At 43.0% G+C, this 112,500-nt stretch overlaps 6 protein-coding genes and 2 pseudogenes across 6 annotated transcripts; all 8 read left to right on the top strand.

The window, feature by feature from the left end:
- The first annotated feature begins 3,187 nt into the window (after positions 1–3,187).
- On the top strand, positions 3,188–4,132 carry LOC142209890 (C3a anaphylatoxin chemotactic receptor-like). Its single transcript, XM_075278927.1, has one exon. The coding sequence runs from the start codon at positions 3,254–3,256 to the stop codon at positions 4,130–4,132; it is 879 nt and encodes a 292-aa protein (XP_075135028.1). The 5' UTR covers positions 3,188–3,253.
- Positions 4,133–34,416: 30,284 nt separating this feature from the next.
- LOC142209888 (N-formyl peptide receptor 3-like) lies at positions 34,417–35,322 on the top strand. Its single transcript, XM_075278926.1, has one exon. The coding sequence runs from the start codon at positions 34,417–34,419 to the stop codon at positions 35,320–35,322; it is 906 nt and encodes a 301-aa protein (XP_075135027.1).
- Positions 35,323–44,191: 8,869 nt separating this feature from the next.
- Positions 44,192–47,305, top strand: LOC142209194 (chemerin-like receptor 1). The gene is made up of 3 exons (XM_075278124.1): positions 44,192–44,202; positions 44,401–44,469; positions 46,369–47,305. Exons 1-3 carry the CDS (start codon positions 44,192–44,194, stop codon positions 47,303–47,305), a joined length of 1,017 nt encoding a protein of 338 aa, XP_075134225.1.
- A 2,511-nt stretch (positions 47,306–49,816) lies between these two features.
- On the top strand, positions 49,817–54,463 carry LOC142209193 (formyl peptide receptor 2-like). Its single transcript, XM_075278123.1, has 3 exons — positions 49,817–49,892; positions 51,809–51,881; positions 53,521–54,463. The coding sequence occupies exons 1-3, from the start codon at positions 49,817–49,819 to the stop codon at positions 54,461–54,463; spliced, it is 1,092 nt and encodes a 363-aa protein (XP_075134224.1).
- A 20,437-nt stretch (positions 54,464–74,900) lies between these two features.
- On the top strand, positions 74,901–76,168 carry LOC142209192 (chemerin-like receptor 1). Its single transcript, XM_075278122.1, has 2 exons — positions 74,901–74,959; positions 75,253–76,168. Exons 1-2 carry the CDS (start codon positions 74,901–74,903, stop codon positions 76,166–76,168), a joined length of 975 nt encoding a protein of 324 aa, XP_075134223.1.
- A 5,295-nt stretch (positions 76,169–81,463) lies between these two features.
- On the top strand, positions 81,464–83,205 carry LOC142209191 (N-formyl peptide receptor 3-like; annotated as a pseudogene).
- Positions 83,206–97,245: 14,040 nt separating this feature from the next.
- LOC142209190 (N-formyl peptide receptor 2-like) lies at positions 97,246–100,401 on the top strand (annotated as a pseudogene).
- Positions 100,402–107,492: 7,091 nt separating this feature from the next.
- Positions 107,493–108,371, top strand: LOC142209887 (chemerin-like receptor 1). The gene has a single exon (XM_075278925.1). It carries the CDS (start codon positions 107,517–107,519, stop codon positions 108,369–108,371), a length of 855 nt encoding a protein of 284 aa, XP_075135026.1. The 5' UTR covers positions 107,493–107,516.
- The last annotated feature ends 4,129 nt before the right edge of the window (positions 108,372–112,500 follow it).

The following is a 112,500-nucleotide window of genomic DNA, read 5'->3' as shown; positions in this document are numbered from 1 at the left end:
ACATGTTGCGGCATCCAATGATTTTACTTACTGAGTCAATGTGATTTCATTAATTCCAAATTTGTATAATTTTTGCAAAGTAAAAATTCTTTTTTGTAATAATGCTTTTTTTTTTTTTTTTTTGTATTGACACTTACCAAAACTCTTATCCTATTAATATTATAAATGTGAAAGTTTGTGAGTTTGGATGTTTGTGTGTTTGTGTGTTTGGATGTTTGGATGTTTGGATGTTTGTTCCTCAATCACGCAAAACCCGCTCGACCGATTTGGCTGAAATTTTCCACAAACATAGTTAATACACCCGATTGCGCAATAGGCTACTTTTCGTCACAATAGCGCACATACGTTTGTGCCAGGACCCCCACAAAACCCAAACTCACACCATCATCTCTGCAATCTCACACACTTTGGACCATAGCAAGCCACAAAATTCATATTGCCCTCTACAGCCTCGCCCCTAACCCTACACAATCACATATACATATACTTTACCACTTTGCCCCTCACCTTAACGATACTCCAGGAGGCGCTCTTTAACGCTCCGGAGCAGCCATGTTTGCCGACCCCCATCGCTCTGACAATCCGCGACCCCACCCACCCATGTCAATACCCCTAGGAGGTCTAATAAATGCAAAAACAAAAGTTTAAAAAAAAGTAAAAAAAATATAAAAACAAATAAAAAGGATTAAAAATTCAAATCACCCCTCTTTCCCTAGAACACATATAAAAGTAGTTAAAAACTGTGAAACACATACATGTTAGGTATCCCCGCGTCCGAAATCGCCCGCTCTACAAAGCTATACAAATATTTTTCCTGATCGGTAAACACCGTAGCGGGAAAAATGGTCAAAAGTGCCAAACTGCCATTTTTTTACTGTTTTGATTCTGATAAAAATTTGAATAAATAGTGATCAAAGCAATAACATTTCCCGAAAATGGTAGAACTACAAAGTACACCCGGTCCCGCAAAAAAAGACGCCCTATACATCCCCGTACACGCACGTATAATAAAGTTACGGCTGTCGGAATATGGCGACTTTTCAAAAAAAAAAATTTTAGCACAGATTTGCCTTTTTTTAAGGGGTCAAAATGTAAATAAAACCATATAAATTTGGTATCCCCGGAATCGTAACGAAACACAGAATACAGGGGACATGTCATTTTGGTTGCACAGTGAACGCCGTAAAACCAAAGCCCGAAAGAAAGTCGCAGAAATACATTTTTTCTTCAAATCCACCCCATTCTGAATTTTTTCCCTGCTTCCCAGTACATTATATAGAATAAATAATGGCGGCATCATGAAGAAAAAATTGTCCCAGGAAAAATTAAGACCTCATATGGCTCTGGGAGCGGAGAAATAAAAAAGTTATGATGTTTAGAAGGAGGGGAGTCAAAAACGAAAAACGAAAATCCAAAAATGCCATCGGCGGGAAAGGGTTAACTTCAAATACTTCTGTCCCAAAGTCACTATGTAAAGTTTCTCACAACACCGTATATATAGCAGCTCTAATACAAAGTAACTGCAACACAAAAGTCTCACGTATTCTCTGAATTACAGCAACAACAAGATACAAACTTACATTTCATATCCCATACCTTATACACAGTACGAAAACCTTACCTGCGCCTGTATATACCCACTGCTACAATCACCGCAGACGAAGTCGCGGGTACCAGCTAGTAATTGAATAATTGTGTTGGGACTTATTTTTTGTGGGAGAACCTGACATTTTTTATTGATGGCATGGAGCCTGTTCTAAAATGGATGAAAAAGAAGTCGCTCTCCAGAGAAAAAAGTTGCAAAAACTGATCTCTTTATGGGAGCAGAATGCCACACTAACATAAGGGTTGGTTCACACTAGCACTTGTATTCCGTCTGCAAGAAGTCCACATGAAGATCCCCCGGATGGAATGCAATCGCAATTGCAAGCGATGTGCTTGCAAAGCACATGGAGCCCATAGACTATAATGGGTTCCGTGTGCTTGCCGCGCACTGACCGCACGAATGATTGGATATTAATGAGTTATATGCAGATAAGCCATCAACATATTTTGCCTGAAAAAAAAAACTTTTAAGAACGGGAGCATTATCCCTGTGCTCCGAGCACCGCCACAACTCTCATGAGGCGACCTGAAGCGACCGCTTCAGGCGGCGCTATGCCAGGGCCCCGAGGGGGGGGGGGCATTTTTACTGACCTAAGCCAGTCCAGGACAAGCTGTCTGCTCTCTGCCTGCTAACTCTGCTCCATCCGCTCTGCCCCCTCCTCCCCACACGCCGGATGACATGTCCATGTAATCAGGCCCGTACCTGACATGTGCCTGCATCCTACGCGTGGGGAGGGGGGGCGCTCTGAAGACCGGACAGAGGACAGGACCAAGAAGAACAGGGAGCTGCAGGTAAGCGGACACTGGTGGGTGGAAGGGGGTTAATCAATACACAGCGTGGTGTCCAAAAATTGAAACAATAAAAATTGAAACAATAAAAAAATTTTTGGACTACATGCTGTGTAGTCAGGGGTAAACCTAACCTTTTTTTTTTTTTGGGGGGGGTGGGGGCGACGGGTGGGGGGGGGTTGGGCTTGGGGGTAGTGGCTTGTCCGCCTCAGGCGGTAAAAAGGCTAGGTTCACCCCTGGCTCTGAACACAGTATTTTCATCACCTGAAGAACGCCTCCAGCTCCATTCTTGTACACCTTCCTACTACTGATCCCCTGCGCTGCATAATGAGCAGCCGAGATCAAAAACTTGTGCATGCGCCATCCACTTATCCACTTTGGGTTTGGGCTGAGCGTACACTGCAGGCTTCGGCGGCCATTTTTCCTTTCTTCTTGAATGAGCATACAGCACATGTGTGAGAATTTGAGTTTTTCTAAAGACTTAATAAAAAAATGCATTTCTGCAATGATACTGTAGACTCCGTAGCGCCATAAACAGTAAAGAACATTCACACTTGCCATGTCTCATAATAAACTGCAATCTTTTTACACTACTTCCTACTTTTGAAGAGTATTAAGGAATAGATGTAAGAATTAGTGGAACAGCAAGTCCAGAGATCTTGTGGGAACAATGTCACTTTGGCGTATACATGGAGAACAGGGGTCAAAAACCAATGTAAAATGTAGATGTTTATGGAGGCACAAATTTTTCAAAAGCCTAACCTCTATCCTTTCATATCTTCTAAGGTCATCTGACAAAGACTACAGGGCATGTAGCAAGGTTTACACTACTCAAGATGATGAAGAAGTTTTAAAGAAGATGTCCATTACCTTATACGGCCTCATTTTTCCTCTTGGGATTATCGGTAATGGATTAGTCATCTGGATTGCCGGATTCAAGATGAAGAAGACAATCAGTGCCGTGTGGTTCCTCCACCTGGCCATAGCGGACTTCTTATGTTGTGCTTCTCTTGCTCTACGTATTGTATGGGAACTTTGCTTTATCTCATACTTACCATATTGTATATCAATCCTGATTGTATTTGCTATGAACATGAGCGCCAGTGTTTTATTCTTGACAGCCATGAGTATTGACCGCTGTGTATCCGTCATGTGGCCGTTTTGGGCTAAAGTTCACAGGACACGTAGACTAGTGAGGATCACTGCAGGAGGCATCTGGGTGATGAGTTTGCTCCTGTCTTGTTTTGTGCTTTTCTCAAATGGTTGGTGTATTTCCCGTAAGTATCATGATGACTCTAACGTAAAACAGACCACTTGGGTCATCCGGTTAGTTATCATGTTTGTGATCCCTTTTCTCATCATCTTGACCAGTTATGTGATTATTTTCCTCAAACTTAGAAGAAGTAAGAGACCCCAGAGATCTCAGAGACCCTACAGGATCATCACCGCTGTTATACTGGTTTTCTTTATCTGCTGGTCCCCATATTATATTTGGCCACTAACACCTACTTATAACAGAAAGAACATTCAGCGTTACATCATACATACTATTGTTTACATCCTGGCGTACCTGAACAGTTGTCTCAATCCAATCATTTATGTTTTTATGGGCCAAGATACTAAAGCTGGTTTCTTGAGATCTATCTTCACCAGGCTTAGAAGAGCATTAACTGAACATCCCGATGACCTGAGCAGAGAACAGGAGGATGGCGACAATACTCACAGTACAGATGTGTAACATTTATTAGAATGAAAATTAAAATCTATATCATATTAAATATAGCAAAGACTAGCAAAGTCAAGACTGGGGCAAATCAACGCTGGTTCTGCAGCAGGCTCGTCCTTGCTAGTCAGGAGAACTGGCAGCTTGTGTTTACGAGGGAGCTTACTTTTTCTCATAGGAATGCATTGACCAGTGTTGATTGGCCAGTGTACAGCATTCGGCCAATCAACGCTGGTTCTGCCGGAGGCTCGTCTGTGAGGAGGCGGAGTCTAAGATTGGATTACAGCAGTCTCCTCTCCTCACAGGCGAGCCTCCGGCAGAACCAGCGTTGATTGGCCAACTAACGCTGGTCAATGCATTTCTATGACAAAAAGTAATCTGCTGCATATCGCAAGCTGCCAGCTCTCTCAACTAGCAAGGATGAGCCTGCTGCAGAACCAGCATTGATTTGCCTAATGCTTTACAGTGTATAGCATTCGGCCAATCAATGCTGGTTCTGCAGGACGACTAAGGGCCGGTTCACATTAGCGCTTGCCTCCCGTCTGGAAGGAGTCCGCAGGAGGACCCCCCCCCCCCGAATGGAATATCAGCGCAACTGCAAGCGCTGTGCAGTTAAAGTGCAGGGACCCCATAGACTATAATGGGGTCCGTGTGCTTGCCGCACACTGCCTGCACTGCAAGCACACGGACCCGTTATAGTCTATGGGGTCCCTGCACTTTAACTACACAGCGCTCCTCCTAAATACTCTCCTCCTGCTACTTGTCGACTTGATGACTCTCCTTTAGACCAATAGTGGTTTCCCATGAAATGAGTATTTTTTCCCATAGACTATAATGGGATTTGATATTGAGGCTCTACTCGAAACGAATATCAAATCTTGAATATTTCACTACTTGCTTATCTCCAGTAATAACATTTAAAACATATATTTAAAATATCTATGTATCTATCTATCCATTTGTATCTATTAAAAAATAAAAATTATATAAATATCCAAATTTTTGCCAATTTACAGTGGTTTGACCCAGAACCAAATGCTAAAGCAAACAAGAAGTGGCAGCACTCCAAATGCAGTAAAAGCTTGTGAATATTTAGTCAGTGCACATGATGCAAAATCATCTGAGACCTTTCCAAAATGTAGTAACATACAGTAGTGTGCAAATATGTTAGGCAAGTGTGGAAGACACACTGCCAAGTTAGAATTCTTTCAGGAATAGAACTGTTCTAATAGTTCTAATATAACATAAAGAAAAATAAATGTAAATCCCATCAATATTTGGTGTGACCTTTGCCCTTTGGAGGAGGAGTCCTGGAAGTGATGATGCATCCTCTACAGATATAGGCCTGATCGAAACATCACCCGGTCTGTCTGGGATGACATGAAGAGACAGAAGGATTGGAGCAAGCAACATCCACAGAAGATCTGAGCTTAGTTCTCCAATTAAAGCAGACCTTTAGAAGGGGGAGAGAGTGTCACACACGCCCGATACATGTATCATCTGTCAGAACAGGCTTCATCGCGTCCTGCCTGACGGTTAAGAATTGTTGCACCTGATGAAGGGTGAGTTTTAATGCCCGAAACGCGTTGTGCTTGAGATACTTAATAAAACCGTTTGATTCCACATTCCTGTTTGAGTGCGGTTCCTTCCCAACTGGATTTTCCACCACAATATGGCTATTGGTCCTTTGCTGTCAATGTGTGGATGGGTTTAGCCAGAATCCCATCCACTTTGCAGTCACTGTAATAGACAGCGTTCTTTGCCACTGCGTTCATATAGTCACCAAAATGTTAATTCTCTTGCAGCACTGGGGGAGGCCCCAAGCACTCAAACATTACTGGGGTCATCCAAAATGCTGCGAGAGAACTCTCCAATGCTGCCTCTGGTGTAAGTGGGCATTTTCTTGTGGCTGCTTACACGGTAAGCTGGGGTAAGTGGCCATGTGCACTCGGCTCTGCCCGAAGCCTGACGGCAGAACTGACTATGCATGCCTAGAAATTTTAAGCCAGCGCCAGAAGAGGACGCAGGGAGAGGCTGTTTCAGGCGAAGATGGAGGCTGCATTGGAGAGTTCTCTCACAGCATTGGGGTTGCCCCCAGTGCTGCGAGAGAACTCATTTGCATATAGAAGAAAAACAGGTTTTCTACCAAATGGCGGCACAGGGAAGACATCTAAAGGTAGGAGAAGAATAGCCTTTCTTAAGGCTATTCCTACGTGTTAAGGACAAAAAAAATTTTTGAATCCATTTAATATGGCATATTCAATCTCTAGTAGGATGCCGACTGACAAATGTATGTGGAAGCTAGGCCACCAACGGAGAAAGATGCCACAATGCTATAGATACTTCCACAATTCAAGGCCCCTTTTCCCGAGTACATACGCTCCAATATTTAGGGAATAAATAGGGAAGCAGGTACGGTACTCGCGAAAGCACCTCAGTATCTTCAAAAAGTTGATCCGCATAGGTATTGGGCCCCCACTGATTACATCTATTCCACTGTTAGGACCTGCAGATCAGCTGTTCCCCACAGCACGCAGCTCCCAGTATTGTTTACATGCCAGGCCCTGCGCTGCTCACTCACTGTATTCTTCACAACTGCATCCTTTTCAAGTATATAAGATATTACTGCAGCACTCGTAACCATCACTATCAAGCATATGCTGTAGCGAGTGGGTAGGGGGCCCGGGACAAATGTTTGCATTTGGGCCCTCAAGACTTTAGTTATGCCACTGGCTGATGGTATAATTTCCTCTTCCCAACTGATTCTGTTATCCTATTTTCACTTTGATTGATGGATAATGGACCAATCTGACTGCTCTGCAAATTGAACTGACCTGCTGAGCCCTGATAAATTTCTATAAGCCTAACCACCATTTTTCACTGAAACCAGAAAATGAAGGGGAGGGGAGACAGGAGAACAGATTAAACTCTTCTAGATGGAACAACTCCTTAAGGATGGGGCCTCACGTTGTGAAAATGCAGAGTACTACATTACCTGCAAAGTGGACAGGATTCTGGCTAATCCCTGCCCTAACTCATTGTTTTCTAATAGAGAAGCGGCCTCTAGAATAATGTTGTCCAGTAGGGCTGAGCGATCGGGATCATAAAAGATCGGACTCCGATTGGTGATCGAGCAAATTTCACAATCGGGATTGGCTGGAACATGATCGGAAACCGGATTTTATAATCGATCCTGAAATCTCAAGTTCAGCTCAACCCTATTGTCCAGTAAAGAAAAGATGACTGCAACCATGAGTCTTGTGTCATGCCAATAATAAAGCCTCCTAAGTCCATTCATGTATGGGGCTGCTTTGCATGCAGAGTAGTGGTCTCACTCAAAATTTTGCCTATGACCACTGCCACGAATAGACAATGGTATCTAAACATCCTCCAAGAGCAACTTCTCCCAACCATACAGGAGAACATTGATGATGAACTACATAATGGAGCACCATGACACAAGACAATAGTGATAGCTACTGGCTCGGTGAGCACACATTGACATTTTTGGTCCATGACCGGTAAACTCTCCCTATCACAATCCCATTGAGAAACTGTTGTCACACTGTGATAAATTCCAAGCACTGTTTAGAATGGGTTGTCTTCAGATCTAGCCCAGAAGTTCATATTTAGTATTTAGATCGAATTGCAGAAATTCGGTCCCCTTGGGTGACGATGGGCACTAGTTCATGTCTCATTTTTTTTTTCCATGGACCAATACAGACATTAACCCTCCATTTTATTCATTTAAACCACTAAATACTTTATTATTTTATGAATAATTTTGCTGTGACCTCTTGTCAAACTTGTCTGTGACTTTAGATTCTAAAATCCGATATCTAATCCTCCAGTGAGTCATGCACTCCTAGATAAACCGCCATCCGAATACCGCCCTATGAGAGCAATATAACAGAACAGGCAGATTACAGTCACTTTCTCTGTCATTTAGTAGAAGACAATCATACAAGAAGTCAAAAAGAAAGTGCAAGATCTTTGTCTTCTCAGATGTTTTAGAAGAAAATTCAAGGTAAGCTACAATGGCTTCAGGTTACAATGTTTCCATCCTTCCTCAGCATGAAAATTATTTCCAACTGAAGAAGATTTTTCTGCCGATATCTGCTTCTTTGTATTACATTGTTCCTTTTTCATCTTCACTTTTTTTTAATTCGGTTTAGCATTTCGATTGCTTTGGAACAGAGCTGTTGCTAGTAGGGTTGAGCCGATCTTGACTTTTCAGGATCGATTTTAAAATCCGATTTCCGATCATTTTTCATTCGAACCCGATCTCAATCCCAATTCCGATCCCAATGCAAGTCAATGGGATTTTTTTACTAATCGGAGATCGGATTTTAAAAGCAATCCTATTCACTATACAGCATGGAGTCTAACAATTGAATGCTTTAATTGTTAGAATCCACGCTGTGTAGTGAATCACTAAGTAGCCAGAGGATTTCTTTTAAATCCCCTGGCTACTTAGTCCCCCCTGGTGTTCACTTACCTTCAGAGATGGCTGCTACGGTGCCTGGTGTTCTCCTTCTTCGCCTCGCTCCCGCTCCATGCTGCTCTTCTCGCCTCGCTGCCCACTGCCTCCCAGATTAGGAGAGTGTCACGTCACGTCTCCCCGCCCTGTATCCGCCCACACTCTCCTAAGCCACAAGCTCCGCCTTCCTAGCCCTTTAAACACTAACCTGGGAGGCGGCGGCAGCGAGGCGAGAAGAGCAGTGTGGAGCGGCAGCAAGGCGAAGAAGAAACACCGGGCACCAGAGCAGCCATCTCTGGAGGTAAGTAGCTTCTAGAGATGTTGGTTTAGTCTCCCATTAGAATGAATGGAGGCAGCCGGCGCGCAGGGGTTAAGGCTGTGTGCCGGCTGCTTCCATTCATTCCTATGGAACCATAGCGGAGCCTTCACACTTTAGCCCAGTGTGAAGGCTAAGCAAAGCATTGTGGGAAATAGTACCGATCTCGATCCCACCTAAAAAGATCATGTTCGGAATTCTGATCGCGATTGTGAAACTTTCTTGATCGCCGATCGGAATCCGATCTTTTCCGAACACGATCGCTCAACCCTAGTTGCTAGATATTCTTTGACCAAGGACAATCATAGTAACTTAGTAGATGAGGCTGGATGAAGACACCGGTCCATCAAGTCCACCAAGTACAATGTTCATCAAGAGGAAGGCAAAAAAAAAACCAAAAACATGAAGATGGTGCTAACTGCCCTAAGTAAGGGTAAAAAAAAATCCTTCCTGGCTCCAAATCTGGAATTCAGTCTAAAACCCTGGATCAACTTGTCTATTACAAAAATCTAAAACCTGTAACCTGTAATAGTTTTCCTTTAACCCCTTCCCGCCGGAGGATTCTTCCGATTTTTGCTTTTCGTTTTTGACTTGCCCCCTTCTAAGTCCCATAACTTAATGTTTGTAGGACAAATTGTTCTTCAGGATGTTTCCATTTATTATTCTGTACAATGTACTGGGAAGCAAGAAAACAATTCAGAATGGGGTGGACTTGAAGAAAGAATGCAAAGTGTTTACTCTGCAGTAGAGATGAGCGAACAGTAAAATGTTCGATATTCGTTTCGAGTAGCCCCTCAATATTCGACTACTTGAATCGAATATCGAATCCTATTAAACTCTATGCGGGAAAAATGCTCGTTTCAGGGGTAGGCAACATTCGATCAAATTAAACTTACCAAGTCCACGAGTGAGGGTCGGGCTGGATCCTCCGAGAAGTCTTCTCCGTGCAGCGTCTCCGCGGCGTCTTCCGGCTCTGAATTCACTCTGCCAGGCATCGGGCCTGAGCAGAGCCGACTGCGCGTGCCTGCACTACAAGAAAATGGCCGCTTACAGTCAAAGCGGCCATTTTCTTGTAGCACGGACATGCACAGTCTGCTCTGCCCAGGCCCGATGCCTAGCAGAGTGAATTCAGAGCCGGAAGACGCCGCGGGGAAGCTGCACGGAGAAGACTTCTAAAGGTAGGAGAAGAACCAGCGTTGATTGGATGACTGTATAGCATTCGGCCAATCAACGCTGGTTCTGCATCGAATCTTTCCATTCGAATAGCGAGTAGTACTCGATCAAGTACGAGTATTTCAAATACCATAGTATTCAATCGAATACCTACTCGCTCATCTCTACTCTGCAGTCTAAATAACATGTCACCGGTATTCTATGTTTCTGTATGATTCCGGAGATGCCAAATTTGTATAGTTTTATTTCTATTTTAACCCATTAACAAATATCTAAAACTATAACATTTTTTTTTTTTTTTTTGCCATATTCTGATACACAGAACTATTTTTACTTCCTTGTACGGGGTCAGGTGTAATAAGTTTTTCAGGTATTCTATGAAAAATGGGGTGATCAGAATGTATTTAGTTTTTTTTTTTTTTTTTTTTTTTTTTTTAATTCAGGTTTATTGACATAAAAGTATACAAAAACCATATCAAATGACAAATCAAAAACAGACAGGGCACAGCCCGGCAGCGCTTAAAAAATTGACATGAGAGTGTAAATAGCAAAGCACAACACAGATAATGGTATAATAAAGTCAATAAACTCCTTTTTTTTTTTTTTTCATTTTCACAAAAAAAGGGGGGGGGGAGAAAAGGAGAAAGAGGAAAGGAAAAAGAAAGAAGAAGCAGAAGTGGGGGGGGGGAAGGGTAAGAACAGATATAAAGAAGAGAAATAAAGACATAAGCGTAGCAGAGTTCTCGACACAGGTTCTCCTCCAAACACACAGGAGTGAAGGATAGCACATCCCCATGGGATTTGTCTCCATAGGAGATAGCAAATCAACACAGTGAGCGAACCTATCTAATCTCAAGCCAGGGTTGCCAGACCTTGAGATATGAACTTCTATTCCTCCTGTTCCAACTCAACATCTCCTCAAAACGAGCAATCTGATTTGTTTTGGCCACCCACTCTGATAAGGAAGGGGCTGAGGTTTGCTTCCAATACAACGGTATCAGGGCTTTAGCTGCAGAGAGGAGATGATAAATTAATCTCTGAGTGTGCTTGGGGATATTCGGAAGTGGAAGGAAGAAAATCAGTAATGATGGCGTAAGATCAGGTAAGTTTGGGCAAAGCTCGTTCAATTTAGTTTCCACCCCAGACCAAAAATCTCTCAGCTTCGTGCATGACCACCATAAGTGCAGTAATGTGCCTCTTTCCAAGCCACATCGCCAACAGGTTCCAGAATCTATCAGACCATGCGTCGCCAGCCAGTCAGGGGAACAGTACCATCTCGAAAGCAGCTTGAAGTGCGTTTCCTGAATCCGCACACATGTCGACATACCATAGGACCTAGAGAGAATCACTGCAACCTCTGAAGGGTCAAGTGTGACCTGTAGTTCAGATTCCCAACTAGATAGGTAGAAGGGTTTAATGATCCTAGGCGGTCTGATCACTTTGTACAACAGGGAAGAAGACTTGTACTTTTTCGGATTGGCCAGGAGGTAAATCTGTTCAAAATATGTAGATCTCCTCTTCCAGTCAAAAGAGGCCTCAAAGGCCTTTCTGCAGTTATCATAATGACTTAAATGTAAGAAGGACAGTTTATTGGCAATTTTGCCAAAAGCATCCAGGGAACGTAGTTCATCTGGCTCTGGGAAGTCACCACTATCACACAGGGAGATCAAAGGAGTATACAAGAGCGCATTCCAAAAGTCTTCAATTTTTCGAGGCTTATTCGGGAGGATATCTGGCACCAAGGCAGCTGGTAAACATAAAAATGGAGTTGGAGCGATCAATGGTTGGTATTTTTCCCAAACCATGAGTGCTCCGCCAAAAATAATATCAGATTTAGAAATTGTCCTCCCTACCGACACAGGGCTCGGCGAGAGCCATAAGTCGGCAAGAAAGTAGTCACCGTAGACCTTCCTAAGCAATCTTCCCATCGGAGAAGAGGGCGACGCAGTCGCCGTCTCTGTCCAAAACTGTAATTGGATTGCCTCATACGTATATAACAGGTCTGGAGCGTCAATCCCACCCTCCAGTCTCCTTCTGCTGAGAGCGGTATATGCCAATCGAGGCCTCCTACCCCTCCATAGGAAGCGAGAGAAAGAGGACCTCAGATGTTTGAAGAAAGAGAGCGGTAGCTTTATCGGCAGCATTCTGAGTAGGTAGGAAATCTTAGGAGCTATATACGTCTTCAACAAACTTCTCCTACCAAACCAAGAGACACAGGGTATATCATATTTCGCTAAAAGCTTATCTACCTCCTTCAACATAGGGACATAATTATGATCATAAAGATCTTTAAGATATCGAGTTATCTTAACTCCTAAATACTTAAGATAGGAGTCTGACCATTTGAATGGGAATCGTTCTGCTAGAGTCTTCCTCTCGGCTGGGGGTAGGGAGAGGTTAAGTAGTTCACATTTATCCGGGTTAATTTTGTAATTAGACAGAAAGCTATACTCTTCAATCACCTCTATTACATGTGGTAAGCTCGTCGAAGGGTCAGAAAGTACAAACAAGACATCGTCCGCGAAAGCCAAGGAGTGGAGGGACCCACCAGGGAGAGGGACCCCCAAGATCCCCGAATGTTCTCTAACCTTTTGCAAGAAGGGTTCTAACGTTAAGATAAAGAGGGACGGTGAAAGAGGGCAGCCCTGTCTCGTGCCATTAGCGATGTCAAAAGAGGCAGAAAGGGTACCATTTACCTTAAGCCGAGCATAGGGAGAAGAGTACAGGGTCATAATAGCAGAAATAAATGGCTTGGGTATCCCAAATCTCTCGAGTGTGGCCATTAGGAATTCCCAACTAACGCGATCAAATGCCTTCTCGGCGTCTAAACCAAGAAGGACTATGGGGGTAGATAACGTCTGAGATAAGCGAGTAATATGCAAGAGACGGATCGAATTCTGCCTGCCCTCTCTGGATTTAACAAATCCTACCTGCTCTTCGTTAATCAGTTCGGGTAGCAAGGGTTTGAGGCGAGAGGCCAACAACTTGGCCCAAATCTTCAAATCCAAGTTCAATAAGGAAATTGGACGATAATTCCCACACAACTGGGGGTCCCTCCCCTCCTTGGCAATCAGCGTGACATGTGCCTCCAAGGCCTGTTTAGGGAGCGAAGCTCCTGAAAGGGCTGCATTAAGCGACTTAGTCAGAGGCGACACCAGAATATCCTGGAAAGTTTTGTAATATATCAAAGAGTACCCATCAGGGCCCGGGCTCTTATGGGCAGGGAAGGAGGAGATAATAGACCTAAGTTCTGCCTCCGAAATCGGATCTAGCAGCTGCTCAGCCTGATCTTTGGTTATAGTGGGTAAAGACAGGGTAGATAGAAACTTAGTGATAGCCACCTTCCTCAACTCCGCAGCCTCAACTGTATCAGTAGGATTGAGATTATACAAGGATGTATAAAATTCTCTAAACGTCTCAGCTATAGAGGAGGTGTTAGACAGAACTAAACCAGCAGAAGTACGAATGGAGGGTATGTACGTCCTTGCCTGAGCCTTTTTAATCAGGGAGGTCATCATACGGCCCCCCTTATTACCATGTGAGTACAATTTCTGTTTGTAGTTCAAAAAATGCTTAGCCGCCTTTGCTGCCAAAATATCTTTTAACTCCGTCCTAAGGTCTGTCAACTTCTGAAGTTGTAACAGAGCTTGGGTGCGCTTGTGTAATTTCTCTAACTCAGAGATCTGTCGGAGCAGGGAATCAATCTTCTGCTGCTGCAGCTTTTTCTGTTTTGCTCCCTGTGCGATCAGGATACCTCTTATATAGTGTTTGTGGGTTTCCCACACTACCGTGGGACTGACATCCCCAGTGAGGTTTATATTAAAAAATTCCGACAGGTGCTTGGATATCAGGTCACGCACTTCAGCTGAATCAAGAAGTCTCTCATTTAACTTCCAAGAGAAGTCTGCACGAGGAAGGGGGAGAAATCGTATGGCACAAGACACTGGAGCATGGTCTGATAGGGAAATCGGGCCAATCTGTGCCTTCTTACAGTAAGGGACTAGCTTCTTAGAAACAAATAGATAATCAAGCCTCTGGTAGGAGGACCTGGGATTCGAATAAAAGGAATAATCCTTGACTGATGGATGTAAAAGTCTCCATATGTCAACTAAGTCTAGTTCTTGGAGAAGTAGGTGCAGTTTCCTAAGGGCTCTTTGCGACAATTGTGATTTTCCACTGGAAGAGTCTAACAGTGGATTCAAAGCTATATTTAAATCAGAACCAAAAACAATGGTTCCTTCCGCAAACAATCGTAATCTTTCAAAAGTCTCCACTAGCCAAGATATCTGACCTGAGGTCGGAACATACATGTTTACAAACATGTACGTATCCATGGCAATTTTCCCCTTTACAAATAGCGCTCTCCCATTGAGATCTGAATAAACTTGTTTAGAGATGAGCGAACACTAAAATGTTCGAGGTTCGAAATTCGATTCGAACAGCCGCTCAATGTTCGTGTGTTCGAACGGGTTTCGAACCCCATTATAGTCTATGGGGAACAGATACTCGTTAAGGGGGAAACCCAAATCCGTGTCTGGAGGGTCACCAAGTCCACTATGACACCCCAGGAAATGATGCCAACACCTCTGGAATGACACTGGGACAGCAGGGGAAGCATGCCTGGGGGCATCTAACACACCAAAGACCCTCTATTACCCCAACATCACTGCCTAACAACTACACACTTTCCACATTCAAAAAAACCTCTATCAAAGTGGGAAAATACCTGGAAACCTTCTTTACTCCCCAAATGGATGGACACAAACCCCAATTTAAGCTCAACAAACAGTAACAACCACCCCTTTAAATCACGTTCCCCATGACAACCACAAATGGAATAGGCAATGGGAATTCCAAAAGCCCTCACCCTTAACTGTCATTTTGAGTGTGTGTGTGTGTGTGTGTGTGTGTGTGTGTGTGTGTGTGTGTGTGTGTGTGTGTGTGTGTGTGTGATGTGGTAAGACCTTCCAAAATTCACTTTTCTAGCCCTTAACATGAGCCCTTCCAAACAAAGTTACATGACCTTAAGCTGAGCTACCAGCAGAGATTGAGGCCCTTGGCATGAGTAGAGCCTTGCACCAGCAGTGTTTTTGGCACTTAGGGTGAGTTGAGCCTTGTACCAGCGTGTGTCCCTTAACATCAGGCGGGCCCTAAGTTCTGCGCTTTGCACAAAAGTTCCACATTAACTAGGCTGAATGGTACAAAGATTAGTAGGCCCGAGAACCAGGAACAGGTCTTGCAATGGCTGTCGGATAACGCTTAAAGCACATTGTCCACCAGCCAGTCAGCCTCTACCTCCTCTTACCCAACAGTCTTGTCCTCCTTCCACCCAAAATTCCCAATCTTCTCAGAACAATAACCCCAACTGTCCCTGCTCCCCAGAGCTGTTCTCCCTTCCTTTGACTGTACCGCAACCTGCCCCTCCATTTCGCGATTCCACGGACCTAACAGACGAGTATCTGTGTCCAGATGCTCAAACACTAGAGTCTCCTCCATTCCATCTCCGGTCGATTTGGTGGCGGATGACCAGCAACCCACCCTCATCGACGACGATGAGACGCAGTTGCTGTCAGGGCAGCCAGTTGACATGCGCATTGTGCAGGAGGAGGAGGCGAGACAGGAGTTGGAAGAGGAGGTGGTGGACGACGAGGACACCGACCCCACCTGGACAAGGCAGATGTCAAGCTGGGAAAGTAGTGTGGATGTTGAGGCAGGTGCAGCACCAAAAAGGGTAGCTAGAGGCAGAGACATGTCCAGAGGCAGAGGTCAGCTGCTTTGCCGAAGCCAGGCCAGACCCGGAATGTCCGAAGATGTTCCCTTTTGTACCCAGCCCAGAAAAACTCCCCCATCGAGGGCACGTTTCTTGAAGGTGTAGAGTTTTTTCAAGGAATGCGCCGAGGACAGATATAGTGTCGTCTACACAATTTGCCTCTCGAAATCGAGTAGGGGCCCTGAGAAGAGCAACCTGTCCACCACTTCAATGCACCGTCATTTGGAATCCAAGCAATGGAATCAGTGGCAGGCAGCAACGGCAGGACAAACGTCGCCCGCCGTTCATGCCACTGCCTCTGCTCACAGTGCTGGCGATGCACTCCAGAGGACGAGCCAGGACATCACTTCATCTGCCTCCGCCACTTTGTTGACTTCTCCCTCATCCTCCCCTGTTTCTGTCTTATCTCCTTCTCCTGCACCATCAAAGGCACCATCAGGCGCTTCTTTACAACAACCCACCATCTCTCAGACATTGGAGCGCCGGCAGAAATACACCGCTAACCACCCACCCACGCAAGCCTAGAACGCCAACATCGCTAAACTGCTGGCCCAGGAGAGGTTGGCGTTCCGGCTTGTTGAAACTCCCGCCTTCCCGGACCTGATGGCAACTGTGGCACCTCACTATGCCGTCCCTAGCCGTCTCAACTTCTCCCGGTGTGGCGTCCCCGCCTTGCACCAGCACGTGTCACTCAACATCAGGTGGGCCCTTAGTTCCGCGCTTTGCTGCAAGGTCCACTTGACCACCGACACTTGGACAAGCGCCTGTGGTCAGGGATGCTGCAGTGCTTATCTTTAATGACAGGCAGGGTGAATGTGGTGGAGTCTGTTCCTCGGGTGCAAACTGGGGTGGCCTATCTCCTCTCCCAGGCCAAAATTCATGGCAGGAGTAGACTGAAACCCTACGACGCTGCAACCTCCACCACAGCTACTAGCGGCAAACGCTAAAACACTGGTGTGGGGAGACGTCAGCAGGCGGTGCTGAAGCTCATCAGCTTGGGGGACAGACAGCACAGTGCCTCCGAGGTCAGGGATGCCATCCTGGCTGAGATGGCATTTTTTTTTCCCTGCTACACCTGGGGCCTGGCATTTTTACGCCTGTGATAATGGCTGGAACCTGGTAGCGGCTCTGGAGCTTGCCAGCCTCCAACACGTTCCATGTTTGGCCCACGTCTAACCTAGTGGTGCAAAGTTTTTTAAAAACATACCCAAATGTACCGAAGCTACTGTTGAAAATGCGGCGCTTGTGCGCCCACTTTTGCAAGTGCACAGGAGTCGCTGCTAGCCTAAAAACACTCTAGCAAGGCCTACATCTGTCCAAACACAGGCTGTTGTCCGTCATTCACACACGCTGAAACCCTACAATACCATATCTTGAGCAGGGTGTGTGAGCTGCACAGACCTTTGATGGAGTTCCATCTACAAAACCCAAGGGTTCCTCAAAGTCAGCAACCAAAGTTTCTGCACCATGAGTTTCCAGGGGTGGCAGAGTTATGGCTAGGGGAAGAGGCATGGATAGGGATGATGTCTAGGGGCAAAAGCAGTGTGGATGTGGAGGCAAGCTAAGCAGGAAAAACTGGGGGTACAAGCTAAGGCATGGACTGGGGTGATGTCTAGGGGCAAAAGCAGTGTGGATGTGGAGGCAAGCTAAGCAGGAAAAACTGGGGATACAAGCTAAGGCATGGACTGGGGTGATGTCTAGGGGCAAAAGCAGTGTGGATGTGGAGGCAAGCTAAGCAGGAAAAACTGGGGGTACAAGCTAAGGCATGGACTGGGGTGATGTCTAGGGGCAAAAGCAGTGTGGATGTGGAGGCAAGCTAAGCAGGAAAAACTGGGGGTACAAGCTAAGGCATGGACTGGGGTGATGTCTAGGGGCAAAAGCAGTGTGGATGTGGAGGCAAGCTAAGCAGGAAAAACTGGGGGTACAAGCTAAGGCATGGACTGGGGTGATGTCTAGGGGCAAAAGCAGTGTGGATGTGGAGGCAAGCTAAGCAGGAAAAACTGGGGGTACAAGCTAAGGCATGGACTGGGGTGATGTCTAGGGGCAAAAGCAGTGTGGATGTGGAGGCAAGCAAAGCAGGGAAAATGGTGGCTAGAGGCAAAGGGATGTCCATAGGCAGCAAGGGCAAAGATGCAAAACTCTCCCGTTTCAAGAATTTTCCTGACTTGTTTCCCCACAAAACATTCCTGGGAGGAGGGCTGAAACACCACCCTCCTCCTCCTCCGCTGTTAGATTTACCCCAGCTACGAGCTGAAAACGCTGCAACACTGGTGTGGGGAGACGTCAGCAGGCTGGGCTGAAGCTCATCAGCTTGGGAGACGGACAGCACACTGCCTCTGAGGTCAGGGATGCCATCCTGGATGAGATGGCAATTTGTTTATCCCCGCTGCCCCTGGGGCCAGGTTTTTTAGCTTGTTGGAGGGCTCTGGAGCTTGCCAGCCTCCAACACGTTCCATGCCTGGCCCACATGTTCAATGTAGTGGTGCAATGATTTTTAAAAACATACCCCAAATTAGCTGAGCTAAGGGTGAAAGTGCGGCACTTGGACACCCACTTTCCCAAGTCTACAGTACCTGGAGCTAGCCGCAATACACTCCAGCAAGGCCTACATCTGCCTGAAGCACCTACTGTTGTGCGAGGTCACCACACGCTCTAACCCTAGATACCGTATGTTCAGCAGGGTGTGTGAGCAGCAGAGACCTTTGATGGAGTACCAGCTACAAAACCCAAGGGTTCCTCAGAGTCAGCTCCCTCACTTTCTGCACCATGAGTTTCCATGGGTGGCAGACTTATGGCTAGAGGCACAGGCATGGATAGGGGTGATGTGTAGGGGCAAAAGCAGTGTGGATGTGGAGGCAAGCTAAGCAGCAAAAACTGGGGGTACAAGCAGCCGGTGACATCATCACTGACAAGCACAGCTGTCTGTCAGCTGACAGGCTGACTTTCACCAAAATGAACAGACAATGGATAGACTCATCATATACATGTCAGTTACATGACAAATTTAGTGCAATTTGCAAGTCCAAGATGGTTTGGAGATCTGCGGAGAGGAATCTCACCACCTCTTGCGGGTGCCATCATTTGGAAGGCAAGCCCTGGGCTGGGGTGAGAGCAAGCGCAGGATAATCGTCGTTTGGCCTGGCGGCCACTGCCTCTTCCACTGTTGACAGGGCTGGCGCTGCAGTCCAGACCAGGAGCCAGGACACCTCCACATCTGCCTCTGACACTTTGGGGAGTTCACCCTTATCCTCACCTTTTCCTGCCATTTCTCCTTTTGCCCGCGCCATCATGCGCCTCTTCCCAGCAACTCCCCATCTCCCAAGCCTTTCATTTCATGCTAAAGTACAGCGCAACCCACCCACATGCCCAAGGCTTCAACGGCCTCATCTCAAGAAATCTGGCCCAGGAGATGTTGGAATCCCGGCTGGGGGACACTCTGCCCTTTTTGGGCAGAGTGTCTACTGCGCCACCGCACTGTGCCGTCCACACCAGCACTTTCCCCCAAACATGAGGCGGTCCCTAAATTCAGCGCTTAGCCCTAAAGTTCCATGTGACCAGTTACGAATGGACAAGTGCATGCGGACAGGGACGCTACCTTTCAATTTGGGCACAGTGGTTGAATGTAGTTGAGGCGTGGACCGGGTCGCAAAATGTGGTGGCCTGACTTGTCTCCCCACACAACATTCCTGGGAGGAGGGCTGAAACACCACCCTCCTCCGCTGTTAAATTGACCCCAGCTACGAGCTGGAAACGCTGCAACACTGGTGTGGGGAGACGTCAGCGGGCCGTGCTGAAGCTCATCAGCTTGGGGGCCAGACAGCACACTGCCTACAAAGTGAGTCATGCCATCCTCGATGAGACGGCAATGTGGTTTTTGCCACTGCACCTGGGCCCAGGCATGTTGTCATGTGTGATAATGGCCGTAACCTGGGATTGGCTCTGTAGCTTGGCAGCCTGCAACATATTCCATGCCTGGGCCACGTTTTTAACTCATTGCTGCTAATCTTTTGAAAAAGGTACCCCAATGTTCCTGAGCTACTGGTGAAAGTGTGGCGCTTGTGCGGATAGTTTTTAAAGTGTATAGTTGCCGCTGCTAGCCTCTATGCACTCCTACAACGCCTGTACCTGCTGGAACAACGGCTGTTGTGCGACGTCTCCACACTGCTGGCACTAAACATATCATGTGTTGAGCAGAGTGTGTGAGCAGCACAGACCTTTGATGTAGTTCCAACTCCAAAACCCTCGGGTTCGTCAAAGTCAACTCCCTCAGTTGCTCAACCATGAGTGGCCATGGGTGGCAGACTTATGTGAAATCCCATCCCATCCATTGCACTGGACACGAAACATTAGCATGCGCTCAGCACAACTTCGGATATGGCAGATGCGTTAAGCAGGGTGCAGGGTACAACACAGACCAGGCCCGAGCACCAGGAACAGGTGTTAGAAATACTGCAGCATCTGCCATTTCCTTCCAATTTTGGGGTTTTGGACCCGCCACCGACTTGTCTGGACCTAAGTGGGGATCATGAGACACAGTTGCCATCAAGGCAAGCTGTGGTCATGTGCGGTTTGCAGTAAGGGGGCAGTGCGCAATTGGAAGAGGAGTTGGTGGATGACGAGGCCACCGACCCCACATGGACAGGGGTGATGTCTAGGGGCTAAAGCAGTGTAGATGTAGAGGGAAGCTAAATCAACAAAAAACCTGGGTAGAAGCAAAGGCATAAACTGGGGTGATGTTTAGGGGTGAAAGCAGAGTAGATGTGGAGGGAAGCTAAGCAGCAAAAACAGTGGGTAGAAGCAAAGGCATGCAAAACTCTACCCTGTTGGAAGACTTATTCCTAGGTCTGGAACACGTTAATGGCCCCCCTGGACAAATTACTGCCACTCAGGGGCCTAGTGTCACCAGGAGGGACAAGTATAGGCGCATGTTGTGGGAATACCTGGCCGACACCAGCTCTGTCCTCTCCGATCCCTCTGTGCTCTACAGCCTAAACTTATTTTCTCATCTTTTTTTCTGAACTGCACATCTCTTGCCTGCTTCCTTTGGGATCTTAGAAATGGTGGTCCACTTCCACAGATGGTAACTTCAATAGACAGTGTAACGGGAGTAGCTGAGGGATCGCTGTCTTAACCACTTTTTGGCACAAAATTAACTTCCAAAGCCAAATATGGTGCAAGTATATGATGCAAGGACACCTACACACCTATCTCTGACACATTGGGGAGTTCACCCTCATGCGCCCTTTTGGCCTGCACCATCATGCGCCTCTTCCCAGCCACTCCACATTTCCCAAGCTTTTCATTGCAGGCAGAAGTACAATACAACCCACCCCCATGCCCAAGCCTGTAACAGCCTCATCGATAAACTGCTGGCCCTGGAGATGTTGGTGTTTGTTTATGCTTCTGGAGACCCAGGCCTTCCGTCAGCAGATGGCAGCTGGGGCACCTCCCTATGCTGGGCCTAGCCGTTACTACTTCTCTTGGTGTGCTGTCTCTGCCTTGCGCCTGCATGTGTCCCATAACATCAGTCGGGCCCAGAGCTCTGCGCTTTGCTGCAAGGTCCACTTGACCACCGACACATGGACAAGCGCCTGTGGTCAGGGATGCTGCAGTGCTTATCTTTAATGACAGGCAGGGTGAATGTGGTGGAGTCTGTTCCCCGGGTGCAAACTGGGGTGGCCTATCTCCTCTCCCAGGCCATGGCAGGAGTAGACTGAAACCCTACGAAGCTGCAACCTCCACCCCAGCTACTAGCGGAAAACACTGTAACACTGGCATGGGGAGATGTCAGTAGGCCGTGCTGAAACTGATCAGCTTGGGGGACAGACAGCACAGTGCCTCCGAGGTCAGGGATGCCATCCTGGCTGAGATGGCATTTTTTTTTCCCTGCTACACCTGGGGCCTGGCATTTTTGCGCCTGTGATAATGGCTGGAACCTGGTAGCAGATCTGGAGCTTGCCAGACTCAAACACGGTCCACGCATGGCCCACGTTTTCCAACTTGTTGGTGCCATGTTTCTTTGAAACCTACACCATTGTGCCTGATATACAGGTCAAAGTGGGGCCATTTTCGTAAGTGAGAACTAGCCTCTGCTAGGCAGAAAACATTCAGAGCACACTCCTCTCATCTTCGCACCGTTGGCTGGCGGAGGAAGACGAGGGGGTTGGAGTGGCATCTGATGTCCCTATCCCACACGAGGCTAGAGGGTGCACTTCAGTGCATCCCATTGCTTCACCACAAATGGTGTGAAGGGGAGTGGAAAATGGAGGAAATGGAGAGTGACCCTTACAGTTGGGGCCAGCAAAGGCATGCCAAGTAACACACTGGCACACATGGCTGACTTCATCTTGGGTTGCTTTTCAACACATATTTCACATCATGAAGAACAAATAATACTGGATTTTTTCAAGCCTCGAACCCCGGTCTAGGTCTAATGTCTGTTCCTTTCTTATATTAGGGGAGAGGGAAAAAAAATTACTTCAGTGATACGTTTAGCGTACATAGACTGACTATTAATGTGTATCCCACTTAGTGTTGTTAGGGTTACACACCGTCACAACCTGGCTAAAGCTTCTATAGCTGTTAATAAAGTCAACATAACTTTACGGTATCCAAAAAGACAGCTGGTACCGACAGAGAGCAAGACAAATGTCACCCAAAGCTGTGAGCTCTGAACACCCACAGTGACTTTGGCGTCATCATCATTATAAGGGAGTGGGTGGTAATAAATAACTTGGCAGTGCCTAAAACCCAAAAAGCTTATACAACTATATTTACATTAAGATACACAAATGAAACTTTTCAGTAGCATGTCATGAGACAAGCTGATAAGCTCTTCCTTTGTGCAGTGCTATTTGAAAGTTAAACGCTGCCTTTATTTTAATTCTGGAGAAGGTGCAGACATTAGATTTAGAACATGTTGTCTTCATTGTCCAAATCCTCTATATAGGTAACGCGTTTCTCGGGCCGAGCTGTCTGGGAACGAGCTGGTGCAGCACTGACAACCTGGGAATATGGCAAGAGCCTGAGATGTAGGGTGAATGAATCCCCAAATTATTTGTGGAATTCCCAGTGAGACAATGGCACTGTATACCAGTATTAAAAATTGTGGGTGCACATAACCCCCATATATTCTTTGAATTCCCAGTCAGACAATGGCACTGTATAGCAGTATTAAAAATTGTGGGTGCACGTAACCCCCATATATTCTTTGAATTCCCAGTCAGACAATGGCACTGTATACCAGTATTAAAAATTGTGGGTGCACATAACCCCCATATATTCTTTGAATTCCCAGTCAGACAATGGCACTGTATAGCAGTATTAAAAATTGTGGGTGCACGTAACCCCCATATATTCTTTGAATTCCCAGTCAGACAATGGCACTATATACCAGTATTAAAAATTGTGGGTGCACATAACCCCCATATATTCTTTGAATTCCCAGTCAGACAATGGCACTGTATACCAGTATTAAAAATTGTGGGTGCACGTAACCCCCATATATTCTTTGAATTCCCAGTCAGACAATGGCACTGTATAGCAGTATTAAAAATTGTGGGTGCACGTAACCCCCATATATTCTTTGAATTCCCAGTCAGACAATGGCACTATATACCAGTATTAAAAATTGTGGGTGCACATAACCCCCATATATTCTTTGAATTCCCAGTCAGACAATGGCACTGTATACCAGTATTAAAAATTGTGGGTGCACGTAACCCCCATATATTCTTTGAATTCCCAGTCAGACAATGGCACTATATACCAGTATTTAAAATTGTGGGTGCACATAACCCCCATATATTCTTTGAATTCCCAGTCAGACAATGGCACTGTATACCAGTATTAAAAATTGTGGGTGCACGTAACCCCCATATATTCTTTGAATTCCCAGTCAGACAATGGCACTGTATAGCAGTATTAAAAATTGTGGGTGCACATAACCCCCATATATTCTTTGAATTCCCAGTCAGACAATGGCACTGTATACCAGTATTAAAAATTGTGGGTGCACGTAACCCCCATATATTCTTTGAATTCCCAGTCAGACAATGGCACTGTATACCAGTATTAAAAATTGTGGGTGCACATAACCCCCATATATTCTTTGAATTCCCAGTCAGACAATGGCACTGTATACCAGTATTAAAAATTGTGGGTGCACGTAACCCCCATATATTCTTTGAATTCCCAGTCAGACAATGGCACTGTATAGCAGTATTAAAAATTGTGGGTGCACGTAACCCCCATATATTCTTTGAATTCCCAGTCAGACAATGGCACTATATACCAGTATTTAAAATTGTGGGTGCACATAACCCCCATATATTCTTTGAATTCCCAGTCAGACAATGGCACTGTATACCAGTAGTAAAAATTGTGGGTGCACATAACCCCCATATATTCTTTGAATTCCCAGTGAGACAAAGGAACTGTATACCAGTATTAAAAATTGTGGGTGCACGTAACCCCCATATATTCTTTGAATTCCCAGTCAGACAATGGCACTGTATACCAGTAGTAAAAATTGTGGGTGCACATAACCTCCATATATTCTTTGAATTCCCAGTCAGACAATGGCACTGTATACCAGTATTAAAAATTGTGGGTGCACATAACCCCCATATATTCTTTGAATTCCCAGTCAGACAATGGCACTGTATAGCAGTATTAAAAATTGTGGGTGCACGTAACCCCCATATATTCTTTGAATTCCCAGTCAGACAATGGCACTGTATACCAGTAGTAAAAATTGTGGGTGCACATAACCCCCATATATTCTTTGAATTCCCAGTCAGACAATGGCACTGTATACCAGTATTAAAAATTGTGGGTGCACATAACCCCCATATATTCTTTGAATTCCCAGTCAGACAATGGCACTGTATAGCAGTATTAAAAATTGTGGGTGCACGTAACCCCCATATATTCTTTGAATTCCCAGTCAGACAATGGCACTATATACCAGTATTAAAAATTGTGGGTGCACATAACCCCCATATATTCTTTGAATTCCCAGTCAGACAATGGCACTGTATACCAGTATTAAAAATTGTGGGTGCACGTAACCCCCATATATTCTTTGAATTCCCAGTCAGACAATGGCACTGTATAGCAGTATTAAAAATTGTGGGTGCACGTAACCCCCATATATTCTTTGAATTCCCAGTCAGACAATGGCACTATATACCAGTATTAAAAATTGTGGGTGCACATAACCCCCATATATTCTTTGAATTCCCAGTCAGACAATGGCACTGTATACCAGTATTAAAAATTGTGGGTGCACGTAACCCCCATATATTCTTTGAATTCCCAGTCAGACAATGGCACTGTATAGCAGTATTAAAAATTGTGGGTGCACGTAACCCCCATATATTCTTTGAATTCCCAGTCAGACAATGGCACTATATACCAGTATTAAAAATTGTGGGTGCACATAACCCCCATATATTCTTTGAATTCCCAGTCAGACAATGGCACTGTATACCAGTATTAAAAATTGTGGGTGCACGTAACCCCCATATATTCTTTGAATTCCCAGTCAGACAATGGCACTGTATACCAGTATTAAAAATTGTGGGTGCACATAACCCCCATATATTCTTTGAATTCCCAGTCAGACAATGGCACTGTATACCAGTATTAAAAATTGTGGGTGCACGTAACCCCCATATATTCTTTGAATTCCCAGTCAGACAATGGCACTGTATACCAGTAGTAAAAATTGTGGGTGCACATAACCCCCATATATTCTTTGAATTCCCAGTCAGACAATGGCACTGTATACCAGTATTAAAAATTGTGGGTGCACATAACCCCCATATATTCTTTGAATTCCCAGTCAGACAATGGCACTGTATAGCAGTATTAAAAATTGTGGGTGCACGTAACCCCCATATATTCTTTGAATTCCCAGTCAGACAATGGCACTATATACCAGTATTAAAAATTGTGGGTGCACATAACCCCCATATATTCTTTGAATTCCCAGTCAGACAATGGCACTGTATACCAGTATTAAAAATTGTGGGTGCACGTAACCCCCATATATTCTTTGAATTCCCAGTCAGACAATGGCACTGTATACCAGTAGTAAAAATTGTGGGTGCACATAACCCCCATATATTCTTTGAATTCCCAGTCAGACAATGGCACTGTATACCAGTATTAAAAATTGTGGGTGCACATAACCCCCATATATTCTTTGAATTCCCAGTCAGACAATGGCACTGTATACCAGTATTAAAAATTGTGGGTGCACATAACCCCCATATATTCTTTGAATTCCCAGTGAGACAAAGGAACTGTATAGCAGTATTAAAAATTGTGGGTGCACGTAACCCCCATATATTCTTTGAATTCCCAGTCAGACAATGGCACTGTATACCAGTATTAAAAATTGTGGGTGCACGTAACCCCCATATATTCTTTGAATTCCCAGTCAGACAATGGCACTATATACCAGTATTAAAAATTGTGGGTGCACATAACCCCCATATATTCTTTGAATTCCCAATCAGACAATGGCACTGTATACCAGTATTAAAAATTGTGGGTGCACGTAACCTTCATATATTCTTTGAATTCCCAGTCAGACAATGGCACTGTATAGCAGTATTAAAAATTGTGGGTGCACATAACCCCCATATATTCTTTGAATTCCCAGTCAGACAATGGCACTGTATACCAGTAGTAAAAATTGTGGGTGCACGTAACCCCCATATATTCTTTGAATTCCCAGTCAGACAATGGCACTGTATACCAGTAGTAAAAATTGTGGGTGCACATAACCCCCATATATTCTTTGAATTCCCAGTCAGACAATGGCACTGTATACCAGTATTAAAAATTGTGGGTGCACATAACCCCCATATATTCTTTGAATTCCCAGTCAGACAATGGCACTGTATACCAGTATTAAAAATTGTGGGTGCACATAACCCCCATATATTCTTTGAATTCCCAGTGAGACAAAGGAACTGTATAGCAGTATTAAAAATTGTGGGTGCACGTAACCCCCATATATTCTTTGAATTCCCAGTCAGACAATGGCACTGTATACCAGTATTAAAAATTGTGGGTGCACATAACCCCCATATATTCTTTGAATTCCCAGTCAGACAATGGCACTGTATACCAGTAGTAAAAATTGTGGGTGCACGTAACCCCCATATATTCTTTGAATTCCCAGTCAGACAATGGCACTGTATACCAGTAGTAAAAATTGTGGGTGCACATAACCCCCATATATTCTTTGAATTCCCAGTCAGACAATGGCACTGTATACCAGTATTAAAAATTGTGGGTGCACATAACCCCCATATATTCTTTGAATTCCCAGTCAGACAATGGCACTGTATACCAGTATTAAAAATTGTGGGTGCACATAACCCCCATATATTCTTTGAATTCCCAGTGAGACAAAGGAACTGTATAGCAGTATTAAAAATTGTGGGTGCACGTAACCCCCATATATTCTTTGAATTCCCAGTCAGACAATGGCACTGTATACCAGTATTAAAAATTGTGGGTGCACATAACCCCCATATATTCTTTGAATTCCCAGTCAGACAATGGCACTGTATAGCAGTATTAAAAATTGTGGGTGCACATAACCCCCATATATTCTTTGAATTCCCAGTGAGACAATGGCACTGTATACCAGTAGCAAAAATTGTGGGTGTATATAGCCCCAATTCTATTGCTAGGGGACTTGCAGGGTATTTCTGAGGTGAAGGTGGGGGGCACACCGTTGGAACGGGGATTTGGGGTGTATATATGGGGTATACGGGAATACACTGTCAGTGTGTTCCATTCAGGATCCTGGGAAAGCTGGGTTGCGGCGATTGAGCCCGTCAGTGCCACGTTACACTGACAAGCTTCTCCCTGGAATTGAAGTTATATGTAAGCCCAATATATTCTTTGAATTCCCAGTGAGACAATGGCACTATATGGCAGTAGCAAAAATAGTGGGTGTATATAGCCCCAATTCTATTGCTAGGGGACTTGCAGGGTATTTCTGGGGTGAAGGTGGGGGGGCACACCGTTGGAACGGGTATCGGGGGTATATATCGGGTATACGGGAATACACTGACAGTGTATTCCATTCAGGATCCTGGGAAAGCTGGGTTGCGGCGATTGAGCCCGTCAGTGCCACGTTACACTGACAAGCTTCTCCCTGGAATTTAGCTCTTATAAGAGCTGTTGGTTGTCTTCTCCTTCCTATCCTAGCCTGTCCCTGCCTACCCAGAATCTAAGCCCTAGCTAACTGGACGGAAACCTCCGTCCTCGGTGAATTGCAAGCTCAGAATGACGCGAAGCTGGGCGGCGCTGTTCTTTTAAATTAGAGGTCACATGTTTTCGGCAGCCAATGGGTTTTGCCTACTTTTTTCAACGTCACCGGTGTCGTAGTTCCTGTCCCACCTACCCTGCGCTGTTATTGGAGCAAAAAAGGCGCCAGGGAAGGTGGGAGGGGAATCGAGTAATGGCGCACTTTACCACGCGGTGTTCGATTCGATTCGAACATGCCGAACAGCCTAATATCCGATCGAACATGAGTTCGATAGAACACTGTTCGCTCATCTCTAAACTTGTTCGCATGCAAAGGGAATGGAATGGTGAAAAGCGACAGTCACCCCCCTAGAAGCTCCAGAACTACTCGGGTTATGGTACCATTTAGAAAAATAATTTGTAGGCAACTTGGGAATTCTACCAGTTTTAAAATGTGTCTCCTGCAAAAACACTACCTTCGTATTCAACTTTTGTAGCAGGAGAAGAACACTGTGTCTCTTCTCAGGAGCATTCCAGCCATGGACATTATAGGAGGTCACCGTCGTCCCCGCCATCGGAGCGAAACTCGTGGGTGGAGGGCCTGTCCAAAAACTCCGCAAAAGAGAAGAGAGGAGAAAGAGGAAAAAGAGGGAGGAGAAGTAAAAGAAGAAGAAGGAGAAGTAGAGGTAGAAGTAGGAGAAATAGTCTAGAAGAGAGATATAAGAAGTAGGAGAATGAACAAGGGGGAACAATAGAAGTACAACAGAGGACAAAGGATCAAAGGGGCAAAAACAAACACACAAAGACAAAGGGGTATCACAATGGGGTAGGACACAGAACAATCAAATAAAACAAGCTATTAATAAAGATGACCAGCTGGTCTTCAAAGAAGCGCCCCGGCCTGTATGGGCGCTGCTAATGAACAAACACTCCCTACCTAAAGGAAGTATAGCCAACTAGATCTCTGGACGCAAACTACCCAGAGACGAGTGACTATGGGGAGAAAGAACTTGGTGCGGCAAGCACACACAACGTCTCAGTGAAAGCCATAAAAAGAGATTAATAATCAAACCTGCAGGATACAAGGACACAATAGAATAGTTAAATAGCTAATGTAACAGATAACAAGGCGGGCTCCTAGAGCCGGGACACCCAGCATCAAAGCTTAAAGATTGAGAGAGAAAGGAAAAAAAAAAAAAAACTAGAAAGGAGTCCAGAGCTAAGTAATCTATAAATAGCATCTATCTCTTAAGTAAGCTGGGAAACATAAGTAACTCAATCTCAACTCAAACCCGGAACCTAAGTATCCGATAGACTACCAGCGTCAAATGGATAGCCACCACCTGTATTATAACTAAGCTCCCTGAACTCGGGAGAAAAAGTAAGCTGGGCAAGAGTCTAGGCCAACGTGTGATAACATGTAATAATAACAGACATTAATATCAGCATAGGACATGAAAACAACAAAAACAGCGATCTCTTCACCGGATTACAGACGTAAATGAGGTTATTCATGTCTTAAACAAGGTTGTATCTCAATACAAAAATCGGGTCCCGATGACGAATCCCTCTAAACAGTGCACAGGCAGTGTAAGCAGGATAAGGATAGATGTAAGTCTCTAGACTACAGCCAGTCCAACATATCTGCCTAGACAATTCGCTCACACCGAGGATAAGGACTTGTGCAGCGCCCTTCTAGATTTCGGTGACTTAAGTCGAGAAGCAGGCGGCCATGTATCGGGAGGGGGCAGCTCCGGAAGCTTTGATAAATCAGGCATAGGTAACCAGGATGGTATATCCAACGGAGTTATATTTAGACATTCCCAGACTACTGTGAGATCAGCAGGAGATTGTACAATCAAGCGACGTCCCTTAAACTGGATAGACAGTCTGAAGGGGTATAGCCAGGAATATGCAATATTCATCTTGCGCAATACCTCTAAGAGAGGCCTGAGTTGTCGACGCTTCGCCAAAGTAGAGGGCGCAAGATCTTGATAAAGGGACAGTTTATCAGATTCAAAAACAAAATCGGGTTTAGCCCGTGCAGCTGACAATATATCTTGAGTATCCACATAGGATAAGAGTCCACACAATACATCCCTGGGGGGATCTCCAGATTTTGGTTTGGGGCGTAGAGCCCTGTGCACTCTTTCTATTACTACAGAGGAAGCACGATCTGGGCCCAAGAGAGCAGTAAAGATGGCCATAGCTCTGTCCCTTAATTCCTCCTGAGCACACTCCTCCGTGATACCTTTTATCCGCACGTTTCGCCTCCTACTTCTATTCTCCTGGTCTTCCAGGAGGGTGAGAGCCCGGTCTATTTGATCTTTCTGCGAGGCGACCACCATCTCCAACGCCCTCGCATGCGCTGTGAGACTCGAGCAGCCTTCCTCCGTCACCTCCACTCTGCGGCCTAGTGAGGCCAAATCAGATTTAATGTCCGCCAAGTCCATCCTTACCGGCTGGAGAGCCTGTTGTAGAGCTCGGTGAAATTCTTTCCTCAGGAAGGCTTTGGAAATCATCGGCGCCGCTCCCTCATCACTATCTCCTTCTCCTCCACTGTCCACATCGGAGCCGAACACGGGCGCCACAGCATGCGCGCCCGCCGGCGCCATCTTGGGAGAACGGCTGCGAGCATGCGGGCTCTTCTTACGGAGGAATTTCTGCAAGTCGGACTGCTGCTTCGCTATCTTCGGAGTGCCAGGTAAGTCACCCCCCTTGTCTCTGCCAGCTTTGCCCATTTTCTCCCCAGGAATGAAGCTATGAGACGCTCTATGTGCTTAATATGCAGCGGAGCTACAGGCACATGCTACCACTGCGCTCGGCGGTCAAGCTCCGCCTTCAGAATGTATTTAGTTTTTATATACTCCGTCTACCGATAAGTATTTGGACCCCTGCAGTAGAATAGAAAAACAACATTTCTTCCTATCCAATAGTTGGTAGACCCCAGCAGATGCTTCCTTACGGATGGGATTGAGTGACACAATACTCCCGGATGCCTGGCGACACTCCTGCTGTATGTGAGACATCGGTTGGGTGCGGTTTCTCTGGACAGCACTCATTGGTCTCCCAGTTTCGGGGATCTGCCGACTCGGGGCACATTCCGACAATCACCGTTCACCTTCCACTTCGTAATCACATAGGCCACTGTCGATTTTGGGTAATTCAGTGTTTTTGCTATGTTGGACAACTCTGCACTTTGTGGCATCTTGCATGTGACTAATGCCAATGTTGTTTCCTATTTAAATGCAAAAGGCGGGATGTACATCACAACCGCAGATATCTTCATTTGCATGGGTGTCCAAAAACTTATGGGTAGACAGTGCATATATTTTTTTTACTTTTTTTCATTTATGAGACCCCCTAGGGATCTTGATCCCCAAGGGGGCTGATCACTAATGCAATGCATTGCACAATAGTGACACTTACAGGCTGGAAGCCACAGGTAGCAGAGATAGAAAGAGTGCAGAATTCCATAGGCTAAACACCTATAGCAGAACGTCGAAACTCAGGGGTAGCAGAGGTACTAATGTAGAGGAACATAGATACCCAAAAGGTAGCAGAAGTGCAAACATGGCAGAAGGAAATACATGTCCATATAGGAATATGTAGCAGAAAGACATTGTTAGGATCGGGTCCCGCAGGCTTCCCGTCCAGCGCATAGCACCACCTGCGGGCCTATGTAAACCTCACCCTTGGCGTTGTGCAGTGAGGTGTCTGGAGTCTAAGTCCAGCTTTCAGCCCACTGAGCATGCTCAGACATTTTGGGTACGCTCAGAGGCTAAGTCCCATTTTGATCGGTGACGTCATGCACCGCCCCTGTTGGGCAGGGACTAGCCTTTATATAGTGTGAGCCGACGCCCGCCCGGTGCTCACACTTTGACTAGAAATACCTTGAGACAGGAGCTTAGGGCCAGGTTCCAGTTAATGGCAGGAGCTGTCTACGGACCAAGGTAGGATTCCTTGGCTCTGCCAGTGGGAATTAGTAAAGCCTAGTCTAATTGCATTGCAGCTCCTAGCGGGTTAAGGAGTTTTTTTGTGTGACTGACCAGGAGTGAAGTTAACCCATGGCAGTCTTGTTTGTGTAGCAGAGTGAAGCATATGCTAGGGCCTGGTTCCCTTGCTGTAATTAGCTTCACTCAAAACTGCTATACACAGACACGCTTTCCCAGTGAAGTTAACTGGAGAGAGTCTGTTGCAGCCTGTTCACATTGGTGCCGCACAACATCACTGCCAGTGCAGTTTAATCGGTGGTTCATATTCAGACATACGGCTGCCCATCTGGGCTTGTGGACCTCGCTGCAGTGTTCTGCAGTTTAGCGGTTCTGTTTGGATTAATTATCAAACCCAAAGCAATCTCAATACTAGATAAAGAACAAAGATACCCACAAAAACTCAAAGCACCAACTAAGTATCAATGTATAAATAACACACTTTTTTTTTTGTTGTTTTAAATCTAATTTTATTATTACAAAAACATTTTTTAAATGCAAAGAATATTGGTATCAGGAAAACACAAACACATAAAAACATTTAAAAACACCAGATGTCAAACAACAAGAGTGGAGGTCGCATTGGACTGAGCAGCTCCATCTGGTGCATCATCTGCTAGTGGTGTAGGGGATGAAAACAGCCACAATTAATGTGTGTATAGAAGGGCCCTGTATTTTGTATATATAAATGTAAATAGGCTCCTATTGCCCACAATATCACAAGATGAGGGAACTTAATTGAAAAGTATTTGTAGCATTGCAAAGATCATACCCATATCACCACTATATAGTAAGAGCATATAAGGTAACAGAACCAATGTAAAGTTACACACACATGCCAATATTACATGAGCCAGCCTACATAGGACAAAAGATGTAAAGCATATACATAACCCACTGCTCACCAGCTGCGACCTCCACTCTGAGCCCCGACGGACCGTTTCGCCCCTGCTTCTTCAGGGGGCTACCAAGAAGAAGAAACAGGGGCGAAGTTTTTAACCCCTTCCCGACATGCGCCGTAATAGTACGGCGCATGTCGGGTCTGTAACTATGGCGACCGCCCGGAAGCCGGGCGGCCGCCATAGCCGCCGGGTGTCTACTGCTTTAAGCAGTAGACAACCGGCTCTAATGCCTCTGATCGGTCCCCGGACCGATCGGAGGCATTAACCCCTCCGGCGCCATTTTCCCGGCGACGCATGGGCGCCGCCATTTTGGCCGGGAACAGTTTTGGAATTTTTTTTAGGGGTCAAAATGTAAATAAAACCATATAAATTTGGTATCCCTGGAACCGTACCGAAACACAGAATACAGGGGACAGGTCATTTTGGTTGCACAGTGAACGCCGTAAAACCAAAGCCCGTAAGAAAGTCGCAGAAATGCATTTTTTCTTCAAATCCACCCCATTCTGAATTTTTTTCCTGCTTCCCAGTACATTATATAGAATAATTAATGGTAGCATCATGAAGAAAAATTTGTCCCGCAAAAATTAAGACCTCATATGACTCTGGGAGCGGAGAAATAAAGTTATGGGGTTTAGAAGGAGGGGAGTCAAAAACGAAAAACAAAAATCAAAAAATGCCATCGGCGGGAAGGGGTTAATTAAATTTACTGTCACTTACATGTAATGTTCTCTTAGGTGAAGAGCAGAATGAACGCTGCTGATAACAACCTGATCTTATGTCCTGTAGATCGGAGTGACAAGTACCAGTAAGTTTACGTTCCCTGTAATATTTTCTCTGCATATGTAGTTTCTTCGCTGTTATCTATCAGTGTGGGCATTATACTATGTGAGAGCCAATGAGGGGGCATTATACTATGTGAGAGTCAGTGAGGGGGCAATATAATTTGTACAGTTCAGGTATTTCTAAGTGGTGGTGGGTCACACTTTGGAAAGTTTTTCACAGGGTCCACCAATATGTTAAAACAGCCCTGGCTGAAAATCTCATTCACTGATCTCATATAGATCTGCAACTTCAAAGGACATAAGGAGGTCTATTTGTAGGCAAATCGGGTAAATCAGGCCCTCGATGCTCTTGAGGCTGATCTGTATATCCATAAAAAGTTGGACATCTCTACATTGTTTGATGGGTTTGCGGTCACATATGTATGTTTCTATTCACATTAAATGATCGGTTCGATCTACATGGTCCATTTTAGACTTGACCAACCCTTTAAATTCTTCATGGGTCTAACTTCTAGCCTATCTTTCTTCTAAGGTTATGCTACAAAGACTACGAGACGAGCAATGCATCTACTGACAGCGACTTTAATGATATAGACATTCTACACAAGATGTCGATTACTTCCTACAGCATCATCTTTGTCCTTGGGATTATTGGTAATGGATTAGTTATCTGGATTGCCGGATTCCGGATGAAGACAATCAGTGCCGTGTGGTTCCTCCACCTGGCCATAGCGGACTTCTTATGTTGTGCTTCTATTAGTCTGCGCATTACTGAGTGGTTCTTTTACACAAACTGGCCATCTTTTTTTTGCATATTGAGTGTTATTTTGTTCACTCTAAACATGAGCGCCAGTGTTCTTCTCCTGACAGCCATGAGTATTGACCGCTGTGTATCCGTCTTGTGGCCATTTTGGGCTAAAGTTCACCGGACCCGTAGACTAGTGAGCATCACTGCAGGAGGCATCTGGGGGCTGAGTTTGTTTCTGACTGGTTTAGTGTTTTACTTATATTTTTTCTGTTTTAATGACGTAGCTGAATGGTGCACCATGGAGTATAGGAATGTTGAAATCCATAAGATAAAAAAGACCGTTCAGCTGATCAGATTAGTTACAATGTTTGTGATCCCTTTTCTCATCATCTTGACCAGTTATGTGATCATTTTCCTAACAGTTAGAAAAAGTAATAGACCCCGGAGATCTCAGAGACCCTACAGGATCATCACCGCTGTTATATTGGGTTTCTTCATCTGCTGGTCTCCATATTACATCTGGCCACTAACACCCAAGTATGATGAAGACAGTGTTGAATTCTATACAGTAAATACTATTATCATCAGTCTGGCTTGCCTTAACAGTTGCATGAATCCATTCATTTATGTTATTATGGGCCAAGATTTGAGAGTTGGTCTTCTGAGATCTATCCCCGCCAGGCTCGAAAGAGCATTGAGTGAATATCCCGATGATACTGGCAAAAAACAAGAAGATTTTGACCTTGTTCTGACTACAAATGTTTAAAATTAGGTTAATCTTACTTAAGTGGAAACCTAACTTTTCATTAGCTTAGCCTAAAGAGTTACACAAAGAAATAAATTCATCTTCTGTCCATAGGATAGAAAATAAATTGTCGATGAGAGCCTGACCACTGAGAACCTCATCAGTCCTGAGGTTTGTGGAAGCAGTGATGATGAAGGCGGCCAAACCTCTGGTGAATGCAACAAATCTCAAAGATAGCTGAGTGCTGTGGTTTCACTATCTCAGGCATTCCATTGAAGTGTATGGTAACAGAGAAGCATTGGGTTCAGTAGGAACATGTCTACATTAACTGCAGCTGCCATTACAACAAGGTTATAATATCCCCAGTGGCATAACTACCAGGGTAGCAAGGGTAGTGGCTGCCACAGGTCCCGGGACATCAGGGGCCCACCTCCAGCTGGTAACAGGCCCCATTTACTTACTGATCCTGGCAGTGGCCAGGATTGGTAAGTGACGCCACGGGCCCCACAATCACTATTATTATACTTGGGGGTCTTCTCAGACCAACGAGTATAATGATCAGAGGTCCAGGGGAGGTAAGAGAACATTAAAAAAAACATGCTACTTATTGTACCTTTCCATGCTCCAGGCAGATTTGGGCCTACTTCTGGACACTCTCCAACGTCATATAACCCAGGACCTGCGTCCCGGGTCACGTGACATCCTGGACATCATTGAAGATGGCCGACACCACCAAGGACTGCAGCAGAGCTGGAGACAGGTAAGTAACTTTGTTTTTTATGTTGCTATTCCCCCTCAGTCTCCAATTATTATACTCTGGGGTCTGAAAAGACCCTAGAGTATAATAATTGTTCATGGTGTCCACAATGAGGCATAATAGTGTGTGCAGGGGCCACTATAGGGCATAATACTGTGTGCAGGGGCCGCTATTGGGCATAATACTGTGTGCAGGGGCCACTATAGGGCATAATACTGTGTGCAGGGGCCACTATGGGACATAATACTGTGTGCAGGGGCCACTATGGGGTGTAATAGTGTGTACAATGCCCACTATCGAGAATAATAGAGAGCGCAAGAATGTGTGTGTGTGGGGGGGTCGATTGGGGTCTTTGGCGGGCGTCGGTCGGGGGGGGAGGGCCCATGTCAATAGTTTGCAACGGGGCCCCGCCATTCCTAGTTACGCCACTGAGTATCCCCACATTCTCAGGATTAGTGGAGCTGTCATCGGTTTGACCTCTACTGATGAGCCATGTGACATCTATCGTATGGATAGAGGATACATATGTTTTGTGACATAACTCCTTTAAAGTATGCTAAATGAATGGATACAAACCTTCTGAGCACTCATTATAGAAAGACTTTTTAAAATTTTAATCTTTATCTTTGTTGTGGAACTTTGTTGTGTCGATATATTATTATTATTATTATTATTATTATTATTCCATACATTATGTAATGACTGGAGTTTCTTTACAATCTGCAATCTTTTCTAAACTTTCTTCATTAGTCATTTTGATGTATGAGTATTACGTCGCAGTTATTTTTCTGTATTTGGCAAAGTGTTGGGCTATAACTATCACAATGTACTGATGAGAGATGGAGCAAAGTTTAGCTTGAAACTTGAACTTGACCCAGTGTTTAAAACGCCTGGACACAGGGTGTGAAATCTTTTGATGGCTCTCAATGACTTTTGGGCAGTGTTGGACTGTTTACCTAGGACCTCACAAGCGGACAAAATAAAACCTCATTAGAATATTGGATCTTAGGTCCCCAAAATACAATGTACACATCCTTTTTTTAATGGCTGCTGATACATCACAGATGGAACCCATTAATTAAAGTCGTTGACCTTGAGCCATAAAAAATATTGAAAATAAACAAAGAAAAAAGAACCATGGACAGCAGACAAGGGGCAAGTGACTAGGGTGACCTGAAACGTGCATGGATGTACACATGTGAATGAGGTCTAAGTAATAAGATAGCAATGCAGGAAAATAATACAGTGGGGAGATGCCAAACCATAAAAGGCAAAGATGCTAGAAACCATACAGGACATATTAGTCTTATATGACTTAAGCCTAAAAATTATACAATGGTGTACAATAGGGATATTTCGAATTTGACATTATAAGTAGAGATGAGCAAGTAGTATTCGATTGAGTAGGTGTTCGATCGAATACTACGGTATTCAAAATACTCGTACTGTCACGAACTGAATTCACTGGGTCTTGAACCCATGACTTCCTGGCTATGTTCTGCAGCCTTAACTATTGTACTATTTGGAATCCTGTTTTGTTTTGTGCTTTACCTTGTTTGGTCTCTTCTGTTGGAGTAATTGGCTTATTCTGTGGCCAATCACAATTTAGCCCGTCCTATATAAACTCACAGCTCACCCTGAACCTCACCACTACCTTGCTCCTCCTGTGTACCAAACCTTGCTAACGTCTGACTACGGTTGATCTGCTCCTCCTGTGTACCGATCTCGGCAAACGTCTGACCACGGTTTCTTCTACCTCTGAGGTACTTATCCTCCATTTATTATTATTTAAGTACTGTACCATTTGCCCCACCATTTGGACTCCAAATCTGATAACTAGCATTGTTACTCATACTCAATCGAGTACCACTTGCTATTCGAATGTAAAAGTTTGATGCAGAACCAGCGTTGATTGGCTGAATGCTATACAGTCGGCCAATCAACGCTGGTTCTTCTCCTACGTTTAGAAGTCTTCTCCATGCAGCTTCCCTGCGGCGTCTTCTGGTTCTGAATTCACTCTGCCAGGCATCGGCTTGTAGTGCGGGCATGCGCAGTCGGCTCTGCCCAGGCCTGATGCCTGGCAGAGTGAATTCAGAACCAGAAGACGCCGCGGGGACGCTGCACGGAGAAGACTTCTTGGAGGATCCAGCCCGACCCTCACTCGTGGACTTGGTAAGTATATTTTGATTGAATGTTGCCTACCCCTGAAACGAGCATTTTCCCCCCATAGACCATAATAGGGTTCGATATTCGATTCGAGTAGTCCAATATTGAGGGGCTACTCAAAACTAATATCGAACCTCGAACATTTTACTGTTCGCTCATCTCTAATTATAATACATTCTTTAAATATGTAACTGTGTAACCTGAGTATAGGGAACCTTCTTGTAATTACATACTTTAGATGACGACTGACTGTCATAACCATTGCCCTCATTTAGTTGTATGACTTTGGATTCTTTTTATCCACTTTCAGAAGACTACGCAGCAGGGTAATAGGTGACCACACTTCTGCCACAGATAAGCTCTTCTCAATTCCACAATGGACGTTTTCTATTTCTTGAATGAATGAATGTAGTTTTTTAATACTTCATGTACATGCCGGTCAGCTTGGGGAAATAATGTAACAAATCTGTCATTGCAAATGATATCACAGAATTTCTATTTTGCGTCACACAGTTGTCGCTCCACGTAATTACGTAAGGACCAGGCCTATTTTTTTCAAAATTGACATGTCACTTTAAATGGCAATAACTTTGAGACGCTTTAACTTACACAAGTGATTTTGAGACTGTTTTCTCGTAACACATTATACTTCATGTTAGTGGTAAACACTAATCAATATTTTTGTATTTATTTATTAAAAAAATAGGAAATTTGATGGAAATTTTGAAAAAAAAAATGTAATTTTCAAAATGTGAAATTCTCTGCTTTTCAGGCAGATAGTTATACCGCCCAAATATAGTAATAAATATTCTCCCATATCTCTGCTTTATATCGGCATCATCTTTTGATTGTCTTTTAATTTATTTTGGACGTTACAAGGCTTACAAGTGTAACAGCGATTTTCCAGATTTACAAGAAATGTAACTATGTTTGTTTTGTTTGTTTTACACACTTTATTTATTTTTTTAAACTTTTTTACATTTGTGCTGTAAGCACACTAGAACCTGCGATCAGAGAGGATCGCTGGTTCTATACTAACTATAGACTTGCAATACACATGTATTGCAGTCTATACAGGAAGCTAGCTATGCAGATGCATAGACTACCTTCCTCTTGTCCCGGCATCCAAGGAGTTAACCCTCCCCCCATCGGAGCTCGCTCCGATGGGGGGAGGGATTAAGGAGCAGCGTGTAGCTGTAAATTACAGCTCACACAGACTCCTTATGCAGCCGACAGCATGCTTTATGGCCGGCCAAACCCCTAGGGTGCCATGATTACTATGGATCATGGCACCTTAAGGGTTAAACAGGGGGGAGGGGGTTGGTGCAATCACTGTCCCTGCTACTACAGGGGAAGCCTGGCTGTCAGATACAGGGGCTCTGCTTCTGAACCTGTGCGATCTCCATCACGTACAGGTACGTGGGAATGCGGGAACTAACCACATTCCCTGACGTACAGGTACGTGATTTAGCGTTAAGGGGTTAAACAGGTCTCAGTGTCATCTATTGATGGGAAATATTCAGATCCAGATGTGCCACTAAGATCAGAGAATTCTTTCAAATACTCAATTATTTCAGCAGCATCACATGTACGCCTGCGAAACGCCATGTTGGTCTCTTCAACAGAATCCTTCTGCCAAAGCCGCTTTATTAGTGGAAGGAGATAGAACCTTATTACTTTGCATGGATAAGAAATTTGGCGATGAAACCGTTTTGCATTCCCATTTTCTCAGTGAATATCACAGATAATGCTATACCACCCAGACAGCATATAGACTGATATACAAAGAACCTCGTGCCACTATTAATCAGTGGAGACTAGGGTTGAGCAATCGGGATCGGAAAAGATCGGATTTCGATTGGCGATCAAGTAAATTTCACGATCGCGATTGGAATTCCAACCCGATCTTTTCCAGCGGGATCGAGATCGGAGGTTATCTCAAAATCGGCTCAACCCTAAAAGTGACTTTTCTCATAGAGAAGCATTGACTAGGGTTGAGGATCGGGTTCGGAAAGGATCAGATTCCGATCGGCGATCGACCAAATTTCACGATCCCGATCAGGATCGAGATCGGCTGGAAAATGATCGGAAATCGGATTTTAAAATTGATCTTGAAATCTCAAGATCGGCTCAACCCTAGTGGAGACATAACTGTTACGGTTCTCTGTGTATATATAAAATAATAATAAACACAACCAGAACCGCTAAGCCGCAGAGCACTGCAGCGAGGTCCACAGGCCCAGATGGGCAGCTGTATGTCTTAATTATGCACCACCAGTTGAACTGCACTGGCAGTGATGTTGTGCAACACAAATGTGAACAGGCGGCAACAACGTCTCCTCAGTTAAACGTCACTGGGAGAGCGTGCCAAAGTATAGTAGTTGAGCAAGTGAAGCTTTGACAGGAGCCCCTGCTATACAGCAGGAGAACCAGGACTTAGCATATGCTTCACTCTGCTGCAAACACACAAGGCTGCCAGGAGTTAGCTTCACTCCTGGTCAGTCACAAAACAAACTCCTAACCTTCAAGGAGATACACAGCAATTGAGTTAGGAATGGGTAGACTGGTTCCAAAGGGCAGCTCCAAGGAATTTTAGCTGGATCCCTACTCATCTCCTAGTTTTGACAGGAACCTGGCCCTAACCTCCTATCTCAACATATGCTAAGCAAAGTGTGAGCACCGGGCGGGCGTCGGCTCACACCTTTTAAAGGCTAATCCCCGCCCAACAGGGGCGGTGGCATAACATCACCGATCATGCTCAGTAAGGCCAAACTGGGACTTAGCCTCAGAGCGGAGCCAAAATGCCTGAGCATGCTCAGTGGGCCAAAAGCTGGACTTAGACTCCAGACATCCTATTGTACAACGCTGAGGGCGAGGTTCGGATTGGCCCGCAGGTGGCGCTATGCGCTGGACGGGAGGCCTGCGGGACCTGATCCTAACAATAACCTTCTTGATCTAACACAGCAAATATATTTCTAGTGTCTATATGTGTCTACAAAGTTTTTGTCTTGTAAACTGCAACATGTCAGGGTTTTTGCCACCATGTGACAATAGTATATTGAACTAGTTTAGAAAAAGAAATGCAGTTGATGAACAAAATACAACTCAGTTAAGAACAGACACCCCTATATAGCTTGTTTCATATATCTATTGCCTTAATATAAAGGTGTTTTTTGAAGCAGTTTTCACATGTCCTAGAACTGCAATGTTCAAAAGCCAAGAAAATCTCAGTAATCCATGCGTACTGTACCAGAGGAATATTTTGTATATTGTAATTTTTCTTTATTTAAATAGTGGGCAGTGGTCAATGGTTGTCAAGGAGAGGGTTGGCTAGACAATGAACTTAGGACTGTCACCTAAGTGTCCACAACCTGCACCTGGTTCCACCTCTGCTCCAAAGTTTCTACATGTGAAGCCCCAAATTCCTCCTTATTATCCTGTTATTTTATATAACCCACCTCACATTCTTGCTTTCTACTTTTGCTATGTTTAATTTTCAGTGATACGTTCTCTAACTTTATATTTACAATTCTTGAATTATATTTTAACCTATCGGACATCTAATCATGGAGTCACGCACTACTTGGTAATCCTTCCTAAGAATACAGGCCCATGATAATATCGGAACAAACAGATTCTAATCATTCTCAGTTATTTTGTTATCAAAGTTATAAAATCCTTGCTATCACAATTGTAGATATATTTCACTGGTAAAACTCCTGCAGGCACTTACTAGCTCTCTGGATTAGTAATCCCTCTCTACCATATAGCGAATTACTGACAGAGCTACTCATTGGACACCAGGTGAGGGCAGTTCTATGTTGCTTTTTGTACATTGTGTGTTCATGACCCTGAAGAAGTTCCTATTAGGGTTGAGACGATTTTGAGATTTCAGGATCAATTTTAAAATCCGATTTCTGATCATTTTCCAGTCGATCCCGATCGTGAAATTTGCTCAATTGCCGATCAGAATCCGATCTTTTCTGATCCTGATCGCTCAATGCTTCTCTATGGGAAAAGTCAATTTTAGAGTTAAGCCGATCTTGAGATAACTTCTGACCTCGATCCCACTGGAAAAGATTGGGATCAGAATTCCAATCGCGATCGTGAAATTTACTCGATCGCTGATCGGAATCCGATCTTTTCCAATCCCGATCACTCAACCCTAGTTCCTATCCTTAACATACAAAGTGTTTTCCAGATTCCTACAGATATCTATGACCTTTATTTATCAGGATTTGCTTTCTGTATTATTATTATTATTATTATTATTATTATTATTATTATTATTATTATTATTATTATTATTATTATTATTATTTTTCTTAGTTTTTGTGGACGTTTTGTTTGCTTTAAAATTTGGTTTCTAGTTTTCATCTTAGTTTACAATATTTTCAATCATTATTGAATAATATTGAATCTATTATTTCATCCTGTGCTATTATGACTTTATAAAAAAAAAAAAAAAATTGCAAAAATAAAAACTGTTTCCATAATGTGGAGCCTCAACTTAAAAGTTACAAGCAAACAACTATGATAAAACATTTCTTAGAGGTTTATAGGAATGCTAACTATATGAACAGTTAAAATATGTGTAGTGAACATGAAAATAGATACGATGGGAGGAAAAAAGTAAATGGAATCACTAAGGCTCAGTTTACATGTTTCGTACTCTGATTTGTGACATGATCAATTAAGATGGAACTAAGATTGGAAACTCATAGATTCCAATCTCGGCACAATAATTTTGTTTCATTACATGTATGTTAGGTCTCACTTTTTTGACCAGAGTGCAGAATATTGCACAATTAGTCCCATATTCCCAGTATAACATAGACAGAAATCTATAAATAGAATTAAAAAGACTTTTGTTTCTAAGAGATACTTTATATTCATTTATCTAATCCTCTGATGGACCAGAATACTGAAAAATGTTAGTTGTGATGTGACTGTTACCTGAATCTACAGATCTATCAGATCACTGCACTGAGTTATTATATTCTAATGGACTGGAGAGGTTAAACAGTAAAAAGACTAATACTATCCGCTCACTATTACTCCAGTGCATATTGTCACCAGGTGTACTGGGAAGAGCTGAGTACCAGCAGAACTCCACCATCTAAAATTGTCTCCTGGTCACAGGCTTTTACTATTAGGATGGGAAGGGCTGAATAACCATGGATCTTACTACTTGGATAGTACAAGTCTGTGGCTACTAGTTCTATATTGATTGCTGTGAGCAAATGGGGAGCCCCTCAATTTTTATTCTATATTTGCAGGGCTGTAAAAAATTATTTGCCAAGTGATATATTTGGAAATACTTATAAAATATGAGGTGGTATTTCTGATAAATGTGAGCAAAACTCTGCAGCACTAAAGCTCCGTCACAGAGATAACCAGGAGAGTTAGTGTCTGCCACCAACCAAGCATGAAGGTTCATCCCTGAGATAACATTTTGGAAAACAAAAAGCGGTAGCTGATTTTTGCCCAATGTGTCTGCTGGGTTGGGACAATCGTCATACAGAAATTACTGCCGCCACAGGAGGACTTAGGGCTGTAGTAATAATGGGTAAAATGAGATCCTGAAATAAAAAAATCTCATATAGAGGTATGGGTTATCATAGACATTTCCATTTATACCCAGTCCTGTGATTTTTAATCTAAATAAACTGCTCCAAAGATCTCCTCTCCTATAATTCTAGTAATTTTGCTCCCTCCAGAATTGAATAGTACAAATACAACATTGGTGTTGCCCTCACCAACACCAGAAATTCATCTAGGTCACAGAGATCACGTTATCCTCCTCTTCTGCTCTTCTACTTTGTGTAATATGGGTAGGTGGCCATTTTAGTTTGTTTGGGGCAAATTGCAAAAGTTTTGGGTTTGTTTGAAAAATAAACATTTTGGAAACTCGATTAATGAACTGATCCACTCCTCTCTAAACGTTTATGTACCAATATGAGCACCATGGCCTTACCGTGAATGAATGTAGCAAAGAGAATTCAAGGTAGGGGAACCGTAAATAATTTACATTAGATACATGGTATAAAAGTAGGAAACATCATGGTCTTGAACAGATAAATAAAATAAGTAAATGCAAGTAAATGTTGCAGGATGACGCAGGTTACTTAATGAGTAAATCACATAATTATCTGTTTTATTTATTTTTCTTTCAGGTCAAAAGTTAAAATGGATCCAGTGGATTATTATCCGACCTTATCTGGAGCAACATTGGACTACTATCAGTATGTTTCTCATTCCCTAGTCAAATAATATCCAGGCTAGGCGCTATTCACACTGTCATATAGGCTTTCATCTCGGAGATCCTAGAATTTTATGAATGAGATTCCATCAATAGAATCCCTTTTTACAGTAAATACACGTTATAATAGGCTTAAGAAATGCTATACTTCTCTTACCTTTAATATTTTGATCCGCTTCTGCCGTTCCTGAGCAATATCTTCTTTCTTCCTTACGCAAATGAGTTTTCTTGCAGCACTGGGGGCGTTCTGCAGTGCTGCTTGAAAACTTTCCAGCGACGTCCCCTGTCATCTTTATGGCCTCTGACTTTTTTCCATGCGCTTCTCCTCTGAGTGCAAAAGCACCGACTGCGCATGTCTGTTTTAGTGTTAAGAAACGCCCCCAGTGCTGTGAGAAAAGCATTTGTGTACAGTTAAAAAAAAATCGGTTTTGCCACGGACAGGCAGAAGACACACATGGGCGGTCAATTTGCAAACCCATTCAAGTGAATGCATTTGAAAACTGACCGCTGGGTTTCTGTCCCCGGGGCAGAAGACGGAAACCCGCCGGATTGGCTAAGCCGGACACCGGGCGCAGATGTGAACCTGCCCTTACATAGACATTCTCTTTGCTTTAATTTATTAGGAAGACACTTAAGTTTTCTTAGTAAAAGATCATGTAGAGAGGAGCTGACACGGGAACAGATGGTAAAGCTGAAACAATATAACTCTGTATGTCCCTTACAATGGGGATTGTACTGTTCTTATCTAAAGAGGATTGGTCTCCTCTCCTGACAAGTCTGTTTTAGTAATTGCCTTCTCCATGGAATGACAAGTCTGCTTTATCTTTTCTTATTGCTTTTTGTTGTGCTATTACCTTGTGATTCCTTCTAGTAATATGTGAGTAGTTAGCCAAGTGGGTGTTACTACTAGCCGGGCATGTATTACATTGTCTGATACAGTCCAAGTGATGGCACTGCCAGACTGTGCAGAGACAGAAAACATTACAACTAGAGATGAGCGAGTAGTGTTCGATCGAGTAGGTGTTTGATCGAATACTACGGTATTCGATTGAACACTACACGCTGTTCGAAGTTTAAGGTTCGATATAGAACCAGCGTTGATTGGCAGAATGCTATACATTCTGCCAATCAACGCTGGTTCTTCTCTTACCTTTCCGAAGTCTTCTCCATGCAGCGTCCCGCATCTTCTTCCGCCTGGAATTCACTCTGCCTAGGCATCCGGCCTAGGCAGAGCCGACTGCGCATGCGCGGGCATGCACGCGCATGCATGCGCAGTTGGCTCTGCTCAGGCATCGGGCGTGGGCAGAGCTAACTGCGCATGTGTGTGCATGCCCGCGCATGCACAGTCGACTCTGCGTAGGCAGAATGAATTCCAAGCGGAAGAAAACGCGAGGACCCTGCGCCGGGAGAAGATATCAAGCAGAATCCAGCCCGACCGTCACTCATGGACTAGGTAAATATAATTGTATCAAATTTTGCATACCCTGAAACGAGCATTTCCCCCTATAAACTATAATGGGGTTCGAAATCCGTTCGAACAGTCGAACAGTGTGCGGCTGTTCGAATCGGATTTCGAACCTCGAATATTTTAGTGTTCGCTCATCTCTAATTATAACCTTTTAGCATTACAGCTAGGGCTACATGGTGACATGTTGAGCTGCAAAAAGGCGCGGACATGTTTCTCAACTACAAATCTCAATTTCAAAACAATTTTTAATTAAGTATACAAGATAATGGACTATTGTGGGATGATCTAGGAGCACAAGGTTACCTCACATTGGTTTTGCCCCTTGTTCTCTATGTATGTCCAGTATACAAGTACATGCTTATAAAGCAATGGATTGGTCATGAGCCTAACTTCTACTCTATCTTGTCTTCTAAGGTCATATCTCTATTATTGGAACATTTTACAGAAGGTGTTAATTACTTCCTACAGCACCATTTCTGTCCTTGGGATTATCGGTAATGGATTAGTCATCTGGATTGCCGGATTCAGGATGAAGAAGACAATCAGTGCCGTGTGGTTCCTCAACCTGGCCATAGCGGACTTTTTATGTTGTGCTTCTCTTCCCCTGTCCTTTGCAGAAAACTTTATAAGAAACTTACATATAAATCCTTTATGTATATTAAACAGTATACTGTTCAATGTAAACACAAACGCTAGTATTCTTTTCTTGACAGCCATGAGTATTGACCGCTGTGTATCCATCATGTGGCCATTTTGGGTTAAAATCTATCAGACATATAAGCTAGTGAGGATCACTGCAGGAGTCATTTGGGTGCTGAGTTTGGCCTTCACTGCTTTAGCACTGTACATGAGAGGATGGTGTATAACTAATATGCATTACAATGACAATATGTATTTTGAAGAAATAAGTCAAATCATTTCTCCATTCATGTTCTTTATGTCGTTTGTGATCCCTTTTCTCATCATCGTGACCAGTTATGTGATTATTTTCCTCAAACTTAGAAAAAGTAAGAGACCCCGGAGATCTCAGAGACCCTACAGGATCATCACCGCTGTTATATTGTGTTTCTTCATCTGCTGGTTTCCATTTAACTTATGGCCACTAACACCCTTGTATGATGAGGCAGGTATTATTCTATTCTATACAATAGGTATCATTGTTAGCATCCTGGCTTACCTAAACAGTTGCATCAATCCCATCATTTATGTTTTTATGGTTAAAGATTTTAGACAAGGGTTCTTGAGATCAATCTCCGCCAGGCTTAAGCGAGCATTAAGTGAGCAGACTGATGACCTGAGCAGAGAACCAGAAGACTGTGAACTACAGAACAATACAATATATTCCATGTAGTCATATTTGTTGCAGATTTTGCTACAGTTTTGGATTTAGGAGAGGGGGATACATATTAGAGGGTTCTTTATATTTACCCTTCGTGTTATAGTTACCTTTGGCAGCACAATCTGCAACAAAAAAATCAGCTTTTCTATAATGTGGGTCCTTAGATTAGGAGGATAACTGGAGGGTCCTTCTCCTCTTGAGACTTCAGCACATGAATTCCATTAAATATTTCACATTTTTCAATTTCATCTGACTACAGAACAGTTTTTGATTTTGCCTTGGACCATTTTACATGAGCTTTGCCCTGGCTGTATTTCTGGAATGTGTTAATATATATTTATAGTGATTCCTGGAAGTATTCCTGAGCCCATACAGTGATTTATCTTACAGATCCAGATATTATCTTACAGATCCAGATATTAGTATTGTTCTGCGTTATATAACTAATAGTATATGCTTTCTATGATCTCACAAGTGTTTCCTATTCCAGGATCCTATACCAGGATGTCCCAGGATGTATATGCAATATGAACTTATTAGTTGGTGGTCGTCCCAGATCCAGTACTAGCACTCTTGTGTATGCGCCGGCTGCCCCATGACCGACATGATAAGCTTACTTTTATATTATTGTGGTTTGGTGGTGGAGATGTCGGGTAGTGCATAGAAGCTATTGTGACACTTCTCTGGATACTTTAGGTGATCTACCCTATACACAAGCTTCACAGTCACCTCTAATTACCTATTAGGACACTTATATGACATTCACATGGTTTTAGTTGGATATTTATATTTTTGCACAATTTCTTTGCACCTCGTATATTATATTGTAATACCTGGATCCTCATATTGCACTAGGATTTCTGTAACCGACAGCATTGCACTATATTATATGATGGCTGACTAATCTCTTACTTGGTCTGTATATTATATAAATGTATTTGCACATCATTCACTGCTTGAAAAAGTGTCTGAGCTGAAATGTTTTGCCATTTTTTCTATGGAGCAATAAACTCACTATTTTCACTATTTTCTAAGGAGTGTTGCCTATTTATTTATTTATTTTTTGGATATTGGGACTTGCTTATACCTTGAGGCTGGTTCCTTCCTTTTGCCGGTCCTGTCTTTCAATCTTTCTGTTTATCTCTCTTGTAATAATGTGTCAGATTTTACCACTGTATATTAACTGCTTAATCACCGGCCCATAGAAAAATTACGGGCAGTCAGGGTAAGTTTTACCTTGTCAGTGCTGACGTTTGGAGTGGTTGATAGCTGTATCTGACAGATTACAACCACTCCTTAACCCCCCATCAGAGCTAAGCTCCGATAGGGGTTTTTTACCCCTTGGATTCTGTGATTAAACATTGTGGCATCCAAGGGGTTGTGCAATTTCTCTGCCCTTCCTCGCCCTGACGAGATCGGGGGGCTGCATGATGCCCCCACATACCTGGTTAATCCTGCCACAATGAAGGAAGTCAGCCTATGCGTTTGCAAACCCATATATAAATATATATATATATATATATATATATATATATATATATATATATATATATATATATATATATATAATTTTTTGCCCCCCGGGATGGCCCACTTAATAGTTTTAGGAGTGCAGGTCTCCGAAGTCACAAAGTAGCCACAATGTATTAGTCAATGAAATTGGACATTTCTTTAAAAATTTAAATCTTCACATTGTACATTAATTTTTGGGAAGCATTTTTAGTCTCAAAACGATAATACCCCTTGATGCATTCCTTCATGGGTGCAGTTTTTAAAATGGGGTCACTTTTGAGGGGTTTCCATTGTATTGATACTTTAGGGGCTCTGCAAATGCAACATGGCACCTGAAAACTATTCCGGCAAAATCTGTCTTCCAAAACCCAAATAGCGCTGTTCCCATTCTGAGCCCCACCATGTTCCCATACAGCAGATTATGGCCACATATGGGGTATTGCCGTGTTCAGGAGAAATTGTTTAACAAACTGTGGTGGGCTTTTTATCATCGGGGACTCTCCTTGGCCATGGATTTCTGGGAGCTCCAGGTCAGTGTCTCACAGTTATCTTATCAGAAGATCATGTTGGTTTTATAAAAGGTTCCTATCTTGTGATATTTGGACATTTTCAGCCAAGGGGAAAGATAAGGGAGTATACGTCTGTATAAGTAAATGTCAGTTTAGGAGGAAATAGAAAGGAGAAAAGAGCCGGATAAGTGGAGATAAAAGCATTTTCTAATGATATATTGATAAGTTTTTAATACTTGTTTGAACTTTTGACTTACAGTAAGTAACATCTCCTGTAATGTTAATAGCGACCACTGAAGTACTTGTATGAGAGGTAGGAAGAGGTAGGTAAAATATGTATAAGCTTAAGAATATTTCTTTATATAAATGGATAATATTGTATAAATGTACAAATACATAATAAATAAAAACAATTATTTTGTTCTGTGATAATTTGTCTGCACTCAGTAGAAGAGTCGGATGGGCTGGGTCAGGGGTGGACACATATCTATATACAGCGGCCATGTTGCTGGGCATAGACATTAGATCTTCTGCATTCACTGATGAATGGAAGGGACCTGGTGAAGAACAGAGGAAAGGTAACAAAATATCAGAACACCTGATAGGACTGATCTGTGACATTCTCTTTATATACATATGAGGGTCTTAGTATATGTATCTATCCTGTATATTTGGTCTATGATACATTGTACATAATGTTAGATACACAACAGGTGGTCCTCTACAACTTAGCTGTGACGACTATTTTTTCACCTCCATGTCTAATCATTTTTTTTCTAAATAAAGTCCCTTGTAAATTACATCCGCACTAACTGCACTTATTGTAGAGGTCAATAACAATTATGTTTTTTTTATTATTTATTAACAAGTTCATTTTTTTCCTTTTTCTAGCTTAATTTAAATGCTACGTTCAGCATTGACTGCAGCATATAATGAGTTGAATGCAATTTTGTTTTCTGATTGATAATGGGGGGGAGTGATATTTGGAACAGAAGTCCATGCTAAAACTTCTGTGGGGTTCTCTGAAGTGGCAGGAACCTAATTTTTTCCCCTCTCCCTGCTCTGTCAGCTGTGTGTGTTCTCTTACACACTGTTTAAGGTAAAGCTGTGAGTATCTGCAGCTTCCCTTTAACCAATGTTATCTCAAAATCTAGGTAGACTACAGACTTGATCTTGGTCTTATTTAAAAGCAAAGCCAGGATTGTGGCTTTAGCCCTCGTGACTCCAGAGTCAGAGCTATTTAAAGGGATTGTTCTATCCGAAGTTTCTTCCTGCTTGGGATAAACTGTAATGTACTTTGCTGAAATCCTGAAAACGATTCTCTCAGAACCATGGATTGAGGTGCGGTGTAGCTACAAAACAAATCTAAAATTGTCTCCTGGTCACAGGCTTGTATTATCAGGATGGGAAGGGCTCAATAACCCTGGATATTCCTGCTTGGATAATACAAGCCTGTGACTATTAATTCTATATTGATTGCTGTGAACAAATGGGAGCGCCACATAATTTTTATTCTATATATGCAGTACTGTGAAAAAGTATTTGCCAAGTGATATATTTTTGGAGATACTTGTAAGACTGAGAAAATCTGAGGTGGTATTTCCGTAAATGTGAGGGAACATCTGCAGCACTAAAGCTCCGTCACACAGATAACCAGGAGAGTTCATGCCCGTCGGCAACCAACCAGGAAGGTCCATGCCCGGGATAACATTTTGGATGACAGAAAGTGGTGGCTGAATTTTGCCCAAAGGGCAAAATGTGTCTGGTGGGTTGGGACAATCACCGTATAGAAATTTCTGCCACCACAAGAGGACTTAGGGCTGTAGTACTAGTGGGCAAAATTATATCCTGCCATAAAAAATCTCATATAGAGCTATGGGTCATCATAGACCTTTCCATTTATGGCCAGTCCTATGATTTTTAATCTAAATAGACTACTCCAGAGATCTTCTTTCATAATTGTATTAATTTTGATCCCTCCATAATTCAATAGTAAAATAAAACATTGGTGTTGCCCCATACCACTCGAGAAATTGTCAGGTGATGCCAAAAAAAAAAACGCCTAGGTCAAAGAGATCATGTTAGCCTCGTTACGGAGCTCCTCAGACAGGGGAGGGGGAGGTGAGAGCTCTGAGATTACTGTGCTGTCTATCTTCAGCTTTTCCACTTATCAGCTGGTTTAATTGAATTTGGCTGATAAGGGCTGAGATAAGGAGTCCCTTACCTCTGTATGTAATGCAACCCGACTCAAATCCAGCTCTGCTACATCAGTTTCCACATTAGCTTTATACTGTGGTAATGCATTTACAACCAATCCCTCATTACTGACTGCAAACATAGCAGATAGCAGAGCAAGTGAAACCCTGCCCACCAATGTGCCGATAAATCCAGGAAGTGAAGAGAGCACAGAGCCTGCAGGCTGCAGAACAAGAGTTATGGGAATACGCCTTTATGATTAAATCACAATTATATGTTTTATGTATTTTTCTTTCAGGTAAAAAAGTAAAAATGAATCCAGTGGATTATTATCCAACCTTACCCGGAACAACACCGGACTACAACGATCTGTATGTTCCTCATTCTCTAGTCAAATAATATCCATGCTCTATTCATATCATCATATAGGCCTCCATCCCAGAGATCCTAGAATTCTATTAAAGGGATTATATCATTAGAACTCCTTTTTACAATAACTACGCATAGGAATAGGCTTAAGAAAGATTACACCTCTCTACCGTTTTTATTCTGATCTGTGCCGCCGTTCCTGGGGAATTTCTTCTTTCTTCTTTATGCAAATGAGTTTACTTGCAGCACTGGTCTGTTCCCCAGTGCTGCTTGAAAACTGTCCAGCGATGGCCTCCACCTACTTCTAGCATGCTTCTCTCCTCTGGGCAAAAGCGTTGACTGCGCATGTCTGTTTTAGCGCTAGACAACGCCCCCAGTGCTGTGAGAAAAGCATTTTTGTCTGGCTAAGAAAACCTGTTTTGCCGCTAACAGGCAGAAGACACAGCTGCTGGAAAACCGACTCCAGCGCCGCCTCTATCTTCTTCTGCATCCTTCCTTCCTTCTTTGGCTTGACGTCGGACGCCTGCGCAGTACGCTCTGTTCGGCAAAGTTCGCCGAACAGAGCCCTACTGCGCAGGCGTTCGACGTCCAGCTGAAGAAGGAAGGGGAGGATGCAGAAGAAGATAGAGGCGGCGCTGGAGTCGGTTATTGAGCAGCAATGGGGACGCCCCCATCGCTGCGAGAGAACTAATTAGCATACCGGTAGAAACCGGTATTTCGAACGAACGGCGCGGCGGAGATCACTTCCAAAGGTAGGAGATGAATAGCCTTTCTAAATGATATTCTGACGTATTACCTAGAATAAAAAAAATTTAATTGTAGAATCCCTTTAAAAGTGAATTTTGGAAGGTCTCACCACATCACACACATCCACAATGACAGGTCAGGGGGGGACTGAAGGATTTCCCATTGTCTATTCCATCTGTGGTTGTCATGGGGAACGTGATTTAAAGGGGTGCTTGTTAATGTTTGTTGAGCTTAAATTGGTGTTTGTGTCCATCCATTTGGGGAGTAAAGAAGGTTTCCAGGTATTTTCCCACTTTGATAGAGGTTTTTTTGAATGTGTAAAGTGTGTAGTTGTTAGGCTGTGATGTTGGGGTAATAGAGGGTCTTTGGTGTGTTAGATGCCCCCAGACATGCGCCCCCTGCTGTCCCAGTTACATTGCAGAGGTGTTGGCATCATTTCCTGGGGTGTCATAGTGGACTTGGTTACTCTCCTGAGTCGAATGGTGGGATCCCCTGTAGTGAAGCATTTTCTCCCATAGACTATAATGGGGTTCCATATTCGTTTGAATAGTCCAATATTGAGATGCTATTTGGAACGAATAACGAACATCGAATATTTTACTGTTCGCTCATCTCTAATCATTATAATCTTTTAGTATTACAGCTAGGGCTACATGGTGACATGTTGAGCTGCAAAAAGGCGCAGACGTGTTTCTCAACTACAAATCTCAATTTCAAAACAAATTTTAAGAAAGTATACAAGATAATGGACTATTGTGGGATGATCTAGGAGCACAAGGTTACCTCACATTGGTTTTGCCCCTTGTTCTCTATGTATGTCCAGTATACAAGTAGATGCTTATAAAGCTATGAATTGGTCATGAGCCTAACTTCTACTCTATCTTGTCTTCTAAGGTCAGATCTCTATTATGGGAACATTTTACAGAAGGTGTCAATTACTTTCTACAGCATCATTTCTGTCCTTGGGATTATCGGTAATGGATTAGTCATCTGGATTGCCGGATTCAGGATGAAGAAGACAATCAGTGCCGTGTGGTTCCTCAACCTGGCCATAGCGGACTTCTTATGTTGTGCTTCTCTTCCCCTCCTCATTGCAGAAGACTTAGACATTTTAAGAAACTTACCTGTAAATCCTTTTTGTATATCAGACATTATACTGTCCACTATAAACATGAGCGCCAGTGTTCTTCTCCTGACAGCCATGAGTATTGACCGCTGTGTATCCGTCATGTGGCCATTTTGGGCTAAAGTTTATCGGACACGTAGACTAGTGAGGATCACTGCAGGAGGCATCTGGTTGTTGAGTTTGCCCTTCACTGGTTTATTGTTATACATTAATGGATGGTGTAAAACTAATCTGCATTACAATGACATTGTGTATTTTGAAAAAATAGGTCAAGTCATTTCTCCATTCATGTTCTTTATGTTGTTTGTGATCCCTTTTCTCATCATCTTGACCAGTTATTTGATTATTTTCCTCAAACTTAGAAAGAGTAATAGACCCCAGAGATCTCAGAGACCCTACAGGATCATCACCGCTGTTATATTGTGTTTCTTCATCTGCTGGTTTCCATATTACATCTGGCCACTAATACCCTTGTATGATGTGGCAGGTAACAATGTATTCTCTACAATAAATATCATTGTTAATAGCCTGGCTGTCCTTAACAGTTGTATCAATCCCATCATTTATGTCTTCATGGTTCAAGATTTTAGACAAGGTTTCTTGAGATCTATCCCCGCCCGGCTTAAGCGAGCATTAAGTGATTCCCCCGATGACCTGAGCAGAGAACCAGAAGATTGTGAACTACAGAACAATACAATATATTCCATGTAATCATATTTGTTCCAGGCTGTAGTTTTGGATTTAGGAGAAGGGATAGGTATTAGAGGTTCCTTTAGATTTCCCGTTCCTGTTAAAGTTAACATTGGCTCAAAAAATATCAGCACAACCTGCAACAAAAACATCAGCTTTTCTGCAATGTGGGTCCTTAGATTGGAGAATAACTGGAGGGTCCTTCTCCTCTTGAGACTACAGCACATGAATTCCATTAAATATTTCATATTTTTCAATTTCATCTGACTACAGAACAGCTTTCAATTTTGCCTCCAACAATTCTACATAAGCTTTGCCCCACAGAAAGTGGCTGTATTTCTGGATTTCTGGATTGTGCTGATATATGGTTATAGTAATTTCTGGAAGTATTCCTGATCCCAGATCCAGATATCATCTTACAAATATGGTTATTATTATTATTATTATTATTATTATTATTATTATTATTATTATTATTATTATTATTACTCTGTGTTATATAACTAATAGTATATACTTTCTATGATCTCACAAGTGTTTCCTATACCAGGATGTCCCTTTCTTATTTCACTTGCACTAATGTGTATGCCCAGGTTGCCCCATGACCGCCATGATAAGCTTACTTTTATATTATTGTGGTTTGATGGTGGAGATGTCGGGTAGTGCATGGAAGCTATTGTGACACTTCTCTGTATCACTATAGGTGATTTACCCTATACACAAGCTTTGCAGTCTCCTCTAATACCTATTAGGACACTTATATGATATTTACATGGTTTTAGTTGAATATTGGTAATTTTGCGCAATTTCTTTGCACCTCGTATATTATATTGTAATACCTGGATCCTCATATTGCACTAGGATTTTTGTAATAGACAGCATTGCACTATATTATATGATGGCTGACTAATCTCTTACTTGGTCTGTATATTATATAAATTTGTATTTGCACATCATTCACTGCTTGAAAAAGGCTCAAGTGTCTGAGCTGAAATGTTGCAGCATTTTTTGTATAGGGCAATAAACCCACAATTTTCACTATTTTCTATGGAATGCTGTCTAGGTTTTTGCTTTTTTGCGTATTGGGACTTGCTTGTACCTTAGTCTGCTCCCCTCTCTTGCTGATCCTGACTTTCTATCTTTCTGTTTCTCTCTATTATAATTTTAAGTACATGAATTTACTACTGTATTTTAACCACTTCCGGACCGCCCATAGACTATATACGTCCGGGAAGTGGTTGCCTAGTTCTGACAGGACGTACCTGTACGTCCAGTCAGAACACAGCAGCTACACGGAGATCGTGTAGTTGCTTTCACTAGGAGCCGGCTATAACTTCAGCCGGAGCTCCCAGAGAGAAGACAGGGCAGATTTATTGCCTCCCCTGCCTTCTCGATTGCTGTGTATACAGCGCTCAAAGAGCGCTGTATACACGGCTATGGACGCAGCCATAATTCAGCTGCCCTCTGACCCGGCGGACACGTGATCCGCTGGGAGCAGAGTCTTACAAGAGCTGTTGGGTCCTACAGGACTCAGATCAGCTCTGTATACTGTGTATACAGCGTGCAGGAGGATGGATTTCTCCTGCAACTGAGGCTAAATAAAGCAGCCCCAGTTATAGGAGAAATCAGCCTCCAGTACAAAAAATAAGTGATCAGATGTCCCCAAAGGTATCTTATCACCTTATGGGGACACAATCTGGAAAAAAAATAAAATAAAAATATAATAAAAAAGTTTTAAAAAATGTAAATAAAATAATAATAAAAAATAAATAAATAATACACTAATAAAACGCTGTTATCAAAGGTTATAGCCCCACCCCTGACGACACCATACAAAATAATTACCGTAACGGAGAGGAAAAACTATATTATAAATTTTTTCAGTGACACTTTGTGTTATTAAATAGAGATGAGCGAACAGTGTTGTTCGATCGGATATTAGGCTGTTCGGCATGTTCGAATCGAATCGAACACCGCGTGGTAAAGTGCGCCATTACTCGATTCCCCTCCCACCTTCCCTGGCGCCTTTTTTTCTCCAATAACAGCGCAGGGTAGGTGGGACAGGAACTACGACACCGGTGACGTTGAAAAAAGTAGGAAAAACCCATTGGCTGCCGAAAACATGTGACCTCTAATTTAACCCCTTAACACTAAATCACGTACGTGTATGTCAGGGAATGTGGTTAGTTCCCGCATTCCCACGTACCTGTACGTGATTGAGATCGCACGGGCTCAGAAGCAGAGCCCGTGCGATCTCCACGGGAGGCCGGCTGTATCTGACAGCCAGGCTTCCCCTGTAGCAGCAGGGACGGTGATTGCACCGACCCCCGCTGTTTAACCCTTAAGGTGCCATGATCCATAGTGATCATGGCACCCTAGGGGTTTGGCCGGCAGCATCTGGAGTCTGTGTGAGCTATAATTTACAGCTACACGCTGCTCCTTAATCCCTCCCCCCATCGGAGCGAGCTCCGATGGGGGGAGGGTTAACCCCTTGGATGCCAGGACGAGGGGAAGCTAGTCTATGCATCTGCATAGCTAGCTTCCTCTATAGACTGCAATACACGTGTATTGCAGTCTATAGTTAGTATAGAACCAGCGATCCTCTCTGATCGCTGGTTCTAGTGTGCTTGCAGCACAAATAAAAAAATGTAAAAAAGGTTTTTTTAAAAAAAATAAAGTGTGTAAAACAAAAAAACAAACATAGTTACATTTCTTGTAAATCTGGAAAATCGCTGTTACACTTGTAAGCCTTATAACGTCCAAAATAAATTAAAATACAATCAAAAGATGATGCCGACATAAAGCAAAGATATGGGAGATAATATTTATTACTGTATTTGGGTGGTATTACTATCTGCCTGAAAAGCAGAGAATTTCACATTTTGAAAATTGCTATTTTTTTCCAAATTTCCATCAAATTTCCTATTTTTTAAATAAGTAAATACAAAAATATTGATTAGTGTTTACCACTAACATGAAGTGTAATGTGTTACGAGAAAATAATCCCAAAATCACTTGTGTAAATTAATGCATCTCAAAATTATTGCCATTTAAAGTGACACATGTCAATTTTGAAAAAATAGGCCTGGTCCTTAACATACATTTGGGCTGTGTCCTTAAGGGGTTAAAAGAACAGCGCCGCCCAGCTTCGCGTCATTCTGAGCTTGCAATTCACCGGGGACGGAAGTTTCCATCCAGTTAGCTAGGGCTTAGATTCTGGGTAGGCAGGGACAGGCTAGGATAGGAAGGAGAAGACAACCAACAGCTCTTGTAAGAGCGAAATTCCAGGGAGAAGCTTGTCAGTGTAACGTGGCACTGACGGGCTCAATCGCCGCAACCCAGCTTTCCCAGGATCCTGAATGGAATACACTGTCAGTGTATTCCCGTATACCCGATATATACCCCCGATACCCGTTCCAACGGTGTGCCCCCCCACCTTCACCCCAGAAATACCCTGCAAGTCCCCTAGCAATAGAATTGGGGCTATATACACCCACTATTTTTGCTACTGCCATATAGTGCCATTGTCTCACTGGGAATTCAAAGAATATATTGGGGTTACAAATACCCTCATTTCTTGCTACTGGTATATAGTGCCAGTTTCTGACTGGTAATTCAAAGAATATATTGGGGTTATAAATACCCTCATTTCTTGCTACTGGTATATAGTGCCAGTTTCTGACTGGTAATTCAAAGAATATATTGGGGTTACGTGCACCCACAATTTTTGCTACTGGTATATAGTGCCATTGTCTGACTGGGAATTCAAAGAATATATTGGGGTTATAAATACCCTCATTTCTTGCTACTGGTATATAGTGCCAGTTTCTGACTGGTAATTCAAAGAATATATTGGGGTTACAAATACCCTCATTTCTTGCTACTGGTATATAGTGCCAGTTTCTGACTGGTAATTCAAAGAATATATTGGGGTTACGTGCACCCACAATTTTTGCTACTGGTATATAGTGCCAGTTTCTAACTGGGAATTCAAAATGCGCAAGGCTCCCGGAAAGGGACGTGGACGAGGCCGTGGGCGAGGTCGGGGGAATGGTTCTGGGGAGAAAGGTAGCAGTGAAGCCACAGGGCGTCCCGTGCCTACTCCTGTGGGGCAGCAAGCATCGCGCCACTCCACAGTGCCAGGGTTGCTTGCCACATTAACTAAACTGCAGGGTACAAACCTTAGTAGGCCCGAGAACCAGGAACAGGTCTTGCAATGGCTGTCAGAGAACAATTACAGCACATTGTCCAGCAGCCAGTCAGACTCTGCCTCCTCTCCTCCTATTACCCAACAGTCTTGTCCTCCTTCCTCCCAAAATTCCCAAGCTTCACAGAACAATAACCCCAACTGTCCCTGCTCCCCAGAGCTGTTCTCCGCTCCTTTCATTGTCCCTCAACCTGCCTCTCCATGTCACGATTCCACGAACCTAACAGAGGAGCATCTGTGTCCAGATGCTCAAACACTAGAGTCTCCTCCATCTCCGTTCGATTTGGTGGTGGATGACCAGCAACCCAAGCTCATCGACGATGATGTGACGCAGTTGCCATCAGGGCATCCAGTTGACCGGCGCATTGTGCGGGAGGAGGAGATGAGACAGGAGTTGGAAGAGGAAGTGGTGGATGATGAGGACACTGACCCGACCCGAACTGGACAGGGGGGATGTCAAGCGGGGAAAGTAGTGTGGATGTTGAGGCAGGTGCAGCACCAAAAAGGGTAGCTAGAGGCAGAGGCAGAGGTCAGCAGCTTAGGCAAAGCCAGGCCACACCCGGAATCTCCCAAGATGTTCCAGTTCGTACCCAGCCCCGAAAAACTCCCACCTCGAGGGCACGTTTCTCAAAGGTGTGGAGTTTTTTCAAGGAATGCGCCGAGGACAGATATAGTGTTGTCTGCACAATTTGCCTCTCGAAATTGATTAGGGGCTCTGAGAAGAGCAACCTGTCCACCACTTCAATGCGCCGTCATTTGGAATCCAAGCACTGGAATCAGTGGCAGGCAGCAACGGCAGGACAAAGGCCGCCTGCCGTTCACGCCACTGCCACTGCCTCTGCCTCTGCCACTGTCACTGCTGACTGTGCTGGCGATGCACTCCAGAGGACGAGCCAGGACACCACTTCATCAGCCTCCGCCACTTTGTTGACTTCTTCCTCATCCTCCCCTGTTCCTGTCTTATCTCCTTCTCCTGCACCATCAAAGGCACCATCAGGCGCTTCTTTACAACAACCCACCATCTCTCAGACATTGGAGCGGCGGCAGAAATACACTGCTAACCACCCACACGCGCAAGCCTTGAACGCCAACATCGCTAAACTGCTGGCCCAGGAGATGTTGGCGTTCCGGCTTGTTGAAACTCCCGCCTTCCTGGACCTGATGGCAACTGCGGCACCTCGCTATGCCGTCCCTAGCCGTCACTACTTCTCCCGGTGTGCCGTCCCCGCTTTGCACCAGCACGTGTCACTCAACATCAGGCGGGCCCTTAGTTCCACGCTTTGCACAAAGGTCCACTTGACCACCGATGCGTGGACAAGTGCATGCGGACAGGGACGCTACATTTCACTGACGGCACACTGGGTGAATGTAGTTGAGGCTGGGACTGCTTCCCAAACTGGCCCGGTGTACCTCGTCTCCCCGCCTAACACGACACGAGACACAAGAAGAACACCCCCCTCCTCCTCCACCTCCACCGCCGCCTCCTCCGCCACCGCCTCCTCCTCCGCCACCGCCTCCTCCTCCGCTGTTAGATTGACCCCAGCTACGAGTTGGAAACGTTGCAGCACTGGCGTTGGTAGACGTCAGCAGGCTGTGCTGAAGCTGATCAGCTTGGGGGACAGACAGCACACTGCCTCCGAGGTGAGGGATGCCCTCCTCGATGAGACGGCAATATGGTTTGAGCCGCTGCACCTGGGCCCAGGCATGGTCGTTTGTGATAACGGCCGGAACCTGGTAGCAGCTCTGGAGCTTGCCGGACTCCAACATGTTCCATGCCTGGCCCACGTCTTCAATCTAGTGGTGCAACGTTTCCTAAAGAGCTACCCCAATGTTCCAGAGCTACTGGTGAAAGTGCGGCGCATGTGCGCCCACTTTCGCAAGTCGACAGTAGCCGCTGCTAGCTTAAAATCTCTCCAGCAACGCCTGCATGTGCCACAACACCGGCTTTTGTGCGACGTCCCCACACGCTGGAACTCAATGTTTCAGATGTTGAATAGAGTGGTTGAGCAGCAGAGACCTTTGATGGAATACCAGCTACAAAACCCTAGGGTGCCACAAAGTCAGCTGCCTCAGTTTCACATCCATGAGTGGCCATGGATGAGAGACCTTTGTGACATCCTACGGGTCTTTGAGGAGTCCACAAGGAGGGTGAGCTCTGAGGATGCGATGGTGAGCCTTACAATCCCGCTCTTGTGTGTTCTGAGAGAATCCCTGATTGACATCAGGGATAACTCAGATCACACAGAGGAGTCAGGGATAGCATCCGATCCGTCACAGCTGGAGAGTAGGTCCACACATCTGTCCGCTTCACTGCGTTTAATGGAGGAGGAGGAGGATGAGGAGGAAGAAGAGTTGTCCGATGATGTGATGGTGATACAGGAGGCTTCCGGGCAACTTCGAATCGTCCCATTGTTGCAGCGCGGATGGGTAGACATGGAGGATGAGGAGGAAATAGAGATTGAACTTTCCGGTGGGGCCAGAGGAGTCATGCCAACTAACACTGTGGCAGACATGGCTGAGTTCATGTTGGGGTGCTTTACAACTGACAAGCGTATTGTCAAAATCATGGAGGACAACCAGTACTGGATCTTTGCTATCCTTGACCCCCGGTATAAAAACAACATCTCGTCTTTTATTCCGGTAGAGGGGAGGGCCAATCGCATCAATGCTTGCCACAGGCAATTGGTGCAGAATATGATGGAGATGTTTCCAGCATGTGACGTTGGCGGCAGGGAGGGCAGTTCCTCCAGTAGGCGACCAAGTTCTCACCGGTCCACACAAACGAGGGGCACACTGTCTAAGGTCTGGGACACCTTGATGGCACCCCCTCGCCAAAGTGCCGCCACGGAGGGTCCTAGTGTCACCAGGCGTGAGAAGTATAGGCGCATGTTGCGGGAATACCTTTCCGACCACAGCCCTGTCCTCTCCGACCCCTCTGCGCCCTACACATATTGGGTGTCGAAGTTGGACCTGTGGCTTGAACTTGCCCTATATGCCTTGGAGGTGCTGTCCTGTCCTGCCGCCAGCGTCCTATCTGAGAGGGTGTTCGGTGCAGCCGGTGGCATCATCACTGACAAGCGCACCCGTCTGTCAGCTGAGAGTGCCGACCGGCTCACTTTGATAAAAATGAACCACCACTGGATAGAGCCTTCATTTTTGTGCCCACCTGTGTAAAGCACCCCAACATGAAACTCCATGTCTGTACTCAACCTCTCCAATTCCTCCGCATCCTCATACTCATCCACCATAAGCGTTGCACAATTCTGCTAATACTAGGCTCCCTCCACCCTGCTTTCCCACAACTCTATATAAACAAAAAAATGGACTCAAAGAGTCCAATAGATCAAGACATTCAACATATGAGAAAATATATTTTATTATTGAAAATCTCTAAAATACACATAGCTATGAAAAATACACACATAGAGACCAATGGTATACTGTAAAAAACAGGGCAGCCCAACAGAGGCAACCTATAGCACAATCACCATAGAAGACTGATAAAAGCATATAATCAATATCCTACATATATTGTACACATATGTATAAGGAATCGAGATCAAAAGACCCCCACAATAAGGATAGCTGAAAAGAATGTTGTAGGGAAGAAAAATCCACCTGAACATATGTTCGTCACAATAGAGCAGCTATTGCTATGCAAAAATACTATCCATGTGAAAGCGGCTCAGTGAAAGATGTATTGAGATATAAAGTCCCTATAAAAATATGTCCATAATCCCAAGACAGCTTAGCTATCCCTCAGTCTCCAACACATGTCCTAACTACATGTGTTTATCAGCATAACTTACCCATGGCTAGGTGATGAACGAGGTGCTAGTATAGGGCCCCAATGTATGGGTGAAGCCCACCCGACGCGCGTTTCGGCACGTGACACCGGCCTTCTTCCGGGGGTGGAGTCATGTAGGCATGTCTGGATATATATATACCTATCCCCCTTCTATTGTTAAAGCCTCACATGATCCGGTAGAGTGTTAATTGAATTACCTATAACTCAGCTGGGACCGGAAACATATTCTCCGTCATAAGCGGCGCATGCCCACTGCGCACGACTTACTCCGATCACGTGACCAAACGAATGAAACCGAGGCGTGGCTGGAGAGCCAAGCCTCGCTTCCATCCGCGGCACGCAAAAGGCCAGTCTACAGAGGGCATGCGCTCTAGACAGGTAAGGAGAAGGGAATAGCTATAAATAGCCGCGATGTAGTCTGAGAGGGAGAGAAAAATGTGAAAACAATGTAAAACAATATACCTCATCCATCAAAAGATATATGCATAAAAGGATGCCTAATAAAGTGATGTGAGGAAATATATATGTATTACCAAGAAAAAAGACATAATGTGAAAAGAAGTGTGAAAAAATATATATATATATTATGCATATGAGATTGTCTCATAAACCTAATCGAGTGAAGTGATATATATAAATATATGAATATTAGCAAAGAATAATGCAATAATAAATAATGATAAAAGGATATATAAAAACATATATAGGCTATACAGTGACAATAGTTTAATAGATGAACAATGTGACAACACATGATATAGTGTACATAGCAGAAAATATACAACATGATAATTAAATAAAAAATAAATAACAAAAAGAAATAATAATGAAAAAAGAAGAATGATGACAAAAGTCCAGTAATGTCATGAAACAGTAAATTCATATAAATTCTTGATAGAAGATCCTGATTGATCAACATAGTTCTCCCTCCTCTCAGTCCCATCGCAGATGGCATACCAAAAATAAACGTATGACTAAATAAAGAAAGCAATAATTAGAAAGCAGAATACCAACAGACATACATTTAAACACAACACCAAATATTAAAACCAAAATACCAGATGACAAAAAATAACATAAATTACAAAATAATAAAACATTAAAAACAAAAAACAAGGTTTGTTTCAGTGACGAAAAAGCACTCAATTCCGGACAAGATCAAAGAAAGGCGCCAAAATTCATTGTCTCGTTAAGTCCCTCTGGGACCATAGTTCCCAGGGTCCAGATCCATCGTGACTCCATCTGTGCCAGACGTTTTTTAAAGTCCCCTCCTCTTACATTAGATGTGATGCAGTCGATACCACGAACCTGCAATAAACTAGGGTCACTATTGTGGAAGGCCGCAAAATGTTTTGCCACAGGCTTTATCCGATCTCTCTCTCCCTCTGGATTAGTCATGATGTCCCGTACATGTTCTCTTACTCTGACCTTCAGTTCCCTTGAGGTGAGACCGATATAAATTTTGTTACACGGACAGGTAGCATAGTATATGACCCCTTTTGTTTGACAGGTGATACGTTTCCTGATCTGATAAGTTCTATCACCCTTAGAATTAGAAAAACAGTTCGTCCTAATAATATTCGGGCATGTGACACACCGGCCACATGGTACACAGCCAGTTGGTGGTGGACCTACACCAAAAATGCCAGTTGTTTTGGTCTCATAATGGCTGTGTACCAAAATGTCCCTTAAATTTTTGGATCTTCTAGGTACCATACTCGGATAGGGAGTGACGTATTTTGTTAAAATTGGGTCGCCCGTAAGTATAGGCCAAAATTTACCTAATATACCACGCATCTCCTCCCATCTTGAATGGTACTGAGTAATCAAACGGGTCTCTTTTATTCCCTCCTTAATTTTAGGTCCAGGGGAATTATAAAGAAGGTGCGATCTAGGTGTACGTTTGGCCCTATTATATGCTTTCTTAAGCATCCTATTGCTATATCCCCTTGATATAAAACGTTCTTTCAGGTCATGAGAAAATTTCTCAAAGCCTTCAGCTGTGGAACAATTGCGACGCATCCGCAAAAATTGACCGGTAGGGATCGCCCTAATAACATGAGGTGGATGAGAGGAGGATGCCATGAGAAGAGAATTAACTGATGTCTCTTTCCTGTATGTTTCAGATTGTAAATTATGCTGGGAATCCCTGAACAGGCTCACATCCAAAAAGTCTATCCTGGATTTATCGCAACGGTAAGTTAAATGTATATTAAGATTGTTCTGGTTGAGGTCTTCAATAAAAGATCCCAACTGTTGTTCAGTACCCTCCCAGACGATCAGGATATCGTCGATGTACCGCATCCAGGATAAGACGCGGCACATCGACGAGTCCCGATCGCCTGGGAGGAGGTCCCTCTCCCACAGCCCCAGGAACAGGTTGGCATAAGACGGAGCACATGCCGCCCCCATGGCTGTCCCCTGGAGCTGCAGGAAGAGGGACCCCTTAAAGGTAAAAAAATTATGTTTAAGTACAAATTCCAGAAGAACTAATAAAAATTCACATAATTCTGGAGCCAAATTGCTCGCATCCAGAAAAAACTTTGTGGCTCTGAGACCATCTTCGTGTCGAATGTTGGTATACAGCGATTCAACATCGCAAGTGACAAGTAGTGTGTCATGGTCCAAAGGTATTCCATCAATCTTACGCAACAGGTCACCTGTATCTTTCAGGTAAGATGGCAATTCACTTACCAGTTGCTTGAGATGATAATCAATATATTGACAGATCTTCTCAAATGGCCCATTAATGCCTGACACTATAGGTCGACCCGGTGGAATCTGGGGATTTTTATGAACCTTCGGCAATAAGTAGAAGGTCGGAATGGAGGGTTCGTCCACCCTAAGACACTCGAACAATTCTTTCGAAATAACACCTCTATCAAGAGCTGAAATTAGAATCCTTTCCAATTCACTGCAAAAAGACAACATAGGGTTGAATGTCAATTTTCTGTAATTATTGGACGCACGTAGTTGTTTGAAAGCCTCAATCTCGTACATCTCTATGGGCCATATAACAACATTCCCCCCCTTGTCTGCCGCCTTGATAACCACATCTGATAGTTCATTTAAAGATTTCAAACTAGCTCTCTCCTCCCGTGTCAAATTGTCATTTATTATCCCACCATCCATTTTCTCAAATTCTTTGGATACTAATTTTACAAAAAGGTCAACTGGCGGATATAACGACAAGGGGGGGAATTTTTTAGATGTCTTACGTATCTTGTTGGGTACATCTGATGATGAAGAGCTACTACCTACATTAACTATATCAATCTCCTGAGATGGTACATTTCCCTCTTGATATAGGTCCTCCAATGTATCTAAAGCTTCCAATTCTCTATCAGAAAGCAAAGGATCAGAGAGGGTACTGATTGTATTCCCTTCATCCTTGTGAAACATTTTTCTGAATACAAGCGACCTACCAAACAAATGTAGGTCTTTAGTGGCCAAGAATTTGTCAAAGCCTGCACTAGGTGAGAAACTAAGACCCCTAGATAGTACTGCTAACTGAGAGTCAGACAGTATGTGCTTAGATAAATTAATTACCTGCAATTGTTTATTAGATTGATGAAAACTCCTAGTATCAGGTCGTCTTTTAGCTGGAAATTTGGCCTGAACTTTCCCACAACTCTGCTGGTTAGAGGCTCCCTCCACCCTGCTTTCCCACAACTCTGCTGGTTAGAGGCTCCCTCCACCCTGCTTTCCCACAACTCTGCTGGTTAGAGGCTCCCTCCACCCTGATTTCCACCAACTCTGCTGGTTAGAGGCTCCCTCCACCCTGATTTCCCCCAACTCTGCTGGTTAGAGGCTCCCTCCACCCTGCTTTCCCACAACTCTGCTGGTTAGAGGCTCCCTCCACCCTGATTTCCACCAACTCTGCTGGTTAGAGGCTCCCTCCACCCTGATTTCCCACAACTCTGCTAGTTAGAGGCTCCCTCCCCCCTGATTTCCCACAACTCTGCTGGTTAGAGGCTCCCTCCACCATGAATTTGCCCAAACTGGGTTTTTTAGAGGCTCCCTCCACCATGAATTTGCCCAAAACTTGGCTGTTTAGAGGCTCCCTCCACCATGAATTTCCCAAAACTTGGCTGTTTAGAGGCTCCCTCCACCATTATTTGGTCCAAACTGGGGTTTTAGAGGCTCCCTCCACCATGAATTGGTCCAAACTGGGGTTTTAGAGGCTCCCTCCACCATGAATTGGTCCAAACTGGGTTTTTTAGAGGCTCCCTCCACCATGAATTTCCCAAAACTTGGCTGTTTAGAGGCTCCCTCCACCATTAATTGGTCCAAACTGGGCTGGTTAGAGGCTCCCTCCACCATGAATTTGCCCAAACTGGGTTTTTTAGAGGCTCCCTCCACCATGAATTTCCCAAAACTTGGCTGTTTAGAGGCTCCCTCCACCATGAATTTGCCCAAACTGGGCTGTTTAGAGGCTCCCTCCACCATGAATTGGTCCAAATTGGGGTCTTTAGAGGCTCCCTCCACCATGAATTGGTCCAAACTGGGTTTTTTAGAGGCTCCCTCCACCATGAATTTGCCCAAACTGGGCTGTTTAGAGGCTCCCTCCACCATGAATTGGTCCAAATTGGGGTTTTTAGAGGCTCCCTCCACCATGAATTTGCCCAAACTGGGCTGGTTAGAGGCTCCCTCCACCATGAATTGGTCCAAATTGGGGTTTTTAGAGGCTCCCTCCACCATGAATTTGCCCAAACTGGGCTGGTTAGAGGCTCCCTCCACCATTAATTGGTCCAAATTGGGGTTTTTAGAGGCTCCCTCCACCATGAATTTGCCCAAACTGGGCTGTTTAGAGGCTCCCTCCACCATGAATTTGCCCAAACTGGGGTGTTTAGAGGCTCCCTCCACCATGAATTTGCCCAAACTCTGCTGGTTAGAGGCTCAATTCACCCTGATTTTCAAAACAAATGTTGGTGCCAACCTCAACTTACTACAAGGGCCAAATTCACTGCTGGTGACAAGCTCTCCTCACTGCAAGTGCCAAATACACATGTTTCAAGGTGTTTTCCTACTGTCAGAGAGGTGGTATTGAGTGTGTAAAGTGTGTAGTTGTTAGGCTGTGATGTTGGGGTAATAGAGGGTCTTTGGTGTGTTAGATGCCCCCAGACATGCTTCCCCTGCTGTCCCAGTGTCATTCCAGAGGTGTTGGCATCATTTCCTGGGGTGTCATAGTGGACTTGGTGACCCTCCAGACACGGATTTGGGTTTCCCCCTTAACGAGTATCTGTTCCCCATAGACTATAATGGGGTTCGAAACCCGTTCGAACACACGAACATTGAGCGGCTGTTCGAATCGAATTTCGAACCTCGAACATTTTAGTGTTCGCTCATCTCTATTATTGAATAAAAAATAATAATAAATTGAAAACCAGACACAATTTCCCTCCTATTTTGTTTATATTTTCTTGGATATAAAAAAAAATAAATTAAAACACATTCGAAAATAAAAACAACATAAAAATAAAGCCCTATGTGTCCCTGAAAAAAAGACGCAAAAATTAGTTGACTGAGACATACGGGAAAAATGTTACAGACCTCAAAACCGCACGTACAAAATAAACCTAAAATGTGTCTGGTCCTGGACCACAAATTGGCCCGGTACTGAAGTGGTTAAGGACTTGTAAAATTGTTTTGAAGCAGGTTTTTTAAAATCGGTATAAACATTTATTCTGAGAAATATCTGTCTATATGTTTGGTGGATGTTCTAATAAGAAAGAAAAAAAAACAATATCCATTGTGTACTGTGATAATTGTATGCACATAGTAAAACCTAGTAATCATCCAATAGAGAATACAGTATATGGACTGCAGGTTTTAGGGTCCATTCACACAGAGGGAAATGGTGGAGAATTTGGTGTGGAATTTCAGCACTGAAAAAGCCTCCCATTGACTTCATTGCTAGCAGAAATAGCTAATAGTTCAAAATCCTGACATCATGGTTGTTCATTAATCCCATTATGCCCATAGTTACACCATCTTTAATTCACAAATATTTCCAGCCAAACACTGAACCTGCGGTCACATTGTAATGAACTCTAGGCAATGTTTAGACGAGAACATGTTGTCTTCAGATCTGGCTCAGAAGTTGATATTCAGCACGCCGAGGCAAAGTGCAGAAATCTGGACAATAAGAGTCAACATTGTAAATATTAAGTCTTTGCAAGTTTTTATAATTGAACTGCACTAACTACAGAAACGCCTGGCTAGAAGATCTAAAAACACTGGAGCAAGCTTTACGAAAACCAAAATTCATGTCCGCCTCAAAACATTTGGCCAAGACTGTCCTACTTAGGTGTTTATTGCTATATTAATTCCAAGTCAGGGCTGGTTTAAGCAATACATATACAGGGGCAAATAAACAGGGCTAATGGGCTCGGGGCCCCATGGGACATAAGCCATAGGAAAAATTGTGATGTTTTAAAGTCAGGGCAAAGAGGATGGGATTCTAGCAAATCCCATGCTGACTTTGCAGTAAAAGTTTCCAAAAACGACGCGTCTATGGAAATTGCAGCATGTCAATTACACATGACCTAAACAACTGCAGTTTTCCCATAGGTAGAATTGTAACAGAAAACCTCCGCAAAGTTTCTATCTAAAGCACTGCGGGAAGAACCACAATGTGTTGCTGCCGCAGTTATTCCTGGAGCAATTTTTTTCCTGAGGGACCCACATGGGGTCTTAGCATTAGTCAAGCAGAGTGTAGAGTGATAGAGAGTAGTGTAGTTATTGGATGCACATTGTGGAGAAATGAACCAGGAGTGGCAATGATCCTGGAAGTGAGATAATAATTTCTCCATCTTGGATGCCAGGACCACTCTGGAGCAATGTTTGGTGATGGATCCTGAGCAAATGTGATTGGCATCAGAAAATGCCTAATAATAATAATAATAATAATAATAATAATAATAATAATAATAATAATAATAATAATAATAATAATAATAATAATAATTTTATTTCTATAGCGCCAACATATTCCGCAGCGCTGTACAATTTGTAGGGTTCAAATACAGACAGAAAGATACATTACAAAGAAAGTCATTTCACACAATGGGACTGAGAGCCCTGCTCACAAGAGCTTACAATCTATGAGGTAGATGGGGTGACACAAGAGGTAGCAGGGGAAGAATTGGTTATACAGGGGTCAGACAATTTTGTGATAGAGGTGACTGTCATTACACAAACATAAACCTGTATGAGCTGTCACCAGTCGTGTCCTGTAACATGTGGATGGAGCTTGGACATACAGTAATATGAAAAAGTTTGTGCCCCCCTATTAATCTTAATCATTTTTAGTTGTAAATATTTTGGTGTTTGCCATTTCAGTCTGATCTATCTAATAACTGATGGACACAGTAATATTTCAGGATTGAAATAAGGTTTATTGTACTAACAGAAAATGTGCAATATGCATTAAACCAAAATTTGACCGGTGCAAAAGTCTGGGCACCTCAACAGAAAAGTGCCAGTAATATTTAGTAGCTCCTCCTTTTGCCTCTAGTCGCTTCCTGGAGCTTTTATTCAGTTCCTGGATCCCGGATGAAGGGATTTTGGACCATTCCTCTTTACAAAACAATTTGCGTTCAGTTCAGTTTGATGGTGGCCGAGCATGGACAGTCCGCTCTCAAATGATCTGAAAACAAAGATTGTTCAACATAGTTGTTCAGGGGAAGGATACAAAACGTTGTCTCAGAGATTTAACCTGTCAGTTTCCACTGTGAGGAACATAGTAAGGAAATGGAAGACCACAGGGACAGTTCTTGTTAAGCCCAGAAGTGGCAGGCCAAGAAAAATATCAGAAAGGCAGAGAAGAAGAATGGTGAGAACAGTCAAGGACAATCCACATACACCTCCAAAGAGCTGCAGCATCATCTTGCTGCAGATGGTGTCACTGTGCATCGCTCAACAATACAGCATACTTTACACAAGGAGAAGCTGTATGGGAGAGTGATGAGAAAGAAGCCGTTTCTGCAAGCATGCCACAAACAGAGTCGCCTGAGCTATGCAAAAGCACATTTGGACAAGGCAGCTTCATTTTGGAAGAAGGTCCTGTGGACTGATGAAACAAAGATGGAGTTGTTTGGTCATACAAAAAGGCGTTATGCATGGCATCCAAAAAAACAGCATTCCAAGAAAAACACTTGCTACCCACTGTAAAATTTGTTGGAGGTTCCATCATGCTTTGGGGCTGTGTGGCCAATGCCAGCACCGGGAATCTTGTTAAAGTTGAGAGTCGCATGGATTCCACTCAGTATCAGCAGAGTCTTGAGAATAATGTTCAAGAATCAGTGACGAAGTTGAAGTTACACCGGGGATGGATATTTCAGCAAGACAATGATCCAAAACACCGCTCCAAATCGCCTCTGCATTCATGCAGAGGAACAATTACAATGTTCTGGAATGGCCATCCCAGTCCCCAGACCTGAATATCATTGAACATCTGTGGGATGATTGGAAGCGGGCTGTCCATGCTCGGCCACCATCAAACTGAACTGAACGCGAATTGTTTTGTAAAGAGGAATGGTCCAAAATCCCTTCATCCAGGATCCAGGAACTGATTAAAAGCTACAGGAAGCGACTAGAGGCAAAAGGAGGATCTACTAAATATTAATGTCACTTTTCTGTTGAGGTGCCCAGACTTTTGCATCGGTCAAATTTTGGTTTAATGCATATTGCACATTTTCTGTTAGTACAATAAACCTCATTTCAATCCTGAAATATTACTGTGTCCATCAGTTATTAGATAGATCAGACTGACATGGCTGCTGCAAACACCAAAATATTTACAACTAACAAGGATTAAGATTAATAGGGGGTCACAAACTTTTTCATAGGACTGTATAAAGTTAGCCTGAAATTACATCATATCATGTGAGGTATTGTGGGAGCTGGAACAGAGGAGGGTTCATTTCAGGGATTTACATTAGTAATTGTGATCGGCCTGTCTGATAAGATGTGTCTTTAGTTTGCACTTGAAACTGTAGAAATTGGGAGTTAATCTTATTGTCCGGGGTAGAGCATTCCAGAGAAGTGGTGCAGCTCAGGAGAAGTCTTGTATACGAGCATGGGAGGTTCTGATAATAGAGGATGTAAGTGTTAGGTCATTGAGTGAGCGGAGAGCACGGGTTGGGCGGTAGACAGAGATGAGAGAGGAAATGTAGGGAGGTGCGGCATTATGGAGAGCCTTGTGGGGGAGGGGGAGAACTTTATATTTTATTCTATAATAAATAGGCAGCCAATGTAATGACTGGCACAGACCAGAGGCATCGCTGTAGCGTCTAGCCTGATAGATGAGCCTGGCTGCCGTCCCAATGGATAGTGGTAGTTGTTTGATGCCCATGAAACACAGAGCCAAGCTGTTCTCATGGAATAGGTCTAACCCAATTACATAATGAAATTAATTAAAGACTAATGACCAGAATGGAGATAGGAATGAGCAGTTTTTTATTTATTTTTTTTATATTCATTTAAACCACTAAATATTTTTTTCTTAATTATTTTATGAATTTTGCTGTGATAACTTGTCCTACTTGTGTGTAGCTTTAATTTCTAAAATCTGATAAGAATCCTCCAGTGAGTCATGCACTACTAGATAAGCCGCCATATGAATACCGCCCTATGAGAGCATTAGAACAGAACAGGCAGATAGAGGTCACTTTCTCTGTCATTGAGTAGAAGACTATGGTACCAGAAGTCATAAAGGAAGTGTGACGCCCTTGTATTCTCATACATATTTGGACAAATGTTAAGGTAAGCTACAATGGCTACAATTGTTATCCTTCCGCAACATGAAAACAATTTCCAACTTAGGAAGTGTTTTCTGCCTAGATCTGCTTCTTCTCTATTATGCTGCAAAGTAAATTCTATCACTAAGGGTGCATGCACACTGAGTAACGCCGGGCGTGTATGAGAGCCGTACACGCCGGCATTACAGCAGACTGCCGAACACTTCCCATTCACTTCAATGGGAGCGCTCGTAACAGCGGCGTTTACGAGCGCTCCCATTGAAGTGAATGGGAAGTGCTCGGCAGCCCTGCTGTAACGCCGGCGTGTACGGCTCTCATACACGCCCGGCGTTACGTAGTGTGCATGCACCCTAAGGCTGAGTTTACATGTTTCATATTCTGATTTGTGACATGATCAATTAAGAGAGCTAAGATCGGAAACTAAAGGAATCCAATCTCTTCACAACAACTTTGATACATTACATTTAAGTTAGGTCTAATTTTATTTTATTTTTTTAAACCAAAGTGCAGAATACTGTACAATTATTTCTATAAAAAGACATCTGATGTAAGGTTGTTGACAGAGTTGTTGGTTTTTTTTTGTTTTTTTTTTATCAGTCAGTATAATATAGATAGAAATAATGTATGTAGATCAAAATAGAAACACTTTTGTATCTATTATTAAGAGATACTTTATATTCATCTAATCCTCTGATGGACCAGAATACTGAAAAACATTAGTATTGATGTGACTGTTGCCTGAATATACAGATCTATCAGATCACTTCACTGAGTTATTAAATTCTAATAGACTGGGGCTTAAGGTTAGACAGTAAAAAGGCGAATACTATCCGCTCACTATTACTCCAGTGCACACCTTCATCAGGTGTACCGGGAAGAGCTGGATACCAGCAGAACTCCACCGTCTAAAATTGTCTCCTGGTCAAAGTCTTGTATTATCAGGATGGGAAGGGGTCAATAACAATGCTTGGATAGTACAAGTCTCACATAATTTGCATTCTATATACTGTGCTATTAAACCTTATTTACTTAAAGATTTATTTATTTATTTATTTTTTCATACTAACATTTGAAAACTTATCAAAAAAAATTTAAGATAACTTAAGTGAATGCAAAATGCAGTTTTCCAATGGTGATTTCATTTATTAAAGTGGGAGAGAAGCTATCCAAACCAATCTGATGAAGTATATAGAGGCCCGAAAATGACTAATAAATGGGCATCCCCACCATATGTGCAATAAATACCCCACTTCAGATTCATGAGTCCAGCATCTACTAGAGGAGTCGGGAAATACTATGGAGATTCTTTGAGGTGTAAAATACCACCTATAGAGAAGTGAGCAACACATTTAGATGACCATTGAGGTAGGGAATAAACAAAATGCCATTGATCATCTGTAATGGTGTTATGGTTCTGTATATATATATATATATATATATATATATATATATATATATATATACATACAGTCCTATGAAAAAGTTTGGGCACCCCTATTAATCTTAATCATTTTTAGTTCTAAATATTTTGGTGTTTGCAACAGCCATTTCAGTTTGATATATCTAATAACTGATGGACACAGTAATATTTCAGGATTGAAATGAGGTCAACAGGGCGGTGGCCATGATGTCACTGATCATGCTCAGTATGGGCAAAACAGGACTTAGCCTCTGAGCGGCTCCAAAATGTCTGAGCATGCTCAGTAGGGAAAGAATGGCAGCCTCTGAGTGGCTCCAAAATGTCTGAGCATGCTCAGTAGGCCAAAAGCTGGACTTACACTCCAGAAACCTCACTACCCGAGGCTGAGGGCAAGATTTAGATTGACCTGCAGGTGGCGCTGTGCGCTGAGAGAGAACCCTGCGGGATCCAATCCTAACAAATGGTCATATGTAGGTCACTCTCCCACTTTATTTCAAAAAACAAATGAGAAGTATCCAAGAGTGTTATTACAGCCATATAGGCCCTGGATATTCCCCTGCCCTCTTGACACTGAGCGCATTACATTCATAGCTGGATACTATAGTTGGTAGTGCAAAAGATATTGACAGCATCAGGTGATGTATTTCAAGATACTTACAAAAATCATAAGATCTGAGATGGTATCTCTGGTAAATGTGAGTGAACGTCTGCAGCACTAAAGCTCCGTCACAGAGATAACCAGGACAGTTAGCACCCACCGCCAACCATGTGAGAAGGTCCATTCCTGAGATAACATTTTGGATGACAGAAAGTGGTAACTGATTTTTGCCCAAGAGGCAAAGTGTGTCTGGTGCCTTGGGACAATCACCATATAGAAATTGCTGCCGCCACAGGAGGACTTAGGGCTATAGTACTAGTGGATAAAATGAGATCCTACTATAAAAAATCATGTAAAGAGGTAGGAGTTATTATAGACATTTCCAGAGATCTCCTCTCTTATAATTCTATTAATTTTGCTTTGGTCCACAATTGAATAGTACCAATGCAACATCAGTTTTGTCCTCCCCAACAGTCATGAATGGCCGAGAAACTGTCAGGTGATGCCATCAACCCACCTAGGTCACATAGATCACATTATCCTCATCTTCTGCTCTTCTACCTTGAGTAATATCTGTAGGTGACCCATTTTAGTTTGTCCAGAGAAAATCACAAAAGGGAAAATCTGTTTTATTTATTTTTCTTTCAGGTAAAAAGTCAACATGGATCCAGTAGATTATTATCCGACCTTACCCGAAACAACACTGGACTACAACTACCTGTATGTTCCTCATTCTCATTCAGCTTTAGCCAGTTGTTTCAGCTTTAGGTCTAATGCTTCCATTATACCGATAGGGAAACAGCTGGCTATTCCATAGTATAATTGGCATGTTGCAATTTCCAAAATCACATAATATCTAATGGCAGAGTATCACAAAATCATGTTGCTGGAGTATTGTGGTATGACCTCACTTTGGTTTTGCCCCCTGTTATGTATGTCCAGTATACAAGTAGATGCTTATAAAGCTATGAATTGTCCATGAGCCTAACTTCTACCCTATCATATTTTCTAAGGTCAGATCACTATTATGATGGCATTTTACAGAAGATATCAGTTATTTTATACGGCATCATCTTTGTCCTTGGGATTATCGGTAATGGATTAGTCATCTGGATTGCCGGATTCAGGATGAAGAAGACAATCAGTGCCGTGTGGTTCCTCAACCTGGCCATAGCGGACTTCCTATGCTGCGCTTCTCTTCCCCTCCTCATTGCAGAACAGTTCGACTTTTTAAAAAACTTAAGTACAGATCCTTTTTGCATATCGAGCATTATTCTGTTCAGTCTAAACACAAGCGCCAGTGTTCTTCTCCTGACAGCCATGAGTATTGACCGCTGTGTATCTGTCATGTGGCCACTTTGGGCTAAAGTTCACATGACACGTAGACTAGTGAGGATCACTGCAGGAGTCATCTGGGGGTTGAGTTCGCCCTTCGTTGGTTTAGTGCTATACATGAATGGATGGTGTAAAACTTATAATAATTCCATTTTGCATATGGCAAAAATAAGAAAAAAATTTTGGCCATTCATGTTCCTTATGTTGTTTGTGATCCCTTTTCTCATCATCTTGACCAGTTATTTGATTATTTTCCTCAAACTTAGAAAGAGTAATAGACCCCAGAGATCTCAGAGACCCTACAGGATCATCACCGCTGTTATATTGTGTTTCTTCATCTGCTGCTGTCCATATTACTTATGGGCACTGATACCCTTGTATGATGAGGCAGGTAACAATGTATCCTCTACAATAAATATCATTGTTAATAACCTGGCTGTCCTTAACAGTTGTATCAATCCCATCATTTATGTTTTTATGGGCAAAGATTTTAGACAAGGTTTCTTGAGATCTATCCCTGCCAGGCTTAAGCGAGCATTAAGTGATTCCCCCGATGACCTGAGCAGAGAACCAGAAGATTGTGAACTACAGTAACTCTCACTACAGAACAATACAATATAAACCTACAATTTTCACTATTTTCTATGGACTGCTGCCTATTTTTTTGCTTGTTTGCGTATTGGCACTTGCTAGTACCTTGAGGCTGGTTCCTTCCTTTTGCCGGTCCTGTTTTTCTATCTTACTGTTTATCTCTATTGTAATAACATGTATATGAATTTGCTACTGTATTTTAAGGACTTGAGAAATGGTTTGCAAGTGGGTTTGTAAAATCCGTATAAACCTTTAGGGTGCATTCAGACTACGTAACGCCGGGCGTGTATGAGAGCCGTACACGCCGGCATTATGGCAGACTGCCGAACACTTCCCATTCACTTCAATGGGAGCGCTCGTAAACGCCGCTGTTACGAGCGCTCCCATTGAAGTGAATGGGAAGTGTTCGGCAGTCTGCCGTAATGCCGGCGTGTACGGCTCTCATACACGCCCGGCGTTACGTAGTCTGAATGCACCCTTACTCTGAGATATATCTGTCTATATGTTTGGTGGATGTTCTAATAAGAAAGAAAAACAAATAATATCCATTGTGTACTGTGATAATTGTATTCATATAGTAAAACCTAGCAAATCTCCAATAGAGAATACAGTATATGGACTGCAGGTTTTAGACAAAAGATTTGCATAGACTAAAATAAGGGGATTGTAGTTGTAGAGTGAGGAAAAGTAATACAAAATAAGTCATAGATTGTAAGCTCTTGCGAGCAGGGCCCTCAGTCCCATTGTGTGAAATGACTTTCTTTGTAATGCATCTTTCTGTCTGTATTTGAACCCTACAAATTGTACAGCGCTGCAGAATATGTTGGCGCTATAGAAATAAAATGTATTATTATTATTATAAGTCAATCTGTAGAGAAGTTTTGGGAACTGACCACCTGGAACTTCACCATGAATTATAATATTCTTGCAATTATATAATAGAAAATATCATCTACAGTACAGACATTTAGGCAGGTGTGGGAATAATCCCGCACAATAAGAATACTTGCAGAAATAGAAGGGTTAATAGGTCATTTACAAAAATAAACAAAATGAAGGGAATGAAGAAAAGAAAAAATGTAAATCCCATCAATATTTGGTGTGACCTTTGCAGGAGGAGTCCTGGAAGGGATGATCTGGCCCCCACAGATATAGCCCTGATCTCAACATCATCCAGTCTGTCTGGGATGACATGAAGGGACAGATGGATTGGAGCAAGCAACATCCACAGAAGATCTGGGCTTAGTTTTCCAAAATGGCGGGAACAACCTTCCTGCTGCCCAGTTATTCCAAAAGCTATTTGCAAGTACTGAGAAGAACTGATGCCAAAATGCAAAGGTCACACCAAGATGACATTTAGATTTCTCAAAATCTATCTCCTATCTATCCAGTGTCGGACTGGGGTGTCTACGGCCCACCAGTGGAAGAGTGAATTCAGAGCCGGAAGACGCCGCGGGAAAAGCTGCATGGAGAAGACTTCTAAAGGTAGGAGAAGAACCAGCGTTGATTGGCTGACTGTATAGCATTCAGCCAATCAACGCTGGTTCTGCAACAAATTTTTTCCATTCGAACAGCGAGTGGTACTCGATCGAGTACGAGTATTTAGAATACCGTAGTATTCGATCAAATACCTACTCGTTCATCTCTATTGTGTACATTACTGGGGGGGTCTTACCATAGGGACTCTCACTAATAATAGAGCATAATAATAGAGCAATGCTCACCCAGGTACCTGTTACTCCATTGTGGGACTGCCAGAGATTGCCGAGTACACCACCTATAATTCTATTCATATTGGGGATACACGAGATGCTTGTCTTTGTGATCATTTGGCTTGTAGTGATCAGACCCTCACAGGTTATCCACTGTCCTCTGGCCCTTCATTCTCTGTTTTCTCATTTCCTTTTTTATTCTTTTGGTTTTACATTCCATTTGTTTCATTCTATTTTATCTCATCTGATATCTAATCGGACAGTGACTCATGGGCCACATGATAGACTAAGAATACAGCCCCATGAGAACATATATCAGAGCGAGAAGATTACCAGCATTCTCCATCGTGCTGTGGTGGACTGATGTAGAGGAAGCCTTTAGAAGAGAACCAGAAGATATTGGAAGGTAAGATATCAATAACACTGGAAATTTCTAAATAAATGGACTTTATATAACTTGTAAAATCAACAAATATGTTTTTGCACAAAAGATTCAAATTGAAGTCGATAAATTTGTTACAATGTGTAATGTAGAATTTGATTGTGTTATTCATCCTTATCTTAGCTGGTGTCATTGCTCATGAAACTGATACAATACAATACCATGGCAGGCTAACAAACCCTAAACAGACGGCAATTAACAAAACACACAAACGAGGGACCACCAATAGCTACAAAATCACAAAACAATATTGTCATGAAAAGCTATTCATCTGGCCATGTCTACCCATGGGGATTGTTTAGGAAGGACACAAATTAAACATCTTCAATGATAGATTTTTTATGGGTTCCAAAGAATGGGAGGTGCATTAGATGGCTCTTAACCCTTTATGGTGCCGCCTTAAATAAAATAAAATTTTGAATAAAACAAAAAATGATTTGCCACACCATATCCTGACACCAATAAAATTTGTATATTTCTGTGTATTGAGATATGTTAGGTGTTTTTTTTAATGGGCAAGTTGTAGTTTTCATTTAATTTTGAGCAGTCCTGGCATTTCTGGATTTTTCATGAATTTTCATATATAAGCTAGGAGAAGGAAATGATTTGAATTTAATTTGTTTTTTTTTTTTAGTTTTGTTTTTTGAATTTGTTTTCATTGTAGAATTCTATGGGGAATTGGCTGTGTCACTATAGCATCCTAGCACTAGCAGACCTGGGAGTGTTTAGAAGAGTCCGGGCTACCACAATATCTGAATGACTTGCCTATTCTTGCAGCAGGGGAACATTTGGTCCTTCGAAATGAAAGTGAGAGGTGTCTGAAAGGTTAAATACTTATCATGCACTTCTTAAAAAAGCAGAAACACAGCAGCTATTGTGTCATCTTACAGGTAGATGTTAGTTTTTGTGATGTCAAAGGGTTAAAGAGGAATATTCTCTATAATCTCTCTGACTATTCATTATTTACCTATCTATCTATCTATCTATCTATCTATCTATCTATCTATCTCCTATCTATCTATCTATCTATCTATCTATCTATCTATCCATCTATCTCCTATCTATCATCTATCTATCTATCTATCTATCTATCTATCTATCCATCTATCTATCATCAGACATGCTGGCATTCCATGGGATGTGTATATACAGTGGGGCAAAAAAGTATTTAGTCAGTCACCAATAGTGCAAGTTCCACCACTTAAAAAGATGAGAGGTGTCTGTAATTTACATCATAGGTAGACCTCAACTATGAGAGACAAAATGAGAAAACAAATCCAGAAAATCACATTGTCTGATTTTGTAAGAATTTATTTGCAAATTATGGTGGAAAATAAGTATTTGGTCACCTACAAACAATCAAGATTTCTGGATCTCACAGACCTGTAACTTCTTCTTTAAGAGTCTCCTTTTTTCCTCCACTCATTACCTGTAGTAATGGCTCCTGTTTAAACTTGTTATCAGAATAAAAAGACAACTGTGCACACCCTCAAACAGTCAGACTCCAAACTCCACTATGGTGAAGACCAAAGAGCTGTCAAAGGACACCAGAAACAAAATTGTAGCCCTGCACCAGGCTGGAAAGACTGGATCTGCAATAAGCAACCAGCTTGGATTGAAGAAATCAACCGTGGGAGCAATAATTAGAAAATGGAAGACATGCAAGACCACTGATAATCTCCCTCGATCTGGGGCTCCATGCAAAATCTCACCCCGTGGGGTCAAAATGATCACAAGAACGGTGAGCAAAAATCCCAGAACTACGTGGGGGGACCTAGTGAATGAACTGCAGAGAGCTGGGACCAATGTAACAAAGCCTACCATCAGTAACACACTACGCCGCCAGGGACTCAGATCCTGCAGTGCCAGACGTGTCCCACTGCTTAAGCCAGTACATGTCTGGGCCCCTCTGAAGTTTACTAGAGAGCATTTGGATGATCCAGAAGAGTATTGGGAGAATGTCCTATGGTCTGATGAAACCAAACTGGAACTGTTTGGTAGAAACACAACTTTTCGTGTTTGGAGGAAAAAGAATACTGAGTTGCATCCATCAAACACCATACCTACTGTAAAGCATGGGGGTGGAAACATAATGCTTTGGGGCTGTTTCTCTGCAAAGGGGCCAGGACGACTGATCCGGGTACATGAAAGAATGAATGGGGCCATGTATCGTGAGATTTTGAGTGCAAACCTCCTTCCATCAGCAAGGGCATTGAAGATGAAACGTGGCTGGGTCTTTCAACATGACAATGATCCAAAGCACACCGCCAGGGCAACGAAGGAGTGGCTTTGTAAGAAGCATTTCAAGGTCCTGGAGTGGCCTAGCCAGTCTCCAGATCTCAACCCTATAGAAAACCTTTGGAGGGAGTTGAAAGTCCGTGTTGCCAAGCGACAGCCCCAAAACATCACTTCTCTAGAGGAGATCTGCATGGAGGAATGGGCCAACATACCAACAACAGTGTGTGCCAACCTTGTGAAGACTTACAGAAAACGTTTGACCTCTGTCATTGCCAACAAAGGAGAGAGAACAAAGTATTGAGATGAAATTTTGTTACTGACCAAATACTTATTTTCCACCATAATTTGCAAATAAATTCTTACAAAATCAGACAATGTGATTTTCTGGATTTGTTTTCTCATTTTGTCTCTCATAGTTGAGGTCTACCTATGATGTAAATTACAGACGCCTCTCATCTTTTTAAGTGGTGGAACTTGCACTATTGGTGACTGACTAAATACTTTTTTGCCCATATACATATATATATATATATATATATATATATATATATATATATATATATATATATAAAGGTTTAACTATCTCTATTTAGATACATATCAGCTGTGATGTTTTCATGGAAAACTCAATTTGACGCTCTATATTTTGTAATGGTTCTCTATATAAAGTCCCTTGGACAGTACATTAGGTATTTTGGATATATTGTATATTTTTTACAAGAACATTTTATTGAATGTAGCGACCAAAGAGAACATCATGATAAAAAAGTGAGACATACAATTAGTCTTGTTATTTGAGCTGATAAAGTAAATAACCAAATGTAAGTAAATGTTGCAGGACGGTGCAGAGACATATTGGTACAATCATTAAATTGCATGTTTTTTTCCTTAAGGTAAAAAGTCTCAATGGATCCGGATGATTATAACCTGACGTTCCCGAATACATCTCTGAATTACGACTACCTGTAAGTTCCAGCAAAAAAGAAAATATTTTTCAGCTCACCCCAGTTGATGTTTCCTTTTTCATGTCGGTGTGCATGGAAGCCGATGGACTTGGACCTGTTACAAACTTCCAAAAACTAAAAAAATCCAGCACCGTCCCAACGTCTTGTTAAAAAGTATAACCTTTATTCAAGAATCCATTAAAACAATTTACATGGTAACCATGATAGGTTGTAATAGATATATGACGGCTACACGTTTCAGGACACGTCTGGTTCGTTCCTCATGGCCATGAGGAAGGGACCAGATGTGTCCTGAAACGCATATCTGTAAGTTCCTTGTTCTTTATAATTCCAAAGAAATCCAGACTTGACTCTATTCACACCCATATCTGAGCCTCTATTCCATTTTCCTTAAAATTTTATAAAAAATTTAGTGCAAATTTTACCATCAAAATTTACTCAAAACTGTCATAATCTTTTCCGCTATTGGGAAAAAAAAGCTAGTAGAACCCATTGAAATCAATGGGAAGCTTTTTTTTTCAGTGTGGAAAATACCACAGCAAATTCCTCACCATTTTCCTCCGTGTCAATGGACCTTTGAAAATGAACATCCCCACCCCCAGTTATTCTTGGGACCTTCTGTACTGGGAGTGTGGTGTGGCAACCTAAGACCACAATGAGGACCTCATTTTTTCATTTGCCTCTTGTTTGATATCAAATAATCCTGAGCATCTACAATAACTTCTACCCTATTATGTCTTCTAAGGTCAGTTCACTATTACAATGGCATTTTACAGAAGATATCAATTACTTTATTCAGCCTCATTTTCGTTCTTGGGATTATCGGTAATGGATTAGTCATCTGGATTGCCGGATTCAGGATGAAGAAGACAATCAGTGCCGTGTGGTTCCGCCACCTGGCCATAGCGGACTTCCTGTGCTGCGCTTCTCTGCCTCTACGCATTGCATATAATTTTTACTTTTTCTCAAAATTATATATAAATCCTATTTGTGTATTGGGCGTTATTCTGTTCTGTCTAAACACAAGCGCCAGTGTTCTTCTCCTGACCGCCATGAGCATTGACCGCTGTGTATCCGTCTTGTGGCCATTTTGGGCTAAAGCTCACAGGACACGTGGACTAGTGAGGATCACTGCAGGAGCCATCTGGGGGTTCAGTTTTCTCTTGACTGCTTTTATGTTTTACTTACATGGATTTTGTAAAACTGATTTATATTATGATGACTTTATGTATTTACAAAAAATTGAAGAAACAATTTTGCCAATCAGATTAGTTATAATGTTTGTGATCCCTTTTCTCATCATCTTGACCAGTTATGTGATCATTTTCCAAAAAATTAGAAGTAGTAAGAGACCCCAGAGATCTCAGAGACCCTACAGGATCATCACCGCTGTTATATTGTGTTTCTTCATCTGCTGGTCTCCATTCTACACCTGGCCACTAATATCTGTGTATATTAGTGGTTACATTCAATACAATATAATATTTGCTATCATTATCATCCTGGCTTATCTTAACAGTTGTCTCAATCCAATCATTTATGTTTTTATGGGCCAAGATTTTAGACAAGGTTTTTTGAGATCTATCCCAACCAGGGTTAAAGGAGCATTAAGTGATCACCCCGATGACCTGTGCGGAGAAAGAGACGGACTGTGAACCTGCTCTCACTGCAAAAACTCTCTAAGGGTGCATGCACACTACGTAACGCCGGGCGTGTATGAGAGCCGTACACGCCGGCGTTACAGCAGGGCTGCCGAACACTTCCCATTCACTTCAATGGGAGCGCTCGTAAACGCCGCTGTTACGAGCGCTCCCATTGAAGTGAATGGGAAGTGTTCGGCAGTCTGCCGTAATGCCGGCGTGTACGGCTCTCATACATGCCCGGCGTTACTCAGTGTGCATGCACCCTAACCATGTTGGAAACGCTTCACATTTTGCTGGATTAAAAGACTTTATTGTCAGCTATAAGATTTTAGTTCCCATATTTTTGTTCACATTCACTTTTTTTTTTCATTCGGGGGGAGGGGGAGGGGGGAGAAGGAGTTTGCAAAATCTCTACTTATCTGATATCTTGAGCCATGCGAGTTTATGTAGCAGAATTGATAATGATAATCATAAGTTAAGATATGATAAGATAAGAATAGGATTGAGCCGATCTTGACTTTTCAGGATCGATTTTGAAATACGATTTCTGATCATTTTTCTTTCGAACCCGATCTCGATCCCAATTCCAATCCCAATGCAAGTCAATGGGATTTTTTTTTACTAAATCAGAGATCGGTTTTTAAAAACAATCCTATTCACTATACAGCATGGAATCTAACAATTGAACGCTTTAATTGTTAGAATCCACGTTGTGTAGTGATTTTTTTAAATCAGTAAGTAGCCAGAGGATTTCTTTTTAATCCTCTGGCTTCTTAGTCCCCCCTGGTGTCCACTTACCTGCAGAGATGGCTGCTCCGGTGCTCGGTGTTCTCGTTCTTCTTCGCCTCGCTGCTCCCGACTCCCAGGTTAGGAGAGTGTGGGTGGGTACTGGGAGGGGAGACGTCACGTCTCCCTGACCTGTACCCGCCCACACTCTCCTAAGCCACAAGCCCCACCTTCTTCCTAGCTCTTTAACACTAACCTGGGAGGCAGGGGCAGCGAGGCGAAGAAAAACGAGAACACCGGGCACCGAACCAGCCAGCTCTGCAGGTAAAGAGCTACTAGAGATGTTAGCTAGTCTCCCATTAGAATGAATGGACGCAGCAGGCGTGCAGGGGGTTAAGGCATTCATTCATTCGATTGTGAAATTTTCTCGATCACCGATCGGAATCCGATCTTTTCCAAACACGATCGCTCAACCCTAGTTAAGAAATATAAGCAATTTAGCAATTAGAAACTCTCCATTATTTTGTATCTTTTGCCATCTCTTCATAGGTCATTCATTATGGAATAGTTAAAGTCACTTGTTTCCTTTACTGCAGATATCAGTGTCTGCGGTTACTCCATGTCTCCTGCTACTCACTGGCCAGAGGTCATTGTCTGCTACGTATTACAGAACTGAGTCAATGCATTCATATGGAACGCACAACAAGGATCGCATAGAAAAACATTAACAGATTAAGTTCTGCTTACCTGAAGAAGACAGTGACTTCTGGCCAGTGAGAAGCAGGTCAAGTGGTTATTTCTGCTACTGATACCGGCCGAGAAGGCAGCATGTAAGTTTAGCTATTCCGGCAACCACTGAACCACCTATATGGGGAATAATAAAACTCATGTTTCCTATTGTATTGTATTAATATTTAAATGATTTTCCTACTGCATTGTAAGTACATGTAGAATTCTTAGGAGGAGGCTTTTTAGAAATCTGTATTTGTATTTGTCTATAGAATTTGGTCCATGTTTTATTAATAAATAAAGAACATTTATTCTTCATTGTGATATTTGTAGTTACTTAGTAAAATGTCATAGAGTATTGTATACAGTTTATGGATTTTAGACAAAATATCTGCACTGACTAAAGTAAATGGATCTTAGTAGAGATGAGCGAGTAGTATTCAATTGAATTGGGTCCCGCAGGTTGCTATCATAGCGCACAGCGCCACCTGTGGATCAGTCTACCATCCAGCTTCCACCTTACTGAGCATGCTCAGATGTATTGGAGCTGCTCACAAGCTAAGTGCCGTTTCTCCCCTACTGAGCATGAGCGGTGAGGTCATCACCACCTCCCCTATTGGGCGGGGACTTTCCTTTAAATAGTGTGAGCCGACGCCCGACGGGGGCTCCCGCTTTGACTAAAATCTCCTCTAAGGCCACAGAGTGAATGACAGTAGTCAGGGATAGGCTCCAGTACTCAGGCAGGTTGTCAGACTAGGCCTCTGTGTGGGGTTCCTCTGCTTCTCCTGGGTGCTGTTAGGTAGGACCTGTAAACCATGAACTGACAGCTCTATACCAGGGCTAGGAGCAATAGACATTCTTCCAGCCTGTAGATCTGCAGCAGGTATGGTCTCTGAGATAGCCTATGTTTACTGTCTGACTTCATGTATGGCTCCTAGCTGTGTGCGGAGCATGGGTGTGTGATGTCTCCAAGCTGTGTGCCGGAGCATTCAAACTCCCCTGGTAACTCCAAGCTGTGTGCAGGAGAATGTTCTAAACTTCCGTGGTGGCCCCTAGCTGTTGCAGGTGTAGGTGTGTGTGTTTGCTGGCCTGGGGTGAGTGTTAACCCTTGGCAGCCATGTGTGTTTCACTTGTACTGGTGCACCTGGCCAGTGAGCTTAGCTGGCAGGGTTTAGTTGCACCTTGTTCACATGGAGTGTTGCACTGTGCACACTGTTCATATTGAGTTCAGGCTGCAGTGTGTTTACAGCTGTTCACATTGAGTTGAGGCTGCAGTGTCTTTGGAGCTGTTCGCATTAAGTACCGTGCTGCAGTGTCTTTGCAGTAGTTCACATTGAGTTCAGACATACAGCCGCCCACCATTGGGCCTGTGGACCTCGCTGTAGTGTTCTACAGCTAAGAGGTTCTGTAGTTTTAAAAAAAAATTTATATATACACAGCACCATAACAACATGTTTGGTTTCCTGTGTGACATTGGGTGTCCAGGAGGACTACTGTGGACTGTGATTGGGTCTGAACGGTCATGTATGGTGGGTCAACATCATGACAATTGTATCACATGCCTTAGCAGGTCCCCTGGACTACTGACATTACCCAAGACGTCAGATTTGTGAGTAACCTATCCCAAAAATCTTGGGTTCATCCAAACATTAAATTGTTGGAAAATTCGTAATGAATTCATCTTGTTACAAATTGGCTAATTCTTCTCCAATACTCAGACTACACGTCATAGAAGATTTAAGAGAATTGACTAAACAATTCATGAAATTATTTTTTATTATGGACATTTTATATAAGGGGATTATCTTTGACATTAACATGCATTAAAAAAAACAAACAAAAAAAAAACTTTCATGTATTAGAGTTTCTACTGCCCAGTGGGACACAAGCTATAGGATAATTTTTTTTTTTTTTTCACTTTTTAACTTTGATGGGTTATTTTCACCATGTTCAGACTATGCAGAATTTTACTATACTAAAATTAACAGATGTAACAAAATTCTATGTTACACTTACGTTGTAGCACACGTTTATCAATGGCTTTGCAGTATATTATCCTATTCAATTTAAAGGGATTATTCCATGAAACATGTTTATTCTCTAACCATGGGCTACAGGGAAAAATATCTGATAGCCGGAGGTCTGATCACTGGGTCCTTCCCACCTGCTGCACATTCAGATTGACCATACACCGGTTGGGTACAGGCGCGTCTTCTGGTGGACGCCACTCCCAATAACGTCAATGAAAGCCCTGGAGACTGCCAAAGTACAACAAATCTATTCAGGCTGAATTCTCAATGGGGAGAAAGAACCCCCTTTCCGTAGGATGGGTTGGAACCTCATTGGTCTGACCCCCACTCATCAGGTATTTATCTGTTATTCTATGGAAGTAGCAGTGAGGATTATCCTGCAAAAAATAAGCTCTAAACTAACTCCATCAATGCAAAAAAATAAAAAATCTGGGTCTTATATAAATTTTCCCATCCCCTTATAGTTCCTTTATTTTCCTTACTGAGCTGGAGCTATGACTACTTGCCAGGACATAGAGTTAAATTATGTTCAGTGAAAGGGTTAACCAGCTCATTTTTTTTTTTTCTTATCATATGTAGTTTACCACTGACTGCTCATCCTTGTCTCATGCTGTAAACTTTCATGTATTCCATATCTGATCAGACAACGAGTCACGTGTCATTTGTTAGCCTGCCATAAGAGCTCAGCCCTTGATAGCGATATAACCAAAGAAGAAGATTCTAATCAGTCTCTGATATTCTGTAGTGAAGATTGTAGAAGCAAGTAAAGAATATGAGCAACCCAACTATAAAAGAGATGTATGGGCATCTGAATGGTAAAACTCATTTATTTCTGACTTGCATGCGCTGACTATCTAGTGGCGCCTCTCACCACTCAGGGCGGTATTACACGTCAGAGACCAGGTAAGGTCAACTCCAGGTTATTCTAGTAACATTGTATCTTCTGTTTTCAGCTCTTTCTGACATTTTAATCTAAAGGTTTACTACATCTCTATTAGTTGTCAGGTTCTTTGTATTCACGTTTTCCATAAAGTCATTTCTTAAGTTGTTTTCAATAGAAGAATTAGAATTTTTTTTTTTATTAATGTAGATTGTGGGCCCCATATAGTTATCATAATGTACATTTTTTCCCCCTATCAGTATGCCTTAGTAGAATGGGAGGAAATCCACACAAACATGGGGAGAACATACAAACTCCTTGCAGATGTTGTTCCTGGTAGGATTCAAAACCAGGGCTCCAGTACTGCAAGGCTGCAGTGCTAACCACTGAGTCACTGTGTTGCCCTGAAAAGTTAGATTTAATATTGTAACTGTAAGGGAATTTGCTGAATATTAACAATGAATACTTCCATTTCTACAGTATGTTATTTGAATACAATATCTTTCTTCCTTTTTAAAGTTTATTAGCAATTGATTCAAAAGACAAAGGATCTTGTATTAAGTGTTTATGATGTCAATTCTTTCCTTCTGTGTTGTGATGTTTTTGTTACTGTTTGTAGGAAAGATACTCTAAAAATTAAGATATCTACAGTAGTCAATGTATCAATGCAAATGATGAGGCAGCGGCGAATCCGACTGTCTTCAGGATGTAGATTTGGAATAAGAGATGTCCTCGCTCCTTGCCAAACTACTCTGAATATACAGTCCTATGAAAAAGTTTGGGCACCCCTATTAATCTTAATCATTTTTTGTTCTAAATATTTTGGTGTTTGCAACAACCATTTCAGTTTGATATATCTAATAACTGATGGACACAGTAATATTTCAGGATTGAAATGAGGTTTATTGTACTAACAGAAAATGTGCAATATGCATTAAACAAAAATTTGAAGCATGTCTGGGGGCATCTAACACACCAAAGACCCTCTATTACCCCAACATCACAGCCTAACAACTACACACTTTACACACTCAATACCACCTCTCTGACAGTAGGAAAACACCTTGAAACATGTGTATTTGGCACTTGCAGTGAGGAGAGCTTGTCACCAGCAGTGAATTTGGCCCTTGTAGTAAGTTGAGGTTGGCACCAACATTTGTTTTGAAAATCAGGGTGGATTGAGCCTCTAACCAGCAGAGTTTGGGCAAATTCATGGTGGAGGGAGCCTCTAAAAAGCCCAGTTTGGACCAATTCATGGTGGAGGGAGCCTCTAAAAACCCCAGTTTGGACCAATTCATGGTGGAGGGAGCCTCTAAAAACCCCAGTTTGGACCAATTCATGATGGAGGGAGCCTCTAAACAGCCCAGTTTGGGCAAATTCATGGTGGAGGGAGCCTCTAAAAAACCCCAGTTTGGACCAATTCATGGTGGAGGGAGCCTCTAAAAACCCCAGTTTGGACCAATTCATGGTGGAGGGAGCCTCTAAAAAACCCAGTTTGGACCAATTCATGGTGGAGGGAGCCTCTAAAAACCCCAGTTTGGACCAATTCATGGTGGAGAGAGCCTCTAAAAACCCCAGTTTGGACCAATTCATGATGGAGGGAGCCTCTAAACAGCCCAGTTTGGGCAAATTCATGGTGGAGGGAGCCTCTAAAAACCCCCAGTTTGGACCAATTCATGGTGGAGGGAGCCTCTAAAAACCCCAGTTTGGACCAATTCATGGTGGAGGGAGCCTCTAAACAACTCAGTTTGGGCAAATTCATGGTGGAGGGAGACTCTAAACAGCCCAGTTTGGGCAAATTCATGGTGGAGGGAGCCTCTAAAAACCCCAGTTTGGACCAATTCATGGTGGAGGGAGCCTCTAACTAGCCCAGTTTGGGCAAATTAATGGTGGAGGGAGCCTCTAAAAACCCCAGTTTGGACCAATTCATGGTGGAGGGAGCCTCTAAAAACCCCAGTTTGGACCAATTCATGGTGGAGGGAGCCTCTAACCAGCAGAGTTGGTGGAAATCAGGGTGGAGGGATCCTCTAACCAGCAGAGTTGTGGGAAAGCAGGGTGGAGGGAGCCTCTAACCAGCAGAGTTGGTGGAAATCAGGGTGGAGGGAGCCTCTAACCAGCAGAGTTGGGGGAAATCAGGGTGGAGGGAGCCTAGTATTAGCAGAATTGTGCAACGCTTATGGTGGATGAGTATGAGGATGCGGAGGAATTGGAGAGGTTGAGTACAGACATGGAGTTTCATGTTGGGGTGCTTTACACAGGTGGGCACAAAAATGAAGGCTCTATCCAGTGGTGGTTCATTTTTATCAAAGTGAGCCGGTCGGCACTCTCAGCTGACAGACGGGTGCGCTTGTCAGTGATGATGCCACCGGCTGCACTGAACACCCTCTCAGATAGGATGCTGGCGGCAGGACAGGACAGCACCTCCAAGGCATATAGGGCAAGTTCAAGCCACAGGTCCAACTTCGACACCCAATACGTGTAGGGCGCAGAGGGGTCGGAGAGGACAGGGCTGTGGTCGGAAAGGTATTCCCGCAACATGCGCCTATACTTCTCACGCCTGGTGACACTAGGACCCTCCGTGGCGGCACTTTGGCGAGGGGGTGCCATCAAGGTGTCCCAGACCTTAGACAGTGTGCCCCTCGTTTGTGTGGACCGGTGAGAACTTGGTTGCCTACTGGAGGAACTGCCCTCCCTGCCGCCAACGTCACATGCTGGAAACATCTCCATCATATTCTGCACCAATTGCCTGTAGCAAGCATTGATGCGATTGGCCCTCCCCTCTACCGGAATAAAAGACGAGATGTTGTTTTTATACCGGGGGTCAAGGATAGCAAAGATCCAGTACTGGTTGTCCTCCATGATTTTGACAATACGCTTGTCAGTTGTAAAGCACCCCAACATGAATTCAGCCATGTCTGCCACAGTGTTAGTTGGCATGACTCCTCTGGCCCCACTGGAAAGTTCAATCTCCATTTCCTCCTCATCCTCCATGTCTACCCATCCGCGCTGCAACAATGGGACGATTCGAAGTTGCCCGGAAGCCTCCTGTATCACCATCACATCATCGGACAACTCTTCTTCCTCCTCCTCCTCCTCCTCCTCCATTAAACGCAGTGAAGCGGACAGATGTGTGGACCTACTCTCCAGCTGTGACGGATCGGATGCTATCCCTAACTCCTCTGTGTGATCTGAGTTATCCCTGATGTCAATCAGGGATTCTCTCAGAACACACAAGAGCGGGATTGTAAGGCTCACCATCGCATCCTCAGAGCTCACCCTCCTTGTGGACTCCTCAAAGACCCGTAGGATGTCACAAAGGTCTCTCATCCATGGCCACTCATGGATGAGAAACTGAGGCAGCTGACTTTGTGGCACCCTAGGGTTTTGTAGCTGGTATTCCATCAAAGGTCTCTGCTCAACCACTCTATTCAACATCTGAAACGTTGAGTTCCAGCGTGTGGGGACGTCGCACAAAAGCCGGTGTTGTGGCACATGCAGGCGTTGCTGGAGAGATTTTAAGCTAGCAGCGGCTACTGTCGACTTGCGAAAGTGGGCGCACATGCGCCGCACTTTCACCAGTAGCTCTGGAACATTGGGGTAGCTCTTTAGGAAACGTTGCACCACTAGGTTGAAGACGTGGGCCAGGCATGGAACATGTTGGAGTCCGGCAAGCTCCAGAGCTGCTACCAGGTTCCGGCCGTTATCACAAACGACCATGCCTGGGCCCAGGTGCAGCGGCTCAAACCATATTGCCGTCTCATCGAGGAAGGCATCCCTCACCTCGGAGGCAGTGTGCTGTCTGTCCCCCAAGCTGATCAGCTTCAGCACAGCCTGCTGACGTCTACCAACGCCAGTGCTGCAACGTTTCCAACTCATAGCTGGGGTCAATCTAACAGCGGAGGAGGAGGCGGTGGCGGAGGAGGAGGCGGTGGCGGAGGAGGCGGCGGTGGAGGTGGAGGAGGAGGGGGGTGTTCTTCTCGTGTCCCTGCCAGGAATGTTAGGCGGGGAGACGAGGTACACCGGGCCAGTTTGGGAAGCAGTCCCAGCCTCAACTACATTCACCCAGTGTGCCGTCAGTGAAATATAGCGTCCCTGTCCGCATGCACTTGTCCACGCGTCGGTGGTCAGGTGGACCTTTGTGCAAAGCGCGGAACTAAGGGCCCGCTTGATGTTGAGTGACACGTGAAGGTGCAAGGCGGGGACGGCACACCGGGAGAAGTAGTGACGGCTAGGGACGGCATAGCGAGGTACCGCAGTTGCCATCAGGTCCAGGAAGGCGGGAGTTTCAACAAGCCAGAACGCCAACATCTCCTGGGCCAGCAGTTTAGCGATGTTGGCGTTCAAGGCTTGCGCGTGTGGGTGGTTAGCAGTGTATTTCTGCCGCCGCTCCAATGTCTGAGAGATGGTGGGTTGTTGTAAAGAAGCGCCTGATGGTGCCTTTGATGGTGCAGGAGAAGGAGATAAGACAGGAACAGGGGAGGATGAGGGAGAAGTCAACAAAGTGGCGGAGGCAGATGAAGTGGTGTCCTGGCTCGTCCTCTGGAGTGCATCGCCAGCACAGTCAGCAGAGGCAGTGGCAGAGGCAGTGGCGTGAACGGCAGGCGGCCTTTGTCCTGCCGTTGCTGCCTGCCACTGATTCCAGTGCTTGGATTCCAAATGAATCCATTGAAGTGGTGGACAGGTTGCTCTTCTCAGAGCCCCTAATCAATTTCGAGAGGCAAATTGTGCAGACAACACTATATCTGTCCTCGGCGCATTCCTTGAAAAAACTCCACACCTTCGAGAAACGTGCCCTCGAGGTGGGAGTTTTTCGGGGCTGGGTACGAACTGGAACATCTTGGGAGATTCCGGGTGTGGCCTGGCTTCGCCTAAGCTGCTGACCTCTGCCTCTAGCTACCCTTTTTGGTGCTGCACCTGCCTCAACATCCACACTACTTTCCCCGCTTGACATCCCCCCTGTCCAGGTCGGGTCAGTGTCCTCATCATCCACCACTTCCTCTTCCAACTCCTGTCTCATCTCCTCCTCCCACACAATGCGCCGGTCAACTGGATGCCCTGACGGCAACTGCGTCACATCATCGTCGATGAGGGTGGGTTGCTGGTCATCCACCACCAAATCGAACGGAGATGGAGGAGACTCTAGTGTTTGAGCATCTGGACACAGATGCTCCTCTGTTAGGTTCGTGGAATCGTGACGTGGAGAGGCAGGTTGAGGGACAATGAAAGGAGCGGAGAACAGCTCTGGGGAGCAGGGACAGTTGGGGTTATTGTTCTGTGAAGCTTGGGAATTTTGGGAGGAAGGAGGACAAGACTGTTGGGTAATAGGAGGAGAGGAGGCAGAGTCTGACTGGCTGCTGGACAATGTGCTGTAAGCGTTCTCTGACAGCCATTGCAAGACCTGTTCCTGGTTCTCGGGCCTACTAAGGTTTGTACCCTGCAGTTTAGTTAATGTGGCAAGCAACCCTGGCACTGTGGAGTGGCGCAATGCTTGCTGCCCCACAGGAGTAGGCACGGGATGCCCTGTGGCTTCACTGCTACCTTGCTCCCCAGAACCATTCCCCCGACCTCGCTCACGGCCTCGTCCACGTCCCTTTCCGGGAGCCTTGCGCATTTTGAATTCCCAGTTAGAAATTGGCACTATATACCAGTAGCAAAAATTGTGGGTGCACGTAACCCCAATATATTCTTTGAATTCCCAGTCAGACAATGGCACTATATACCAGTAGCAAAAATTGTGGGTGCACGTAACCCCAATATATTCTTTGAATTCCCAGTCAGACACTGGCACTATATGGCAGTAGCAAGAAATGAGGGTATTTATAACCCCAATATATTCTTTGAATTACCAGTCAGAAACTGGCACTATATACCAGTAGCAAAAATTGTGGGTGCACGTAACCCCAATATATTCTTTGAATTCCCAGTGAGACAATGGCACTATATACCAGTAGCAAGAAATGAGGGTATTTATAACCCCAATATATTCTTTGAATTCCCAGTCAGACAATGGCACTATATACCAGTAGCAAGAAATGAGGGTATTTGTAACCCCAATATATTCTTTGAATTCCCAGTCAGACAATGGCACTATATACCAGTAGCAAAAATTGTGGGTGCACGTAACCCCAATATATTCTTTGAATTCCCAGTGAGACAATGGCACTATATACCAGTAGCAAGAAATGAGGGTATTTATAACCCCAATATATTCTTTGAATTCCCAGTCAGACAATGGCACTATATACCAGTAGCAAGAAATGAGGGTATTTGTAACCCCAATATATTCTTTGAATTCCCAGTCAGACAATGGCACTATATACCAGTAGCAAAAATTGTGGGTGCACGTAACCCCAATATATTCTTTGAATTACCAGTCAGAAACTGGCACTATATGGCAGTAGCAAGAAATGAGGGTATTTGTAACCCCAATATATTCTTTGAATTCCCAGTCAGACAATGGCACTATATACCAGTAGCAAAAATAGTGGGTGTATATAGCCCCAATTCTATTGCTAGGGGACTTGCAGGGTATTTCTGAGGTGAAGGTGGGGGGGCACACCATTGGAACGGGGATTTGGGGTGTATAGATGGGGTATACGGGAATACACTGTCAGTGTGTTCCATTCAGGATCCTGGGAAAGCTGGGTTGCGGCGATTGAGCCCGTCAGTGCCACGTTACACTGACAAGCTTCTCCCTGGAATTGAAGTTATATGTAAGCCCAATATATTCTTTGAATTCCCAGTCAGACAATGGCACTATATACCAGTAGCAAAAATAGTGGGTGTATATAGCCCCAATTCTATTGCTAGGGGACTTGCAGGGTATTTCTGGGGTGAAGGTGGGGGGGCACACCGTTGGAACGGGTATACGGGAATACACTGACAGTGTATTCCATTCAGGATCCTGGGAAAGCTGGGTTGCGGCGATTGAGCCCGTCAGTGCCACGTTACACTGACAAGCTTCTCCCTGGAATTTAGCTCTTATAAGAGCTGTTGGTTGTCTTCTCCTTCCTATCCTAGCCTGTCCCTGCCTACCCAGAATCTAAGCCCTAGCTAGCTGGACGGAAACCTCCGTCCTCGGTGAATTGCAAGCTCAGAATGACGCGAAGCTGGGCGTCGCTGTTCTTTTAAATTAGAGGTCACATGTTTTCGGCAGCCAATGGGTTTTGCCTACTTTTTTCAACGTCACCGGGGTCGTAGTTCCTGTCCCACCTACCCTGCGCTGTTATTGGAGCAAAAAAGGCGCCAGGGAAGGTGGGAGGGGAATCGAGTAATGGCGCACTTTACCACGCGGTGTTCGATTCGATTCGAACATGCCGAACAGCCTAATATCCGATCGAACATGAGTTCGATAGAACACTGTTCGCTCATCTCTAATGGGCACCCTTATCATTTTATTGATTTGAATTCCCCTAACTACTTTTTACTGACTTACTGAAGCACAAAATTGGTTTTGTAACCTCAGTGAGCTTTGACCTTCATAGCCAGATGTATCCAATCATAAGAAAAGGTATTTAAGGTGGCCAATTGCAAGTTGTTCTCCTATTTGAATCTCCTCTGAAGAGTGGCATCATGGGCTACTCAAAACAACTCTCAAATGATCTGAAAACAAAGATTGTTCAACATAGTTGTTCAGGGGAAGGATACAAAACGTTGTCTCAGAGATTTAACCTGTCAGTTTCCACTGTGAGGAACATAGTAAGGAAATGGAAGACCACAGGGACAGTTCTTGTTAAGCCCAGAAGTGGCAGGCCAAGAAAAATATCAGAAAGGCAGAGAAGAAGAATGGTGAGAAGAGTCAAGGGCAATCCACAGACACCTCCAAAGAGCTGCAGCATCATCTTGCTGCAGATGGTGTCACTGTGCATCGGTCAACTATACAGCGCACTTTGCACAAATAGAAGCTGTATGGGAGAGTGATGAGAAAGAAGCCGTTTCTGCACGTACGCCACAAATAGAGTTGCCTGAGGTATGAAAAAGCACATTTGGACAAGGCAGCTTCATTTTGGAAACAAAAATTGAGTTGTTTGGTTATAAAAAAAGGCGTTATGCATGGCGTCCAAAAAGAAACAGCATTCCAAGAATAACACATGCTACCCACTGTAAAATTTGGTGGAGGTTCCATCATGCTTTGGGGCTGTGTGGCCAATGCCGGCATCGGGAATCTTGTTAAAGTTGAGAGTCGCATGGATTCCACTCAGTATCAGCAGATTCTTGAGAATAATGTTCAAGAATCAGTGACGAAGTTGAAGTTACGCCGGGGATGGATATTTCAGCAAGACAATGATCCAAAACACCGCTCCAAATCCTCAGGCATTCATGCAGAGGAACAATTACAATGTTCTGGAATGGTCATCCCAGTCCCCAGACCTGAATATCATTGAACATCTGTGGGATGGTTTGAAGCGGGCTGTCCATGCTCGGCGACCATCTAACTTAACTGAACTTGAATTGTTTGTCCAAAATACCTTTATCCAGGATCCAGGAACTGATTAAAAGCTACAGGAAGCGACTAGAGGCTGTTATCTTTGCAAAAGGAGGATCTACTAAATATTAATGTCACTTTTCTGTTGAGGTGCCCATACTTTTGCACCGGTCAAATTTTGGTTTAATGCATATTGCACATTTTCTGTTAGTACAATAAACCTCATTTCAATCCTGAAATATTACTGTGTCCATCAGTTATTAGATATATCAAACTGAAATGGCTGTTGCAAACACCAAAATATTTAGAACAAAAAATGATTAAGATTAATAGGGGTGCCCAAACTTTTTCATAGGACTGTAGAAGTGGCAGCAGTAACCCTGTCTATGCCACTATTTATTGTGCAAAGTCCAATATACAAAAACATGTTAAAATATTTCAATCTATGTAGCTCTTCTTCATTCTTGAACTAAACACAACACATTTTGTGACAATGCTGTTTATACAATATGTCTAAGGCTTTGCAGTCCATATTCTACGTTATATTTGGAGCAATGGATATAAATTTTGACTAAATAAACAAATAAATAAATAAATAGGGATCAAAATTTAATATGACACAGAGTCCTCCAGAGTAGTTTTATAACATTTCTACTTAATATGTAAGTAAAGATTGTAATAGAGGTTTTCTGTTGAATATTGTAACTCAGTGTAACTCATGGTAACATTGTAACGCATTGTAACTCATGAGTAAGGGTTGACCTCACTGCTAACCTAATGCTCTCCTACTTCATTATGTCTATATTGAACCCTCCATGACCAGTTTTGGTAGATCTCGTGATAACGAGAATACGGATATTTGAGGACAATGTGCACCAGTTCTGGCAACAGAGGCAGAGATAAGTCCAATAGAGTAGGAAAATGAGGTTCAGGACTCCACAACCTGTCTAGCAGATATGGCATTTCAAACCACCTGAGTGGCATCAGCATAAGTATAAGGGCTGGCATAAGGTAAGGATATGAAGATATGAGAGCCTGGGCCCAGTAATGGCCCAATAATGGTTCAGTAATGAGCCAAAGGCTACTCCAGATCCGTGCTGTACTACACATATGTCCGAAACCTGGGGCTGATGTACCTGGGCTCCAGCACTCCTTCTCACAATATGTACATACAAAGAGATGACTGGCTTTGTCCACTAATCTACCTTATCCATTTAACTGAAATCAACTCTCAAAAGACGATACATCCATGATGGCTCCATTGTTCTTCCTCTACAAAGCCAAATAGACATGCAGCAGGCAAGTGGCGGATGGGTTTTCCTAGAATTAGCTGCAGCAAAATAAGATGAAAATCCCTTAGAGTCTACTAACCAGAGAGTTCTTCTTAGTGAGGGTCTCTCTGGTTAGTAAAACATAAGGAACCTTCACCTTTATAATTCAATACAGGGCGTTTATTGCTACAACTTCCCATAGTGTCTCTAGGAAGAGTTTGGCCAGAACTTCAGGCTCCTATCAGTAGAGGTTAGTGAGTCAATAAAGTCAGATCATTGTGGTGTTAGGGACCTGAACGTAGTATAAATTATGATAGGCTCTTTGCTCTCTATGCTCAGTGACCACCACTAATGTCTTCCAGATATAGCATCCCTTCCTGACGTGTGAGTGGATTGCCCTATACTATACTATGATGCACTGAAAATTGTATTTCATACCAACAATTGATTTTGTAAATTGATTTTTTTTTTTATTTCTTTATCAGGTAAAAGTCAGAATGGATCTTATTGACTGTAACTTGACCTTAAATGGTGCAGCTATGGATGACAATTGGTGGTATGTTAATATTCTTTATTATCTAAGAGATAAGAGTTGTCTGGTTACCCAGAAAAGGAGTATACATAGATAATGGTCAACCACTGATAGGACTGCGCCCTGGAATACATGACTGGGTCAATAGAGAATTGTTGCTGTTACCACTTAGGAGGCCAAATGTGGTTAGAAAAGGATGAAATGAGGACAGGATTGTATGAAGCTATAACTTCTTCCGAAGCCTAACTTTTAGGTGTGAGTGAACAGTAAAATGTTCGATATTCGTTTTGAGTAGCCCCTCAATATTCGACTACTCGAATCGAATATTGAACCCTATTATAGTCTATGGGGGGAAAATGCTCGTTTCAGGGGTAGGCAACGTTCAATCAAATTATACTTACCAAGTCCATGAGTGATGGTCGGGCTGGATCCTCCGAGAAGTCTTCTCCTTGCAGCGTCCCCGCGGTGTATTCCGGCTCTGAATTCACTCTGCCAGGCATCGGGCCTGGGTAGAGCCGACTGTGCATGTCCGCACTACAAGCGGACATGTGCAGTCGGCTCTGCCCAGGCCCAATGCCTGGCAGAGTGAATTCAGAGCCGGAAGACGCCGCGGGGAAGCTGCACGGAGAAGACTTGTAAAGGTAGGAGAAGAACCAGCGTTGATTGGCCGACTGTATAGCATTCGGCCAATCAATGCTGCTTCTGCATCGAACTTTTACATTTGAACAGCGAGTGGTACTCGATCGAGTACGAATATTTTGAATACCATAGTATTCGATCGAATACCTACTCGATTCAGTACTACTCACTCATCTCTACTAACTTTATTGTCTTCTAAGGTCATGTTATGAAGAATATTTGAGAAATAACTCGATTGCTTACAACAAGAAAGATGCCATAACAAGTCAGAAGATGTCAATTATATTATACAGTATAATTTTTGTTCTTGGGATTATCGGTAATGGATTAGTCATCTGGATTGCCGGATTCAGGATGAAGAAGATAATCAGTGCCGTGTGGTTCCTCAACTTGGCCATAGCGGACTTCCTATGCTGTGCATCACTTCCTCTACGCATTGCATTGTGGACTAAACCTTCCTCAAACACTGAATCTTCAGCTATTTTGTGCATGTTGAATGTTATCCTCTTCAATCTAAACATGAGTGCCAGTGTTCTTCTCCTGACAGCCATGAGTATTGACCGCTGTGTGTCGGTCATGTGGCCATTTTGGGCTAAAGTTCACAGGACACGTAGACTAGTGAGGATCATGGCTACATTTATATGGACATTGAGTCTACTTATAACTTTCTTGGTGTTTTTCTTATATTTCTTTTGGATTCAGGAATATAATGAATGGTGTGTTATTCATATTGATAACTGTCAATAACATAAAGCACAACATTCAGCTGGTCATGTTTCTGATCCCTTTTCTCATCATCTTGACCAGTTATGTCACCATATTTTTGAAACTTAGAAAAAGTAAGAGACCCCAGAGATCTCAGAGACCCTACAGGATCATCACCGCTGTTATATTGTGTTTCTTCATCTGCTGGTTCCCATTTTACCTCTGGCCACTAACCCCCATGTATGATGGAGATGATATTCCATTCTACATCGTAAATACTATTATCATCTTGGCTTGTCTTAACAGTTGTATCAATCCAATCATTTGTTTTTATGGGCCAAGATTTTAGACAAGGTTTCTTCAGATCTATCCCCACCAGGCTTGAAAGAGCATTAAGTGATCATCCCGAGGAGCCGAACAGAGAACGAGAGAATCATAATTGTGTTTGTAATATAGATATTTAGTATATATTCCGCTTATATATGTGGAAACAACTTAAAGGAGTTGAGTGGGAGGTAAAAAAATCTGAAATAATTTGGGGATAAAGATTTTCTTAGATACTTACTTATTACTACTTGTTTTGCTTATTGGTCAGTCTCTGTCATAACCTAAATGACTACTGTTATCCACAGCCATCAGGCCAAAGGGCTCAAGACCATCTCTGCTGTTATACGTGCCTGAAGAGAATGGAAGATCTTAGCTATGCATCTGTACTTTTGAAAGACACTAACATGGAGGATGCCAAGGCCCCATTCACACGGGGATCGGATTGGCAGATTTTGGCCCCGAGAGTGAGTTGGGAAGCCATCTCACTCTCGGACCAAAATGTGCTTGCCACGACTGTCACGGCTTCCCCCTCCGGAGTAGCCTCAAATTTATGGGCCTACTCCAGAGGGAGGACTCCGGGGCTGAATCAGCCGTGGAGTCCGCCTCATGAAAGGACAGCTTGTTTCCTTTTTCCATGAGCGGCAACATGCCACTCACGGAAAAAAGTAGCCTGGTGGTCTACATAGACCTCCATTGTTAGGGGGTGGATTATGATGTGGATTCAGCGCAATAATCTGCCCCTTCTTGCCAAAGGCAGGACAGAGGAGATGCTATTGTGGGGGTTGAATAAGTACAAGTGCTACTGCTACTGTCTTGTCCAGCTTCCCTTCACCATGCTCCATGTCTGTTGTCTGTCCCTTGGAAGTACACATACACAGTTAGGACCTTATCTTGGGTGAGATGTATGTACTTTCTCTTCAGGTAGGCACAGAAGAAGAGAAGGTTATGTCAGTCTTGAGCCCTTCGTCCTGATGGAAGTCGTCCGGCTATCTGTGGAGGACGGCAGTCATTTTAGTTATGGCTGTAATTGTACCCTAGATAAAGACACAAATAAATAAAAATATTTTGGAAAAGTATAATTAGTCACATGCAACCCTTTTATGACAGGGGACACACATGACAATCACTATGGTTATCTGCCATAAATGTGCCAGTGGTTATCCCGTCATGATTTACATTTGTAGCATAGATGTTTTAATAAATCCCATCCTTATCCCATAACCTGCCATGCAAAATTGCCAATCTTACACCCGCAATATGATTGAGTCTTACCAGTGGATTGCAAATACTTGTAATGCAACGTTCATCCAATTTTTAATGGCAGTTATGGGAAATTCTGCTGAAATGTTCCTGGAGTGGTTTTGTTATATCTCACCTTAGCCTAAAGGAGCTTTGCAGGGATGGGATGCATCATCAGCACAAATTATACTTAAATTACAGTTTTTCTAACTATACCTGTCCACTTTCCTGTGGTGTCCGCCCCGCTTATCATCATGAGTCAGAGCACTGTGGTGACACTAGTGGGATTACCGAGTGAGGAGTAAGTAAGGAGCCCGGACCATCACAGAACCCAGCCTTAAACAGTAACAGTAAATATTCCAATTATAATATTCAATGGACATTTCTTTTATTGTAAAGATATTTTGTAGTTTTACTGCATAGACTTGGACAGAGTAAACAGTCATCTCACATTGACATATTGGATCCTTAAATTTTATTTTTGCTGGTTTGAGTTCCGACATTTATCAAAGCAATTTGAATGTTATTTTAAGGGGTGATGACAATATACAGACAATGGGGGGAATTTATCAATCCCAGTTTTACGGCACAGAGGGATGATATTGTGGCACACATTTGGTGCAAAGCACTTTCTGGGATTTTGTTTGGTTCTGTTGGAACCTTCTGTACTGGGAGTGTGGTGTGGCAACCTAAGACCACAATGGGAACCTCATGTTACATTTGACTCCTGTCTGATATCAAATGATCATGAGCCTAACTTCTACCCTACTCATAAGATATACTGAAATATTACAAATATCATATTGATCAATAAGTAAAAACCAGAGGCTTACATTTCTTACATATGGTATCTCACTTTCCGGTCTTCCTGTTTATAATCGTAAATTTTGCGGTCATCTCATTATTTTTAGTGGACATGATCAGCAGATTCATTCCATTAATATTGTTTCATACATTTCATCAATATAAATTATGTATTGACTGAAATTTTCCTCCCCAAAATAAAAAAAAAAGTTACAACAGGAATGCACCTCAAATAAAAAAAAGTTAGTGTGACGGCCAAAAAAAAAAAAAATGTAATGATTGTAGCAAAAATGATTTCTTGTCTTTTTCCATTTCTATCCTCTTGTCTCCTGGATAGGATTGAGCGATCGGGATTGGAAATGTTCGGATTCCGATCGGCGATCGAGTAAATTTCACGATCGCGATCGGAATTCTGATCCCGATCTTCTCTGCTGGGATCGAGGTCTGAGGCTATTTCCCAAAATGTGTGGCTACTGGCCAATTATTGTGGGAAAAGCTATAGTATCAGATGAGCGAGTACTATTCGAAACTACCACTTCGAATAGCACGCACCCTTAGGAATGAATGGAAGCGGCCGGCATGCAAACTTTGCCGGCATCTGGCCGCTCAACCCCTGGGTGCTGGCTGCATCCATTCATTTCTAAGGATTTACCGCAGCCTGCCATTCTTCTTCTTAGTCCCTATTTTACCGTATACTTAGCTCTGCTACATCTGAGATTTAGCAGAGTCCAGTATATGGCACAGCAGGGAGGAAACAGAAAAGTAGATAGATACTATCTACTTGCGAACTTCACTCAACTTACCTGCACAGACATGCTGCCGCTGTCGCTCCCCGTTCTTCTCACTCCACTTCTCTCTCATTGACAAGTCTTCAGAGCACCCTGCCCGCCCCCACATCCCTAGACTAGTGTTAGAGATGCTGGGAGAAGGCGGGGCTTGTGGCTTAGGAGAGTGTGAGTGGGTACTGGAAGGGGAGACGTGAGTGCACTTACGTCTCCCCACCCACACTCTCCTAAGCCACAACAAGCCCCGCCTAATCCCATCATCTGTAACACTAGCCTAGGAAGGTGGGGGAGCACACAGTGCTCTGAAGGCATGTCAATGATAGAGGACCGGACTGAGAAGAACAGGGAGCGGCAGCGGATCTGTGCAGGTAAGCAGACACCAGGGGGGGCTAAGTAGCCGGGGGATTTTTTTTTATTTTTTTTTAATCACTACACAGCGTGGAGTCCAAAAATTTAGACAATTTTTGGACTCCATGCTGTGTAGTGAATAGGATTGTTTTTAAAATCTGATCTTCGATTATTAAAAAAAATCCCATTGACTTGCATTGGGATCAGAATTGGGATCAGGATCGGGTTTGAATGGAAAATGATTGGAAATCAGATTTTAAAAATGATCCTGAAATTTCAAGATTGGCTCAACCCTGCTCCTGGATGACAAGTATTTGGTAATTTTGTACATTTTTCAGTCGATTTCATAGTACAAGGTATACATATCATCTATGTGGACTCCATTTATACGCATCACATACATTTGACATAATCCACTGATGCTGTTTTTTGGGTTTTTTTGGCCTCCACCTCTTATTTGTACTGCTCAATATTTTTCTAATTATCATATGTATAGTTTACCACTGACTGTTCATCCTTGTCTCGTGCTGTAAATTTCCATGTATTACATATCTGATCAGACAATGAGTCATGTGTCATTTGTTAGCCTGCCATAAGAGCTCATCCCTCGATAGCGATATAACCGAAGAAGAAGATTCTAATCAGTCTCTGATATTCTGTAGTGAAGATTGTACAAGCAAGTAAAGAATATGAGCAACCCAAATGTAAAAGAGATGTATGGGCATCTGAATGGTAAAATTCATTTATTACTGACTTGCATGCGCTGACTATCTAGTGGCGCCTCTCACCACTCAGGGCGGTATTACACGTCGGAGACCAGGTAAGGTCAGCTCCAGGTTATTCCAGTAACATTGTACCTTCTGTTCTGTCATCAGCATAGAAAGTGATTTTCAGCTCTGACATTTTAATCTAAAGGTTTCTTACATCTCTATTCGTCGTCCGATTATTTGTCTTTGATCTTTACTTTTTCTAAATATGGTTTTCCATAAAGTCATTTCTTAAGTTATCGTGTTTCCAATAGCAAACTTGGGTCTACTATTGTAACTGTAAGGGAATTTGCTGAATATTAACAAAGAATACATCTTTTATGTTTCGAATAATAATTTTTCCCTTTTTAGAGTTTATTAGCAATTGATTCAAAAGACTAAAAGATCTTGGATTAAAAGTCAATGTTTATGATGTAAATTCTTTCCTTCTGTGCTGTGATATTTTTGTAACTTTTTTTTTTTACAAAATAAACTATAAGATAATCCTTTAATAGTCCAACAGTGAGGAAATTTCAGCGTGTTACAGCAGCATAGTAATACAGATACAGAATAATACACAGTAATATATTACAGACAGACACACATAAGCTGAGAAGAGAAGATATACTAGGAGTCCATAGCAGCTAAGGAAGAGAAGAAGAAAGAAGGAAGACTTCATAATCATAATCATTAGTTCTCTGTGCGGAGTGCTCTTCGTTTGGTCTGATGTAGATTATACAGTCTAGTCGCAGTTGGAAGGAAGGACCTGCGATAGCTCCTTCTCACACTTGGGGTGAAGCAGACGGTCGCTTACAGTGCTGCCAAGTGCCATCAAGGTCTCATACATGGGGTGGGATTTGTTCACCCGCATGGAGGTCACCACAGACAGTATCCTTCTGTCACCCACCACCTGTACTGGGTCCAGGGGGTTCCCCAGTACAGAGCCGGCCCTTCTGATCAGCCTGTCAAGTCTATTTCTGTCCCTGGTTGATATACTGCTCCCCAGCAGGCCACTCCGAGAAAGGTGGCTAAAGCAACCACAAAGTTGAAAAAGGCTCTAAGAAGTGGCCCCTGGACTCCGAAGGCCCTCAGCCTCCTGAGCAGGTAGAGTCTGCTGTGGCCCTTTCTGTGCAGCGCCTCCAGGTGATCAGCCCAGTCTAGTTAATTATTGAGGAGCACGTCCAGATACTTATAGGTCCTGACTATCTCAATGCATGTCCCTTGGATCTCCACTGGGGTTGGAGCACTTCTACGTTTACTAAAGTCCACCACCATCTCCTTGGTCTTCCCAGCATTAATCCTGAGGTGGTTCTGCTGGCACCATTCAACAAAGTCCCGGTTTAAGTCTCTGTATTCCCTATCATCGCCATCAGTGAAGAGGCCGACTATAGCAGAGTCATTGGAGTACTTCTGTAAGTAAAAATATAAAATATAAAAATTAAGATATATGAAGTCAACAAAAACAGTGAGGCCACAGCGAATCCAACTGTCTTCAGTTGTAGCTCTGCAATAAGGGATGGTTTACATCCATATAGGGCTCATAATCTACATTTTTCCCTATCAGTATGTCTTTGGAGTTTAGGAGGAAATCCACGCAAACATGGGCAGAACACACAAACTCCTTGCAGATGTTGTTCCTGGCAGGATTCAAACCCAGGACTCCAGCGCTGCAGTGCTAACCACTGAGCCACCGTGTTGTTCTCCAACCACCTAATTTTATGTTTTCTGGCTACCACATTGCGACACTATTTTTCCTGTACATGGTTAGTTGAGATATTACATCCTAAGCATAAATCGGTGCCAAATGTCATTCATTTAATCCCATTGTCCTATACTATATTATGACGCACTGCAAATTGAATTTCATACAAAAAGTTGATTTTGTGAATTGATTTTTATTATATTGTTTATTTTTTATTAGGTAAAAGTCAGAATGGATCTTATTGACTGTAACTTGACCTTAAATGGTGCAGCTATGGATGACGATTGGTGGTATGTTAATCTTCTTTATTATGTAAGAGATAATAAGAGTTGTCGGGTTACCCAGAAAAGGAATACACATAGATAGTGGTCAACCACTGATAGGACTGCGCCCTGGAATACATGACTATTTCTAAGCATAATTGAAGTGAATTGAATATATACTGAATCCTTTGCTACAAAACTATATATCAACCTGCTCAGCTCCTCCTGCCTATAGCAGGTGCAGCATTTCCCATATAACTGATTGTGTTTAATAAGTCTTTTAGTAATGTAGGAGAAGATTCATATTCAGATATTGTATTAGGGGTTAATGTAATAAGAAAAAAAATCACAATTCTAGAGTTCCCCTAAGTTATTCAAGGTGATGCAAAGAAATCCGGATGTAGTAAGAGAGGTCTTCTTCAAAAGAAGAATGAATCTTATTTTGGAGCTTTGCCTTGGTTCTCACTATGTTCTCGGGAGTTTGCCCTTCCCTCTCTTTAAGGCATGTAGACACTCAAGATCAAAATTCTGAGTTACCAGTTTGGTAGTCTCTATTAAGGAGAGCGAGGTTGCTTTGCAATATACCGAAACATGATATTACTAGAATGTGACTAATAACCGTAGGAAGCATCATTATTAGAGATGAGCGAACACTAAAATGTCCGAGGTTCGAAATCCGATCGACCAGCCGCACACTGTTCGACTGTTCGAACGGATTTCGAACCCCATTATAGTCTATGGGGGAAATGCTCGTTTCAGGGGTACGTAAAATTCAATACAATTATACTTACCTAGTCCACGAGTGACAGTCGGGATGGATTCTTCTTGATATCTTCTTCTGGCGCAGTGTCCCCGCGTCTTCTTCCGCCTGGAATTCACTCTGCCTAGGCATCCGGCCTAGGCAGAGCCGACTGCACATGCGCGATCATGCACGCGCATGCGCAGTTGGCTCTGTCCAGGCACGACGCCTGAGCAGAGCCGACTGCACATGCGTGTGCATGCCCACGCATGCGCAGTCAGCTCTGCCTAGGCCGGATGCCAAGGCAGAGTGAATTCCAGGGGGAAGAAGACACCGGACGCTGCACGGAGAAGACGTCGGAAAGGTAAGAGAAGAACCAGCATTGATTGGCAGAATGTATAGCATTCTGCCAATCAAAGCTGGTTCTGCATCGAACATTAAACTTCGAACAGCTTGTAGTGTTCGATCGAGTAGTGTTCGATCGAACACCGTAGTATTCGATCGAACACCTACTCGATCGAACACTACTTGCTCATCTCTAATCATTATGTCAGTATGGCACACATCACCACTGAGGCCCAATCACATACTACATTCAGTGCTTGTGGCATCATCATAGAAATCATAGACATCTTTGGACTTTGTCTCGCCTCTTTGGTGATGTCAGCAGCCCCAGGGAATAGAGGAAGTTTCTGATAGGGCCAGAAAGGACTAAAAAGGAACCAAAGAAGAAAGATGCCTCGAGGGAGCCAGAAGAGGTGATGGAAGGTGAAGGTGACTGTTTATTACGTTTCCACGCCTTTCCTGGGCCTCCACTTATTGTACTCTGGGGTCTGAAGAGACCCCAAAGTCTAACAATGATTCATGGGTGGTGAGTCCCAAAAATGTTGGGTGTGGCCCAACCTGGCTCGTGATGAACTGATGCTCATCCCTAATATAAACCTGTCATGCTACACGCTCTCCAACACTTACCTGATTGCATACCATGAATTGCAAAATTTAACATGAGAAATATGAAACAAAATTCCATTCAAAGTCTTAACATACCAGATACAACTTTGAAAAGCTGTAACTCACAACACGACCAATTGGTGTCCCACAAAGATACATATAGGAGAAGCATCTCTCGACAGAGTATTGCAAAATCATATTGTTTTATAAAGCTGCATATCTGATGGAATACATATCTGGGAGATGTCCAGCCAAGAGGAAAGGAATGAAACACCAATACATGCTAGAGACAAAGATGAAGGGTCACAAAGAGGGATTCCAGCTCGGTGACCTAGGACTGCAATTCGATTTAAGTTTAATTTTTACCCTCTTTTCTGATGTTTATGAAGCTATAACTTCTTCCTGAGCCTAACTTCTGCCCTATCATGTCTTCTAAGGTTCTGTTATGAAGAATATTTGAGAAATAACTCAATTTCTTATAACGAGAAAGATGCCAGAAGAAGTCAGAAGATGTTGATTATGTTATACAGCATCATTTCTGTTCTTGGCATTATCGGTAATGGATTAGTCATCTGGATTGCCGGATTCAGGATGAAGAAGACCATCAGTGCCGTGTGGTTCCTCAACCTGGCCATAGCGGACTTCCTATGTTGCGCTTCTCTCCCTTTGCGCATTACAGGGTGGGCGGACCTTTTCTCATACTCAATAAGTTCAGCAATTTCGTGTTTGTCAAACATTATTCTCTTCAATTTAAACATGACCACCAGCGTTCTTCTCCTGACCGCCATGAGTATTGACCGCTGTGTATCCGTCTTGTGGCCATTTTGGGCCAAAGTACACAGGACACGTAGACTAGTGAGGATCACTGCAGGAGGCATCTGGGCATTGGGTCTACTTTTAACTGGATTGTTGTTTTGCTTATATATATTCTGGATTCACGAATATAATGAATGGTGTGTAATATATAGCGAGAACTATGTCAATAACATAAAGCACAGCATTCATCTGATTAGATTAGTTATAATGTTTGTGATCCCTTTTCTCATCATCTTGACCAGTTATGTGATGATTTTTTTCAAACTTAGAGCAAGTAAGAGACCCCGGAGATCTCCGAGACCCTACAGGATCATCACCGCTGTTATATTGTGTTTCTTCCTCTGCTGGTCTCCATATTACATCTGGCCACTAACACCCATGTATTATGGAGATGATTTTCCATTCTACATGGTAAATACTATCATTATTATCCTGGCTTGCCTTAACAGTTGTATCAATCCAATCATTTATGTTTTAATGAGTCAAGATTTTAGACATGGCATCTTAAGATCAATTCCTACCAGCCTTGAAAGAGCATTAAGTGAATAGTCTGATGACCTGAGCAAAAGGGGTCATTGTTCATTATGAGAAAATCCAACTTGCAGAGGTATTTGACTTTTGAGTCTTAGCAATGATAACATGCAGGTGAGTGCCAGTCAGAGGACATGTTTTCCCCTGTACACATCACCATTTATTTGTTCTCCCTTGTAGTCATCACCTTTTATATCTTCTCCCTTGTACTCATCTGCTTTTTTCACCTATTTGGCCAGGAACTTCCAGATTCCTTATCTATGCATTGGTTGCATGGGGAATATTATAGATGAGCAAATTTAAAAAAAAAAAATTGATTCAACAACTTTGCCAAATTTTCCGATACAATTCATGTACACAGACGCATAGGCTGACTTCCTCACTTCTGGGCAGGATCAACCAGGTGCTGGGGGTTACTAGCAGCCCAGGGTCACTGGTCAGACCCCGGGCTGCAGAAGATGCATACCATCACCCCATGATTTCGCTTCAGGGTGTGCTGAGAGGGATATGTAGCATGGCGGAACCCCTTAGATGTCATGGTCATGTTTGGCCACGGCATCCAAATGGTTGAAACTCCCGATCAGAGTAGTTCTCCAGCTGGGGGTTAGGTAGTAGGGTGCTGGCTGATATCTGTTCCCAATGCCGTGGGCAGTCGCAAAGAGGTTAAAGAGCTGAGACATCACAGGGCTGGTTGGCTGCTGATTGGCTGCATGCATGGCATAGTGAGTGATCCTGCATTCCCAGAGTTCCTTGTCCCCTGTCTTAACATGTGCAGCAGCCATTTTCTGAAAAAAATGTGATTCGTTATCATGAAGCATGAAGAAACCCGGATTCGATGTGAATCGAATATTTCCTAAATTTTGGATCAAATTCCACTTTGTCAGTATTGATTTGCTCATCTCTAATGAATGTGTAGCAGAAATGATGATGATGTAATTATTTTATCATTGGTGTTTTCTCATTGGGCTACAAGGTGTTTTTAGAGCTTTCAGGTTGACCTGCAAAAATCATGAATCTAGAGTAAAAAATACAAATATAATAAATATAAATATAATAAATATAAAAATACAGTATTTAATGTGAGCTTTGCCTTATCATACAATGCCGTATACGCCTCAAAATCCTACCAAAAAGATGGCTCCCATTGAAATCAATGGTAGCCGGTCAGTTCTTTCTTCTGGGAGCAGGTTTGTTCCGACTCCCGGAAAAAGAAGTGAGGTGCCTCGCGATTTGGCCTGAAGAAACTCCCTCCTCCGGACTAGGCCCATTCATTGGGCCTAATCTGGAGTGGAGTATGCGACTAGATGCCAGTGCAATGCACTGGCATTGAGCTGCGGCTACCCGTTTTTTGGTCCGAAACCTGAGGCAGCCTCTGCCTCAGGTTCCAGACCAAAAAAACCTATGTGAACTTACTCTAAAGGAGGTTTCATAGAGTAGTATCATTTGGTGCTTTTTAGTGAAAAACAATAAAAATCTACAGGCTTTGCACTCAGCTTTGATATATTGGTATGGAGCATCAATCTCATCATCACTTTTGTATGCAGTTAGATGTTCGGTCCGCTTCATGTTTGCCTTCCAGTTTATTTGGCTGAAACACTGAATAGGGTGCAGAGATTTTACTTCAATATACTGGGTAGAGACCTTCAGGAAAAAAATGGATGCTATCAGCAGCACCGAAGATCTGAAGCTCCTTCAAGAGTGATGAAGTGCTAGGGATTCTCTAAATTGTAGGAACCCCCAACTTTCAGGGACACAGATTGCCCCATCTCAGGATCAGAAATCAGAAGGTTTCCAGCACATTAAAGTGTCTGTTCTCAAGTGGAGAGTAGAGTAGACAATGGACTTAAAACTCTTTCGCCCATCCTCTAGCCTCCTTGGAGAGTATTGAGAAAAACTCGAAGGGATACTATGTTAGTTGAGACAAGAGCTCTGTATAAGATTTACTCTTCCCCTCTCCCTTCCCTCTCCTCTTTAGGGTGACACCACATGGACCTGTGTACAAAGTTATTGTATCGTATGTTATATTTTATCTAGCTGGACATGAAGGTCGATGATGTTGTTACTCTTGAACTCTGACCAGAAGGCCAGAACGGCTACCGACCTTCTATCTCATTGTCTTTATACTACACTCTAACCTGGCGAATTCCCTATTATTCCGATTATATTGGTTATTGTCAAACTCAATAAAAACAAACTTAAAAAGTAAGAACAAAGCTTTCACCCGAGAGCCTTTACTCATCTGCCTCCTTAAGCTCCACTCTACTGCTCTGAAGTTTCTATAACTTTTTTTCAGAATTCTTGTTTTCTTTTCTTATTTATTTTTTTCGTTTTCCAGTGAATCTTGGTTTTAAATTTCTATTAATAAAATTCTATTTGACAAGACATGGAAGCCACCGATGAGTTATGTGCCGTTTGGTAAACTGCCAGAAGAATACAACCCCATGAGATGATCATACCAGAACAAGCAGATTATTCTCTTATTCTGACGAGGACCAAAGAAGAAGATGCAGATACAGAGAATGGAAGACTCTTACTTTCCTAAACATGGATACAATTAATGAACTTCTCAATGGTAAATCCTGCTGATCTGCTGGTACCTAATGGCACTATCACTCCGTAGTGTCTTTCTATAGTGAGGTACTACATGCTATGTATCTATTATTACTGGTGTCGGAATGATCTGCCCTTTTGGACATCAGGTGAGTGCACCGCCATATTGTATTTTGTCAGATTGTGTACAGATCCTCTCTGTTAAGGATGTTTGGAGCATAAAAGGATTAAATATATTCATTTTATTATGCTGATCTTAGTAGAGTAACAATGTTCTGACCTTGTGACTTTGAAGCTCCATATCTCACCATCCACTACAGCTCGGAACGTGAGACTCCCATTATCTTATAGACAATCCTCTTGGCTATCCCATACATAAATCTATCAGCTCTACACTACTACTACAAATGACAACCTGTTCTCACATTCCCTATAGCTCAGAGTATTATTAGATTGATTTCCAAGCAAAATGTCATTGGTTAAAATTGAGGATCAGTCATGAAGAAGATTTTCCAAGAAAAGAGAAACATCATCATCCGGCTCATTGATAGTGATCTCTCAGTCAAGAAAATTATCAAACTGCATCATGTGAGCAGCAGGATAGGTAGAAGAATATATAATGATAATGAAGTCTGTCCATCCATTCAAAAGCAGTGAGTGAGGGATTGTAGGAGGGGATTGTATAAGCAATGGTTTATTAGAAAAGACATTAATGATTATTTTTCCATATCAAGTTCAATCATGGTATGGGAAGGAGTTAATCTGCTTAATATCTATTATTATTATTATTATTAATTATTATTATTATTATTATTACTATTATTAGTAGTACAGTAGTAGTAGTAGTAGTACAGTAGTAGTAGTATAGTAGTAGTAGTACAGTAGTAGTAGTAGTAGTAGTAGTAGTACAGTAGTAGTAGTAGTAGTACAGTAGTAGTAGTATAGTAGTAGTAGTATAGTAGTAGTAGTAGTAGTAGTACAGTAGTAGTACTTTAGTAGTAGTAGTACAGTAGTAGTACAGTAGTAGCAGTAGTAGTATAGTAGTAGTAGTACAGTAGTAGTACAGTAGTAGTAGTACAGTAGTAGTAGTAGTAGTATAGTAGTAGTAGAAGTAGTGTAGTAGTAGTAGTACAGTAGTAGTAGTAGTAGCAGTAGTAGTAGTAGTAGTACAGTAGTAGTAGTAGAAGTAGTACAGTAGTATAGTAGTAGTAGTAGCAGCAGCAGTAGTAGTAGTACAGTAGTAGTAGTAGTAGTATAGTAGTAGTACAGTAGTTGTAGTAGTATTTTAATTATTTTTAAAGCTTATTATTTTAATAGAATATTATTATTATTATTATTATTATTATTATTATTATTATTAGTAGTAGTAGTAGTAGTAGTATAGTAATAGTACAGTAGTAGTAGTACAGTAGTAGTATAGTAGTAGTATAATAGTAGTAGTACAGTAGTAGTAGTATTAGTAGTAGTACAGTAGTAGTAGTAGTAGTATAGAAGTAGTAGAAATAGTACAGTAGTAGTATAGTAGTAGTAGCAGTAGTAGTAGTAGTACAGTAGTATAGTAGTAGTAGTAGTAGTAGTAGCAGTAGTAGTAGTACAG

Source organism: Leptodactylus fuscus, chromosome 6 (genome assembly GCF_031893055.1).
Source record: "Leptodactylus fuscus isolate aLepFus1 chromosome 6, aLepFus1.hap2, whole genome shotgun sequence".
NCBI classification, from domain to species: domain Eukaryota; kingdom Metazoa; phylum Chordata; class Amphibia; order Anura; family Leptodactylidae; genus Leptodactylus; species Leptodactylus fuscus.
Note: the sequence above shows the minus strand (reverse complement) of the source record. Positions and strands in the feature narration are given on the sequence as shown.

What these genes read in the sequence shown, in the direction of transcription:
- LOC142209192 (XM_075278122.1), top strand. Translation starts at nt 74,901, where the DNA reads ATGGATCCAGTAGATTATTATCCGACCTTACCCGAAACAACACTGGAC. An exon ending in ACACTGGACTACAACTACCT is followed by an intron (nt 74,960 to 75,252) that starts GTATGTTCCTCA and finishes ATATTTTCTAAG; the next exon opens with GTCAGATCACTATTATGATG.
- LOC142209888 (XM_075278926.1), top strand. Translation starts at nt 34,417, where the DNA reads ATGTCGATTACTTCCTACAGCATCATCTTTGTCCTTGGGATTATTGGT.
- LOC142209890 (XM_075278927.1), top strand. Translation starts at nt 3,254, where the DNA reads ATGTCCATTACCTTATACGGCCTCATTTTTCCTCTTGGGATTATCGGT.
- LOC142209887 (XM_075278925.1), top strand. Translation starts at nt 107,517, where the DNA reads ATGTTGATTATGTTATACAGCATCATTTCTGTTCTTGGCATTATCGGT.
- LOC142209194 (XM_075278124.1), top strand. An exon ending in GCAACATTGGACTACTATCA is followed by an intron (nt 44,470 to 46,368) that starts GTATGTTTCTCA and finishes TTGTCTTCTAAG; the next exon opens with GTCATATCTCTATTATTGGA.
- LOC142209193 (XM_075278123.1), top strand. Translation starts at nt 49,817, where the DNA reads ATGTTGCTGGGCATAGACATTAGATCTTCTGCATTCACTGATGAATGG. An exon ending in TGGTGAAGAACAGAGGAAAG is followed by an intron (nt 49,893 to 51,808) that starts GTAACAAAATAT and finishes TTTTTCTTTCAG; the next exon opens with GTAAAAAAGTAAAAATGAAT. An exon ending in ACACCGGACTACAACGATCT is followed by an intron (nt 51,882 to 53,520) that starts GTATGTTCCTCA and finishes TTGTCTTCTAAG; the next exon opens with GTCAGATCTCTATTATGGGA.